Raw genomic sequence first — 144179 nt, forward strand, 5'->3', positions numbered from 1 at the left:
AGCTTACGAACCTTTTGCAGAAGCTGAGTCTTTGCCTAATTATTATTAAACCCAGGGTCTTACAAACCTCGGGGATTGGTCAAAGCTTAAATAATTGTTTAGTTATCATCATTGGGATTGAAAATTCTCGTGACACGGCCAAACACTCCCTAACACGGACGACGCTAGGCCAATTGTGCGTCGCCCCATGGACCTCCCGGTCACAGCTGGCTGCGACAGAGCCCTGGGCTCGAACCCAGAATCTCTGGTGGCACAGATATCACTGCGATGCAGTGCCTTAGACCACTGCACCACCCGGGAGGCAACCCTCAGTGTATTTAAACCTATGTTCTCTGTTTCTCTGTTGCCAGTTCGTCTTGTCTTGCCAAGTCAACCAAAGTTTTTCCTAGCTCCTGTTTTTCCTAGTCTCTCTTTTCTAGTCCTTCCGGTTCTGACCTTTTGCCTGCCCTGCCACTGAGCACGCCTGCCTAACCATTCTGCCTGCCCCTGACCTCGAGCCTGCCTGCCGCCCTGTACCGTTTGGACTCTGGCCTGGTTATGAACGCTTGCCTGTCCTCGACCTGCCTCTTACCTGACCCTCGTTGTTCAATAAATATCAGACTCGAACTATCTGCCTCCTGTGTCTGCATCTGGGTCTCGCCTTTTGTTGTTATAGTAAGGTCTACACCTGTTGTATTCGGCGCATGTGACAAATACAATTTGATTTGATAATTGTTGCAGTCATTTCAGTCACTGTAGTAGCTGACGTGTATAGTCAGTGGTGGAAAAAGTATTGAAATCTCATACTTGAGTAAAAGTAAAGATACCTTAATAGAAAATGACTCAAGTAAAAGTGAAATTCACCTTAATTAAGAAAATAATATTTCAGTAGAAGTCTAAAAGTATTTGTTTTTAAATATGCTTAAGTATCAAAAGTAAATATAGTTGCTAAAATATACTTAAATAATTTAAAATTCCTTATATTAAGCAAACCAGATGGCACAATTGTCTTATTTTATTTATTTACAGATTGCCAGGTTCACAATCCAACCCTCAGACATAATTTACAAATTAAGCATTTGTGTTTAGTGAGTCTGCCAGATCCCCTATTGATGTCACTTGATTAAATCCACTTAAATCATTGTAGATGAAGGGGAGGAGACGTGGATTGGGTATGTGTGCCATTCAGAGGGGGAATGGGCAGGTTGCAGCAACCCCTAGTGCTGAGCCGGCTGAACATTGTTAACGCAGCCACGCAGAAAGGCTTGTGCACTGCGCCACTTGTGGGCGGATATATACACTCAGCCCTCTCTCTCTCCTTCTCCTTCTCCTCCTCCTCGCTCACATTCTCTCTTCTCCTCCATCAGGCAACATCCTGCTCTCGCCTCCATCTCCAGCAACCATGTCCAGCACTGTATCAGGTAAGGCATATGTTACAACCTATTGTTTATAAAATGGGGGGATATGTATTTATCAGATACAATCCTTCTGTTGTATGGTTTTAGATGGAATATCTAGATGTTATTGGAGATGCACTGATGGGTGGGGTGTATTTTGATATGTATTGCTCAAATAGGTTCTTCATTTTATATGTCATTTTTTTTTTACATGTAAAATAGATCTTCAGAGCATTTTTTGTTTGATCTAATGTCTGGCCACTTGAAAATCCACTATTCATGAATGGATGAGATCTTGGTTTCGCATTTGTTTCATTTGAGTGCTTCTAAAGGTCGTATGTTGAAACTGAGTATGTCTCTCTAAAATGACCAAGTGTGGATTATTTCAGGGGATCAGATGGTTTCCATTTGTGATTAGAGATCTCAGGGATTTGCCTCCAGTCATACCAAGGGCTGCGTCTCAAACGGTACCTTATTCCTTAATAAGTAATGCACTACCTTTGACTAGGGCCCTAGGGGGAATTGGGGGGCCATTTGTGACGCAGCCAAGGTGTGACTGCTGGTAAAATGCCGGCTTGATGACGCAGATCTGAAGCAGTAAAAAAGGAATCTCACATTGAGGCTTGCAGTGCACGCGGCAAATTATACAGTTCAAATTCTAGGTCCTATACAGTTCATTATATAGGAATCACCAGGGGTGTAAACCTCTGACAAAACTATGGTACAGTATTGGATACAAAATATTATATTGAATTCATCTGATTCGATATAGTCTGATACTGACCTTTATTTGCTAATCCCTCTTTTGATGGCATTCATGATCATGACATTTCACTTTTGTGCCTGTGGGGGAGGGGGGTGGGCATTTTAAAGTGTGTTGAATATGATAGTGAATAAATTGTCTTTGAAAGGCCTAATCGTTTTAGTTGGTGTGCGGGTAATTTGCAGTAATCTCTGACATGCTTAGCCCACCCAATTAGCCATGTACATACGATGTCAGTTCAGTTGGCTGTCATATACATTTTCAGTCCTAAAAGCCCTAAAAGTTAAATCCAACATTTCTGTTATTATGAATTGTAATTTGCAACCTTGTATTTAAAATACAAAAATGTTTCTTAACTATTGATGGCCTATTGCAACCCCGATCGGCCACCGCATTAACACGAGGGTTAACCAGCGCTAACTCAGTGTTCCATGCTCTGTGTAGCTTCTTTAGTTCTTGTCCTTCCATGAATCTGTTCACACAGATTGTGTGTGTATTAGTCTCATCTCTGTCTGAACATTGACCTACAGTATAATAGCTCCACGCTTGATTGAGGAAAAAGACAATAGGCACCTCATTTACAACAGCTATAGGATCTGGAAACATCATTGCCGACGCATCCAGCTAAAATTCAGGCAGATTAACAACAATACTAATTTCACCACTTTTTCATCAAAGAATAACAGTTCTCTGCACAGGTATTGCGGATGAAGTATATATACAGCATGGAAAAAGTAGTAAACATCTTATGGCAATGTGGATTATCATCCTTTCTTGTCAGTACTGTTGTTACAGTGTCAAAAGAATGTCTAAAGTATCCGTATTGTTAATGTTGCGACAGTTCGTTTCTGGTATCAGAACAAAATAGTCAGCACATAGTAACTTCTGATTTATTTGTACTTTAATTAATGCAAACACGTGTGTGGTAAATGGGTTGTTCGTATATACGGTCTCGCTGTTTTACCTCGCAGGGCAAACAGAGAAGAGAACGACACATCCTATTGTTCTCGCTTTTATACTCTGACAGAGATAGTTCCCGCTCAATGCTGGCCTGTCAGAGGGAGGAGGAGCGTGGTTTAAACTTGCTCCTCCTAACGTCGGTGTGCAGGCTGATCCCAGCGTCGTGACGCACTTCCTGTTGCCGGTTGTAGTTCTTCTTGTCTTCAACAGTTGATTTACCCGTAGCTTCCCCGGTATATTATATAAGTTATGCATACAAATAGTCAGTTCAACCCTAACAATCCCCCTTTTCACACCCCTTGGGGTGTGAACATACTCTAATAAGAAATTTCAGGGAAATTTAAGAGTCCCCCTTTTGACACCCCCTAGGGTGTCACTCAACACAATTTGTATATCTCCATTTTAATGATTAAGTGATTAGTAAAAAACCCTCACATCCTTCCGGCTACACCTATTTTGTACTAGGTTGACTATCAGTCATCCAGGAACTTCAAACCTTCACATAAGGAAAGACAAATAGTATACAGGATAAATTCATAACATATTATTCAACACGTATAAAAAATATTTTTGCGACAGTGGCTACACCTAACATGTGTGGGACAGACTCTTTGTCCCAGAACTTAAAACCTTCTCATCCACCTGCCACTACATTCAATACATATGAATTGATTGTGCATACGCTTTATTCAACCTCTTCCTCAACAGTAAAACAAGGATCGTCCTCCGACAGATCCATCTTTGGCCCAGAGCTGGATTTAGTGTTCTCCGGGGTCAATTCCATCAAAGGCATCATTCCGGTTGCTCTGACAACTTCTGTAAGATACTTTCTTATGCAAGTTCCTAACCACCCTTTGTGGTAATTCCTGTCGTATCCGTCCTTTGCTGGTACTAGCCCACCCTTCATCAGTTATATGTGCTCTGAGGTTACACATTTTCTCCTGTGCTTTCAAACCTAAGTCAGTCAGATTAACGATTACTTTCAGCCATTAAAATCATCTTAGTTCTCGGTGCCATTCTTGTATCTACAGGCCACACAACATATCAATAATAGGAACACCAGTACTAGGGTCAGAATTCCAGTATCCACCATAGATGTGTACTTGCCAAAAAAGAAATTCATCCAATTCCCCTCATATACCCCCGCTACACCATTCATTTCAGCAGATAGCTTGTCAAGTCTCAATAGGGCTTAAAATCATATCATTTCCATTACAATCCACCCGTTTTGCTAGATATTTCACATACATTATAACACATTTATTTTTATTGGATTCAGAAATTTCACACAAATTCAAACTAATTCATGCATCTCAATAGATGGTCTCATCTAACATGTGCTCCTCATATTTGAATGAATCCTCCACCAGACTCGGCGGTAGGTACTTGTCGTCTCATTGGTCTGAACTTTGACTCGGTCCGTAGCTCATCATCTGCTCCGTTATCCATCTCTCTAGAGTTCTGGTGATTAAACCTCTCGCACACGGGACCAAACAACAACCACACAATGCAAACACACTCATACAGGTGAAAGCAGCCCATAATACAGTTCTTACACCACTTTTCCATTTCCCAAACATGAGCTGTGCTATCAGAAATGTACGTACAGCAATGAACCTAATCATTCTACCTACACCGCCCTCTTTGCCCGTAACCTATCGAGAGTCATTCTATTTTACCAGGTCATGAGGGAGGTGGCGGATAATTGGTCAGAGAACCTCTTTACTGCATCCCCGGTTTCATTCATGAATCTCTGTTGATTATAAAAGATGTCATTAATTCAATCCACATTTTTATTTATTGTCAACTACCAAAATAATGTAGTGTTAAAGCCCTCACATATGTGATTCATAGCTTTGTATTCATCTGGAACCTCCCTGAGGATGCCAACAGCATCCATCTAGTCAAAGCTATTTCCATCCTTGTCAAAACTCCTCCTGTGCCTTCTTTAGCCTCCTATAACTGGTCTCTGATAATTAATGGTTGGACCAATAACCCCAGGGCGCAAGTTCCTAACCACCCTTTGTGGTAATTCCTGTCGTATCCGTCCTTTGCTGGTACTAGCCCACCCTTCATCAGTTATATGTGCTCTGAGGTTACACATTTTCTCCTGTGCTTTCAAACCTAAGTCAGTCAGATTAACGATTACTTTCAGCCATTAAAATCATCTTAGTTCTCGGTGCCATTCTTGTATCTATCACACTGGTGCTCATCAGGAGTTAAGGTGAACCGAGGTGGTTTGGCTAAGTACTTCAATCTGGCCAACCCCAATTCCTGTACAGCTGTCTGCTTCCCCAGGAAATTGTTTAATGTTTACCTTAAATTCTACATCTTGATCTTCTTTGATTCCTTATTCTGTATGTCACTCATCAGTGTATTATATAGTTTATCTTCTACTTCTTCTCAATGACAACTGTATCGTATGATTAGTACCAGAAGGTGGTGGATCTGAATGAATCAGAAAGATTAGACTATGATGCAGCTCAGAGTTTCTACTCTTCCCAAAAACCGCCAACCCTCTCCCGCCCTTAGTCTCGCTGCTTGGTACCACCCCATACTCACACCTCTAGGAGCACACACAGTGATGAACGGTCGGGATAGGACATCTTCGTTAAGGAGGTAACCCCCAGACCTTATTGGTTCTCGGCTCTTCTCCTAACTCTGTGTGTGATCATCAGTGCTCATATGTGTACATACCTTCTTGCAGTGGATAACGTGGACCCAAGTGACTCTCTCTGCTTTTCTAATGGCAAAGGCAATGGTTTAACAGCACCTGGTATGGGCCTTCCCAACGGGACTGCTTCCAGTTTTTTCTCCTCAGGGACTGGATCCACACCCAGTCTCCTAGTTGGATTGAGTGAATCACCTTCTCCTGTAATTCACCTGCTGGACACAAAATCTTGGACATACGGGTTTGGTTAACAGTCTTCTCATGTGCTCTGCTAGTATTTCTTCAATTTCTATGTCTACCTGTTCTGTTCTCTCTAACTCTGGCATTCTATAGGCTCTACCTAATTAGCTAAACTGTCATCCATCATTTAAAAAGATAGATCCCAGTAAATCAACACTAGGGATAATATCTTGTCCTAATATTCTAGCTACCATAATCATGTCCACCAAGTAAGTTGGGAACACTTCTACCCATTTGCTATACTTATCTGTTATTGTTAAACACCCCTTCTTCCCCTCAATTCGGAATAGTTCAATAAGTCAATTTCCAAATGTTGGAATGGACATTCTACAAAAAATGTTTTTGTTCTAGTAGCATCCTATCCTGTTCTATCGCCTGCTCTACCATACTCCCCCTTTTTATACATGGCTCAAACCATGTATCAATTTTGCTGCATTTCTTAACAATGTCTTTGGTAAGGTTAGTAAATTATCCTTATGTCAGCCCTTCTCTTGTAGGATTGCCCCCTTTCATATACCACATGTCCAATTCTCCCTGGGGCATTCATCCTTAGCTACCCTGTGCATTTCTCTATCAAGTGTCTTATCTTCTTTAAGATTTAACAACTACTTTCAACTAAATTATCATATCTTTTCCTAGCGAATTTGACCAAACATAACTTAAAATCAAAACTAAAATACATGCTAATGGAGCTGACAGGATATTAATATCCTATCTAAATGAACCTAACTACATTATCCTTCTATCTTCTATTCTTATGTCTTTTCTGTCTCTCCCAGTGTCATTTCTGTCCTCACCTGTTTATAATTTAACTATGCTGGTCGTCACTCACTAACCGTTATCTAATTCTTCTATGTCACTTTTATCTTCTCTTCCTTGCTTATGCTCTCCTCCTTCTACTTCCAACCCATCAAGGTCTCAGCAGTGCAGGGGAGTACTAGATGTCTCATTGTCTTATTACATAGCTACTTAAATTTATCTCGATACCCTCAATAATCCTGGATCACCTACAGATGTCATATTTCCCTGTCCTGTTGACTTAAGTCTACCATTATTAACCTTAATTAACAACAAAATATAATATTACTATTATATTAATTCCACAGTCTTGTTGTGTTAAATCTCTTCCACTGCTTTCAACCACAGCTGACTTCCTAAGGGAAAATAAACGTATCTAGATCATGTAAAAAATACCCCTAATTATCAAACGATATTCCCGTAACATAATCAGATCAAAATGACTAATCTGAACTACTCCCCAAAGAAAAATTATTGTACCCTTTTCGTCATTTTGTCTTCTCATTGGTTCAAATTATCAATTGTGTCTAAGAACTTTAACTCCATCATAATTATCAGTTATCCACATATCCTTAAAGTCAGTATCACAAATGACCTTAAATTCACCATCCAAATGGCTTTTCATTGCGGCTGATCAGACCACAAAAGGAAAAGTCACCAGAGGGGTCAAAAGTCATACCCCCTTTTCAGAACCGTGTTTCTTACTATATTAGACAAATGAAGCTAATAACTTTATCTACATTTTGTATCTCAAGTTCCCAGAACATTCCCTATTAAAAGAATTTCACGTGTTTAATTAAAACTCAGAAAACAAAACTTCAAAATGCCATGTGTGTATACCCCTTTAAGATATCCTGTCCCTAGATATTTTTCTCAAAAGAGCTAAGCGCTCCCTTTTCCATAAAATAACCACTTTGTCAGCATTTCCTCATACTACACCGATTCAGAAACCCAAAAGTGAACTACAAACAAAACCTAAAAATGCTTATAATTCCATTGTACTCCCCCCAATCATTAGTTTTAAACTTAATTGAACATGCGCTACCCTTGGATACAATACTGTACTTCAATCTATGAAACCCCATATTTTAACGTACTATTTGACTAATTTAACCCAAGATTGCTTAAAACCTTACAACCCTTTCAGTTTGTCTGCAAACCGGCCCATTCTGTTTGTTAGGAATACCCTGCCATTATACACAACTGTGTTTAATGTGCACCGTCCCTGTAAATATAAAATTAACTCAACCTGCAATTCACTGTACTGTCCTGACATTGTTCCACGTAATGGAAACAGAGTATAATGTTTAAATACATAAACTTCCTTTTCTAATTCACTGGTGTTACCTAAACATTCAAACCCAGAAGCAATAACCAGCTTCACATCACCAAATGCTGCCTTCCAGCCAAACATAGCCCAAGCATAGCTCAGCGCACATAACCAATTCCTTTCTCATCTTTTGTTTTACCCGTAAGCAAAAATATAACCCACTACTCAACCAACATTCTGCCTTACCTCTATAGTAAGATTAAAACCAAACTTTACAACTTCCTCTTCTCTTTCAGCTTCACACTTATGAAATATCCAAGACTTTAAAAGTAACATGTAAATCGCCATACTTATAAAAATAACATTATTCAACTCTTTCTCTGTATGCCATTTCCAGCAACAGACAACGTATTATATCAAAATCCCCTCGCTATTATTTTCTAATTAATTAGCCTTTCAATTTAAACTAATCAAGCTATCAAAACGTTACATTTATATCTTAAACAAACGCTAGCAACCGTATCTCTCCAGGCAAAACATATATTCGTACATTTTAGTCCCATGGTGCATGGGCTGGGATCCGAACCCAGGCCTCCCGCATGGCAGGCGAGAATTCTACCACTGAACCACCAATGCTATTGCTTAGAGCTGCAATTTCGGTGGTTGTGTCCTACTCAGTCACAATGTTTACAGGATGTTTTACAGTATCTGGCGAGATGTCCCGTTCTATCGCAGTTAAAACACCGCTTCTCTCCGTCATTGTCAGCGTGTCTCCCTGTTTTTCCCCTTCTGTCTACGGAGTCTCTGCTCCTCCCCGCTATTTCTCTTAGATTTGCTATCAGGTACTCTGTTACCCCGACAGTTACTGTTAGATGCTCTATCTCAACCGATTCACTCTTTTTGCAGTTTCGACCTATTTTATTGCAGTGTTTACACAGAACCTCACATTCTCTAGCGAAATGACCCGGTTTGTTACAGTTAAAGGATCCATTTCTCCCTTTCTTTTGTCTATTCCCATCCGGTCTTTGATTATGATAAACGAGTCTACTGGGGGCTCCGGGTTGTGCAGCACCATTTACACGCTCTCGACCCCACGTTCTCATCATTATATCTCCCTCTGTTTCTATCCACTTTTTTAATAAAGTGGCTAAATCCTGTCCTCCTCGTTACTTTGTTTTTCTTTCCCCATTTTCTTAAGTTTCTCTGTCATTGTCAGTCCTATTCTCTCCTTCTGTCTGGCTTTCTCCATTGCTTCCATAATTTTACCTTCTCTGGGTTCTCCCGCTTTCTTCCATTTCCCCTCTGCTTTCTGAATTTTCCGCTTCAATGCTCCCAGTATTCTACCTGGCTCACCTTCTGTGGGAACGCCATCAGGGGTCAATACCCAACCATCCTCTATCCATATAGTTTCTCTCCTCGTCTCTTCCATTCCTTCCCTCCATTGATTTCGAGCGTGGATTTCAGAGCCTTTAATACTCTCTCCGCTTCTTCACTGGTATTGATGTTTTTGTTTTACTGAGTTATCCCCGTATTTATTTTCCGACCAACACAAAAATAATTGATAAATCAAATCAAAATCAAATCAAATTTATTTTTATATAGCCCTTCGTACATCAGCTGATATTCTCAAAGTGCTGTACAGAAACCCAGCCTAAAACCCCAAACAGCAAGCAAAGCATGTGAAAGAAGCACGGTGGCTAGGAAAAAATCCCTAGGAAAAACTCCCTAGAAAGGCCAAAAACCTAGGAAGAAACCTAGAGAGGAACCAGGCTATGAGGGGTGGCCAGTCCTCTTCTGGCTGTGCAGGGTGGATATTATAACAGAACATGGTCAAGATGTTAAAATGTTAAAATGTTCATAAATGACCAGCATGGTCAAATAATAATAATCATAGTAGTTGTCGAGGGTGCAACAAGCACGTCCGGTGAACAGGTCAGGGTTCCATAGCCGCAGGCAGAACAGTTGAAACTGGAGCAGCAGCACGGCCAGGTGGACTGGGGACAGCAAGGAGTCATCATACCAGGTAGTCCTGAGGCATGGTCCTAGGGCTCAGGTCCTCCGAGAGAAAGACAGAAAGAGAGAATTAGAGAGAGCATATTTAAATACACACAGGACACCGGATAAGACAAGAGAAATACTCCAGATGTAACAGACTGACCCTAGCCCCCCGACACATAAACTACTGCAGCATAAATACTGGAGGCTGAGAAAGGAGGGATCAGAAGACACTGTGGCCCCATCCGATGATACCCCCGGACAGGGCCAAACAGGCAGGATATAACCCCACCCACTTTGCCAAAGCACAGCCCCCACACCACTAGAGGGATGTCTCCAACCACCAACTTACCGGTCCTAAGACAAGGCCGAGTATAGCCCACAACGATCTCCGCCATGGCACAACCCAAGGGGGGGGCGCCAACCCAGACAGGAAGACCACGTCAGTGACTCAACCCACTCAAGTGACGCACCCCTCCCATGGACGGCATGGAAGAACACCAGTAGGCCAGTGACTCAGCCCCTGTAAAAGGGTTAGAGGCAGAGAATCCCAGTGGAAAGAGGGGAACCGGCAAGGCAGAGACAGCAAGGGCGGTTCGTTGCTCCAGCCTTTTCGTTCACCTTCACACTCCTGGGCCAGACTATACTTAATCATAGGACCTACTGAAGAGATAAGTCTTCAGTAAAGACTTAAAGGTTGAGACTGAGTCTGCGTCTCTCACATTGGTAGGCAGACCATTCCATAAAAATGGAGCTCTATAGGAGAAAGCCCTACCTCCAGCCGTTTGCTTAGAAATTCTAGGGACAATTAGGAGGCCTGCGTCTTGTGACCGCAGCGTACGTGTAGGTATGTACGGCAGGACCAAATCGGAAAGATAGGTAGGAGCAAGCCCATGTAATGCTTTGTAGGTTAGCAGTAAAACCTTGAAATCAGCCCTTGCCTTAACAGGAAGCCAGTGTAGGGAGGCTAGCACTGGAGTAATATGATCAAATTTTTTGGTTCTAGTCAGGATTCTAGCAGCCGTATTTAGCACTAACTGAAGTTTATTTAGTGCTTTATCCGGGTAGCCGGAAAGTAGAGCATTGCAGTAGTCCAGCCTAGAAGTAACAAAAGCATGGATTAATTTTTCTGCGTCATTTTTGGACAGAAAATTTCTGATTTTTGCAATGTTACGTAGATGGAAAAAAGCTGTCCTTGAAACAGTCTTGATATGTTCTTCAAAAGAGAGATCAGGGTCCAGAGTAACGCCGAGGTCCTTCACAGTTTTATTTGAGACGACTGTACAACCATCCAGATTAATTGTCAGATTCAACAGAAGATCTCTTTGTTTCTTGGGACCTAGAACAAGCATCTCTGTTTTGTCCGAGTTTAAAAGTAGAAAGTTTGCAGCCATCCACTTCTTTATGTCTGAAACACAGGCTTCTAGCGAGGGCAATTTTGGGGCTTCACCATGTTTCATTGAAATGTACAGCTGTGTGTCGTCCGCATAGCAGTGAAATTTAACATTATGTTTTCGAATGACATCCCCAAGAGGTAAAATATATAGTGAAAACAATAGTGGTCCTAAAACGGAACCTTGAGGAACACCGAAATTTACAATTGATTTGTCAGAGGACAAACCATTCACAGAGACAAACTGATATCTTTCCGACAGATAAGATCTAAACCAGGCCAGAACTTGTCCATGTAGACCAATTTGGGTTTCCAATCTCTCCAAAAGAATGTGGTGATCGATGGTATCAAAAGCGGCACTAAGATCTCGGAGCACGAGGACAGATGCAGAGCCTCGGTCTGACGTCATTAAAAGGTCATTTACCACCTTCACAAGTGCAGTCTCAGTGCTATGATGGGGTCTAAAACCAGACTGAAGCGTTTCGTATACATTGTTTGTCTTCAGGAAGGCAGTGAGTTGCTGTGCAACAGCTTTTTCTAAAATTTTTGAGAGGAATGGAAGATTCGATATAGGCCGATAGTTTTTTATAATTTCTGGATCAAGATTCGGCTTTTTCAAGAGAGGCTTTATTACTGCCACTTTTAGTGAGCTTGGTACACATCCGGTGGATAGAGAGCCGTTTATTATGTTCAACATAGGAGGGCCAAGCACAGGAAGCAGCTCTTTCAGTAGTTTAGTTGGAATAGGGTCCAGTATGCAGCTTGAGGGTTTGGAGGCCATGATTGTTTTCATCATTGCGTCAAGAGATATAGTACTAAAACACTTTAGTATCTCCCTTGATCCTAGGTCCTGGCAGAGTTGTGTAGACTCAGGACAATGGAGCTTTGGAGGAATACCCAGATTTAAAGAGGAGTCTGTAATTTGCTTTCTAATGATCATGATCTTTTCCTCAAAGAAGTTCATAAATTTATTACTGCTGAAGTGAAAGCCATCCTCCATTTGCGAAGGCTGCTTTTTAGTTAGCTTTGCGACAGTATCAAAAATAAATTTCGGATTGTTCTTATTTTCCTCAATTAAGTTGGAAAAATAGGATGATCGAGCAGCAGTGAGGGCTCTTCGATACTGCACGGTACTGTCTTTCCAAGCTAGTCGGAAGACTTCCAGTTTGGTGTGGCGCCATTTCCGTTCCAATTTTCTGGAAGCTTGCTTCAGAGCTCGTGTATTTTCTGTATACCAGGGAGCTAGTTTCTTATGACAGATGTTTTTAGTTTTTAGGGGTGCAACTGCATCTAGGGTATTGCGCAAGGTTAAATTGAGTTCCTCGGTTAGGTGGTTAACTGATTTTTGTCCTCTGACGTCCTTGGGTAGGCAGAGGCAGTCTGGAAGGGCATCAAGGAATCTTTGGGTTGTCTGAGAATTTATAGCACGACTTTTAATGCTCCTTGGTTGGGGTCTGAGCAGATTATTTGTTGCAATTGCAAACGTAATAAAATGGTGGTCCGATAGTCCAGGATTATGAGGAAAAACATTTAGATCCACAACATTTATTCCATGGGACAAAACTAGGTCCAGAGTATGACTGTGGCAGTGAGTAGGTCCAGAGACATGTTGGACAAAACCCACTGAGTCGATGATGGCTCCGAAAGCCTTTTGGAGTGGGTCTGTGGACTTTTCCATGTGAATGTTAAAGTCACCAAAAATTAGAATATTATCTGCTATGACTACAAGATCCGATAGGAATTCAGGGAACTCAGTGAGGAACACTGCATATGGCCCAGGAGGCCTGTAAACAGTAGCTATAAAAAGTGAGTGAGTAGGCTGCATAGATTTCATGACTAGAAGCTCAAAAGACGAAAACGTCATTGTTTTTTTTTTTGTAAATTGAAATTTGCTATCGTAAATGTTAGCAACACCTCCGCCTTTGCCGGATGCACGGGGGGTATGGTCACTAGTGTAACCAGGGGGTGAGGCCTCATTTAACACAGTAAATTCATCAGGCTTAAGCCATGTTTCAGTCAGGCCAATCACATCAAGATTATTATCAGTGATTAGTTCATTGACTATAACTGCCTTGGAAGTGAGGGATCTAACATTAAGTAACCCAATTTTGAGATGTGAGGTATCACAATCTCTTTCAATAATGGCAGGAATGGAGGAGGTCTTTATACTAGTGAGATTGCTAAAGCGAACACCGCCATTTTTAATTTTGCCCAACCTAGATCGAGGCACAGACACGGTCTCAATGGGGAAAGCTGAGCTGACTATGCTGACTGTGCTAGTGGCAGACTCCACTAAGCTGGCAGGCTGGCTAACAGCCTGCTGCCTGGCCTGCACCCTATTTCATTGTGGAGCTAGAGGAGTTAGAGCCCTGTCTATGTTCGTAGATAAGATGAGAGCACCCCTCCAGCTAGGATGGAGTCCGTCACTCCTCAACAGGCCAAGCTTGGTCCTGTTTGTGGGTGAGTCCCAGAAAGAGGGCCAATTATCTACAAATTCTATCTTTTGGGAGGGGCAGAAAACAGTTTTCAACCAGCGATTGAGTTGTGAGACTCTGCTGTAGAGCTCATCACTCCCCCTAACTGGGAGGGGGCCAGAGACAATTAATCAATGCCGACACATCTTTCTAGCTGATTTACACGCTGAAGCTATGTTGCGCTTGGTGACCTCTGACTGTTTCATCCTAACATCGTTGGTGCCGACGTGGATAACAATATCTCTATACTCTCTAAAATCACCCCGCTTCTAGTCCACCTCGCTTCTAGCCCACCTATCTAAACTTGGTGTTCGTACACTTGACAAATACCAGATATCAACAAAATCAATAAATCAAACCATTCTACACCATCAAACATTTAAACATTGAAACAGCAAGTTAATTGATAAATCAACCCGTTTTAGCCCCCCTTATTCCAACGTGGTGCCTGCGTACCATCAACCATTGAACATAAATCAATTGATAAATCCCCAGCAGTGCCCACGATAACCCATCAATTAAAACATATATTTCTTCAAACTTAACCATACCCTTAGTACATCAAAATCACATTACCCCACCATTCAAAACATATACGTTACAACCCAAGGCACGCCTGCAGTATGTGCCTTACCAATAGCCACAATTATCGTCCTATGTAAAATATTCCTCCAGTCCTTTTACTGGCCTTTAAGTTATTTCAATTATTCCCTTTACCCCCGGGTCGCACCCTCCAAGTGACAATCCCAGCCTGAGGTCTCAGTATTTTCTATTTTATTTCTCCGGGTGGCACCCTGTATGTTACGATCCCAGCCGGAGATTTCGTTATTCAATTATTCCCTATTTCACCGGGTCGCACCCTACCCGTAACGATCCCAGCCGGAGATTTCAGTTTCTATTTTTATTTCTCTATTTCTCCGGGTCGTACCCTTTGTTACGATCCCAGCCGGAGATTTCATTATTCAATTAGTCCCGGTATCTCTGGGTCGTACCCTCTGTTACGATCCCAGCCGGAGATTTCAGTATTTTCTCCGGTCCTAATCGTGACCTATAGTGTCACGGATCTTGCCGGTAGAACAATACTCAAAGTTACCCAGGTAATAACAACACATTCACCATGAGTTTGCATGTCACTATAATGACTCTATAATATTTCTAATCTACTCATAATAATTCATAATTTTGTACACTTACATCAAACAGGTGCTTCACAAATTAACCTTTTGGGCGCACCCTAGGATAGGGGGCGCCACAGCGCATTTTGAAAAAAATGTGTGCCCATTTTCAACGGCCTACTAATCAAACTCAGAAGCTAGGATATGCATATAATTAATACCTGTGGATAGAAAACACCCTAAAGTTTCCAAAACTGTTTGAATGGTGTCTGTGAGTATAACAGAACTCATATGGCAGTCAAAACCCCGAGACCGATTGAAACAGGAAGTGGAATTCTGAATTGTGGACTCAACTTCACATCTTTCCCTATTAATCACACCGTGAGCTATCGTTCATTGAGCACTTTCTATTGCTTCCACTAGATGTCCCCAGTCTTTACACAGTGGTTTGAGCCTTCTACTGTCGAAACTGAATGAATGAGACGCTGTGGAAATTGGTCACAGAGGGAGGGCCATCACCATTATGACGCCCTGTCTACCCCCTCCTTTTGAAACGTTTTGAAACACAATACAATCGTCCCCCTCGAATCTTATTGGCTCTCTTGTTGAAACAGGCCCTGAAGATTTATGTTATACAACGTTTGACATGTTTGAACGAACCTAAATGGGGGAAAAATGTTATTTTTCGAAACCGCTGTCCCGCGCCCGACGGAGCATTTGGATACAGCCTTCAGACGCGCTAACAACAGCAAGCTAATGGAACATAAAGGATGGACTTTTTCGACCGAAAATACATTTGTTGTGGACCTGGGATACCTGGAAGTGCTTTCTGATGAAGACAACTAAAGGTAAGGGATTATAGACAATAGTATACAAGATTAGATGTGATATGCGATTGTTCCAAGATGGCGGCGAGCTGGAATTACTAGCTAATTTTCTGAGTATCGCATCCCCTTTTATCGCAAAGTGTGATTACCCAATAAAGTTATTTTTAAATCTGGTATGACAGGTGCTTTCAAGAGATATTCATCTATAAATCTTAGAATGACAATATTACATTTTTAAAATGTTTTCGAATAGTAATTCAGTAAATTGTAGCACTGTTTCCCGGGATGCATTTGAGGGAAAATAGTTAGTCAACGTCAGACCCCGATGTAAAATGCTGTTTTTATATATAAATATGAACTTTATTGAACAAAAGAATGCATGCATTGTGTAACACGATGTCCTAGGTGTGTCATCTGATGAAGTTTGTAAAAGGTTAGTGCTGCATTTAGCTGTTTTTTGATTATTTGTGATGCATGTGGTTGGTCGGAAAATGGCTATGTTGCTACTTTTACCATGTACTCCTCTAACATAATCTAATGTTTTGCTTTTCCTGTAAAACCTTTTTGAAATCGGACGACGTGGGTCGATTCAGGAGAGGTGTAGCTATAAAACGATATGAGACAGTCCTATATTTGAATTTTTTTTAAATTAAATTTCGTTATGCTATTGTCGCTAGGAGTTTTTCGCTGGATGTTGATCCCGCTTACGGGACGAGACGCTCAAGTTAATTTGGTTAAAGCCAATATGCAGATCTTTAGTTATTATAACAATAGGTGTCTGCTTACCTGTTTTTAGTTGTCCGGACACTTTGAAAAGTACACCGTTTCCCCGAAAGCGAAGTCCAATTGGCTGATCAATACTCAGCGAAAACGTTCTATATACCAGACCGTCGGGGTTACCATGTTAATGTTGCGACAGTTCGTTTCTCGTATCAGAACAAAATAGTCAGCACATAGTAACTTCTGATTTATTTGTACTTTAATTAATGCAAACACGTGTGTGGTAAATGGGTTGTTCGTATATACGGTCTCGCTGTTTTACCTCGCAGGGCAAACAGAGAAGAGAACGACACATCCTATTGTTCTCGCTTTTATACTTTGACAGAGATAGTTCCCGCTCAATGCTGGCCTGTCAGAGGGAGGAGGAGCGTGGTTTAAACTTGCTCCTCCTAACGTCGGTGTGCAGGCTGATCCCAGCGTCGTGACGCACTTCCTGTTGCCGGTTGTAGTTCTTCTTGTCTTCAACAGTTGATTTACCCGTAGCTTCCCCGGTATATTATATAAGTTATGCATACAAATAGTCAGTTCAACCCTAACAGTATACATAACAATATCCTGTCAGTCAATAATGTATTTTGTGGGCGTATAGTGTCATCCTGACCGCTGTGCTCTCAAAGCTTCAGGATGGTTGTACGAGGCTAGTATACTGTACGTTCACATTAGTGATCTTTTAGCTAAAACTATGGTAAATATAGATTTTAAATAATGTTAATAGGAAGTTCATAGTATCTGTTTATTAAATTGAAGTGCTTGATCAACGTAAATCCGCAAAATCGCTAAAACATTTATTTGCAGAAACCCAGTGAATTATGCATTTGCTCATAGCCTATGGCCCGGTGGCCTAGCCCTGATCAATCAGCTTGTGATGCTCTTTTTGTGGTTTGAACCTGTTCTCAAACACACAGATTGTTATATGCCACTGGTTAAACACACCACTATCACACAGTAGGGAGTCAAAAGGAAAGACTGTAGGAGAAAAGAGATGCACAGGAATTTGTGTGTAATTTATGCCCAGATTGTCGAGCAAGACAAGAGTTCACATTCTGAACATGAATCCCTGAAACATTTCCTTAATCTCCTAAACAGGCCTTGAAATATGTCAGTTATATTTTCAACCTGAAAATGGGTTGTGATTAGATAGAGTACAGCAACGGCCGGAAGGGACTTTTCGTGGCAGGTTAGGAGAGCAGTTTAGCTAATGCAATTAAAATTGTATGACTGCCTTAATTTCACTGGACCCCAGGAAGAGTAGCTACGGCCTTGGCAGGAACTAATGGAGATCCGTAATAAATACAAATACAAACCCTATGTTACATCTGCTCCTGCCACGCCCTCTACTGCTCATCCTGTGTCTCCTTGACCTGCCACCACTCCCCCAGCGCTCTCTCCCTCTCTTTCTCTCTCTGTGTGTGATTGTGTGGGCGGAGACAGGTGTGCTGGAGTCAGAGCAGATCCCCACCCGATGCAACCTGTTCCATAATCAAGACCTCTACAAATACTCAGTCTTGCCACTTCCACACTGCCAGATCGTAATCTCTGCTCAGTCAGTCTACGTTTCTAGCCGTTTGTTGCTATTTAGATCCTGTTATCCTGTTCTGCCTGTTTTCCTTGCCTGACACGGTTTTCCTCTCTGCTACAGTTCTGCCCGCTCTGACTCTGGTCCCTGTCTCCAGTCCCATATGGATTCCCCTCCTGGATTCCCCTCCTGCTTACCCTGTCCCAACCTCCTTGTCTGAGTCTGCTCTTCGGTTTCCTTGTTCCACTCTGCGTAACAGTACGATCTGGCCGTTGGTCTGGGGGTGATATCCAGAAGAAAGACTGACATTGATACCAAGATCTGAACAGAAGGATCTCCATAACTGGGAGGTAAACTGGGGTCCCCTGTCGGAAATTATGTAAGTGGCAATGCCATGCAGACGAAACACATGGGATATTAGCAGGTCCACAGTCTCCCTGGAGGACAGGAGCTTGGAGAGGGGAATAAAGTGAGCCACTTTGGAAAACCTGTCAATAATGGTGAGGATGACGGAGTTACCGTTAGATGGGGGAAGGCCAGTGAGGAAGTCCAGAGCTATGTGTGACCAGGGGTGACTGGGTAAGGGAAGAGGACGTAAATGACGTAAATGACGCAGCAGCCTGGAGGTGGGTTTAGTGGAGGTATTGTTCCGAGCACAAACCGAGCAGGCTGAGACAAACTCCCAGACATCTCTCTCCATGGTGGGCCACCAGAAGCACTGACACCACCAGAAGCACTGACACAGGAAGGCGAGGGTCCGGTTCATACCAGGGTGACAGGTGAGGTGAGTAGAATGGCCCCACTGAAGAACCTCAGAGCGAACACAATCTGGAACAAACGTGGCATTCCTAGGACCGTTACCCGGGTCAGGCTGGTTCTGCGGCACCTAGAGGATACAGGACTCGATCTCCCAGGCGACGGCGGCAACAATGCAGGTGGATGGCACAATGGCTTCTGGCTCGGTACCCGTGTTGTCGATGGTGAACTGGCGGGAGAGGGTATCAGGCTTGGTATTCTTTGAATCGGGGTGATCAATGAGTGTGAAATTGAATCTACCGAAGAACAAGGCCCACCTGGATTTCCGGGAGTTCAGACGTTTGGCAGTCTGGATGTAGGACAGGTTTTTATGGTCAGTCCACACAATGAAGGGGGTTACAGAGCCCTCCAGCCAGTGACGCCATTCCTCAAGAGCCAGCTTAACTGCCAGGAGTTCCCGGTTTCCAATGTCAAAATCCCTCTCTGCAGGTGAGAGCTTATGGGAACAGAATGCACATGGATGGACCTTCTGGCCAGAGGGGGAACATTTGAGACAGAACAGCACCTACCCTGGTGTCAGAGGCATCCAACTCCACAATGAACTGGAGTTCTTGGTCAGGCTGAGTAAGGACCGGAGCGGAGGGGAAGTGACGCTTGTGTTCCAGGAATGCTGCCTCTGCCTCAGGAGTCCAGTGGAACGGAGTGGAGGTGGAGGTGAGAGTGGCGAGAGGTGCAGCCAGACGGCTGTAGTTGTGGATGAAACGTCTGTAAAAATGTGCAAACGCCAGGAAACGCTGTAGCTGCTTCAGGTTGGAGGGCGCAGGCCACTCTGTGACTGTCATGACCTTGGCGGAGTCCATACGTAACTGTCCCTGTTCAATAATATAACCCAGGAAAGACACTGAGGCCGCATGGAACTCACATTTTTTGGCTTTAACAAAAAGCTTATTCTCCAACAGCTGTTGAAGAATTTGGCGAAGGTGTTTCTGGTGAGCCTCGGGGTCCTTGGAAAAAAATCAGGATGTTGTCTAAATAGACAAAAATGAAGCGTCCAATCACATCCCTCAGCACATCATTGACTAGTTTCTGGAAAACAGCAGGGGCGTTAGTAAGACCAAAAGGCAAGAAGAAATACTCAAAGTGACCCAGTGGTGTGTTGAACGCAGTCTTCCACTCGTCCCCCTCTCTTTTGCGGACAAGGTGGAAGGCATTCCGGAGGTCGAGCTTGGTAAACACCGTGGCAGCATGGAGGGGGGCAAAAGCAGAGCTGATGAGTGGCAAGGGGTACTTGTTCTTTACTGTGATATTATTCAGCCCACTGAAGTCTATGCAAGGCCTCAGTGACCCGTCCTTCTTCTTCATGAAGGAAAACCCTGCACCCATCGGGGAGGAAGATGGCTTGATAAGTCCTGCAGCCAGAGAATCCTGGATGTACCTCTCCATAGGCTCTTGCTCGGGGCGAGAGAGGCTAAATAACCGGCTACTGAGAAGAGGAGCTCTAGGCTGGAGGTTAATGGAGCAGTCGTACGGCCGGTGAGGTGGCAGCGACAGGGCGCGGTGCTTGCTGAACACAAGAGCTAGATCGCAATACTCTGGAGGAACTGATAACAGGTCTGGAGGTTCTGGAATGAACTGGGGCACAGACAAGGCAGGGGCAAGGGCAGAATGTAGACAATTAAAGTGACAAGATGAACTCCAAGGGGTTGCCTTTCCAGCGGTGCAGTCAATCTGTGGGTTGTGTAGCTTTAACCATGGATGTCCAAGAACCAGGGGGGAGTAAGGACAGTCGATTATGTGGAAACTGATATTTTCCTGGTGGTTTCCAGAGAGACGCAGGATGACAGGGATGGTTCTCTCACAGACGGGCAAGGAGCTGTCCATTGAGAGCGTTGGCATCGAGGGGTGAATCGAGTGGGACAGTGTCCAGGCCCAACTGGGTATCGAGACCTTGGTCCAGGAAGCTCCCGTTGGCTCCCGAATCGATGAGAGCAGACAGAGGAAAAGCCTGGCTCTGCCACACAGGGTTGCCTTCAAGCAGGGGTCGGGGGAAAGATGGGCAGGCGATTTGGCTCAACAGTATATCCCCCATTACTGCCGAACCCCCTCTTTTGCTGGACGCAGGGAACAAGTGGAGACAAAGTGACCAACCTGGCCACAGTATAGGCAGCTCCTAGCGCCAATTCCTGCGCTGCCTCTCCTCTGGAGAGAGACGGGCCCGGACGAGCTGCATGGGTTCAGGATCAGGAAGAGCCTTGGAAAGGGATGCAGTCGGAGAAGGAGGACAAGGCGCTGAAGCAGATGTTATGGTACATGCAACCCTACCTACTCTCTCCCTCCGATGCTCCCGGAGACGGTTGTTGTTGCAGATGGTGAGAGAGATGAGTTCATCGAGTCCATCAGGCTCATCCCTGGACACCAACTCGTCCTTGATGGTCTCAGTGAGCGCGCTCTGGAATGCTCTCTGAAGGGCCTCCTCATTCCAGCCACTCTCAGCGGCAAGGGTACGAAACTCACATGCCATCTCAGCAACACTATGGGGGCCTTGATGGAGGGACAGGAGTTGTTTAGCAGCATCCTTACCGCAGACAAGGTGGCATCGAAGAGACTTTCCCCCCGATTCATTGGTCCCTTTGAAATTGACCGTGTCATTAACACCTCTGCTGTGGGCCTGAAACTCCCAGCCTCTCTTAGGATCCATCCTACCTTCCATGTATCCCTGATTAAACATGTCTGCTCTCGTCCCCTGTTTCCTCCTGCAGCAGCTCCTCCACCCCCTTGGCTCATCAATGACCACCCTGCCTATACCGTCCGGCGGCTATTGGATGTGCGCCTGTGTCTCCTTGACCTGCCGCCACTCCCCCAGTGCTCTCTCCCTCTCCCTCTCAATCTCTCTCTGTGTGTGTGATTGTGTGGTCGGAGACAGGTGTGCTGGAGTCAGAGCAGATCCCCACCAGCTGCAACCTGCTCCATAAACAAGACCTCTACAAATACTCAGTCCTGCCACTTCCACACTGCCAGATCGTAATCTCTGCTTAGTCAGTCTACGTTTCGAGCCGTTTGTTACTATTTAGATCCTGTTATCCTGTTGTGCCTGTTTTCCTTGCCTGACATGGTTTTCCTCTCCGCTACAATTCTGCCCGCTCTGACTCTGGTCCCTGTCTCCAGTCCAACGTCTCCTCATCCTGCTACTCTGCCCTGGATTCCCCACTCTACTGCTCCCTTGGATTCCCCTCCGGACCTGCTTACCCTATCCCAAACCCAACCCCATCCGCTGCAGCCTCTGCACCTGTTTCCTGCAACCCACCCGAGCTTCCCCTGGCCTGCACTCCATCTTCCCCCTGTATTTCAATGAATACCTTGGTTACTTTATCCCAGTCTCCTCGTCTGAGTCTGCTCTTGGGTTTCCCTGTTCCACTCCGTTTAACACCCTAACCCTTTTCCTAACCTTAACCCCAGTCTCCTAACCTGCTACGTTAATTCTCCTAACCTGCTGCGTACGTTCTCTTAACCTCCTAAAAGTAAATTCTGGTCATAGCTGTATTCAACCTAGTCAGCACCCTTAAAATGACCTGGAATACAAGCGGCCATTTTGAAGTATTTTGGTGGAATAATGACTTACAGCTCACACAGTAGGTGTCTCGTTAGGCGTTCAGTTCTTTCCAAAGAGGGTTAGTTTTCAAGTCCTCCTTTTTCACATTAGGTACGTAACAATATACACTATTTCATAGATCAATAGGCTTCTCAGCCCATCATTGAGTGAGAGAGAGGTGTAGTCTGTTTAGTCTCTCTCTCTCTCTCTCTCTCTCTCTCCTTTGTAACATACAGTGAAGGCTACAGATGGGCAATCTGCAGTGAAATTACATGTTTTTGGCCTGGGGCCGAGAGGCTGGATATGATTTACCACTATGTCCTCTGCAGCTCAGATCTGTTTTAATAGAGCTCACAAAGGTAACAATATACAGCTTAGTTCTGTTTTAATAGAAATCACAGAGGTAACAATATACAGCTTAATTCTGTTTTAGTAGATCTCACAGAGGTAACAATATAAAGCTTAGTTCTGTTTTAATAGAAATCACAGAGGTAACAATATACAGCTTAATTCTGTTTTAGTAGATCTCACAGAGGTAACAATATAAAGCTTAGTTCTGTTTTAATAGAGCTTACAAAGGTAACAATATACAGCTTATTTCTGTTTTAATAGAGCTCACAGAGGTAACAAAATAAAGCTGTTCTGTTTTAATAGAGCTCACAGACGTAACAATATACAGCTCAATTCTGTCTCAATAAAAGGGCTAACAGAGGTAATAATATGGCTGTATCAGTCAAAGGCTATGGCTTTGTCTGTCTAGAGAGAGGTCGTTTTTCAGCCATAGAGCCATGATGTTTTTCCAGGCCGTTTCATAGATAGCTGACCACAGGGACTGATGTATGAAGATAAAACCATGATCCATCTCTGTGGAGGTACTGAACATTTGGTCCTGTCAGAAGCTGCCCTCTGGTATTCTAGTGTACAATTCTAGAATTTTTGTGCATACTACCCCCTCTCCACACGTATGCACGCACACATGCAAGCACACGCACGCACACACACACACACACACACACACGCACGCACGCACACACAGTCTTGTATAACTAACCTTGTGGGGGGGACACAATTCTGTCCCATTCAAAATCCTATTTTCCCTAACCTTAGGCCTAACCCTATAATGAACCCTAGCTCCTAACCCTAAACTTAACCCTAGCTCCTAACCCTAAACTTAACCCTAGCTCTTGACTCTAAACTTAACCCCAGCTCTTGACTCTAAAATTAACCCTAGCTCCTAACCCTAAAATTAACCCTAGCTCCTAACCCTAAACCTAACACTAGCTCCTAACCCTAAACCTTATCCTAACCCTAACACTCATTCTAACCTTAACCCTAATCCCCCTAGAAATAGCATTTGACCATGGGGAAATAACAAAATGTCCACAGTTGGTCAAATTTTGGTTTGTTTACTATTCTTGTGAGGATTCTGGTACCCACAAGTATAGTTAAACATGTCCACACACACACGCACACACACGCACACGCAAACACAAACACACACACATATTTTGCTGAGTGGGTCTAATGTGCATCGTACTCAGCCGAGCTCTGACGAGAGTGTCAATAATTGATGATGGTGCCTGTGAGGATGCCCTTTATCCGTGATGTAAGCAAGGAACATAAAACTAGCAATCTGCTCCACTGTTATTACATCACTAGGCCATTAGCTGTAATGCAGCTTGCCATCTTGATGTAATAATATGTATCACTAGCCACTTTAAACAATGCCACTTTATATAATGTTTACATACCCTACATTACTCATCTCATATGTATATACTGTTCTCTATACCATCTACTGCATCTTGCCTATGCCGTTCGGCCATCACTCATTCATATATTTTTATGTACATATTCTTATTCATTCCTTTACACTTGTGTATATAAGGTAGTTGTGAAATTGTCAGGTTAGATTACTTGTTAGATATTACTGCATGGTCAGAACTAGAAGCACAAGCATTTCACTACACTCACATTAACATCTGCTAACCATGTGTATGTGACAAATAAAATGTGATTTGATTTGTATATCTAAATAGCTTTATGTATGTATTGATGATGATTGAATGTTGTGTCTAGGGTTGATCCCACCTTGAGTTGAACTATTGTTGTCCAAGGTCCTTTTGGGACTTTATCACGCCCTCTTGTCCCACGTGCTTTCATTTGTTAACTACAGTGCATTGTCCATTGAGAATGTTGTGAGAAACACCTTTGAACGTCAACAAACATAGAAAAGTCTACATTTTCATGGAAGGCTCAAGCTATTTGAGGCCCAAAGCAGGATTTGAGTTAGGGTTAGGTTAGGGCACAGTGTGGATTGTTTGAATAGTGGCCATGGACAGAGAGTACACACTTATGGCTAAGGGTTGTACTTCTCAAATCATAGTAATAATGAATCACTATGCCTGCTGCTTCAGACATGGCCGCCTCTAGCTGATAGAGAGAACCTGTTCCCTGCCTAGCCGCCAGAGATGCCATCTTGGCAGTACACTGTGATTGTTGCCATTTTTAGGAGCACTGAACTCACAGACACACACAAGCTACCCCTCCACTCTCTCTCTCTCTCTAGCTCGCTCTCTCTCCCCCTCTCTCTCTCTCTAGCTCTAGCTCTCTCACTCACTCGAATGCACACATGCACGCACACTCAAATACACACGCAAACACACACACACACACACACACACACACACACACACACACACACACACACACACACACACACACACACACACACACACACACACACACACACACACACACACACACACACACACACACACACACACACACACACACACACACACACACACATCCTTCATCTCTGAGCTGCTGATTTGAGTAGTACTGCTGCAGTGAGTGGAGAGAAAGGGAGGGTTGGGTTGGGTTTGCACTCTGCCTAGCTAAGACTGCGATTTCCAGAGTGCCTTGCTGCCGCCCACGCCCATCAGACATCTACCCGCAGTGAAAATGCTTTCAACTCGGCACAGCACGAACCCACTGACCAACATACTGTGTCGCCCGGGAAACGGTGCCTGTGTGTGCCATTGTCTGATTACACCCGCCTCTATTCAATTACCTGGGGTGTCTGTGAGAATTTACGAACATGCATTCAATGATAAAAAAGTATATTCATCTAAGTATACGGTTTCTTAAAGCAGGAAGACTGTTCATTTGGACTCCTGCTAGATAACACCTGCCTGGATTTGATTATAAGGTTCATTGTGTCATCCTAACATTTCTCTATGACTGCTGCCTAACTGTGTCGAACACCTAACAACAACAAAAAAGTCAAACAATGAGGATGCACTCGGCATATTTTCACAACATTATTTTGATATGAGGAAATCTCTGTGGCTTCCCCCTCCCAAGGCAGGCTACATACCAACACCATGACTGGATCTTTGTGGTATTTTAGATTGTTTAGATATTGTTTAGATATGATTCATTTGGATAAAGTGATATTTTGGGGAGAGGAAATGAGTAATACACATGCAAAACAAAACAATGACTTCTATGAAGGTGATAGAAACGCTAGAAGCTGGTATCATTAGCATAGTGTATGTTGTACATTCAGATAAGATGTGCTGTTCATACTCTACTGGGGTGATTTATGTTCATACAGCGTCATGACTCATGTCAGAGAAAAGCTAACGCTTGTGTCAGTTGTGGGCCTACCAGTATGTCCAGATCTAACACTGTGATATATACACAAAAATAATGGTTCTAAATAGTACCAGATAGGGGTTCTTTGGCTTATAAACATTGTTGAACCTTTTTTTGGTGCTATATAGAACCCTTTTTAAAAGACTCTATAAAGAACCATGCTCATAAGGTTCTAAATGGAACCTGTATGGTGCTATAAAAAATGTAAAACTTTCCTAAGGTTCTATAACGAACCATTAAATAAGATTCTATAAAGCACCAAAGAGGGGTTCTACTACTTTTTGGGGTTCTTTATAGAACCTTTATGGAGAATGGTTCTATAACAGACCTTTCTCAATCTGAAGAACCATACAGTTATTTTTTTTATTCTGGTCAGCCATTTTATATTGTTAAAATTCCATTGGTGTTATTATTGTATTAATTCACAAGTTGAGTGAAATGAGCTGCCAGCATCCCACAGTCGCCTCTTCACTGTTGACATTGAGACTGGTGTTTTGTGGGTACTATTTAATGAAGCTGTCAGTTGAGGACTTGTGAGGCGTCCGTTTCTCAAACTAGACACTCTAATGTACTTGTCCTCTTGCTCTGTTGTGCACCGGGTCCTCCCACTCCTCTTTCTATTCTGCTTAGAGCCAGTTTGCACTGTTCTGTGAAGGGAGTAGGACAGTCGTGGCCAAAAGTTTTGAGAATGACACAAATATTAATTTATGGTAGAGTAGGTCAGGGCGTGACAGGGGGTGTTTGTCTGTTTTTGTATGTCTATGTTCAGTTTCTAGTTTTGCATTTCTATGTTGGTGTTGTTTGGCATGACCTCCAATTAGAGGCAGCAGGTTGTCGTTGTCTCTAATTGGAGGTCCTATTTAAGTTGATGTTTGTTTCACATGTGTTGGTGGGGGATTATTCGTTGTGAGTGTATTTGATCATCCTGCGTCACGGTTTGTTGTTTTGTGTATATTTTGAAGTGTTTAATTGTTGCATTCGGTTTCACTGGTTAAATAAATATGTGGAACTACGAAAACGCTGCATCTTGGTCCGCTCCTTCTAACAGCTGTGACACATTTACAACATTAACAATGTCTACACTGTATTTCTGATCAATTTGATGTTATTTTAATGGACAAAAATTTTTTTTTTCTTTCAAAAACAAGGACATTTCTAAGTGACCCCAAACTTTTGAACAGTAGTGTATATTTTCCTTTATTATTTTCCCCTAACTCCACCACACCTAATGGACAACAGCACTTACGCTTCTACTTCCAGCTTATACATACTATATACATTTTACGGACACAGTATATTTTACAATAGTTATCTTTTGTTTGTTTTTAGTCCCATCCTTCAGCTACCATACATTTTAAAAGAGCAAAGAAAACTTTAGTGAACTGTAAAGAACCGTTGAAGAGCTCAAAGGGTTCTTGAGTCATTATGGTTCCACATAGAACCATCACCCTTCCCAGAACCGTTGAGGAACCCTAATATTTTTGTGTGTAGCATATTGAACATTTAGACACTCCTCTAACCTTATTTTGTTGTGCAGGTCAGTAATAGATCAGTGAAGATCTCTCATGATTTTATACAGATACAGGGTGTCATTTCTATGAAGTAACTTAAACCCCTGTTGAAAGAGCTTGTGATACTAAAAGTCGCTGCCACAAAAAGGAATGAACTTGATGAACCTAGCCAAGTTGTGTTGAGGCTATCCTTGCTACCATGGGAAGCCTGGCACATGCGTTGCGTGAGGGCCCTGCTGCTCATCGACGCTATATAAATATTACATGAGTCAAAGCACAGTGAGGAAGAGTCGAGAGGGAGGAGGAAGTTTGCTGCATACAAGTATTACTTTAATGTCAATCAACTTGTAGCTTGTGTGCCAGTTTGTTTCTGCCTCAGTCAACTCCTTCATCACTGCCCAAACATGATTTGGCATGAAAATGACAAGGGAGTTGGCTAAAGCCTGAACAACTTGTTGAGTTGGAAGTATTTTTTCAGCATTAACCAGTTCTATTGTCACTTACTGTCAACGGCAATGGAGCAGAACCAACCGCTGACTCCAAATGTCAACATGGTTAGCGTCATTCCCAAACCTGAGTCAATACGTTTACTTGAACATCAAGATGTATATTTGTATTTATTGTGGATCCCCATTAGATGTTGCCAAGGCATCAGCTACCCTTCCTCGGGTCCAGCAACATTTAGGCAGTTTTATACAATTTGAAAAACATTACATTCACAGATTTCACAACACTCTGTGTGCCCTCCGGCCCCTACTCCACCACTACCACATACTGTATCTACAGTACTAAATCCATGTGTATATGTGTGTGTATAGTGCGTATGTTATCAGTGTGTGTGTGTGTGTGTGTGTGTGTGTGTGTGTGTGTGTGTGTGTGTGTGTGTGTGTGTGTGTGTGTGTGTGTGTGTGTGTGTGTGTGTGTGTGTGTGTGTTTGCAAGAGGTGTCAAGAGGTGAAACAAAATGTAATTCTATGCGGTTGTGAATAAACACTTGTTATAATTATATATTATTTACACGAGGCACAGGGTTCAGTGGAGATGCTACTGGCAGCTGGGGCTGTTTTTGTGGCAGTGCTCCCAGTAACTTGACTGAAAGGCCTCCTTAGTAAGTTGACTGAACGGCATCCTTAGTAAGTTGACTGAACGGCATCCTTAGTAAGTTGACTGAACAGCCTCCTTAGTAAGTTGACTGAACAGCCTCCTTAGTAACTTGACTGAACGGCCTCCTTAGTAAGTTGACTGAACGGCCTCCTTAGTAAGTTGACTGAACAGCCTCCTTAGTAAGTTGACTGAACAGCCTCCTTAGTAACTTGACTGAACAGCCTCCTTAGTAAGTTGACTGAACAGCCTCCTTAGTAACTTGACTGAAAGGCCTCCTTAGTAAGTTGACTGAACAGCCTCCTTAGTAAGTTGACTGAAAGGCCTCCTTAGTAAGTTGACTGAACAGCCTCCTTAGTAACTTGACTGAACAGCCTCCTTAGTAAGTTGACTGAACAGCCTCCTTAGTAAGTTGACTGAACAGCCTCCTTAGTAAGTTGACTGAACAGCCTCCTTAGTAAGTTGACTGAACAGCCTCCTTAGTAACTTGACTGAACAGCCTCCTTAGTAAGTTGACTGAACAGCCTCGTTAGTAAGTTGACTGAACAGCCTCCTTAGTAAGTTGACTGAACAGCCTCCTTAGTAACTTGACTGAACAGCCTCCTTAGTAAGTTGACTGAACGGCATCCTTAGTAAGTTGACTGAACAGCCTCCTTAGTAAGTTGACTGAACAGCCTCCTTAGTAACTTGACTGAACGGCCTCCTTAGTAAGTTGACTGAACAGCCTCCTTAGTAAGTTGACTGAACGGCATCCTTAGTAAGTTGACTGAACAGCCTCCTTAGTAAGTTGACTGAACAGCCTCCTTAGTAAGTTGACTGAACAGCCTCCTTAGTAAGTTGACTGAACAGCCTCCTTAGTAACTTGACTGAACAGCCTCCTTAATAACTTGACTGAACGGCCTCCTTAGAAAGTTGACTGAACAGCCTCCTTAGTAACTTGACTGAATGTCCTTAGTAATTTGACTGAACAGCCTCCTTAGTAAGTTGACTGAATGTCCTCCTTAGTAATTTGACTGAACAGCCTCCTTAGTAAGTTGACTGAATGTCCTCCTTAGTAAGTTGACTGAACGGCCTCCTTAGTAAGTTGACTGAATGTCCTCCATAGTAACTTGTCTGCACGGCCTCCCTAGTAACTTGATTGAAAGGCCTCCCTAGTAACTTGTCTGCACGGCCTCCATAGTAACTTGTCAGCACGGCCTCCCTAGTAACTTGATTGAACGGCCTCCATAGTAACTTGTCTGCACGGCCTCCCTAGTAACTTGTCTGCACGGCCTCCCTAGTAACTTGTCTGCACAGCCTCCCTAGTAACTTGTCTGCACGGCCTCCCTAGTAACTTGTCTGCACGGCCTCCATAGTAACTTGTCTGCACGGCCTCCATAGTAACTTGTCTGCACGGCCTCCATAGTAACTTGTCTGCACGGCCTCCATAGTAACTTGTCTGCACGGCCTCCATAGTAACTTGTCTGCACGGCTTCCATAGTAACTTGTCTGCACGGCCTCCATAGTAACTTGTCTGCACGGCCTCCATAGTAACTTGTCTGCACGTCTCCCTAGTAATTGGATTGAACGGCCTCCATAGTAACTTGTCTGCACGGCCTCCATAGTAACTTGTCTGCACGGCCTCCATAGTAACTTGTCTGCACGGCCTCCCTAGTAATTTGATTGAACGGCCTCCATAGTAACTTGTCTGCACGGCCTCCCTAGTAATTTGGCTGGACGGTTTTTCTGGCAAGCTTCATCCATATCCATTTAGAGTGGAGGGAACCTAACCCACCTGCACACACACACGATCATACACACACAGACACACATACTGTAAGGTCCCGTTTCATAAGCTGTGGGCAATGTAACCCACCACACATGCACTCATGCACGCACGCACGCACACACACACCCACACACACACACCACAGTCCCAGTGGGTGGAGTTAAAACCAGAGATAAAGTATATGTATGAATAATTGAGAATACTCCACATGTTACTGGAAGTCGGGTTTAAAAAAAGAAATATTCATGAAATACCTCCTGGCATGTACAGCATTCGGTAAGTATTCAGACCCATTGACTTTTTCCACATTTTGTTACGTTAAAGCCTTATTCTAAACTTTTTTTTTTTAAATGTCCTCATCAATCTTCACACAATACTCCATAATAACAGAGAAAAAACAGGTTTTTAGAAATGTTTGCTAATTTATGACGAATAACAAAAGGAAATATCACATTTACATAAGTATTCAGGTCCTTTACTAAGTACTTGGTTGAAGCACCTTTGGCAGCGATTACAGCCTTGAGTCTTTTTGAGTATGACGCTACAAGCTTGGCACACCTGTATTTGGCGAGTTTCTCCCATTCGATCCTGATTAGTCTCCCAGTCGATCCTGATTAGTCTCCCAGACGTGATGATTGGCATTCAGGCCAAAGAGTTCAACCTTGTTTCTCCTTCTGGAAGGTTCTCCCATCTCCACAGAGGGACTCTGGAGCCCTGTCAGAGTGACCATTGTTTTCTTGATCACCTCCCTGACCAAGACCCTTCTCCCCGATTGCTTAGTTTGGCCCGGCGGCCAGCTCTAGGAAGAGTCTTGATGGTTCCAAACTTCTTCCATTTAAGAATTCTGGAGGCCACTGTGTTCTTGGGGACCTTCAATGCTGCAGACATTTTTTTGTACCCTTCCCCAGATCTGTGCCTCGATACAATCCTGTGTCGGAGCTCTACGGACAATTCCTTCAACCTCATTGCTTGGTTTTTGCTCTGACATGCACTGTCAACTGTGGGACCTTATATAGATAGGTGTGTGCCTTTCCAAATCATATCCAATCAATTGAATTTACCACAGGTAGACTCCAATCAAGTTTTAGAAACATCTCAAGGATGATCAATGGAAACAGGATGCACCTGAGCTCAATTTCGAGTGTCATAGCAAAGGGTCTGAATACTTATGTAAATAAGGTGGGGTTTTTTGGTTTTGCTTTGTCATTATGGAGTATTGTGTGCAGATTGATGAGGGAAAAAAATTGTTCATACATTTTTGAATAAGGCGTAACCAAATGTGAAAAAGTCAAGGGGTCTGAATACTTTCCGAATGCACTGTACAGTACAGCCTTGATTCACCATTTTACCATTAGACTCTTCACGCATACATTATCTAGTCATATGACGATATCAGCCAGTTTAGCAAATGCTAAATTACTGTGGCATTCACAATAAATTACATATGCCAATTTAAATGTAGATGTAAGGATAACCGTGGATGTCTTTTCTCGTATCCCTGTTTTTCAGCCTACTCCGACAAGATCAAAGAGATGTCCATACTGTCTCTGATCTGCTCCTGCTTCTACTCACAACCACAACCCAACAGCCTCTACCAATACGGAGGTTAGTAGTGAAGAGCTCTGTGTTTGTCCGTGTCCCATAGAGATGATATAAATGCTGTATATGATCTCTCGATGGTCTATCTGTCTCTCTCCCCTTCTCTGTCTGTCTGTCTGTCTGTCTGTCTGTCTGTCTGTCTGTCTGTCTGTCTGTCTGTCTGTCTGTCTGTCTGTCTGTCTGTCTGTCTGTCTGTCTGTCTGTCTGTCTGTCTGTCTGTCTGTCTGTCTGTCTGTCTGTCTGTCTGTCTGTCTCCCCTTCTCTGTCTGCCTGTCTGTTCTCCCCTTCTCTGTCTGTCTGTCCTCCCCCTGTATGTCTGTACTCCCCGTCTGTCTGTTCTCCCCCTGTCTGTCTGTCCTCCCCCTGTCTGTCTGTCTGTCTGTCTGTCTGTCTGTCTGTCTGTCTGTCTGTCTGTCTGTCTGTCTGTCTGTCTGTCTGTCTGTCTGTCTGTCTGTCTGTCTGTCTGTCTGTCTGTCTGTCTGTCTGTCTGTCTGTCTGTCTTCAAGCTGCTGTGTGTTAGTACCATAGCATGGTGTACAAACAGGCCAGTAATTCTGAGTCCTGGCCGCCACAGCCTTACTGCCCTAATACCTGCTGTTCTCCACAGACTTGGAGGTGAAGTCCCTGAACAAGCGGGCATCCGGCCAGGCCTTTGAGATCATCCTGAAGGCCCCCGCTGACCTCTCTCCAGACAGGCCCCAGCCCCTGCTTTCTGCTCCCAAGAAGGACCTCTCCCCGGACGAGCTCCAGAAGAGGCTGGAAGCTGCGGAGGAGAGGAGGAAGGTAAATGGAGAGCATGACAGAGAATGGGTCAATATCTCTTCTCACCCTTCGATTCTTCTCACTCTTCCTCTCACTCTTCACAATCTCTCTCATCATCTATCCCTTTTCCTCTCGCCCCTCTCTCTTTCTCCCTCTTCTCCATCATTGTCTCCTTCTCTCCCTCAACATCTCTCTCCCTCGTCTCTCTCTGCAGTCTCAGGAGGCCCTGGTGCTGAAGCAGCTAGCTGAGAAGCGGGAGCACGAGCGACAGGTGCTCCACAAGGCCCTGGAGAAGAACAACAACTTCAGCAAGATGGCCGAAGAGAAGCTTAACTACAAGATGGAGGTCAACAAAGAGAACCGCGAGGCCCAGCTGAATGCGCTGAAGCAGCGGCTCCGGGAGAAGGTAAGACACCCACTGATTGTCAATCAAAGCTATGGCCTAACTTAGAAAAAGTGTTTTGTGGGTAGAGAGTAGAGTATCCAAAACAGGATTGGAGGTGATCTTTGGTTTAGGGGTCTACTGTAATGAAAAAACCATGAGGACCAAGGCCGTTGACATGGGCATTGTGAATACTTACTGGAGGAGTGTGATGACCTAGTCGCCTTTCTGGCAACAGGAGGAAATTCATTAGCATTAAATTATTAGCCTGAATGACAGTCTGTAAATGGATGACCAGTCTGTAACTTAAATTGGCAAGGAAACAATTTAGCATTGCTGAATGCAGAAAAAATCAGATCCCTCCATTCTTCACTTTTGTTTGATGGCAGTTGATGTTGAAACTCTAACCAGTGTTAATAGAATAATAAAGGAAAGAAGGGCACTGAGGAGTATTTCTCTCCTCTCATACAGGAGTAATAAAGGCCTAGTTCACAAATTTTGTGGATTTTTTATATTTAATTATTATTATTATTTATTTTTTACTGCAGTACCCTCAACACCCCTACTTCCTGCGGCTAATTTATGTGTAAAATATTAAAATAAAAAGAGAATAGAGAACAATGGTGTGACTATGTAAATTACCTTCTATTGCAGTATTTTATAGCACATCTTCTCTAATTTTCACTTTGTTTCATCACAGGAAATCCATGCCGCTGAGGTCCGTAGAAACAAAGAGCTCCAAGCTGACCTCTGTGGTTGAAAACATTTTCTACAGTTTTGTCAAGAGATTCTCATCTGATGGGTTTTGGTTGGAGGAAATGCTACTTTTTAAAATCTCAATGTCTCAAAGGCTCTTGCATTGTTCAGTATACACTGGTTTCACAAGCTAATAATTTACACAGATCTCTCAGTGTGTATTTTTTTGCAAACCACAAACATTTTGAAATGCGAAGGCACAGTAGGTCAAAGGTCAGATTTACTAAACCTTTGTACCTGTGTTAAGACTGCACCTGTGAGTTCATACAAAACAACAACATGAAAACAATTGAAAAGTTATTTCTCTGACCTTTTTTTACCTTTTGTTTAAAATAATAATGTTTGGTTCTGTCCAGAAAAATGACCAGTTACATTTTGCAGTAGTGTAAATACTTGGAAAATCTGTCTGTGTGTCAGACCTAAAAAGCTACTGTAGAGTGGCGTATGGTGAAATATTTGATTGTTTTGGCTCATGGGGCAGGCGAGAAGAGGTGGTGTGTGTGTGTGTGTGTGTGTGTGTGCATCTTTAATGTTTGTTTCTGTGTTGGGGATGTTGGGGATTTTGTACAGATGCTAGTTTTATGCATGTTCATGCACACCTTTTCAGAAGGGTGTGTGTGCGCCTACGTCAGAGAGAAAGGCTGTGAGTCGATTCAAAACATAGTAGTTCAATAGGTAATGTTCAATTCTCATAGGAAGTCAATGTCTACGCTGCATCTGTATTCATTTATAGTAACACCCACTGTCAGTTTGTGCAGCTGTCTTCAATCAAACATGTAAAGTTAATCAATTGAGTATATAAAATGGAGCATAGTCACATTTAGGCCTCAGTTCAGTAAAGTTCAGTATTCACGTTGCTGTAGGTCAGGAAATGAATAAGGTTACGACACATATGTTTAATTTGCTTGAAGAGTGGCTTCCGTTCTCGCTTCAGTTTCGTTTCCTAGCTACTGAAATCTCCCACACAGTCTGTTTATTTCTGAGAGTCACTCACTTGTGACTGTTGAGTAAGTGCCACTGTAGGGGACTACATTGAGTAACAAGATGACTCCACGACAGAATGCCATAGTTAGTTTGCAGTGAGATACAGAGTCAATGTGACAGAACTAGTTTTATGCAAATCATATGCAAATAAGAAGGATTATGACGTGAACTTTGGCATGCGATGTAGAGGTATCAAATGCTGACATAGCCTGAATGTATTACCAGACACACTTGCCCTTCTAGCAGCATATAGGCCTAGGTTACTCGTGCCAGGTTTCCCTATACAGTATAATACTGGGATAATGCTGAGATAATGCTGCTCAGCTTCAGTGGGGTTGCGCTAGGACACACAGTGGGGTTATGCTAGGACACAATCCCGTCATGCTGGTGCTTGATTTGGTTGGTTGTTGCCTTGCCTTAAGTAACCTTGACATCGTGCCAACTACTGTTTTAATTATCTTTGTCTAAGATGGGTCCAGCAGTCCATTATGCTCACATACACACAGTCTATTATGCTCACATACACACAGTCTATTATGCTCACATACACACAGTCTATTATGCTTACATACACACAGTCTATTATGCTCACATACACACAGTCTATTATGCTCACATACACACAGTCTATTATGCTCACATACACACAGTCTATTATGCTTACATACACACAGTCTATTATGCTCACATACACACAGTCTATTATGCTTACATACACACATTCTATTATGCTCACATACACATAGTCTATTATGCTCACATACACACAGTCTATTATGCTCACATACACACAGTCTATTATGCTTACATACACACAGTCTATTATGCTCACATACACACAGTCTATTATGCTCACATACACACAGTCTATTATGCTTACATACACACAGTCTATTATGCTCACATACACACAGTCTATTATGCTTACATACACACAGTCTATTATGCTTACATACACACAGTCTATTATGCTCACATACACACAGTCTATTATGCTCACATACACATAGTCTATTATGCTCACATACACACAGTCTATTATGCTCACATACACACAGTCTATTATGCTTACATACACACAGTCTATTATGCTTACATACACACAGTCTATTATGCTTACATACACACAGTCTATTATGCTCACATACACAGTCTATTATGCTCACATACACACAGTCTATTATGCTCACATACACACAGTCTATTATGCTTACATACACACAGTCTATTATGCTTACATACACACAGTCTATTATGCTCACATACACACAGTCTATTATGCTCACATACACACAGTCTATTATGCTTACATACACACAGTCTCCGCACATACAACGACTGTGTGAATAACTCAACAATAGCTCACCTTTGGTCAGCCGTTGTTGCTTGCATATAAAGTCTGATAAACTATAATAAAGTTGGTGATACCTTATTTTTTCATTTACATTTGTGACATTTAATAATTTACATATGTATTGTTTACAATTGTAGTAAAATATGTCACATGAGATCTGATATCATAGCTTTCACACATCTTTGAAAAATCTAGCCTGGTAAAAATAATGCTTCAGAATGAATTTCACTGGATCAATAAACCCTTCATGGCACGTTCAAACATTTTTGACTTTCTGGTTCATCCAAAGAACAGGGGACTGCTGCCTAATCATCCACAGGTAGTGAAATGTATGATGTATCATCATGTGATAGTTATCTGCTATTTGCCGGACTATTATCAACGTTTGGATGATTTGTCTGTCGTAACGTTTGACCAGTAAAATGTGTAATGTGATAACGGATATCATCGAGGCTCTATAGCAGAGATTATGTTAGAATTCTCTAATCTTATTCGTATTATTTATCAACTGTCTCTGTTTACACTAGTCATTCTGCACAGTATCATATGATGATGTCCTCATTCCGACGCCCAGAATGACAGAAACGAAACTTAACTGTGCAGCGAATGAAACAATACTAGTGATGGGCATTCCGAGTCTTTTCGGTGTACGCCAAACGGTTCTTCGTTCAAAATGCTTAAGAATCGACCTACAACCACAAAAAAATGCTAAATTGCGTTCAAATAAATGTTTACCTGGCCAAATTATTAGATGGCCTGCAAAACAATCTGGACCAGATTGACGCATTCTCCCCACTATTTGTTGTTTCTGCCCTGAATATTCACCCTCTTTAGATAATTATTTTGTAACTTCTCTGCAGAAAAAAGTTATTTTGTGCTCAAAAAGCAGTAGCAGGAGGGGAAAGGCAGTAGTAGCAGTATGCAAATCAGGGAGCCAAATGATCGGCTCTTTCACCGATGCGTTTCGGTTGCCGACGTTCACCAAAAAGATCCGTTCAAAAAGAGCCGTTGGTTCGCGAACAACCCATTACTAAATGATATTCCAGCGATGGGAGGGATTTATTGTTCCCATATCCACTATATCTGATACAACGGAAGAAACTGGAGTTTCAATTTAATGTGAAATGTCTGACTGTTAAAAACTCCTCAAACTATTGCGGTGAGTTCAGCATTTTAAAATTAGTTAATTAACCATGTGTGGGTTATAAGCGATCGTTTTGAAAATAATTGTAAATGTGAAGCGACAGACGAACCTGCGACTTCCTTCTAGATCAAACCAGGAATGACTTGATGTTGCATTTTTTTATGACAACAAATGATCTAATATTTTCCTGGTGAAAGGTAAGCAAGGTAAAGCGCCTATAAGAGTCGTCGGAGACGTGTACGCACAAATATTGGACCATATGTGTTTTTCATACTTTTCGTATTCTTAGCGCGGCTCTAACAATTTCTGTAAACTGTAAACACATTTAAATGAATAGAGGATGGGTACGGAGCCGCGTTTGTTGGGAATTTGAGCTGTGCGTCTATCGTGGACCGTGGTCAAGAGATCCATATAGCAAGTTGGGGGCGATGAAACAACAGAAGCACATTCATGAAGCGAAGTGCGCGGGAGGACCGTTGGGCGATGCGAGAATGGCCAGAGAGGAAGAGAGAGGCCCAGCTCGGCAGAAAATCTGTCTCCCTCTAGCAGGTGGCGTTTTTTCGTTGTTTCGCCCAGCAAGCAAGTCGTTTTTGTTTGGAGGTCAATGAGGGAGTGTCGAATTTGGTCAACAAAAACATTTATGGCTTATTTGCTACTCGAGGCTTATTTGATTGAATAGAAGTTTTGTAAGAATGTACTGATATAAATAGAACACGTGACATCCCGGTCACTGAGAAAAAATAATAATATCAGAGTTGTCTCAATAGGGCTTTGCATATTCATGACATGAGGCTCATAGCTTAGCATATCTTTCCATTGAATACTGGTAGTTGACGTCAGTCAACAACCTCATCTAATATTTAAAAAAGCATTAAAATAATGAGACGTATTCACCAATCCAAAGAAAGGATAGGTGGGAGCTAGACAGCCTGCAGTGGCGCTTTGTGGACAATGACTCCCATTGTTGGGGCGGAGCAAAATGTATCTTGTCAGTATATCCATAATCTTCGGAATGGGCGAGGGAGCTTGAACAGGGCGGGAACAAAGTTGGGAAAAGTTTGTACTTGCTATTGACCAATCAACTCTCACTATAGTTTCCAACCCCTAGTGGATTGGCTGTTGATACTTAGCACTACCTAGCCTGGTTTCTAGCTCCTATCACCAACATGAGGGCGAAGGAATCTTTGCTATCTGACTGCTTGACTAAATAAATCTCTGTTGGCCAACAGCCTATCGACCAAACAATCGACCAGTCAACTAAATGGGATCAGTCTTAGTTGACTCCATTGCTTCCAACAGTTGTGTCAAGTTGTCTGGATGTCCTTTGGATTGTGGACCATTCTTGATACACACAGGAAACTGTTGAGCGTGAAATCTTTTGTCTTGCCTATTCACCCTCGGTATGGCACACATACACAATCGATGTCTCAATTGTCTCAAGGCTTAAACATTCTTCTTTAACCTGTCTACTCCCCTTCATCTACACTGATTGAAGTGGATGTAACAAGTGATATCACTAAGGGATCATAGCTTTCACCTGGACTCACCTGGTCAGTCTGTTATGGAAAGAGCAGGTGTTCCTAATGTTTTGTACACTCTATTTGTTGGTAGACCTATAACTATTTCCTCCAATAGTGTTACCGTGCACTCTTTAAATAGGCCTACCTCCTTTCTGCATTGGACTCAGGCCTCATGTCTGGGGTGGAAAATGAACTTCTGAAAGTACAATGCTTAGATTCATAATGACATCTAAGATTGAAATCTTTACAAAACAGCGACAGTTTCATTGCAAACAAGACACACAGGTTTGGCATTGGAGAAATGCGGTACGATGAATATCTTTTAATAGAGTAGGTAGGTAAAATCTTTCCTCATCAATAGCGCTACAAGCTTGGCACACCTGAGCACTCTGCAGCAGGTTTTCATCAAGGATCTCTCTGTACTCTGCTCTATTAATCTTAGCCTCGATCCTGACTAGTCTTCCACGGCATGATGCTGCCACCGCCATGCTTCACCGTAGGGATGGTGCCAGGTTTCCTCCAGACGTGACACTTTGCATTCAGGCCAAAGAGTTCAATCTTGGTTTCATCAGACCAGAGAATCTTGTTTCTCATGGTGTGAGAGTCTTTAGGTGCCTTTTGGCAAACACCAAGCGGGCTGTCATATGCTTTTTACTGAGGAGTTTCTTCTGTCTGGCCACTACCATTAAAGGCCTGATTGGTGGAGTGCTGCAGAGATGGTTGTCCTTCTGGAAGGCTCTCTCATCTCCACAGAGGAACTCTAGAGCTCTGTCAGAGTGACCATCGGATTTTTGGTCACCTCCCTGATCAAGGCCCTACTCCCCCTGTTGCTCAGTTTGGCCGGGCGGCCAGCTCTAGGAAGAGTCTTGGTGGTTCCAAACTTCTCCCATTTAAGAATGATGGAGGCCACTTGTGTTCTTGGGGACCTTCAATTCTGCATACATTTTTTTGTACCCTTCCCCAGATCTGTGCCTCGACACAATCCTGTCTCGGAGAACTATGGACAATTCCTTCGACCTCATGGCTTTGTTTTTGCTCTGACATGCACTGTCAACTGTGGGACCTTATATAGAAAGGTGTGTGTCTTTACAAATCATGTCCAATCAATTGAATTCACCACAGGTGGACTCCAATCAAGTTGTAGAAACATCTTAAGGATGATCAATGGAAACAGGATGCACCTGAGCTCAATTTCGAGTCTCACACGGGACCCAAACCGGCTGCGAGCGTGCGACATTGTGCATAAATAGATTTTGTCCCCCCCCACCAAACGTGATCACGACACGCAGGTTAAAATATCAAAACAAACTTTGAACCAATTATATTAATTTGGGGACAGGTCGAAAAGCATTAAACATTTATGGCAATTTAGCTAGTTAGCTTGCACTTGCTAGCTAATTTGTCCTATTTAGCTAGCTTGCTATTGCTTGCTAATTTGTCCTGGGATATAAACATTGAATTGTTATTTTACCTGAAATGCACAAGGTCCTCTACTCCGCCAATTAATCCACACATAAAACGGTCAACCGAAATGTTTCTAGTCATCTCTCTTCCTTCCAGGCTTTTTCTTCTCTTGACTTTATATTGCGATTGGCAACTTTCATAAATTAGGTGCATTACTGCCACTGACTTCGTTCGTCTTTCAGTCACCCTTGTGGGTATAACCAATGAGGAGATGGCACGTGGGTACCTGCTTCTATAAACCAATGAGGAGATGGGAGAGACAGGACTTGCAGCGCAATCTGCGTCAGAAATATAACTGATTTCTGTTTTAGCCCTTGGCCATGGAGACGCTTGTTGGCGCGCGCGAGCAGTGTGGGTGCAATAATTGAATAACATAGATTTCTAAATGTATTTTGCTACGCTCGTGCACGCGACGCGAGCGGTGTGGTCAGCCTGTCATACGTAGCAAAGGGTCTGAATACTTATGTAAAAAAGGTATTTCTGTTTTTTATTTTTAATAAATTTGCTAAAGTTTCTAAAAAACAGTTTTCGCTTTTTTCATTATAGGGTATTGTGTGTAGATTTCTGAGGGGAAAAAATAATTGAATCCATTTTAGAATAAGGCTGTAATGTAACAAAATGTGGAAAAAGTCAAGGGGTCTGAATACTTTCCGAATGCACTGCAGTCTCTCCATTACCGTCTGATGTTTATATTTAATATAATACATGAATGGTGACCATAGCCCTTCAAAATACATTTGAATTGTGTTCTAATGAGATTTTTCCCACCCTGCTCCATGTATTCACTGTATTCCATTTCAAATTTGGCTCCCAGTGCAGCTAGTTCTGGGGGTATTGTGACGCATCTGACGGTTTCTTCTCTGTATGTTCCGAGACGCGTACACGTTTGCTACCCTGATAGACTGTCTATCAGACACAGGATGTTGGTGGCACCTTAATTGGGCAGAACAGGCTCGTGGTAATGACTGGAGTAAAATTAGTGGAATGGTATCAAATACATCAAACACATGGTTTCCAGGTGTTTGATGCCATTCCTTTTGCTCAGTTCCGGCCATTATTATAAGCCGTTCTCCCCCAACAGCCTCCTGTGCTATCAGCGTACCAAACTGTACGCATAAGCACAGCAGAGTTCTACAATATTGGACCGTTGGCTTTCATACTTTTCTAATTCTCAGCGCAGCTCCAACAATTTCTCCAACTGTCAACACATTCAAATGAATAGAGGACAGGAACCAAGACACACATTGGTTGGGTATTGTGGGGAGGTGCGCGTTCAGGCTGTGCGACTCCCGCGGATGGTGGAGGCCGGACTATCGCTTCCTCATTTATGCTTATGATTGAACAGTCAAAGACAAAGGTTTCCTCTGAAGTAGCCTACATGACAGTAACTTCAGATATTTACTGTTACTGGAAGCACATTGCTGGACTGTTGGGAATTGGAGAGAAATGTGATGGGAAAGCATAAACTGTCTTTTTTCTTTAAAGAGCGACTGAACGCACAGATTCCACATGTGTTAAGAAAAACAAGATTTTAGTCTTGGGGGTGTGGTTAATGTGGCAGTTTCTGATGTTTGAATCCCATGAGACACCCTAGTAACAAAGCCAGTATTACTTCCTCAAAATAGTCATGCTGAGCGATTTAGTGTTTTGAGGTCATTTCGGTTCGATTATAAAAAATGTATAATGGTTTTCGATTTCAATTTCTATAATTTTTTAAAACATTAAATGCATTATGAAATGGAGCTTTTTTATGGAAATTACAAAGCCCAGAATAGTTAGCATTCAATTGCCAAAACATTGTAAATATTCCATTGTCTCTGTCAAGTCCACATTGGGTAGACATCAGTAGGGAAATAGGAAATTACTATGAAATAATACAATATTTAAGCTGTGTATATTACTTTTTATTTGATGACTTTATTATTTTTCATTTCATAAAGTCATCATCTGATCTCTGCTCAGACAGTAACAGTCTGCCAGCCAGACCTAACGTTATCTATGTGCTCCCCATACTGTATTGTCTGTCTTTAGTCATCCTATTTAGCTACCCTGCCTAAGTGGCCTATGCCAAAGAGCTGTTTGACAAAATAATTTTACTACTTCTTCAAAGGCATACTTTCACGAACTGTCTCTGTCCTTCTCGTCATTGTGTAGATTCCTCTCTCATGCGGTCTATATGGTCTGTGTGTATCTAACCTAATGACACGTTTACATCTTAACGTATTTCATTATCAGTAACTCTTCTTCAGAGTCTTGCCCCGCTACTGAACGGACAAGTTTAGTGTTTGTGCAAAATGGAGGAGTGACTTTTTTAAAATTAGAGACAGGATACATATATTATTTCAGGTGATAAAATATTAAACATGTTTTGTTTAACTATTTTATCCACAACTTGTTTCTCTAACTTTATAGCAATTCAAGCTAACTTGCACTGCAGAACAACTAGCTAGCTAGCTAAAAACTAGGCTAGGTTAAAGATACCATTGTTGCTAGCAAAAATACCAATAATACCTAATAATTATCATCAAAAAACAAATGTCATTACAATCACAATAAACTTAGATGCACTATGCAGAAATTGCTCTGCCATTGCTAAAATTGTAATAGTTTGCCTAATTTCAGTTGATGTGACAAAACAAGCCAGTATAGTGTAGAGCAGTGGTCGTCAACCTTTTCTGAGTCAAGATCACTTTCTGAGTCAAAATCTGAGTCGAGATCTACCGCTCAGGTAAAAAAAACTTTGACCAATTCAAAACAGTTCTGTAGCAATAAGATTTGTGCAGTAGGCCCAATACATTATCACTGCATATTGGCTATGCTTGAATTGCCCTGACAATGTTTTTCTTCTCAGACCATTTTGAGAAAAAAAATGATTTGCTCTCTGGGCCTGCCGGGTAGGTGGAGTTCTACCTACAGGCACATGAAATTGTTCAAAATGCGAACATTTTGCCTTCCTGTTGATAAGGCTGCTGAATCAAGTGCATCTACCGCCAACAGCGCAAAACAAATAAAAAAAATTGGAACGCAAGGCTTTATCATAGTTTTTTTTTATACAGAAATGTTTGGTAATCGACAAGGTTGGTGACCACTGGTGTAGAGAATCATTGTACCACCTTAACCACTGTGAAATATATTTTCCATAACCCAAAATATTGTAGATTAATCTGTCTGAAGCTGGTGTACAAAACCGAAAGTTCAAGACAAACAGGAAGCATAGAAATGTCGACAGCTTCTTAGACATGCTTTCAATGAGAATGACAGATCTACAACTACTATGATTATTATTATTTGACCATGCTGGTCATTTATGAACATTTTAACATTTTAACATTTTGACCATGTTCTGTTATAATATCCACCCTGCACAGCCAGAAGAGGACTGGCCACCCCTCATAGCCTGGTTCCTCTCTAGGTTTCTTCCTAGGTTTTTGGCCTTTCTAGGGAGTTTTTCCTAGGGAGTTTTTCCTAGCCACCGTGCTTCTTTCACATGCTTTGCTTGCTGTTTGGGGTTTTAGGCTGGGTTTCTGTACAGCACTTTGAGAATATCAGCTGATGTACGAAGGGCTATATAAAAATAAATTTGATTTGATTTGATCTATAACACAAATTTCTATGGTCATTTGGTTGGGTCGCCCAAAAAGTTAAGTATTGCAGCTTTAAACGGGAGGCAACAGTCATATAATATAATAGCCAATGTGTATTATTTAACATTTACTATTAAAATAGTACGTACTTTATAGGAATGGTAGTTGTTTAAAAGTTGCTAGCTATCTTATAAAGCTATCACATATGTGACTGACCGCCTTGATTCGGTCTTATGTAGCAAAATTTGAAATTGTGTTTTTTACATTGGATAAAAGCAGAGACACAGAGCTACTACATTTGCATTTGAGGAACAATGGGAAAGTAATTCTGCTTTGAAAGTTGATAAACTTGTAACTTCACTTTTGAGAAAATGGCTTTTGAATGTTTTGGTACCTACTGGAGAGCTCTTCTTTGTCTACACCCAATTCAGCATCTCTTTAAGAGTTGATCCGAGCGTTCTGGCCTAACTAGTGGTTAGAGCGTTGGGCCAGTAACCGAAAGGTTGCTGGATTGAATCCCCGAGCTGACAAGGTAAAAATCTGTCGTTCTGCCCCTGAGCAAGGCAGCTAACCCACTGTTCCCTGGCCGCCGAAGACGTGGATGTCGATTATGGCAGACCCCTGCACCTCTATGATTCAGAAGGTTTGGGTTAAATGTGGAAGACACATTTCATTTGAATGCATTCAGTTGTACAACTGACTAGGTATCCCCCTTTCCCTATCAACAACAGTCAAGCTAACTGGCTAACGTAAGAGAACCATTCACTGACCATTTTACTCGCCCTAGCAGAGTTGGTTAGGCTGTTTTTATGTGCTGCTGGCATAAATATACGTTTTTTTTTGCCAACGTTTACTGACACCGGCCATTCAACGGGTGTTGAGTGTTCGTAAATTCGTCAGTTATTCTGCGCTCTGGCACACTCAGACTAGAGTGCTCTGAAATTGGAGTAGATAGCCAGAGCCAATTTACCAGTTAAGTCTATCAACAGTTATCACAGTGACATTCTATTGAAATGGTTACTTGCATAGTGGAGTCTTTTGTTAAGACATGTAGCTAGCTAGCTAGGTAAACAATGAACCATACTCCCAACTCATGACATTGCTACCCTGCATGAATCTGCAGGTAGCTAACCAACCAGGTTCAATATTAGATAGCTAACATTAGGCTATAACTAACTATTAAAGCAAATGGCTAGCTAGCTAACAAGCTAACAGTACACTTTAACTTGAAATGAAAAATTTGAAAAGTGTAAGATCCGAAAATGTAGCTAGCTAGACTATCTTACCCGTATACATCATGGATGGATGCCTCTCCCTGTCACAGATGCCATGGTTGCCCTTAGTTTGAAGATGTAATCCGGACACAGGTGTTTTCTCCATCTCCATAGCTATCATACTCTAATTCCACTGATTTCAAAAACTCTGTCTTCCAGAAAGTGGAGAGCAAAACTTATGCAGTTCTACTACGCGATACATTTTTTTTTAAAGCCGCGTTAGAGAGGATTACCTACACATACTGACCAGCTCAAATAGACAGAACCTTGCTATATGGCAGAACAATCCGAACTCATCTCTCGGCATGTCCAGCACACTCATTATCTCAGCCAATCATGGATAGGGGGAAGGTTGACAGCTTTTTCTGTGGCTAAACATTTACATTCACATTTACATTTAAGTCATTTAGCAGACGCTCTTATCCAGAGCGACTTACAAATTGGTGCATTCACCTTATGATATCCAGTGGAACAACCACTTTACAATAGTGCGTCTAAATCTTTTAAGGGGGGGGGTTAGAAGGATTACTTTATCGTATCCTAGGTATTCCTTAAAGAGGTGGGGTTTCAGGTGTCTCCGGAAGGTGGTGATTGACTCCGCTGTCCTGGCGTCGTGAGGGAGCTTGTTCCACCATAGGGGTGCCAGAGCAGCGAACAGTTTTGACTGGGCTGAGCGGGAACTGTGCTTCCTCAGAGGTAGGGAGGCGAGCAGGCCAGAGGTGGATGAACGCAGTGCCCTTGTTTGGGTGTAGGGCCTAATCAGAGCCTGAAGGTATGGAGGTGCCGTTCCCCTCACAGCTCCGTAGGCAAGCACCATGGTCTTGTAGCGGATGCGAGCTTCAACTGGAAGCCAGTGGAGAGAGCGGAGGAGCGGGGTGACGTGAGAGAACTTGGGAAGGTTGAACACCAGACGGGATGCGGCGTTCTGGATGAGTTGTAGGGGTTTAATGGCACAGGCAGGGAGCCCAGCCAACAGCGAGTTGCAGTAATCCAGACGGGAGATGACAAGTGCCTGGATTAGGACCTGCGCCGCTTCCTGTGTGAGGCAGGGTCGTACTCTGCAAATGTTGTAGTGCATGAACCTACAGGATCGGGTCACCGCCTTGATGTTAGTGGAGAACGACAGGGTGTTGTCCAGGGTCACGCCAAGGTTCTTAGCACTCTGGGAGGAGGACACAATGGAGTTGTCAACCGTGATGGTGAGATCATGGAACGGGCAGTCCTTCCCCGGGAGGAAGAGCAGCTCCGTCTTGCCGAGGTTCAGCTTGAGGTGGTGATCCGTCATCCACACTGATATGTCTGCCAGACATGCAGAGATGCGATTCGCCACCTGGTTGTCAGAAGGGGGAAAGGAGAAGATTAATTGTGTGTCCTCTGCATAGCAATGATAGGAGAGACCATGTGAGGATATGACAGAGCCAAGTGACTTGGTGTATAGCGAGAATAGGAGAGGGCCTAGAACAGAGCCCTGCGGGACACCAGTGGTGAGAGCACGTGGTGCGGAGACAGATTCTCGCCACGCCACCTGGTAGGAGCGACCTGTCAGGTAGGACGCAATCCAAGCGTGGGCAGCGCCGGAGATGCCCAACTCGGAGAGGGTGAGGAGGATCTGATGGTTCACAGTATCAAAGGCAGCAGATAGGTCTAGAAGGATGAGAGCAGAGGAGAGAGAGTTAGCTTTAGCAGTGCGGAGAGCCTCCGTGACACAGAGAAGAGCAGTCTCAGTTGAATGACCAGTCTTGAAACCTGACTGATTTGGATCAAGAAGGTCATTCTGAGAGAGATAGCAGGAGAGCTGGCCAAGGACGGCACGTTCAAGAGTTTTGGAGAGAAAAGAAAGAAGGGATACTGGTCTGTAGTTGTTGACATCGGAGGGATCGAGTGTAGGTTTTTTGAGAAGGGGTACAACTCTCGCTCTCTTGAAGACGGAAGGGACGTAGCCAGCGGTCAAGGATGAGTTGATGAGCGAGGTGAGGTAAGGGAGAAGGTCTCCGGAAATGGTCTGGAGAAGAGAGGAGGGGATAGGGTCAAGCGGGCAGGTTGTTGGGCGGCCGGCCGTCACAAGACACGAGATTTCATCTGGAGAGAGAGGGGAGAAAGAGGTCAAAGCACAGCGTAGGGCAGTGTGAGCAGGACCAGCGGTGTCGTTTGACTTAGCAAACGAGGATCGGATGTCGTCGACCTTCTTTTCAAAATGGTTGACGAAGTCATCCGCAGAGACGGGGGAGGGGGAGGAGGATTCAGGAGGGAGGAGAAGGTGGCAAAGAGTTTCCTAGGGTTAGAGGCAGATGCTTGGAATTTAGAGTGGTAGAAAGTGGATTTAGCAGCAGAGACAGAAGAGGAAAATGTAGAGAGGAGGGAGTGAAAGGATGCCAGGTCCGCAGGGAGGCGAGTTTTCCTCCATTTCCGCTCGGCTGCCCGGAGCCCTGTTCTGTGAGCTCGCAATGAGTCGTCGAGCCACGGAGCAGGAGGGGAGGACCGAGCCGGCCTGGAGGATAGGGGACATAGAGAGTCAAAGGATGCAGAAAGGGAGGAGAGGAGGGTTGAGGAGGCAGAATCAGGAGATAGGTTGGAGAAGGTTTGAGCAGAGGGAAGAGATGATAGGATGGAAGAGGAGAGAGTTGCGGGAGAGAGAGAGCGAAGGTTGCGACGGCGCAATACCATCCGAGTAGGGGCAGAGTGAGAAGTGTTGGATGAGAGCGAGAGGGAAAAGGATACAAGGTAGTGGTCGGAGACTTGGAGGGGAGTTGCAATGAGATTAGTGGAAGAACAGCATCTAGTAAAGATGAGGTCAAGCGTATTGCCTGCCTTGTGAGTAGGGGGGGGAAGGTGAGAGGGTGAGGTCAAAAGAGGAGAGGAGTGGAAAGAAGGAGGCAGAGAGGAATGAGTCAAAGGTAGACGTGGGGAGGTTAAAGTCACCCAGAACTGTGAGAGGTGAGCCATCCTCAGTAAAGGAACTTATCAAGGCGTCAAGCTCATTGATGAACTCTCCAAGGGAACCTGGAGGGCGATAAATGATAAGGATGTTAAGCATGAAAGGGCTGGTAACTGTGACAGCATGGAATTCAAAGGAGGCGATAGACAGATGGGTCAGGGGAGAAAGAGAGTCCACTTGGGAGAGATGAGGATTCCAGTGCCACCACCCCGCTGGCCAGATGCTCTCGGGGTATGCGAGAACACGTGGGCAGATGAGGAGAAAGCAGTAGGAGTAGCAGTGTTATCTGTGGTAATCCATGTTTCCGTCAGCGCCAAGAAGTCGAGGGACTGGAGGGTAGCATAGGCTGAGATGAACTCTGCCTTGTTGGCTGCAGACCGGCAGTTCCAGAGGCTGCCGGAGACCTGGAACTCCACGTGGGTCGTGCGCGCTGGGACCACCAGGTTAGAGTGGCAGCGGCCACGCGATGTGAAGCGTTTGTATGGCCTGTGCAGAGGGGAGAGAACAGGGATAGACAGACACATAGTTGACAGGCTACAGAAGAGGCTACGCTAATGCAAAGGAGATTGGAATGACGAGTGGACTACACGTCTCGAATGTTCAGAAAGTTAAGCTTACGCTGCAAAAATCTTATTGACTAAAATGATTAAAATGATACAGTACTGCTGGCTGGTGAAGTAGGCTAGCTAGCAGTGGCTGCGTTGTTGACTTTGTTTGAAAGTGTAGCTGGCTAGGTAACCTCGATAGTTTCAGTACTACACCTTATCATGATACAAAGGCAACTATGTAGCGAGCTAACATAACACTAATAAGATGTTCCTTTGTAATGTATTTAGTTTCTACAATGCTGCTCGTCGGTAATAGTTGGCTAGGTTTGGAAATGGCGTCACGGGGGACGAAAATAGCTGGCTAGCTAACCTCGATAATTACTCTAAATTACACAATTATCAAACTATGACAAAGACAACTTATTGACTAAAATGACTAAAATGATACAGTACTGCTGGCTGGTGAAGTAGGCTAGCTAGCAGTGGCTGTGTTGTTGACTTTGTTTGAAAGTGTAGCTGGCTAGGTAACCTCGATAGTTTCAGTGCTACACCTTATCATGATACAAAGGCAACTATGTAGCTAGCTAACTCTAGCTAACCTGGCTAGCTAACCTCGATAATTACTCTAAACTACACAATTATCTTAGATACAAAGACAGCAAAGACATCTATGTAGCTAGCTAACACTACACTAATCAAATCGTTCCGTTGTAATATATTAGTTTCTACAGTGCTGCAAGTCGGTAGAAGTTAGTTAGCTAGCAGTGTTGACTAAGTAGGAGAACGGTGGCGCGGCGGACGAAAATAGCTGGCTAGCTAACCTCGATAATTACTCTAAACTACACAATTATCTTTGATACAAAGACAGCTAAGTAGCTAGCTAAAAAATTGCTCAGATCAAACACATCAAACCGTTGTAATGTAATGAGATGTAATATTACCTGCGGAGCGAAGTGCAGCACGACTACTCGCTCCAAACCCGGAAGTGGCGGGCCGGGCGCAGTAATTTAACAATTGTATTCGTATTTACAAATGGCATACAAGTCTGTTATTAAGGCACATGAAAGCTCACCTTCTGCCCCCCAAAAAGTTTATGTTCAAATGGCTCTCCTGTGAAGTAGTGGCCCGCGACATACGCCTAGTTTCCTGAAACTAGTCATATATTCGCAACAAAGCCTCCTTCACTCATGGTGCCAAACATACCTCGTAAAACTGACTATCCTATTGATCCTTGACTTTGGCGATGTCATTTACAAAATAGCCTCCAACACTCTACTCAGCAAATTGGATGTAGTCTATCACAGTGCCATCCGTTTTGTCACCAAAGCCCCATATACTACCCACCACTGCGACCTGTATGCGCTCGTTGGCTGGTCCTCGCTTCATATTCGTCACCAAACCCACTGGCTCCAGGTCATCTATAAGTCTTTGCTAGGTAAAGCCCCACGTTATCTCAGCTCACTGGTCACCATAGCAGCACCCACCCGTTGCAAGCGCTCCAGCAGGTGTATTTTACTGGTCATCCCCAAAGCCAAGTCCTCTTTGGCCGCCTTTCCTTCCAGTTCTCTGCTGCCAATGACTAGAACGAATTGCAAAAATAACTGAAGCTGGAGGCTTATATCTCCCTCACTAACTTTAAGCATCACCTGTACACAGCCCATCTGTAAATAGCCCACCCAACTACCTCATCCCCATATTGTTATTTTTTTTGTTGCTTCTTTGCACCCCAGTATCTCTACTTGCACATTCATCTTCTCCACATCTATAACTCCAGTGTTTAATTGTTCAATTGTAATTATTTCGCCACTATGGCCATTTATTGCCTTACATCCCTAATCTTACTACATTTGCACACACTGTATATAGATTTTTCTATTGTGTTATTGACTCTACGTTTGTTTATCCCATGTGTAACTCTGCTTTATCTTGGCCAGGTCGCAGTTGTAAATGAGAACTTGTTCTCAACTGGCCTACCTGGTTAAATAAAGGTGAAATAAAAAAAATACATATATTTTCATATTTTTCTGTGGTTTAGTAACTTCTTGTTCTTCGAACTCCGGCTGGACTGAAGACAATGTAGAGTTAGAAAAATGTTAAAGTATGCGGTGTTCAGGCCTCCCGGGTGGCACAGTAGTCTAAGGCACTGCATCGCAGTACTAGCTGTGCCACCAGAGAGGGGCGGCACACATGGGGCGGCACACAATTGGCCCAGCGTCGTTCGGGTTAGGGAGGGTTTGGCCGGCAGGGATATCCTTGTCTCATCGCGCACTAGCGACTCCTGTGGCGGGCCGGGCGCAGTGCACTCTGACCAGGTCGCCAGGTGTATGGTGTTTCCTCCGACACATTGGTGTGGCTGGCTTCCGGGTTGGATGTGCATTGTGTCAAGAAGCAGTGGGTTGGTTGGGTTGTGTTTCGGAGGAAGCATGGCTCTCAACCTTCGCCTCTCCCGAGTTCATACGGGAGTTGCAGTGATGAGACGAGACTGTAACTACTACCAATTGGATACCACGAAATTGGGGAGAAAAAAGGGGTAAAAAAAAATAAAAGTATGTGGTGTCCTTCAACCGCAAGGGGGAATTGAAATGCATGACATCCAGCGCAACGTATCAGAGTGCTTATGGGTAATATAACGTATCAGGCTTAAAAGTGTATTCGTCCAGAGATCTGTATATAATGACGAGATGCTCATGTCTCCGCCCTAACAATGGGGTTGTTGTCCCAAAGGCGGGAAGGCAGGCGACAAGCTTAGGTCCAAAAAAACTCCAATAGAACTGCATTGGGATTATTTTTGATAGATTTTTGGTGATAGTGAAACCTCTCGCTTCGCCTCTTGCTCTATGATCCATCTCTGTCTTGAGAAAAACTGCCGCAATGGATTATTGTCATTGTAGTTACTACATTTCTGAGCTGAACTAGGTTGAATATTTGCTTAATGAAAACTACAACTCCCTCCAGCCCAGCATCCCACATCAAATAAAATCAAATTTAATTGTATTTATCACATGCGCCGAATACAACTGGTGTGGACTTTACAGTGAAATGCTTGCTTACAAACCTTTCCCAATGATGCGGAGTTAAAATAGTAACTAACACGAGGAATAAAATAAAATACACAAGAATGGAAATATATACAGGAAGTACCAGTATCAGATCAATGTGGAGCTATATACAGGAAGTACCAGTACCAGACCAATGTGGAGCTATATACAGGAAGTACCAGTACCAGATCAATGTGCAGAGGTACTAGGTACTTGAGGTAGATATGTACATGAAGGCAGGGTAAAGTGACTAGGCATCCGGATAGATAATAATAAGAGTAAAATATAGAACAGTACCAGCAGCAAACGATGGGTGTAAGTATGTGTGTGCGTGTCTGTGTGTGTGTATGTACAGTATGTTTGTGTTGTGTCGGTATGTGTGTGTGCATATGTAGTGTTTGAATGTGTGAGAGATTTCTGTGGAAGTGACAGTGGAGTGTAAGTGTGTGTATAAAGTCTAGTGAGTGTGCATAGGGTAGAGTCAGTGCAGATAGTTTGGTTATTTAGCATTTGTTTCAGAGCCTGTTGGTCCGAGAGCCGATGCTCCGGTACCGTTTGCCGGATGGTAGCAGGGTGAACAGTCTATGGCTGGAGCTTGGGTGGCTGCTTGGAGTCTTTGGCAATTATTCGGGCCTTCCTCTGACACCACCTGATATAGAGGTCCTGAATGGCAGGAAGCTCAGCCCCAGTGATGTACTGGGCTGTCCGCCAACCATGTTGAGGGTCAGCGTGGAGGAGGTCTTGTTGCCTACCCTCACCTCCTGGGGCCGACCCATCAGGAAGTCCAGGATCCAGTTGCTGAGGGACGGGTTCAGTCCCAGGGTCCCTAGGTTGGTGATGAGCTTGGAGGGGACTGGTGTTGAACACTGAGCTGTAGTCTATGAACAGCCTTCTCACATAGTTATTTCTCTTCCTCAGGTGGAAGAGAGCAGTGTGAAGTGGAATTGATATTGCGTCATCTGTGGATCTGTTGGGGTGGTATGCGAATTGGAGTGGGTCGAGGAAGATGGTGTTGATGTGTGTCATGACCAGCCTTTCAAAGCACATCATCATTACAGATGAGCTCTTGGGAACAGGGACAATGGTGGTTAGCTTGAAACATGTTGGGATTACAGACTGGGACAATGAGAGATTTAAAATGTCTGTGAAGACACCTGCCAGCTGGTCTGCACATGCTTTGAGAACGCACCCTGGTATTCCGTCTGTTAACCGGTTTAAATGTTTGGGGACGGAGAGCGAGATCACACAGTCATACAACGAGTTTCGTAATCCATGGATTTGGTTGGGATATGTTCTTATAGTCACTGTGGGGACGACATTGTCTATGCACTTATTGATGAAGCCTGTGCTGTTGTGGTAAACTCCTCAATGTTATCGGATGAATCCCGGAACATATCCCAATCTTGTACAAGTAAAACAGTCTTGTAGCCTTGTTTCTACTTCGTCTTACCACTTCCATATTGAGTGGATCACTGGTACTTCCTGTTTGAGCTTTTGTTTGTAAACAGGAAGCAGTAGAATGAAGTTATGGTCAGATTTGCCGAAGAGAGGACGAGGGAAGGCCTTATATATGTTTCTGTGGGTATAATATAAATTGCATTTACATAAGTATTCAGGCCCTTTACTCAGTACTTTGTTGAATCACCTTTGGCAGCGATTACAGCCTTGTCTTCTTGGGTATGATGCTACAAGCTTGGCACACCTGTATTTGGGGAATTTCTCCCATTCTTCTCTGCAGATCCTCTCAAGCTCTGTCAGGTTGGATGGTGAGCGTTGCTGCATAGCTATTTTCAGGTCTCTCCAGAGATGTTAGATTGGGTTCAGGTCCGGGCTCTGGCTGGGCCACTCAAGGACATTCAGAGACTTGTCCCGAAGCCACTCCTGCGTTGTCTTGGCTATGTGCTCTGGAGCAGGTTTTCATCAAGGACCTCTCTGTACTTTTCTTTGTTCATCTTTGCCTCAATCCTAGTCTCCCAGTCCCTGCCACTGAAAAACATCCCCACAGCATGATGCTGCCACCAGCATGCTCACCTTAGGGATGGTGCCAAGTTTCCTCCAGACGTGACACTTGGCATTCAGGCCAAAGAGTTCAATCTTGGTTTCATCAGATCAGAGAATCTTGTTTCTCATGGTGTGAGAGTCTTTAGGTGCCTTTTGGCAAACTCCAAGCGGGCTGTCATGCGCCTTTTACTGATGAGTGGCTTCTGTCTGGCCACTTTACCATAAAGGCGTGATTAGTGGAGTGCTGAAGAGATGGTTGTCCTTCTGGAATGTTCTCCCATCTCCACAGAGGAACTCTAGAGCTCTATCAGAGTGACCATCAGGTTCTTGGTCACCTCCCTGACCAAGGCCCTTCTCACCCGATTGCTCAGTTTGGCTGGGCGGCCAGCTCTAGGATGAGTCTTGGTGGTTCAAACTTCTTACATTTAAGAATGATGGAGGCCACTGTGTTCTTGGGGACCTTCAATGCTGCAGACATTTTTTCGTACCCGTCCCCAGATCTGTGCCTCAACACAATCCTGTCTCGGAGCTCTACGGACAATTCCTTCAACCTCATGACTTTGCTATGACACGCACTGTCAATTGTGGGACCTTATATAGACAGGTGTGTGCCTTTCCAAATCATGTCCAATCAATTGAATTTACCACAGGTGGACTCCAATCAAATTGTAGAAACATCTCAAGGATGATCAATGCAAACAGGATGCACCTGAGCTCATTTTCGAGTCTCATAGCAAAGGGTCTGAATACTTATGTTAATAATGTATTCATATTTTTTTATTTTCAAGAAATTTGCTAAAATTTCTAAAAACCGGTTTTCGCTTTGTCATTATGGGGTTTTGTGTGTAGATTGCTGAGGACATTTTAGAATCTCTAATATAAAATATATTTTGATTTGTTTAACACTTTACTACATGATTCCATATGTGTTATTTCATAGTTTTGATGTCTTTACTATTATTCTACAATGTAGAAAATACTAAAAATAAAGAAAAACCCTGGATTGAGTAGGTGTGTCCAAATATTTGACTGGTACTGTATATCAGGCGAGAAAAAGTTTGAGATTTCCTTCACACTTGAAGCAGCACACCAGTTGTTATTTCTGAAAAATACACATCGCCGCCTTTCATTTTCCCTGAAGCCGCAATCTGATCCTGCCTCTGCATGGAGAATCCAACGAGTACTACATGCATAGAGTCATCCTCCAGCCGCGTTTTAGTAAGACATAATGTTGCAGATTTTCAAGTCTCTATGATACGAAACTCGAACGAAGCTCATCCATCATATTCTCGAGTAACTGGACATTTGTCAGTAGAACGGAGGGGAGCACCGTTCGGTTTATTCTTCGCCTTAATTTCACCACCGCTCCACCTCATCTCCCGCGTTTACACCTGCAGCGTTTTGGTAGTCCATGGATCAAAGGAATAGGGTCTGGTATGAACAGTGGAACAGTCAGAGTTGAATTCAAACTCAAAGTTAGTAAATGACGATCTGATGTCCAGAAGTGCTTGGCGGTCATATGTGATAATAGATGTGGTGTTTAATCATGGATGCCAAGTGAAGCCAGGCTTCCCCCCAAAAATGACCAAGAATAAAACAAACAATTTATCTTTCGTGCCTGTTTCCATAACTTTCTATCAATTCGCAAGAGGCTGAATGTATCTCATTGGAGAAAGCATCTGATACAGCACCCCTCTGTATGTGTAGGCCATCTATCTGATTCTATCTGGTCATAAAGAGTATGACATAGTTTTTTTCTTTTTTTTCTTTACAGGGTAGATCAGCTTTAGTATTGCAGATAGATTGTGGCTTTTGTCAATGTAATTGTCTGCATCATTTCCAATCCACCATATATTTAATTTGTAAATATATATATATTATTTTAAATATATATATATTTTTATATATATTCATTCTTTATTATTTTCCCCTAACCCTACCACCCCTCCCCTAATTTCAGTAAACTATTGGACAAAAATAAATAGGCTTTCCACTTCCAGTTTATACATACTACATACATTTCACGGACAGTATATTTTACATTAGTTATCTTTTGTTTGTTTTTATTCCCATCCTTCAGCTATCATCAACCCCTCCCATCCATCTCCGAAGCCCATCCTGCTTGATTTCTACTTTGCCATATATTTTTAACTGTGCTGTTTCATAAAAGTTCCGAACCCATGTACATTTTACGGACAGAGCATATTTGACATTAGTTATTTTGTTGTTTTTAATCCCACCCTTCAGCTCCACTCAACCCCTTCCATCTATCCCCCAACACCATTCATTTGCCATATATTTTTGAACTGTGCTGTGATGTTTCACAAAAGTTCTGAACCTTTCTATTCTCATAGTTTCTACAGTAACATTTTTCTATAAGTATTATTATATTATTGATCAACTGACTATGACTTTTCAAATCACCCACTAGTGCTATCTGCAGAGTTAGCTCCAGGTAAATGTTGCTCTTCTTCAAACATTCCTGGACCTGCGACCAAAGACAAGCAACATATGGGCAGTACCAAAACAAATTATCTAATGATTCTGTCTCTTCGCAGCAAAATCTGTAGAGCTGGGATGGTTGTATCCCCATGACATTCTATTGGTTGCGAGAATTTAGTATAATAATTTAAATTGAACAATTCTAAGTTTTGAATCCAGCATTGTTTTGCGTATAAGTTCATAAACCATGTGCCATGGAATCGGTTCATTGAAAATCTCTTCCCAACTATTTTGCAATCTACACTGCTCAAAAAAATAAAGGGAACACTAAAATAACACATCCTAGATCTGAATGAATGAAATAATCTTATTAAATACTTTTTTCTTTACATAGTTGAATGTGCTGACAACAAAATCACACAAAAATAATGAATGGAAATCCAATTTATCAACCCATGGAGGTCTGGATTTGGAGTCACTCAAAATTAAAGTGGAAAACCACACTACAGGCTGATCCAACTTTGATGTAATGTCCTTAAAACAAGTCAAAATGAGGCTCAGTAGTGTGTGTGGCCTCCACGTGCCTGTATGACCTCCCTACAACGCCTGGGCATGCTCCTGATGAGGTGGCGGATGGTCTCCTGAGGGATCTCCTCCCAGACCTGGACTAAAGCATCCGCCAACTCCTGGACAGTCTGTGGTGCAACGTGGCGTTGGTGGATGGAGCGAGACATGATGTCCCAGATGTGCTCAATTGGATTCAGGTCTGGGGAACGGGCGGGCCAGTCCATAGCATCAATGCCTTCCTCTTGCAGGAACTGCTGACACACTCCAGCCACATGAGGTCTAGCAATGTCTTGCATTAGGAGAAACCCAGGGCCAACCGCACCAGCATATGGTCTCACAAGGGGTCTGAGGATCTCATCTCGGTACCTAATGGCAGTCAGGCTACCTCTGGCGAGCCCATGGAGGGCTGTGCGGCCCCCCAAAGAAATGCCACCCCACACCATGACTGACCCACCGCCAAACCGGTCATGCTGGAGGATGTTGCAGGCAGCAGAACGTTCTCCACGGCATCTCCAGACTCTGTCACATCTGTCACGTGCTCAGTGTGACCTGCTTTCATCTGTGAAGAGCACAGGGCGCCAGTGGCGAATTTGCCAATCTTGGTGTTCTCTGGCAAATGCCAAACGTCCTGCACGGTGTTGGGCTGTAAGCACAACCCCCACTTGTGGACGTTGGGCCCTCATACCACCCTCATGGAGTCTGTTTCTGACCGTTTGAGCAGACACATGCACATTTGTGGCCTGCTGGAGGTCATTTTGCAGGGCTCTGGCAGTGCTCCTCCTGCTCCTCCTTGCACAAAGGCGGAGGTAGCGGTCCTGCTGCTGGGTTGTTGCCCTCCTACGGCCTCCTCCACGTCTCCTGATGTACTGGCCTGTCTCCTGGTAGCGCCTCCATGCTCTGGACACTACGCTGACAGACACAGCAAACCTTCTTGCCACAGCTCGCATTGATGTGCCATCCTGGATGAGCTGCACTACCTGAGCCACTTGTGTGGGTTGTAGACTCAGTCTCATGCTACCACTAGAGTGAAAGCACCGCCAGCATTCAAAAGTGACCAAAACATCAGCCAGGAAGCATAGGAACTGAGAAGTGGTCTGTGGTCCCCACCTGCAGAACCACTCCTTTATTGGGGGTGTCTTGCTAATTGCCTATAATTTCCACCTGTTGTCTATTCCATTTGCACAACAGCATGTGAAATTTATTGTCAATCAGTGTTGCTTCCTAAGTGGACAGTTTGATTTCACAGAAGTGTGATTGACTTGGAGTTACATTGTGTTGTTTAAGTGTTCCCTTTATTTTTTTGAGCAGTGTATATGGCACAGCTGTAAAAAAAAATCTCCTTAAATGAAACTGGTATACCTTTTTTTTTTTTTACACTTTTTTTTTTACACTTTTCTTTAACCAATTTTGGTCTTTAATGCAGGGCCAACAGACAAGTTCCTTACTTTTCCCCCCTTCCACTTGCCTTTCCATTTTTGCAGTAATGCTGCAATTAGTTGTTTGTCATTTTGGGTAGAGCAGACATTTCCATATATTTTTGTTAGCTGCATGTGTGACATAACTCCACCAGTCCTATTTACGATATAATTTACGAAGATTATACATTTTATTATAATACAAAAAAAGTATAATATTTTTTTTATCAATTAGTATAATTGAGTATTATTTTCTCAGTCTTTTCTGGTTGATTAAACTGAAATTGCAACCAACTTTCTATGGATTGTTTTAAAAATAGCGATATTTTGGTGATTATTTCATTTTCAAATAACCAAAAGTGAGAGGTTGTGATCTTAATTTAAGGGAAAAATGCCATTCTTGAACATGGGAAGAGACATTCTTACTAATCTGGTAGAGAACTTTTGTATGACTGACGCCTTTAGTGAGAGGTCTAATGCGTTAATATTTAATAATTTCTACCCTCCGAATTCATATTCATTATATAAATAGGTCTGTTTAATTTTGTCTGGCTTGCCGTTCCAAATAAAATGTAATATTCTTTCCTCAGATAATTTTTAAAACAGGTCACTAGATGTAGGCAAGGCCATAAGTAAATAGGTCAACTGGGATATGACTAAAGAGTTAATCAGGGTGATTTTTCCACAAATAGACAGGTATTTTCCTTTCCATGGTATGTCCACATCACCGTCAGACCATTTTATTGTTAATGTAAAAGTTGTATTTTTTAGTAATCCAATTAAGTAATAAGGCCCGAGTGGGAGTGGTATATGGCCAATTTACCATGGCTAAGAGCTGTTCGAATGCACCTGGATACAGCCCTTAGCCGTGGTATTCTGGCCATATACCACAACCCCTTGAGGTGCCTTATTGCTATTATAAACTGCTTACCAATGTAATTAGAGCAGTCAAATGAAATGTTTTGTCATACCCGTGGTATACGGTCTGATATACCATGGCTGTCAGCCAATCAGCATTCAGGGCTTGAATCACCCAGTTTTATAATACATAATATAGTACACTTGTAATCCAGAGAGATTCGAAAAAGTATCTAGATCCTCTGTAAGACTGTGGAGGGATCCAAATTGTGGATTTATAAAAAAAAACATGAATCATCAGCCTACAGGGACACCTTTGTTTTTAACCCCTGGTCGGGCTCCGTCCACATCCAGCGAAAAATCCTATCTCCATTAGCATAACAAAATTATTATTATTTTTTTTTTTCAAATATAGGACTATGTTATATCGTTTTATAGATACACCTCTCCTGAATCGAACCACGTTGTCCGATTTCAAAAAGGCTTTACAGAAAAAGCAAAACATTAGATTATGTTAGAGGAGTATATCGTAAAAGTAGCCACATAGCCATTTTCCGACCAACCACATGCATCACAAATAACCCAAAAAACAGCTAAATGCAGCACTAACCTTTGACAATCTTCATCAGATGACACACCTAGGACATCATGTTACACAATACATGCATTCTTTTGTTCGATAAAGTTCATATTTATATATTAAAACAGCATTTTACATCGGCGCGTGACGTTGACTAACTATTTTCCCTCAAATGCATCTGGTGAAACAGCGCTACAATTTACTAAATTACTATTCGAAAACATTTTTTAAATGTAATATTGTCATTCTAAGATTTATAGATTAATATCTCTTGAGAGCACCTGTAATGCCAGATTTAAAAATAACTTTACTGGGTAATCACACTTTGCGATACTCAGAAAAATAGGCTACCGTTACAGGTCAGCGCCATCTTGGAACAATCGCATATCAAATCTACTCTTGTATACTATTGTCAATAATCCCTTACCTTTGATTATCTTCATCAGAAAGCACTTCCAGGAATCCCAGGTCCACAACAAATGTATTTTCGTTCGAAAAAGTTAATCCTTTACGTCCCAATAGCTTGTTCTTGTTAGCGCGTTCTGAAGGCTGCTCCAAAACTTCCGTCGGCCGCGGGACTCCTCTTTCAATAAAATACATTTTTTATTTTATTTAGGTTCGTTCAAACATGTCAAACGTTGTATAACATAAATCTTTAGGGCCTTTTTCAACCAGAGCTCCAATAAGATTCAAGGGGGACGATTGCATTGTCTTTCTAAACGTTTCGAAAGGGGAGGGTAGCCAGGGGCGCCGGCGTCATAATGGTGATGGCCCTCCTCATGTGACCACTTTCCACAGCGTCTCATTCAGTCAGTTTTCACAGTAGGAGACTCAAACCACTTTGTAAAGACTGGGGACATCTAGTGGAAGCAATAGGAAGTGCTCAATGAACCATTGCTCATGGTGTGATTTATAGGCAAAGTTATGAAGTTGAGTCCGCAATTCAGAATTCCACATCCTGTTACGATCGCTCTTGGGGTTTTGACTGCCATATGAGTTCTGTTATACTCACAGACACCATTCAAACAGTTTTAGAAACTTTAGGGTGTTTTCTATCCACAAGTATTAATTATATGCATATCCTAGCTTCTGGGTTTGAGTAGGAGACCGTTTAAAATGGGCACAATTTATTTTCAAAAATCGCTGTAGCGCCCCCGAAACCTAGGCGACCGTCAAGAGGTTAAGCCATGGATTTTGAGTCCCTTAATATTATTGTTGGATATGTTTTTAGTAGCAAAAATTTAAATGTCCATAATAAATACAGTTGAAGTTGGAAGTTTACATACACCTTAGCCAAATTCATTTAAACACAGTTTTTCACAATTCCTGACATTTAATCCTGGTCAAAATTCCCTGTTTTAGGTCAGTTAGGATGACCACTTTATTTTAAGAATGTGAAATGTCAGAATAATAGTAGAGAATGATTTATTTCAGCTTTTATTTCTTTCATCACATTCCCAGTAGGTCAGAAGTTTACATACACTCAATTAGTATGTGGTAGCATTGCCTTTAAATTGTTTCACTTCTTATGGCTTGGGGGCAGTATTTCGACATCTGGATGAGAAGCGTTCCCAAAGTAAACTGCCTGTTACTCAGGCCCAGAAGCTAAGATATGCATATTGGTAGATTTTGATAGAAAACACTCTAAAGTTTCCAAAACTGTTAAAATAATGTCTGTGAGTATAACAGAACTGATATGGCAGGTGAAAACCTGAGGACAATCCATCCAGGAAGTGGGATTTCTTTGATGTGGGTAGTTTTCAATTGAATGCCTATAGAGTATCTAATGGGTTAGGCCCCAGATTGCAGTTCCTATGGCTTCCACTAGATGTCAACAGTCTTTAGACATTGTTTCAGGCTTGTTTTCTGAAAAATGAAGAAGAATGAGACCTTTCTGTCAGTGGACTGTAGTATCATGCAGTGCTGGGTTGCGCACGTAACCGAGGGGACGCCCTTCGTTGTTTTTCCTTTCTATTGAATACGCTATTGTCCGGTTGAAATATTATAGATTATTTAGACATCTGACAAGCTGAGGATGAATTATAAACATCGCTTGACATGTTTCGACGAACTTTACTGGTACTATTAGGATGTATTTGTCTGCATGTTTTGACCGCCTTTGAGCCAGTGGATTACTGAACAGATCGCGCCAACAAAACAGAGTTTTTGGGATATAAAGAGGGACTTTATCGAACAAAACAAACATTTATTGTGTAGCCGGGACTCTTGTGACTGCAACCAGATGAAGATCTTCAAAGGTAAGTGATACATTTTATCGCTATTTCTGACTTTCGTGACTCCTCTACTTGGAAAATGTTTGTGTGCTTTTTTAAGCGGGGCGCTGTCCTCAGATAATCGCATGGTATGCTTTTGCCGTAAAGCCTTTTTGAAATCTGACAAAGCGGCTGGATTATCAAGAAGTTTATCTTTAAACCGATGTATAACACTTGTATTTTTTTGAATGTTTATTATGGCTATTTCTGTATTTTGAATTTGGCGCTCTGCAATTTCACCGGGTGTTGTCGAGGTGGGTCGCTAGCGGAACGCCTGCGCCAAAAAGGTTAACTTGGGTCAAACATTTTGGGTAGCCTTCCACAAGCTTTCCACAATCAGTTGGGTCAATTTTGGCCCATTCCTCCAGACAGCTGGTGTAACGAAGTCAGGTTTATAGGCCTCCTTGCTCACACACGCCTTTTCAATTCTGCCCACAATTTTTCTATAGGATCGAGGTCAGGGCTTTGTGATGGCCACTCCAATACCTTGACTTTGTTGTCCTTAAGCCATTTTGCCACAACTTTGGAAGTATGCATGGGGTCATTGTCCATTTGGAAGACCCGTTTGCGACCAAGCTTTAATTTCCAGACTGATGTCTTGAGATGTTGCTTCAATATATCCACATAATTTCCTTCCTTATGATGCCATCTATTTTGTGAAGTGCACCAGTCCCTCCTGCAGCAAAGCACCCCCACAACATGATGTTGCCACCCCCGTGCTTCACGGTTGGGATGAGGTTCTTCGGCTTGCAAGCATCCCCCTTTTTCCTCCAAACATAACAATGGTCATTATGGCCAAACAGTTCTATTTTTGTTTCATCAGACCAGAGGTTATTTCTCAAAAAGTACGATCTTTGTCCCCATGTGCAGTTGCAAACCGTAGTCTGGCTTTTTTATGGCGGATTTGGAGCAGTGGCTTCTTCCTTGCTGAGTGGCCTTTCAGGTTATGTCGATATAGGGCTCGTTTTACTGTGGATATAGATACTTTTGTACCTGTTTCCTCCAGCATCTTCACAAGGTCCTTTGCTGTTGTTCTGGGATTGATTTGCACTTTTCGCACCAAAGTACGTTCATCTCTAGGAGACAGAACGCATCTCCTTCCTGAGCGGTATGGCGGCTGCGTGGTTCCATTGTGTTTATACTTGCGTACTATTGTTTGTACAGATGAACGTGGTACCTTCAGGCGTTTCGAAATTGCTCCCAAGGATGAACCAGACTTGTGGAGGTCTACAATTTTTTTTCTGGGGTCTTAGCTGATTTCTTTTGATTTTCCCATGATGTCATGCAAAGAGGCACTGAGTTTGAAGGTAGGCCTTGAAATACATACACAGGTACACCTCCAATTGATTCAAATGATGTCAATTAGCCTATCAGAAACTTCGAAAGCCATGACATAATTTTCTGGAATTTTCCAAGCTGTTTAAAGGCACAGTCAACTTAGTGTATGCAAACTTCTGACCCACTGGAATTGACCTTATGACCAAAAGTATCCTTTTGTAGTCAATTTTGACTTCACTGTGTTGGAGCTCCCGAGTGGCGCAGCGGTCTAAGGCACTGCATCTCTGTGCTAGAAGCATCACTACAGACACTGTTTCAATTCCAGGCTGTATCATAACCGGCCGTGATTGGGAGTCGACATAGGGCGGTGCACAATTGGCCCAGTGTCATCTGGGTTGGGGTATGGCCGGGGTAGGCTGTCATTGTAAATAAGAATTTGTTCTTAACTAACTTGCCTGGTGTTTTCATCTCCTCTAGAATCAACTGGCGAAAGGAGGCCATGGACATAGATTACATTGTCTTTGAATAATTGCCACATTCTTGACATTTGCAAATCTTGAACACCATCGTTGTGTTCCCTCCATAACGTAAATCCCACTGTCTTTATATCGGATTCTATGAAGATTAAACAATGCCAGCCAAAGGGACAAGTAGGTCCAACCTGACTGATCTCTTGTTGACATATAACTTTAAAGTTGTGTGTTCTGCATGCTCTGTAAAAGAGAACGAAATCTCGTACACCCTTAAAGCAGTCGACCACCAATGCAGCAGAGAACTTCTATTGGCTAAAGGCAAAGGTACTAACAAATGGAGGCTTGTTTCCCGCCGCCCTGAATTTCCAAACCCAAGCCAGTATGAAGTTTGTTGGTTCTTCAAGGAGGGCTCTGGGTGTACGAAGCACAGGAACCGCTGCACCTTCGCAAGGAGCCACGAGGAGGCCACAGTGTGGAACTTTGTAAAGCACCAGAGGATAGATCACAGCACGTTAATTAGACTGATAACCGAGTTGGATAGAAGTGCCGTCCTACTGCAAAACACTGCCGAAACCATCCTCACTGAGTTCTCAGGGGAATTTCAAGAGCTTTGTAAAGACTGCTTCCTCGGCACTCCACAAACAATTACAGGTAAACGGTGGAACAACACTTGCTCAATGGATGCAGCCCATGTCTGGAGCCCAGTCTTGGTTCATTACCTGGCAGGAAGTCAGGGGAAGGAAGTCTACAATCAGATAAGGCCTCTGCCCCCAGTCTGCCCTTTCCAGTACTGCAACCATGTCATGCAAGGTATGCCCTGTTGGCACGGGCCCAGACAGTGCCAGTTTGCCCACAGCGAGGTGGAGATGGCTGTCTGGCGAGCAGAGGCACCAGGGTGTCGCCAGGAACTCCTGCATCTCTCCCAGGAGAGGCAACGTCAGAAGCAACAGTCGGCTCAAGACGTAGTGCCCGCCCCTAACCTGCAGGTGGCGATCTACTGCAAGGCTTGCCTCGTAACCCTCTCCTCTCGGGAGAGCTTTTTCAAACACTGTGCCTCATTGGAGCATGCCCAGATGATCTCCGGGGACACGACCACAGAGTGGAAACATCGTCCCCCGCCCCACGGCCGCAAAGCAGAGTTTTGGCTGTGCGAGAGGTAAACATATTTTTGTAAACTCAAGGAGACAACCTCCACACTCAATGCACATTCCAGACGTTTTTGTACACACCTGAGTGACTGCGAACACTGCAAAGCCTAAAAGTGCAATCTGTATGATAGATGCATATGTAAATAGCCCTTATTGTCTATATTATATTGTCATCAATAAGCCATTTTCTTAACAAATCATGGGATATACAGTAAATGTAATTTGTTGAAATGATCAATAAGCAGCAATAAATCTTACTGATTGTGCCTTTAGCGTCTCATTATAGTTTGTACTGCCATTTCTTCTCAGGCCTGACACCTGTGAATATGGCACCAACTGTGTGAAAGCTCACTCTGAGGAGGAGCTTGAAGAGTGGGTAATGCGAGCCAAAGAGGACAAGGAGATAAGGCGCAACATAGAGGCTCAAGGCCTCATGTCTTACAGGGATCGTCTTTTGGAGGAGTACAGACACAGCAGCAATGAAGTGCACATTGTAAGTCATCATAGTTCAGATCAGGAACAAATGTCTCCATGCAATTGAGATTCAATCCAACCTGTACTTGAGTAAACCTGCACTGCTTAATAATAATAATGTTCCTGCACAATTTCACTGAGGCAAATAATTAGATGATGCCTCACGTGTGAAATGAACAAATCAATATTAAATGTTGACAAAGTGGTGCATTTTTCCAGGAACAGAGTGATTAGTCAGCAACACAGGTTTCCTGCATTGTGGATTGGACTGAATCTAACAATGAGTGTCAGTTATGTTTCAATGTAAAGAACAAATGGTTGATTTATTCAAGTGGACATGAACTATTACATCTGTCAACATATGCCATAATAACACCGATCATAACTGTTTCCAATACATTTAATGACACTGTTATACCGTTTTGTTACTGCCCTCCAGCATACTGATATAACTTTTAGATATTCTACCTACTATATATTATCTACATTTGTTTACTATAAAATGCTCATTGTCCCCAAGCAACTAACAGTGTGACTTCATGTTACAGATGTCAGAGCAAGTTGATGACGTGACTGTCACTTTTGAAGAGGAGGAGTGTGTGGAGACTGATGCAGAATTCCAATGGAAGTTCCAGATCAAAACAGAGGTAACAGTTGGCTAGAAGTATGACCTGTTGTTTTGATGGTTATTCCTAACTGCCCATTACGTCAATATATAGGGCTCTTGAATACAGTCAATACACTGTGAGAACATTTCTCTGCTCAGTGCCTGTGAATATAATACGCTGTGCTTTTACATTTTCTTCTTTGTGTTTCTACTCCATCTAAGTTTACTGTTGGCAGTAAAAGAGTCAAGGCCAGGGCTCTTTCTCACAACTGTTTCAACTTTTTTTGTCCTTCATTGCTATCTCTTTAGACTCTGAGAAACAGAGTACATTCTCTCCACTAAAGTTTCTATGTCCAACCTCTAATTTCAAGTGGAAACAAACTGGCTGGGTGGAAACAAACTGGGCTACTAATAATTAATTTTGTCATACAAAACAATAAATTAATTATTTTCACCCCTCAGCTAGCCAAGTTAGCGAACTTGCAAGGATGAGGTGACTCTAGCGAAGTTAGCATTTTGCAAACATAATTCATAGTGTATTGTGTTTAAGTGTCATTGGTCACCTGTATATTTTGCCTGTATCTTCACAGAGACTACTTGCACATGTAGCATTACTGAAAGAGGAACGTGGAGCCTCTTTCTCCCTGGATGAAAACAGTTCTGAGCCCTGCACTTACTCCACGGGTGAACTGTTCTGTAAATCAGACATGACCTATGACATCATCGTGTCCTTCAAGTCCAACAACCCGGGTCTTTACCAACAGTGGTTGGTGTTTGACTTTGGCATGAGGCCAGTGCTCCTGCAGAAACTGAAGGTTAAAGTCGGACAGCAGCTATCCCCTAAGCTCGAGGAGCCACCTGAGGACGTTGGGCCCCCTTCCCAGAATCAGGAACGCTGGCATCGGGGGAACAGGGTCTTCATCCCCTGCTTGGAAAAGACAGAAGTACAGGAAGAGCTTCTGAAGGAGTACAAGCCTCCTCAGATTAGTTTGCTGTATAAACCACTTGACGACCGCAACACGCCCATGAATCACCAGAATTACAAAGAGAGGATGCACAGCTTCCTGTACACAGAGGAGCAGGCAGAAGATCAGGTGGTTTCAAGGTAATAGCATCAGTAACTTTTTCATGGTTTTATTTCCTAGCTGATCATCTTTAATAGTATTGTGTCGTTCCACAAAATGAGTGCACATTTTTATATCCTTTTGATATTTTAAATAGAAATTGTTCACTAATATTACATCTTAAAAGCCTGTTTTATTCAATGAAGTGCCCATTATTATAGATCACATGGAGTATTCAATGAATCAGATTGTTAATATGAGTAAAGATATGCTAAAGTCCCAAAATGTCCTTCTGTGCACCCTCTGTGACTTCCAGGAAGATTTTAACCCACTTCACCCTAACATTTCACCTAGTTATTTTGTTGCTTTGACAAAGTCATTTATTATTATTAGATTATTATTTATTTCATGTGTTTAAGGTCAAAGGTCAAATAGGGGATAACCTGCACGAGTGTGAGATAGAAATGTGAGTGGGGTCACGGCCAGGGACCAGCCATTATTAATGGCGACCATGGAGCAATTAGGGTAGTGCCTTGCTCAAGGGCACATTGGCAGATGTTTCACCTAGTCGGCTCTGGGATTCGAACCAGTGACATTTCATTTACTGACCCAAAACTATTAATCACTAGGCTACCTTCCGCCCCTAGTGATTCATAAAAAAAAAAGTAAGTTCAACCCTGTTACGTGAACTGAACTTTTGTTTTAATATGGTGAGACTATTCCTTTTTAAATACCTTTTATTTTATTGAACATGTAATAGTCAAATCATAGTGTAAAAGCAGGTGAGCTGGTTCTACTCTATTTGGCCATTTTCTGGTGTTTTGTGTTAGAAAACTGAGTGGATCGCGCATAACACACCAACCCTGTTACCTATACATAGGTAGGCTAGACATTTTTTCAACAATACATTTGTTTTGGTGAAGCTTGCGTTCAATTGCCCCTCCCTGTTGCAGACAAGCTTTCATTTCCTCTTTCACAAGGGGATTTATGGCTGATTTAAGATTAAATCGTCAACCTGGTTACAGTCAACCTTGTGACTTTATTTGGCACTTATACTATAGTATATCTTTTTTTCATTTAACCTCTTGAGATGGGAAAACATATGTTTTATTAGGTTGAATGTGTGCTCTTTATGACAGAATATTACATTTATGTGAAATCAAACGTTTTTCTTTTCACCAAGTCACACATCTCAAAAGACAACGAACGACCCTATTATAAATTATTTTAGGTTAAAAGGACAACAACCTCAAAGTCCCTCCATTTTCTTTTGTGTTTTAGACTCAATGTTCGAGGGACCGTCACCTTGTCGGCCACCCTAGACAACCCTCTGTTTGGGATGAAGATAGCTCCTCTGGGGGAACTATTCTGTGCCATCTTAGTCCCTTTTACTCTCACCCCAGACACACCAGAGGGTTTGATGCTGAGACGAGGCATCCAGTCAGCTCTCATAGCACCAGTATCATCAGATAATCAAAGTCACAAGGTCTACGAAGCCATCATTCTCAGAGACGCCACCAGTGAGTGTAAAATGCACTTGCAGCTGTCTAAAAGATGCTGCTCTGACCTGAAGCTCCAAAAAAATGAAACATGTGAAATGGAAGTCCAGTTCCAGCTGAATCGTCTGAAGTTCTGTGAGATGCACAAAGCCATAGATCTCCTTCCTGACACAGAGAGAGTGTTACCAAAATTCAGGAACTGCAGTGTCCCTGTTAACAAAATACAATTCCCCAAACTCAATGCAAAGCAGCAGGCAGCCATTGATTTCATCATAGGGGACTCCGATGGAAGAGAAAGTGTGGCCCCCCTCCTCATTTATGGACCGTTTGGAACTGGGAAAACCTTCACGCTCGCAACAGCAGCCAAAGAGCTGGTACGCCAACCTCACACCAGAGTACTGATTTGCACTCTTACAAACAGGTAATGACCCCAATGTTCTATTGACCCCAATTCACTTACACCGAGTTCAACTTTCTAGTCCCTTCATGTATTTTCAGTCTTACCTAATACAATTCATTGACTGGCACAGATACTCATTTTTACATAATAGTGCTTAAGACTGGTAAAAATTTGTTTGTGCAAGTAGTCCTACTTATGCGAGCTTTTTGTAAACATTAGATTAGCAACAAAGGAAGTTTATTTGACATCTATGTAATGATTACTTAAAAGAACACAGTGAGGGTATTATGAGTGTGTCCATCAATCATTTGTATTGTGTAAGCCTCATATCAATTTGACAGTTACACTATACACTGACAGTTAAGTATTATGTAACAAATTGTGAAAATACACTGTGGTTAATAATCCTGCAGCAACAGGAAATTAGAATTATGTGGATTATAATAAATTGACATTTTGTTGATACATTTTTCATTAGGACAAATCAAGTCTGAAATGTTAAAGTGGAAATTACAAACTTTATATAGTCTTAAATTGGCATTTTCTGCTGCGACAACAGAATTATCAAATTAAGATAGCACATCTGTATGCCATGTATTAATCCCAATGTTAATACATATTTGAATTACACTAGTAGTTACAGTGTACCTGCTTATGAATTACTTGTAAAGCATCAATTTCATTTAAAAAAGTAGGGCAAGCAATTTTCAGTTCTGGGTTTAAGGACAATCACTGTTAAAAGTTAAGCACGACTAACCTCTCTCTTGTCAGCTCTGCAGATTTGTATGTCAAAGACCACTTCCACTCATACATTAACTCTGGACACCCTGAGATGAAGCCACTGAGGATAAAAGCAAATAAACTAGGGGTTCCAGTGAGTGCCACGGATGAGATCACACAGAAGTACTGCCTTCTATCAGAAAACGGACAGTTTTTCCTACCTCCTGCCAAATGCGATTTAGATTGCCATCGAATAGTCATCACAACTACTGCAATGGCAAGGCACTTCCAGGACCTGAAGCTCCCTGATGGCTACTTCACCCACATCCTGATTGACGAAGCGTCCCAGATGCTTGAATGTGAAGCTCTGATGGCCCTTGGTCTGGCTGGGCCAGTAACTCGAGTGGTTCTAGCTGGAGATCACATGCAGATGGGACCAAAGCTCTTTTCAGTGGACGATGACCAACGCTCCAATCATACCTTGCTGAACCGTCTGTTCCACTACTATCAAGCCCAGGAGAGTAGTGCAGCTTTGAAAAGCAGAATCATTTTCAACGAGAACTATCGCTCCACCAAAGAGATAGTAGAATTTGTGTCCACTAACTTCTACGTTGGCAAGTCTGATGCCATCAAGGCTGTAGGTAATGTTCCAGCTCACCCGAACTGCCACCCCCTGAGGTTCCACCATGTCAGAGGAGAATCTCACTTGGACACCACATCCATGTCGTGGTTTAATCTTGAAGAGGTTACATGCGTGGTTAAAATAGTGCAAAATCTACTCAGAGATTGGCCACCCGCATGGGGGAATAAGGATCAACGCTCAGTCTGTGTTCTTTCTGAAGGATGCCAGGTAAAAATGGTTATTTGTCATTTGAACTTAGTTTAGGAAATCTAATCAATTTCTTGAGTAAATAGGGGAACACCAACATTTTTTATGTGACTTTTTTGTGTCATCGTTTGTCTTTTTTCGTAGGTTCCAATGATCAGGAAAGAGCTTCGGAAAATATCCCTGAGCCGAGTGACTGTGGAAAATATTGCCAATGTTCAAGGTATTTATCATTAGATGTTAGATATTACTACACTGTTGGAGCTACTGTACTGTAGGAACATAAGCATTTCGCTACACCCGCAATAAATATGTGTATGCGACCAATGAAATTTGATATGATTTGATTCATTTGCAAACATTGGTTAATATTCCAATAATTTGTTAATGTTTCCTAGACATGTACATTAAATAACACTATTTTGTAGATTTAACTACTGGTATGTTAATTTTGATCTTTGTATAGAAACCTTTTTATCTGTCAAAATAATGAGTCCTTAACCATACCATTTTTTCATTATTTCTTGACAGGCAAACAGTTCAGAGCAATAGTATTGACAGCCGTTCAAACCCGTGACAGCATTCACCCTTCTGACTCACATTGTGTGGAGTTTTTCAACGATGCTCGCGTGCTGAACACGGCCATGACTAGGGCTCAATCCCAGGTTGTTGTGGTTGGAGATGCTGCCGCTCTGTGCTACTTTGGAATGTGCTCAAGAATCTGGAGGAACTACATTGACCAGTGTATAACAAAGGGAAGTGCTGAACCGAAACACCTTACACAAGACATAATTGATGGCGATATCAAGGAAATGTCAAGATTCCAACGGTCAGAAGACCTGGATGAGACCAGCACTCAGTCAGTTATGTTCGGCACAGGGAACAACGTGGATGCGATTCTCCAACAGCTGCAAGAGGAACAAAACATGGCAATCTACAATTCATCTGATGGAGACAAATCGGAATCGAAAAATGTAGACCAAAATAGACCATACGATAGTACCGAAGTTGAAAGAGATGAGTTGTTGCAGTTGTTGAGAGAGCAGCCAAATGTGTACAAGCAAGGTGAATTGGTCATGGAGAAATATAACGCAGGTTATATCATACCATTTGACAACCCAACCAAGCACATTATCATCAAAGGTAGAGGTAACCTCGGCAAGTCCTTCGCTGGTGACGAAGTGGTCGTAAAAGAATTTCCTTGTGAGGGCCATTCACAGGGAAAGGTGTTAGGCACCATCAAGGCAGCTGAATCCTCTCGTGTGTTTGTTTGTACCCTCGAAGATGAAGATTACCAGAAACGCAAACCGAAGTCTGAATATCAAATTCCCAGAAAGATAATGGTACCCCTCAATAAGAACACTACCAAAATTTGCACCTTGGTCAGAAAGAAGAATCGCAATGTTATTCCAATATGGAAGCATGATGATGGAGAATGGGAGTTTGTCAGATATCAACACCTTGATGAAGACATCAAACACAATCATGTGTTTGTGGTGGAGGTCTTTGACTGGAAAACGAAAACTGAAAGCAATGAAATCTATCCCTTTCCGTTAGGGAACGTAATAGATATTGTTCCCATAGGATCATCTTTGGAAGAGGGCTTAAAGATTTTGGACGCAGAATTTAAAGTCGAACGATCGCCTCCCAGACATGTTTTAGATGAAGTGTGTTCCTGGGAAGACACCCACATTGGTAACAGAAAGGACCTCCGAAAGTTGACTACTTTCACTGTTGACCCAAAACATTCCCAAGACTTGGATGATGCAATTAGTGTCATTGACAAGGAAAGCCATTATGAGGTTGGAGTCCACATAGCAGATGTGGCAAGTTTCGTGAAGATTGGTGATTCGTTGGATGATTGTGCACAAAAACGGGGTGCAACAATATACACTCCTAAAGAACCATTTTACATGTTCCCAAAACCATTTAGCATCAACCACTTGAGTCTCCTGCCTGGTCGAGATCGTATGGTGATTTCATTAGTGGTACAAGTAGACAAGGCAACAGACAATATCATTGACAAGAACTTCAATCTTTCTCAGATCAATTCTGATAGAAAGTTGTCTTATGAAGAGGCGGAGGACATCATCAGTAAGCAGTCAAGAGAAGAGGCCAAGTTTGATACTGTAGAAGACTGTGTTGCTGTGGCATATCGTTTTGCCAAAGTCCAAAGGAAGGCCAGGCTTGGCAAGGATTGGAACTATAATCGACTGGATGATCACCAGATGCCGGGGAAGAGGAGATCCCATCAGATGATTGAGGAGCTTAGTGTACTGTTCAACAATTCTGTGTCTGAATTTTTGATCAACGCAGAAGAAACCATGCACTGCACTCCTCTCCGATGTCAAGCAAGTCCTGACCCTAAAATGGTCAAAGACTTGAAAGCGCAGTGCAAAGACATCATATCACTGTCCTCACACCTAAGGCACAACCTTGAATACGCCCATGACCAGGAGGTCTTGGAGAGCAAAAGCTTCCCCGTGCTAACATCAGTGTGGAATGAGATCCTATCAGCTGCTGGGAACGGGGAAGTTGACACTGACAGATTGATTGATCTGATAGCTACAGATGACATCTATCCCCAGCTCCTTCCAGTGATATCTAAGTTTAGGAAGTGTCTTGGCAAAGCGTATGTCATCCGTTCCAATTCATCCCCTAAGGCAACTGTTGGGCACTATTCCTTGCATCTGAAGTCCTATACACAAGCATCCTCGCCCATACGTCGCTACATGGATGTTATCCTGCAAAGGCTTTTGCATTCAATCCTAAGCGGCACTCCAGTCCAATATTCTCCACAAGACATTGACATTCTGGGTCAGAAGAATGAAGAAAGATACAAGAAAGCCAATGAGTATGAAAAGAGGGCTGAGATGATTTCCTTTGCCATGGACATGAAGAAACAAAATGCTTTGAAGATAGCATTTGTTGTTGGTGTTGAGGTAGGAGACAGTTTCAAGCTGTCATTTCCATTTGACAGGCACTCATTTCCAGACAGTTTGCCTGTTATGTACAGAGATTTGCAACTGGAGGATCAACCACTGTACGACTCAAACGAGAATCACATGACTCTAACATGGAGAAGACGAGTGTACTCAGTTGACACTGCCAAAACTCACCAAGAGCTAAAAAGGGTGCAAAATTCTTCTGCATGCACTGAGCTTTCACAAAAGACTTGGCGAGACATTGTTGATGCAATTGACCAGGAAAAATGGAACATAGCAAGGTCTCTCATACTAAGCGCCACAACAAAACAAACGGAACATTTTAAGAGTGTGCCAAAACATACCACACTGGATTTGCTTGACACAGGGAATGACTCTCATAGAACTGCACATGGACAAGATGAAAAAATTGAAATGGAGCACTATGTTGATCTTACTCTCCAGTTGAAGCCAGGAGACACACTTCAAGTCCAAATTACATCTGAAAAAAAGCGAGGTTATTGGACACCCACTCTTCAGTTGGTGTGCATCAAACCAACGTTTGAGGTGTGTGTAGACCACGCCCACAGCCCTATCACATGCTTCTCCAAATGTGCAGACCGTCCATCCAAGAGTGAATATAGCAACGCTGAAGAGTATGTGAGGATCTGGAAACCACTTTGTGAGATGGAGTCTGCAGCCAATGCTGTGGATGAAAGTGACATCATAATCATTGAGGACCTGGAGCTGAACTTGAAGCAAGGGAGCAAACTAGAAGGAAGTTTTGACCTTCCTCTCGAATACATTAAAGAATGGGCCATCGAATGCAACCTTAACAAGTGCTTACTGTGTATCCGAAAAAGAGGGTTGAAACTGGCCTCAACCCCTGACCAATCAGATGAAGTAGTTGACCCTAAAAACTACACATGGGTGGCCCATGGTGTTACAACCAAGTTCGACGAACCAAAGAAGAAGGCTCCAAATCAAGCCAGAAAAGTGCATTTCTACATCCACCATTTGCCAATGGATACCATTCCAGATTGTGTCTCCCAGAGAAAGACAAGATATACAGTTGAGATAATCCCGAAGCTTCTACCAGACGTGTAAGTATTACATTAATTAGTAAGAGAAAGAAGAGAGAGCCATGAATTTATCAATTGTCATTTCAAATGTATAGACATTACAGTAACACTTTATATTACAGATCCAGTACTTATTTAAAACTAAGTCAACAAAATGTTGCTTAAAATGTAATTACCATTTAAACATGTAACGTTTTAGTAAATACCTGGTAATTTCTTACCCACATTGCATTCTGTTTAAAATAAGGTCCTAATGTAAAACTACTATCCCATATTTGTATTGGATGGGCATAATGTTCCTATATTAATTCAGTATATTATAATTAATGGTGTTTAACATTTTCTACTATCTAGACGTAAAGAAATGGCTGTGAACAACGTTGTGTCTGCAAATGAGCTTGTGCAGAAAATAGCCCTAGGACAACCTATTCCGAAAGGAGGTAAGCGCTGGACAATAACATAAATAGACAAATAAAATGTCTTAAGTAATCCCATCTTACATCTGAGGAGATTTACAGTTCACAATGTCATTGTTAAACATTATGTTTGAAAGTATTGTTTTGCTGTCTTTTTTGGGATTGTAGCTTCGCAATCTGTTGTACCACGACACCGACTCATGAGAGAAAAGGCACCAGAAGGTCTCCCAGAGCTGAATAAGAGTCAATATGATGCAGTGGAGAAAGCTCTGAATAACAAATTCACACTCATACAAGGACCACCTGGTAAATTATTAAATAGTACTACCAGAGTACATGAAGCTGTTATATGGCCCTTTGCAATGTTTACGGGAATAAAAACCACACCTGTTTCATAGGGACTGGAAAGACCGTTGTAGGAGTGTACATTGTGTACTGGTACCGTGTGCTAAACTCCCACAACCCCAGAATATTTGAAGATCCCAAGGACAAGGACAAGAAAGAAGTTATTCTCTACTGTGGTCCTTCCAACAAGTCTGTCGATGTGGTTGCTGGCAAGTTACTTAATGCATACATTTAAATTGTCATTACAAAATAATGTATAATACATTCACAGCTTAAACATGAGTAAAGTTCTGTAGGGAACATTCTAGCATTCTATGAATTCTGAACATTCTGTAGAGTACCTGTTGAGGTTTGGAGACAAGCTGAAGCCCCTCAGGTTGTACAGCCGACAAATGGAGATGCTGGAGTACCCATACCCAGGCAGTATCCTTCAGCTGTCTCCCAGGTCACTTCGCCAAGAGCGGTCCAAGCCAAAACTCAGGTATAAAACACATGAAATCACTCTGCAGTTGTGCACTGTAAAAAGTAATTCAGCGTTTTAGTTGTTTCAGGTCATTTTCCAATATCGACTCAACTGAAAAGAATAGAAATTGTTTACATGTTTTTTAGAAAAAATATTTCAATGTTTTTTGGACACTTTTTCAGGGAAACCATCTCACTTGTCTTTGATAACCTGGTCGTAGTGCTGGCTTCATTTGTCTGACCGGTGTCAGCATGTTTTTTGTCAAATGTTTCCTGCAATTGTTAATGAATTTGGATCTCACACTATGTACCATTTTCAGAGCTATTACCTTGCATCATCGCATACGGGAAGAACAAAATCCGCATTCCGGGGAAATAATAGAGTTTGACCGCAGAATAAACCTAGCCAGAGAATCAAACGGACAGCAGCTGACAGACGAAGAAGTTGAGGAGTGAGTAAAGATGCATTACCGTATTCCCTTGTAATATACAGTACATTCTTATTGAATTTTCTTTGAAACCTACATCTGATAGAATTGGTAATATGTATTACAGTATTCCCTTGTAATATACAGTACATTCTAATTACATTTTCTTTGAAACCTGATAGAATTAGTCAGTGCATTCGGAAAGTATTCACACCCCTTGACTTTTTCCACATTTTGTTACGTTACAGCCTTTTCGAAAATTGATTAAATTGTTTTTTTCCCCTCATCAATCTACACACAATGAAAAAGTAAAACACTTTTTTTTTAGCAACTGTAAAAAAATGTTTACTGAAATAGCTTATTTACATAAGTATTCAGACCTTTTGTTATGAGATTCGAAATTGAGCTCAGGTGCATCCTGTTTCTATTGATCATCCTTGAGATGTTTTTACAACTTCATTGGAGTCCATCTGTGGTAAATTCAATTGATTTGAAAATAAGGGAGAGCCGCACACAAAAATGTAATATCCAACGTTCATCAGGGTATGATCACAAACACTGCGAGATGACTCGTTTATATAGTGTCAAAAGACACACAGGTGTCTGTAATCATGGCCAAGTGTGGCCTAATATCATTGGTTAATTCTCAAATATAAAAATGGCATACAAAGAACAGCATACAAAAACCAAATGGATAGCATACGATCATAAATTCATTTTAGACTACACAAGCTTACAAACAATTACAATGGCAAAGTCACAATAATCACAAGAATGGCTTAAGATCAAAGTCTGTGTTGAGACCGAAGGGTGCAAGGGTCTTTAAGTTAAAGATCCAGGCAGCCTCTCGTTTTAACAATAAATTATCAAGGTCACCCCCTCTCCTAGGGAGGGTGACATGAAATAGTTATGTGTGAGTACTATTTCAGCCAATGTTATAATGCAGGCACTGGAAGGTAGTTCATTAGGGTCACTTTGCAGAAGAAAATGTTCCATAGCTTCAATACCACCCTCGTGTGGAATATTTGTGTATAACAGCTCAACATCAAAAGTAACTCATAAGGTATTCTCAGGAAGAGGATCGAGAGATTCAATGATAGAGATCATACTGCTGGTGTCCTTTACAAAGGAGGGGAGCTGTTCTGAGAATGGTCTAATAAAAAAGTCAACAAAAGTAGATAGAGGGGCCGTTACTGCATCAATGCCCGCTACAATAGAGTGCCCTGGAGGTTTTGTAACATTCTTGTGTAATTTCGGCAAAGTATAGAAAGTGGCAATTTTAGGCTGTTGAATAGCCAAAAAGTCATGTTGATTGGACATGATTTGGTAAGGCACACACCTTTCTATGTAAGGCCCCACAGTTGACAGTCCATGTCAAGAACATAAACCAAGCCATGAGGTCGAATGAATTGTCCGTAGAGATCCGAGACAGGATTGTGTCGAGGCACAGATCTGCGGAAGGTTACCAAAACATTTCTGCAGCATTGGAAGTCCCCAAGAACACAGTGGCCTCCATCATTCTTAGATGGAAGAAGTTTGGAATCACCAAGACTCTTCCTATAGCTGGTCTCCCGGTCAAACTGAGCAATCGGGGAAGAAGGGCCTTGTTCATGGAGGTGAACAAGAACCCGATGGTCACTTTGACAGAGCTCCAGAGTTCCTCTGGGAGAACCTTCCAGAAGGACAACCATCTCTGCAGCACTCCACCAATCAGGCCTTTATGGTAGAGTGGCAAGATGGAAGCTACTCCTCAGTAAAAGGCACATGACAGCACACTTGGAGTTTGCTAAAAGGCACCTAAAGGAATCACAGACCATGAGAAACAAGATTCTCTGGTCTGATGAAACCAGGATTGAACTCTTTGTCCTGAATGCCCAGCGTCACGTCTGGAGGAAACCTGGCACCATCCCTACGATGAAGCACCGTGGTGGCAGCATCATGCTGTGGGGATGTTTTTCAGTGACAGGGACTGGGAGACTAGTCAAGATCGAGGGAAAGATGAACGGAGCAAAGTACAGAGAGATCCTTGATGAAAACCTGCTCCAGAGAGCTCAGCACCTCTGACTGGGGCAAAGGTTCACCTTCCAAAATGACAATGACCCTAAGCACACAGCCAAGACAACGCAGGAGTGGTTTCGGGACAAGTCTCTGAATATCCTTGAGTGGCCCAACCAGAGCCCGGACTTGGAACCTGATCGAACATCTCTGGAGAGACCTGAAAATAGCTGTGCAGCAACGCTCCTCCATCCAACCTGACAGAGCTTGAGAGGATCTGCAGAGAAGAATGCGAGAAACTCGCCAAATACAGGTGTGCCAAGCTTGTAGCGTCATACCCAAGAATACTCTAGGCTGTAATCACTGCCAAAGGTACTTCAACTAAGTACTGAGTAAAGAGTCTGAATTCTTATGTAAATGTGATATTTCCGTTTTTTATAAATTAGCAAAAATGTCGAAAAACAGTTTTTGCTTCGTCTTTATGGGGTGTTGTGTGTAGATTGATGAGGGGAAAAAACTATTGAATACATTTTAGAATAAGGCTGTAACGCAACAAAATGTGAAAAAAAGTCAAGGGGTCTGAATACTTTACGAATGCGCTGTATAAACATTGTTTTTTTGTTTTTCTTCTAGCTACAAAAAGCTTCTGAATAAAGCTCGTGTGTATGAGCTGCAGAGACACGATGTCATTCTGTGCACCTGCACAGCAGCCTCCAACCCTAGCCTGATTAAAACAGTCAATCCACGCCAGATCCTTATTGATGAATGTGCTATGGCAACGGAACCTCAGGCCCTCATCCCACTGGTCAGCAACAAACCAGAAAAGGTAAGTTAAGGTAATATAGCCAATAAGGCCCGAGGAGTTGTGGTATATGGCCATATAGCACAAACCCCCGAGGTGCCTTCTTGCTATTATAAACTGGTTACCAACGTAATTAGAACAGTAAAAATCTATGCTTTGTCTTACCCGTGGTATACAGCTTTCAGCCAATCAGCATTCAGGTCTCGAACCACCCAGTTTATAAGAGAGAATATACACTACATGACCAAAAGTATGTGGACACCTGCTCGTCAAACATCTCATTCCAAAATCATGGGCATTAATAAGTTGGTCCACCTTTGCTGCTATAAAAGCATCCAGTCTGGAACTGAGGGGCCTAGCCCAAACCATGAACAACAACCCCAGACCATTATTCCTCCTCCATCAAACTTTACAGTTGGCACTATGCATTGGGGCAGGTAGTTCTCCTGGCATCCGCCAAACTCATATTCATCCGTCGGACTGCCAAATCGTAAAGTGTGATTCATCACTCCAGAGAACGCTTTTCCACTGCTCCAGAGTCCAATGGCGGCGAGCTTTACACCACTCCAGCCAACGGTTGGCATTGCGCTACACCCACAATAACATCTGCTAAATATGTGTATGTGACCAATAAAATTTGATTTGATCTTAGGCTTGTGTTCGGCTGCTCGGCCATGTAAACACATTTCACGAAGCTCCTGACTAACAGTTCTTGTGCTGACGTTGCTTCCCGAGGCAGTTTGGAACTCGATAGTGAATGTTGCAACTAAGGACAGACGATATTTACTCGCTTCAGCACTCGATGGTCCCATTCTGTGAGCTTGTGGCCTACCACTTCGCAGCTGAGCCGTTGTTGCTTCTAGACGGTTCCACTACACAATAAGAACACTTACAGTTGACCGGGGCAGCTCTAGCATGGTATACATTTTATGAACTGACTTGTTGGAAAGGTGGCATCCTGTGACGTTGCCACGTTGAAAGTCACTGAGCTCTTCAGTAAGGCCATTCTACTGCCAATGTTTGTCTATGGAGATTGCATGGCGGTGTGCTCGATTTTATACACCTGTAAGCAACAGGTGCGGCTGAAATAGCCTAATCCACTCATTTGAAGGGGTGTCCACATACGTTTGTGTATATATAGTGTACCACAGGTATGACACAAAACTACTTGTTTACTGTTCTAATATCATTGGTAACCTGTTTATAATAGCAATAAGACACCTCTGGGGTTCTTGGTATATGGCCAATTGCTTAAATATATAACATAAATATTTAGTTACCTTTTCTTATAGAATGGTGTGTACATGTTTAAAATAAAGGTAAAACATTTATAGGCCTGGTTTGTGATGCTGCTTGTTCATTATGTAGTAGAATGATTTTGTCTTCCATCGGTGTTCAATCCAGCAGCAACTGTTTAGGCCTGGGCCATACAATGTTCACCTCAGTGGGGCTCCTCAGTAAGATTTTCATTTGTGTAAAAATGTTCAGTAAAAAAATGTTGATTTTTTTGCATGTAGTCTAACCCTTGATTTTGGACATGGAAACAGTGCATTGTTATAGAATCACACTGCTAACCTTATGCCTAACCTTTAAATAAGGCCAACAAGCACATTTTGACTGTGGCTATAGATTCTAGTGGAAACCCAACAGGAGGGTAGCTGGCATCAATTTCTCAGGTGCTCCCTACTCCCTATGTTCCCTTGAGCAAGGAATTTAACCCCCTTATCTGCTCACTGGGCACTGCACTGCAGCTGCTCTCTGCTCCAGCTTCTCAAACCTAATGTGTGTGTATGTGTGTGTGTGTGTGTGTGTGTGTAAACTGAGTGGACAAAACATTACGAATACCTGCTCTTTCCATGACAAAGACTGACCAGGTGAAAGCTATGATCCCTTATTGATGTCACCTGTTAAATCCACTTCAATCAGTGTAGATGAAGGGGAGGAAACAGGTTAAATAAGGATTTTTAAGCCTCGAGACAATTGAGACATGGATTGTATATCATTCAGAGGCTGAATGGGCAAGACAAAATATTTAAGTGCCTTTGAACTGGTATGGTAGTAGGTGCCAGTCGCACCGGTTTGAGTCAAGAACTGCGTTGCAGTGTGGAGTTTTTTCACGCTCAACAGTTTTCTGTGTGTATCAAGAATGGTCCATCACCCAAAGGACATCCAGCCAATTTGACACAACTGTGGGAAGCATCTCTGTGGAACACTTTCAACACCTTGTAGAGTCCATGCCCTGACAAATTCAGGCTGTTCTAAGGGCAAAGGTGGGGTGCAACTCAATATTAGGAAGGTGTTCTTAATATTTTGTACTCTGTGTATATGTGTATCGGATCAGTTGAAAAAAGGCAGAAGACAAAATTCCATCTCATATGGACTAATAAAGTAGATCTAATTTTAAACTAAGCCTTAACAGCAACCCTGTTTTATCAACTGCATGCCAAGGCCAATGTAAGTCATCGTTTTTGCAAGTCATGAAGATTGATGGCAACATAACCTCTTTCCACTTCCAAGATTGTGTTGCTCGGTGACCACAAACAACTACGTCCCATCATCAAGAATGAACTTGTGAGGAAGTTGGGGATGTCAAAGTCTCTGTTTGAGCGCTACTTTGAACGCCGGTCCCAGACAGTGATGCTGGATACCCAGTACAGAATGGTAATATCGTCTTCATATTTATATTTCTTAATTCCATTCTTTTACTTTTAGATTTGTGTATTGTTGTGAATTGTTAGCTACTACTGCACTGTTGGAGCTAGGAACACAAGCATTTTGCTACACCCGCAATAACATCTGCTAAATATGTGTATGTGACCAATAAAATGTGATTTGATTTAAGAGGGGGGTCATATTTAGTCTTTCATGAATTTATTCAAAATGGTACTCTTAATTCACATCACAAAATCTCATGATTGTTGATCAAGGGTAAAATGCTACGGTGCCTTTGACAATACAGATACGGATTTAGATGGATTGAGATCCAATGAGAAAATACAAATACTTCTATCTTTTTGTAGCATGAAGATATATGCAAGTTCCCATCAGAGGAGTATTATGAAGGAAAACTGAAGACTGACGTGGATCGCCCAAATAGTGTCCTTCAGGCTGACAGCAGGCAGACGCACATTGTTTTCGGCAACGTCAGTGGAGAAGAGGTCAGCCTGGTTGTGAGCACAGAAAAAGGAAATGAAAACTCCAAAGCGAATATGAAGGAGAGAGACGTAGTGGTAAGGAACGTCTTGGTTTTCTCAACTCCAACACTCAAATCTTGCCATGCCACTGGTACACTGAGTTTCCAAAATCAACTTTTTGTTTATTACAGGTTCGGATCGCCAACCAGCTGGTGACAGAATCCAAAATAAAACAACAGAGTATGGCGATCCTATCTCCCTACAATGCCCAGGTGGCCGAAATTAAGAAAGAACTGAGAAAATTAAAACTGGACGAAATCACGGTCACCACCATCACAAAAAGTCAAGGTTACTCTTTCTTACTATCCCTTTAGTTCCATCTTGATTGTGATTCTATGGTTGTCCCCCGCTGTTCTTTTGAACTTTGAACTGGTTAGGTTAGCCCTGGGTATAACCAACGCTGCTTCGTCTCCCATGCAGGAAGTGAATGGCGCTATGTCATCCTGTCCACTGTGCGCTCCTTACCCAGCAAGGAGATCGAGACAGAGCCGGACAGGGCCTGGTTGTCCAAACATGTGGGCTTTGTTCGTGACCCCAACCAGATAAACGTGGGCATTACCAGGGCCAAAGAGGGACTGTGCATTATCGGTGAGAGATGTTTCCTCAAGGGCTAAATGTTAAAGATCACTGGATGATCTAAACCATATGATCTAAACCAATGTTTCCCAACCCTGGTCCTCCAGTACCCCCAACAGTACACATTTTCATTGTAGCCCTGGACAAACACACCTCATTCAACTCATTGAGGGCTTGATGATTAGTTGACAAGTTGAATCAGGTGTGCTTGTCTATGGTTACAATAAAGATGAGTACTATTGGGGGTACTGGAGGACCAGGGTTGGGAAACAATGGTTTAAAATACACTGTCATTGTACTCATTTATTTTCTTCCTTTCTCAAAGGTAACCAGGAGTTGTTGAGCCGCAGTGGTGCTTGGAGACAACTCCTCAAACATTATACGGCAAGGAACTTTGTCACAGAAGCTGAAAAGATCTCTGTGCGCAAAGTAGCAAAATAGCCTGTTAGCACTGTCTACATTGAGCGACGTGGTCTCGGCACCGGATCGGTGCACAATGAACTGTAAAAATAACTTTTTCAGGATACATTTATGATGTTGCTTCAGTTTCAATGTTGAGTCAAATGAGTTAAATACTGCACTCACTGTCATTTTTAATGTGACCTTTCAATTTTAATCAATGGCCTCCTTTTTTAATTACTACCTATGCTCTTAGTGTCTGGTTTTTGTGTGTTTAAACTGTGAGATGTTATTCTGCACAATTATTTAGTGAAGTTCAAATTATATTTCGAGAAATGTTATATATTTTTGTAGAATCAAATACTGTGATCTTTAAATCAACTGTACTAGATAGTGTACATTTGTATGGCTGTATTCTCTTTTACTATTTGTATTTTACAATTTCATTTCAACTGTGTTCTTCTACACTGTTTTTTACGGCAGACCTTTTTGGTCAAATTTTTCAAGGTATCACATTCCATTTATAAATGATCGTCTTCCCAAATGAAGCTTAAATCTGACAAATGTTATGCTATAAAATATGTTTCATAGTAAAAGGACTATGCATTAGTTAATCCTAGTCTGACTGCTGTAGGTGTATTCCAGTGTGTATACTAGATATAGATTATATTAGATGTAGTATGGTAAAGATTGGATTCATTTTGATCTAAATCATTTAATAAAGTAATAGCTGATCATAAAAATGGCTTTGTTCTTTTTGTGATAATGCAGTTTTTTTTCTGTTCAGAGGACTTCACCTGAATATTGTTTGCAATGTCTAAAACTATATTTATATCCATATCAAAGTACCACTGACTAATACATAGTCATCTGAGTAATCCCCACACACGTTTATGCAAATTTAACCAGTCATATACGAATAGTATGCTAGAGGGAAGATTATGATTGTATGCATTGTAGACTAGGGGCCATGGTATTAGTCCGATTGGACCTTGGCCAGCACACTGAGGATTAGTCCACTACTGATTAATAATAACTGAGTCAAGGCTTGACTGATCATGTCATCACTGGATGGATGAAATGGAATCCAATTGGACCAGAGGGAGGATGTCCTCTAGTGGCTTTGAAACACCACTTCCTGCTTCACATGTACTTTATTCATGATTGTGTGTCTGCCGCCGCATCCATGAGTGACAAAGGAGTATGACATTAATATGGTGCTTATATTAATTTGCTGAGATAATTTGACGTGGGGTTCTGATGACTATTCCTATGGGAACTAAAATAGGTTGGGCCTTCAATTCAGTACAACTTCATCAACCCAGTTACATTTACATTTTAGTCATTTAGCAGACGCTCTTATCCAGAGCGACTTAAGGTAGTGAATGCATACATTTCATACAATTTCATACATTTTTTTTTTTTTTTTTCTGTGCTGGCCCCCCATGGGAATCGAACCCACAACCCTGGCGTTGCAAACACCATGCTCTACCAACTGAGCTACAGGGAAGGCTGTTGGAACATAAGCATAAAATAACATAAATACGTATATACCAGAGGAGGCTGGTGGGAGGAGGTATAGGAGGACGGGCTCATTGTAATGTCTGGAATGGAATTGGTGGAACAGAATCAAACGTGGTTTCCCTATGTTTGGATTCCATTTCATCCATCAACTGTACTAGATAGTGTACATTTGTATGGCTGTATTCTCTTTTACTATTTGTATTTTACAATTTCATTTCAACTGTGTTCTTCTACACTGTTTTTTACGGCAGACCTTTTTGGTCAAATTTTTCAAGGTATCACATTCCATTTATAAATGATCGTCTTCCCAAATGAAGCTTAAATCTGACAAATGTTATGCTATAAAATATGTTTCATAGTAAAAGGACTATGCATTAGTTAATCCTAGTCTGACTGCTGTAGGTGTATTCCAGTGTGTATACTAGATATAGATTATATTAGATGTAGTATGGTAAAGATTGGATTCATTTTGATCTAAATCATGCACTTTCACTGGCTGTTGTCAAATCGATCCCGCTAAAGGGATTTGATCCGCAAGAAGTTAGGTAAATATTACTATTTAACCTATATGAAGGTGAATGAAGGTATACTGCAAATACATCTGAAATACTTGTTTTGATTTGGCTATACTCGGCCTTGTCTTAGGACGGTAAGTTGGTGGTTGGAGACATCCCTCTAGTGGTGTGGGGGCTGTGCTTTGGCAAAGTGGGTGGGGTTATATCCTGCCTGTTTGGCCCTGTCCGGGGGTATCATCGGATGGGGCCACAGTGTCTTCTGATCCCTCCTGTCTCAGCCTCCAGTATTTATGCTGCAGTAGTTTATGTGTCGGGGGGCTAGGGTCAGTCTGTTACATCTGGAGTATTTCTCTTGTCTTATCCGGTGTCCTGTGTGTATTTAAATATGCTCTCTCTAATTCTCTCTTTCTCTCTTTCTGTCTTTCTCTCGGAGGACCTGAGCCCTAGGACCATGCCTCAGGACTACCTGGTATGATGACTCCTTGCTGTCCCCAGTCCACCTGGCCGTGCTGCTGCTCCAGTTTCAACTGTTCTGCCTGCGGCTATGGAACCCTGACCTGTTCACCGGACGTGCTTGTTGCACCCTCGACAACTACTATGATTATTATTATTTGACCATGCTGGTCATTTATGAACATTTTAACATTTTAACATTTTGACCATGTTCTGTTTTAATATCCACCCTGCACAGCCAGAAGAGGACTGGCCACCCCTCATAGCCTGGTTCCTCTCTAGGTTTCTTCCTAGGTTTTTGGCCTTTCTAGGGAGTTTTTCCTAGGGAGTTTTTCCTAGCCACCGTGCTTCTTTCACATGCTTTGCTTGCTGTTTGGGGTTTTAGGCTGGGTTTCTGTACAGCACTTTGAGAATATCAGCTGATGTACGAAGGGCTATATAAAAATAAATTTGATTTGATTTGATTTGATTCAGTCCGACCTGCATCAAAGTACAAACACAGTAAAATAACATACTGTACCTTCAAGCATTAACTATAGAATAGTGAAACTTATGTTCTACTAAGCTATATGGAATTGTTTTAAGATAGCAAAATGATCCTTGGTCTATTTGATTTTGAATTTTAAGACCCCTTTAAGTAAAAAAAAAAGATATAAAAAAAAATATTTGATGAAAAATTTATTTTGGGCCTTACTGCCATTAGCCCATACAAACACATTGAATAACACATCCACTAACTCAACAAAAAAATAAACTTCCCTTTTTCAGGAACCTATCTTTCAAAGATAATTGGTAAAAATTAAAATAACTTCACAAATATTCATTGTAAAGGGTTTAAACACTGTTTCCCATGCTTGTTCAATGAACCATAAACAATTTAAGAACATGCACCTGTGGAACGGTCATTAGACACTAACAGCTTATGGACGGTAGGCAATTAAGGTCACAGTTATGAAAACTTAGGACACTAAAGAGGCCTTTCTACTGACTGAAAAACACCAAAAGATAAATGCCCAGGGTCCCTACTCATCTGAGTGAACGTGCGTTAGGCATGCTGCAAGGAGGCATGAGGACTGCAGAAGTGGCCAGGGCAATAAATTGCAATGTCCGTACTGTGAGACGCCTAAGACAGAGCTACAGGGAGACAGGACGGACAGCTGATTGTCCTCACAGTGGCAGACCACAAGTAACAACACCTGCACAGGATCGGTACATCCGAACATCACACCTGCGGGACAGGTACAGGATGGCAACAACAACTGCCAGAGTTGCACCAGGAACGCACAATCCCTCCATCAGTGCTCAGACTGTCCGCAATAGGCTGAGAGAGGCTGGACTGAGGGCTTGTAGGCCTGTTGTAAGGCAGGTCCTCACCAGATATCACCGGCAACAACGTCGCCTATGGGCACACCGTCGCTGGACCAGACAGGACTGGCAAAAAGTGCTCTTCACTGACGAGTCGCGGTTTTGTCTCACCAGGGGTGATGGTCGGATTCGCATTTATCATCGAAGGAATGAGCGTTACACCGAGGCCTGTACTCTGGAGCGGGATCGATTTGGAGGTGGAGGATCCGTCATGGTCTGGGGCGGTGTGTCACAGCATCATCGGACTGAGCCTGTTGTCATTGCAGGCAATCTCAACGCTGTGCGTTACAGGAAAGACATCCACCTCCCTCATGTGGTACCCTTCCTGCAGGCTCAGCATGACAATGCCACCAGCCATACAGCTCGTTCTGTGCGTGATTTCCTGCAAGGCAGGAATGTCAGTGTTCTGCCATGGCCAGCAAAGAGCCCGGATCTCAATCCCATTGAGCACGTCTGGGACCTGTTGGATTGGAGGGTGAGGGCTAGGGCCATTCCCACCAGAAATGTCCGGGAACTTGCAGGTGCCTTGGTGGAAGAGTGGGGTAACATCTCACAGCAAGAACAGGCAAATCTGGTGCTGTTCATGAGGAGGAGATGAACTACAGTACTTAATGCAGCTGGTGGCCACACCAGATACTGACTGTTACTTTTGATTTTGCCCCCCCCCCCCCCCCCCCTTTGTTCAGGGACACACTATTCAATTTCTGTTAATCACATGTCTGTGGAACTTGTTCAGTTTATGTCTCAGTTGTTGAATCTTATGTTCATACAAATATTTACACGTTAAGTTTGCTGAAAATTAACGCAGTTGACAGTGAGAGGACGTTCCTTTTTTTTTGCTGGGTTTGGAACAACAGATAGTCCCCTGCAAAAATCAAAAGGAAGTTTGTTCTATATATATATGAGCGATATAAGAAAGATCAGATTCTTCTTTTATTTTTTTTATTTTTTTTTACATGTATTTAAGCCCTTATTTTTCACGATAATCTGGTGTTTCCATTCATTTTTTCAACTGGTACCGGGGAACCTTCAGACAAGTTTTGTGAGGCCTGTAGGCATCCTAGAGCAGAACATGTACGTGTTTGTGAGAGTCTCACCTTTCCACAGAGAGGTAATATTAGTGTGTAGCCCAAATGGTTCAGACGCTAAAGACAGAAGTTGGCAAATCGGCTGTACCAACTTCGGACGAGTGGGGGTCCAGGGCAAAACATAGAACACCATTGTGTTTGTGAGAGTCATCTTTCCATAGAGGTGTCATAATACACTGCTCAAAAAAATAAAGGGAACACTTAAACAACACAATGTAACTCCAAGTCAATCACACTTCTGTGAAATCAAACTGTCCACTTAGGAAGCAACACTGATTGACAATACATTTCACATGCTGTTGTGCAAATGGAATAGACAACAGGTGGAAATTATAGGCAATTAGCAAGACACCCCCAATAAAGGAGTGGTTCGGCAGGTGGTGACCACAGACCACTTCTCAGTTCTAATGCTTCCTGGCTGATGTTTTGGTCACTTTTGAATGCTGGCGGTGCTTTCACTCTAGTGGTAGCATGAGACGGAGTCTACAACCCACACAAGTGGCTCAGGTAGTGTGGCAAGAAGGTTTGCTGTGTCTGTCAGCGTAGTGTCCAGAGCATGGAGGCTCTACCAGGAGACAGGCCAGTACATCAGGAGACGTGGAGGAGGCCGTAGGAGGGCAACAACCCAGCAGCAGGACCGCTACCTCCGCCTTTGTGCAAGGAGGAGCAGGAGAAGCACTGCCAGAGCCCTGCAAAATTACCTCCAGCAGGCCACAAATGTGCATGTGTCTGCTCAAACGGTCAGAAACAGACTCCATGAGGGTGGTATGAGGGCCTGACGTCCACAGGTGGGGGTTGTGCTTACAGCCCAACACCGTGCAGGACGTTTGGCATTTGCCAGAGAACACCAAGATTGGCAAATTTGCCACTGGCGCCCTGTGCTCTTCACAGATGAAGCAGGTTCACACTGAGCACATGTGACAGACGTGACAGAGTCTGGAGACGCCGTGGAGAACGTTCTGCTGCCTGAAACACCCTCCAGCATGACCGGTTTGGCGGTGGGTCAGTCATGGTGTGGGGTGGCATTTCTTTGTGGGGCCGCACAGCCCTCCATGTACTCGCCAGCGGTAGCCTGACTGCCATTAGGTACCGAGATGAGATCCTCAGACCCCTTGTGAGACCATATGCTGGTGCGGTTGGCCCTGGGTTCTTCCTAATGCAAGACAATGCTAGACCTCATGTGGCTGGAGTGTGTCAGCAGTTCCTGCAAGAGGAAGGCATTGATGCTATGGACTGGCCCGCCCGTTCCCCAGACCTGAATCCAACTGAGCACATCTGGGACATCATGTCTCGCTCCATCCACCAACGCCACGTTGCCCCACAGACTGTCCAGGAGTTGGCGGATGCTTTAGTCCAGGTCTGGGAGGAGATCCCTCAGGAGACCATCCGCCACCTCATCAGGAGCATGCCCAGGCACGTGGAGGCCACACACACTACTGAGCCTCATTTTGACTTGTTTTAAGGACATTACATCAAAGTTGGATCAGCCTGTAGTGTGGTTTTCCACTTTAATTTTGAGTGTGACTCCAAATCCAGACCTCCATGGGTTGATAAATTGGATTTCCATTGATTATTTTTGTGTGATTTTGTTGTCAGCACATTCAACTATGTAAAGAAAAAAGTATTTAATAAGATTATTTCATTCAGATCTAGGATGTGTTATTTTAGTGTTCCCTTTATTTTTTTGAGCAGTGTATGTAGTTTGTAGGCCAAACCGTTCAGACGTTAAAGTTGATTTTCAGGATGTCTCATGGTCTGACAAACACTGCTCTAGCTCTGTCACCTTTCAACGCAGATGCAGAAGTGCGACATAGGCAGATGGATGTGTCAATCCACCACAATGCACAAAACATATCTCTAGCTTAAATTGAGATTTTTAATGGGGATTTTTTATTATGCTAATTAGATAATCACAGAAGACATCGACTCTAGGGGGTTAAAAGGAATTACATTTTTCAGAGGATACATTATATACGAAGACTGGATAAATTGGCACGATTTCTTATACTTTATGGTTTTATTATTGTGCCAGTTTTGCATGTAAGCATAGTATGACTTTGGTGTGTGAATCCCTTCCTGATAAACAAAACTATATTCCCTTGCAAAGCTATCCTCTAGCTGTGGTGTACACGGCAGTATCCCGACAGTTCATCAGTATATCCAGGAAACCCATCTTCAGAATGGAGAATGGAGCTGAGCACAGGCAACATCCTAGAGGAAAACCTGGTTCAGTCTGCTTTCCACCAGACACTGGGAGATGAATTCATCTTTCAGCAGGACCATAACCTAAAACACAAGGCCAAATCTACACTGGAGTTGCTTGCCAAGACTGTGAATGTTCCGGAGAGGCTGAATTATAGTTTTGACTTAAATCTGATTGAAAATCTATGGCAAGGCCTGAAAATTGTTTTCTAGCCACAATCAACCAATTTTACAGCTTGAAGAATTTTTAAAATAATCAATGGGCAAATATTGTACAATCCAGGTGTACAAAGCTCTTAGAGACTTACCTAGAAAGACTCAGCTGTAATCGCTGCCAAATGTGATTAACATTTGACTCAGGTGTGAATACTTATGTACATTAAGAGATAATTCTGTATTTCATTTTCAATCAATTTGCCAAGATTTCTAAAAACATGTTTTCACTTTGTCATCATGGGGTATTGTGTGTAGATCCGTCATTGTAAATAAGAATTTGTTCTTAACTGACTTGCCTAGTTAAATAAAGATTAAATTAATAAAAGATGGATGAGAAAAAAACATTTAATCCATTTTGAACAACAAAATGTGGAATAAATCAAGGGGTATGAATACTTTGAAGGCACTGTAAGTCAAATAGATAGATCCAGGGACCTTGTGAAGTGGAATCAATATGTTTGAATAAAGCGATGGGAGACCATCACTCCCTCACTCAGTCCAATATTTTGGAATGCAAGCATTTGTATAAGTAAGGTCTATAATAAGAGATTGGTGGTCAAATGTTTTCAAACAAGTTTACACCCTGGAACAACAGATAACGCAGTAACACTGCATAACTTGCCGTAATGGAATACATTTTCTTATTTTATGTAATAAATCACCTGATAGCATAATAAACATGTTGAACTTAAAAAGAACGTAATAACTTAATATATTTTCCAGTGGGTATTACATGCAGGTGAGTAAGAACATTTTGATGAAAAATCAGCTAACTTCAACTGATAAAGTATTACCATTACCCTGGTGACGAGGGTTTGAATCCCATCATGTTGGTTTTCCCCTCTTCATGTGTATCCCACGCTACCTTCCTAGTGGTCTGTCTCAAAAATATAATAAAAGGAACCGGAATTTCCGATCTCCTTAAAAAAAAAATAACTGCTGACATTCTATACATGTATTCATCACACCAACGGAAATCGAAGAACCAAAGTTCAAGTCAAACTACAGTTAACTGTTCTGAAATGTTTATTACATAATCTTCTTCATACTGTAATTAAAATACATTTTCAGCCTGATCCTCTGGATTACTTTACATGTCACCAGGTTAGACTGACAGAGTAAAAAGAGAGTGCATGTCCCAAATGGCATCCTATTCCCTATACAGTGCACTACTATTGACCAAAGCTCTATGGGGTGCCATTTGGTACTCAACCATACACCACACGGCATTTCAAACTCTAAAACTAGTATTTCCCGGCTATGAATATATCGTTGACCCTCTGTTACAATGTACAATTCCATTACATGTAGTGTCTTTGCATAATATGAATCATAAAGTTGTCATGTTTCATCCTCTTGACCGTTAAATGATAGACTACTAAGCCTAATTGGGTTGAGAGTAATATAATCCATATAAATCTGATTATTTATGATCTAAAAGGCTAAACTGATCCTAGATCAGTACTCCTATTCAGAGATGCTTTATGAATAGAGGCCCTGGAATTATATTACCGAAGGGAGGTACTTAGAGCCAGGGAGAAACTTTAACGACATGATGAAGCTATAATAGTTTAATCAGAAAGACACATTAGCTGAGGCCAAAAGCTTTACACCTCAAGGTACATATCCAAATAATCCACAATAATCAATTGTATCCCCAATTGTTTTCCCCTGACGCTAAGCTGCATCTGAAAACTAAATGAGTTCAGAGCACCCAAATAAGAGGACAGGGAGCCGGGGCTTGGGTAGAGTTCATCACGGTTTCTGGAAGTCACATTGTAGTAAAAGGGACACCTGGGTCGTTCGTATTCATTAAGGTTGTATTTCAATCGAAAACGGTTCATATTGGACAGTAAGTCCATATAGTCCCTCCCTGTTTCAGTCCGTGTTCTACCATTTGGTGCCTAAAGAATACCTCCTGGTTGTGGGAGCTCTGGAGTTGGGAAGGCCATGTTCTATGTGATGTCCTTCTGTCTCGGTGTCCGGTGAATGTTTCTGATGACACACTTCACCATCCACTCAATGCCTTCGTTAACCCCCTGCCTAAGAGAGAATTCATGCCTTAGTTAACCCCCTGCGTGAGAGAGAATTTATGCCTTCATTAACCCCCGTCTGAGAAATAATTAATTATCAGCAAAGAGTACAGCTGTTCTTTGAGCAATGATGATACACAGTTCATTTGTGCACACACACACACACACAGAGGGTTGGGGAGTAACCGATTACATGTAATCTGATTATTTAGAAAAACTAGATGATTACTTCTTGGAGTACTTTTAAATTCAGAAAGGATGTTGGCTGGGATGCTTTTTGTCTTCTTCTAATGCCTTTTAAGGGAAAATTAATCCAGAAATAACTCAAAGTAACACAATGATGTTACGGCGTTTGGGTAATCCAAAATTACGTTACTGATTACAATTTTGGACTGGTAATTTGTAACTAACGGATTACATTCAGAAAGTAACTTAACCACACCTAATGGAGTTCTCCAATCAGACCCGATATACATCAGAGTAATGCGGACTCTATTCTTACCCTGTTAGGGCTGTGCAAGGCTGCACCAGACAATCTCTTTTCCCAATCTTTGGAGCGCAGTCGCTAAAAGCGGTTTTGATGTCTGGCACAGACATGCAGTTCTAGGGAAGAAACACAAAGACATAAGCCTAAATGAATACAATCCTAGAGGATCTTCTGAGAGAGAGAATTTGCATATCTGTACCGCAATCACATGGATTTAGATTAAGATCACCCTATTGGTCAAAGACACACACAGTCCAGCTGGAATTTGACTTCCACTTTTAACCCAACCCCTCAAAGACAAGCATACATACACATACAGGTTTTTGGAGAGGTGCGGGGACTGCCACACTGGGTGCCCGGGGAACTGTTGTAGTGGGGGGTTAAGTGCCATGCTCAAGGACACAACAGCAGGCAAATGGCATCTAGGATTTGATACCAGCAACCCTCTGGTTGCTGGCTCACTTCCCCACATATTTTTCCTGTCAGACCCGGGATTCAAACTGTTAACACTCCCATTGCTGGCTTGCGTCTAACTGCCAGGCTGAATTTCAAAGAGTTAAAAAATTATGCATTATGCTGAGCTTGGCAACGTATAGTATGTTAAACACTGTTTTTGTCATCTACCAAGGTGTGCATGAGGGATGGAGGACACCTTTGTTGTGATCATAGGGGCAAAAAAAAATTTCAACAGGCCTCGTCATATTTTGTTCATACAAGACAAGGTCAGTTTAGACAGGGCTACTCGTGATTTCAAAACAACCAGACAGGACTGTATACCTCCACATCCTGCTTGTTGGCGAGCACCAGGAGAGGCACACCTTCCAGAACCTCACTGCTGATCATTTTCTCTGGAAAAGAAAAACAAAGCTGTCAGTCCAAGCTAAGGTTCAATTCTCTACCCTTCTCTTACGAGTGGATCTGCCGACAGCCTCTCATATGAGTTTCTGCTCTGTACTGAAAGTGCTCTATCTTGAAAAGGTCATTGCATTGGGATTGTATTTACAGTGAACTAATAAACAAAATACTAAGACAGTTTGAGGGAACTAGCCCTTTAAAGTCATTTGATTGGTGTAAGCAGGGCCTAAGGATTTTCTACCATATTCTCACACCAGTCCATTCCTTTGACAGCTATGATATGGAGTGAACAAGTACACACTTCAGGAAGTGAATCGGACTGTAGCCCATGACAAAGATAAGTCCATGAGCATTGTTGACATTCTTCCCCGAATGCCATGGACAACCTAGTGAGAAACTCACCAAAGGCCTCTTTTGATTCTGCTAGGCGCTCCTCATCGGTGGAGTCTATCACATAGATCACTCCGTGGGACTCAGCATAGTACTGTGGATTCAAAGTTAACAAAGCCATGTTTCAGCAATCAACCTCAAATCATTGTACTCAGTTGACAGATAATGAGGCATATTGCATCATGCTAGATATAATTTATTTTGAGTGTGTGTAATTTGATATCGGTGTTCACTTTGTCCCACAGCGACTGAAGCTCCTCTTGACCACCAAGGTCCCAGAACATTAGACGAGCCTTGCCCACATCGATTGTGCCGACTTGTTAGGAGAGAGTAGCAGAACATATTGCAATGGCATGGACTCCTGGAAAGCAATGTGCTACAATTGAATGCAACACAATGTCGGTCTTGCTGGTTTGCTACTTACTGTTTAGCCCAACTGTAGTGGTGATTTTGGACAAATTCATCCCCTTGTAGTTCTTACTGAACTTGGTCTTAGTCTGTTCCAGAAAGGTCTGTGTGTGTAGGAAAGACATGCCTAATCAAACAAGCAGCAGCACTTTCTCCAACAGAGACAAACAAGAACAATAAACAGTAATATCAACTTCCTCTTCTAACTAAAAGACTAACCGTTTTTCCTGCATTGTCCAGTCCTAGGATCAAGATGCAGTATTCGTCCTTCTGGAACACGTATTTGTACAGGCCAGATAATAAGGTGTACATCTTAGGATTGTAAACAAACACTAGCTGATGCGCAAGGCGAACACCAACTCACATCGTGGAAAGATCCAGCTGTGAGGCTAGCTAGAATTAGGAAGTCGAGTTAGCTAACTGTTACCTGACTAGCTGTTTAGCTAGCTACCTGTGGTTTGAGGCAAGCAAGTTAGCTAACGTTACTAGTTCATAATCGATACTAGCTAGCTGACTTGACACCAAACACTAAAGTAAAATATAACTAATGCGCCAATCAAGGCACAAATACTTGGCTAGCTACAGTAGCATGCTAAAGCTAACTTTTATAGCTGTATATCTCAAGACGTTAATGCCGCTGACGAGTGTAAAAATATATTTGCTAGCGGACAATTTTAGGAACTCACAAATCGCATAAGAAGATCAAGGGCACGCTAACTATCTCCACAACATGCCATCATGCTATATCTACTTTGACAGAGGTATCGTATTTTATCTCGTCTCATTTTAGTAAACACCGTGGCCACCTGAATTTATGAAGTCACAAAGCAATGCATTGTGGGACTTGCTGTCTTGTGGCAAATTGGAGCAAATTAAATAGCAACTGAACACTATTGCCCATAATGCGGCTTTAGGACGTACGCAGCAAAATGTTACACGTTTGTAGTTTTTACCACATGTATTCCTCTTTTCTTTTTTGGGGAATGCTATTATAAAGTACCACATTATGAGTCATAATACCCATAAAACTTAGCAGTCAAACAAGAAAATTGTTCCAATCGTTTTTCCACCATTCATTTTTCCAGTAGCGGATTTTAGAAACACATAAAATAAGGGCTGTGTTTCGTGTAGGCTTACCCTGGCGTGACGTTTGGTTAACTGTGTAAATCTCTCTAGAACAAGGTGACTTTTATCAATATATTCACCTGTATTGATCCCCGAAAAATGAAATGCTAATTATCTGCTAATGTGGCTATCATAAAGAACTACCCATTTTTATTTAACTAGGCAAGTCCGTTAAAAACAAATTATTATTACATTAACTGCCAAACCCTAATCCGGACAACACTGGGCCAATTGTGCGCCGCCTTATGGGACTCCCAATCACAGCCGGTTGTGATACAGCCTGGAATCGAACCAGGGTCTGTAGTGACACCTCTAGCACTGAGATGCAGTGCCTTAGACTGCTGCGCCACTTGGGAGCCCCCAAGTGCCATAATAATCTGGACAAGACTGCCGAATCGAGGCAACAGTAAGACTCTCAGGATTAACTATCTAATGTTAGCTAATTTTAGTAATGAAGAAATTAGCTACATTTAAATTTAAATGGACAATTCTGTGAAATGTCTTGTGCAAGGTTTAAATTGACATTGATACCTGTTAACAAAGGTGTCAGCTGGAGAGAACGTGCAGGAGCTTGCAGGGATTTGTAGTCTTGCATGATATCTACTTTGATGCTAATTAGCATTTTCGAATCTGAGAGTATATAGAGCTGAATATGTTGATAAAAGTCAAATTTTCCGAGAGATTTACATGGTTATCAAAACGTCATGCCAGGGTAAGCGTACACGAAACAAAACCCTTATTTTAAGTGTTTCTAAAATGTTCAATGGGAAAAGTGGATGGTGGAAAAATAATTTCCCTGTCTGATCGCTAGGTTTTATGGGTATTGTCAATGCTAAAATACCATCCCTGCATGATTAACAATTAAACTCGCCCCTGCCTACCCAATAGCAGGTCAGTTATCAATCCTCATTAATCACTACAGATCTGATAGATGCCGCTCTGCCTTACCACTGAGCTAGTATTTAGCTTGGGACAGTTTGTCAAACTCAACAGCAAGGGTCTTACAGTAAAGTGGGCTATTTCCGGAGTCGAGTGCCTACGCTCCCTCACCCTGAACCTATAAACTCGGTGCCTTCTGAGGATCGTCCTGGCCAGAGCTTCCGCTTCAGCACACTATGAGCGTGTCGTCCTCCTCTGGGTTGGCTTTAGCCCAGAGACACCCCTCCTTATGACTCCTACCAATGCACTCAGTACCTATAGTTGGGTCTCAGGTTAGGTTCCTTTATACCAGCCACTCGGCCCCCCGACAGACTAATTAACCAGATGCAAAAAAAATCCTCAATTAATCAGGTCTATTTCAGAAACCTAGAGTAAATCGACATGCACTCGTGTGACTCTTTGATGACACAGGGTGACAGAACAATAAAGCAAGTTTATTCAAAATTCCAGAAACAATAAAAAATCCAAGTTCAATCAATCAATCACAAATCAATATCACCAATCAATGATAGGCAAACGTCAACAGTAAATTAAATTGATAGACCCCTTCAGTGCCCTTAACTAAACCCTTACTGGGGTGTGCCAATAAAATATTTTTTGTCTATTATAATTTTATGAGAAGCACAATATTTAATAATAAGAAAAAACATCTACTACCTTCTACAACTGTATAAATAGTCGCTCAGATGGCATCTAAAAACTCTAACAGCTACTTCAGCACACTTCTATCAATGAGGTGATATTAAGGATTCCTCCTAGAATTTTACAATAACAAAAATATACACTACCATTCAAAAGTTTGGGGTCACTTAAAAAATTGCTTGTTTTTGAATGGAAAGCACATTTTTTGTCCATTAAAATAACATCAAATTGATAAGAAATACATTGCAGATTTTTAATGGAATATCTACATAGGCGTACAGAGGCCCATTATCAGCAACCATCACTCCTGTGTTCCAATGGCACGTTGTGTTAGCTAATCCAAGTTTATAATTTTAAAAGGCTAATTGATCATTAGAAAACCCTTTGCAATTATTTTAGCACAGCTGAAAACTGTTGTGCTGTTTAAAGAAGTAATAAAACTGGCCTTCTTTAGACTAGTTGAGTATCTGGAGCATCATCATTTGTGGGTTCGATTACAGGCTCAAAATGGCCCACTTTTCCCATTGAAAAAGTATTCAGACCCTTTACTCAGTACTTTGTTGAAGCAACTATGGCAGTGATTACAGCCTCAAATCTTCTTGGGTATGACACTACAAGCTTGGCACACCTGTAATCTGTGGAGTTTCTCCCATTCTTCTCTGCAGATCCTCTCAAGCTCTGTCAGGTTGGATGCGGAGCATTGTTGCACAGCTATTTTCAGGTCTCTCTAGAGATGTTTGATTAGGTTCAAGTCCGGGCTCTGGCTGGGCCACTCAAGGACATTCAAAGACTTGGCTGTGTGCTTAGGGTCGTTGTCCTGTTGGAAGGTGAACCTTCACCCCAGTCTGAGGTCCTGGGAACTCTGGAGCAGGTTTTCATCAAGGATCTCTCTGTACTGTGCTCCGTTCATCTTTCCCTCAATCTTGATTAGTTTTCCAGTCCCTGCCGCTGAAAAACATCCCCACAGGATGATTCTGTCACCACCATGCTTCACCGTAGGGATGGTGCCAGGTTTCCTCCAGTTGTGACGCTTGGCATTCAGGCCAAAGAGTTCAATCTTGGTTTCATCAGACCAGATAATCTTGTTTCTCATGGTCTGAAAGTCTTTAGGTGCCTTTTGGCAAACTCCAAGCGGGCTGTCATGTGCCTTTTACTGAGGAGGTGCTTCCGTCTGGCCACTCTACCGTAAAGGCCTGATTGGTGGAGTGCTGCAGAGATGGGTTTCCTTCTGGAAGGTTTTTCTATCTCCACAGAGGAACTCTAGAGCTCTGGCAGATTGACCATCGGGTTCTTGGTCACCTTCCTGACCAAGGTCCTTCTCCCCCAATTGCTCAGTTTGGCCGGGCGGCCAGCTCTAGGAAGAGTCTTGGTGTCCAAACTTCTTCCATTTAGGAATTGTTTTGTCTTTGGCTATGCCGGATTAAGTGATATGACATGCTATTCTTTAAAATAATTTCTCTGTAATTAATATTACCTGATTAAGCTAATCATGTAAATGTAATTAACTAGAAAGTCAGGGCACCACGAAATAATGTTTATAGAGCTGTTATCTTCCGAATAAACTCTAAAAGACCTGGTAATCTTTTACCTCAATAGCATTCAATATTTAATTGTCACCTTATTTCAGTCTCATCTGAACATCGTAGAATTCTTGGTTATCTTCACAAACCCTGGCTAACAAGTTGAAACAGCAATACAAACTTTTCTTTAATAATTTATTTACTAAATACCTAAATAATCACACAGAATTACATAAACACAGAATGGATCATACATTGATTACTAATTATGTCCTACAAGAAAACGTCCCTGGGGGACAGAACCTGTATGTCGGCTGGTTACACAAAGAGAGGGGGTTGGACTTGAATGAAAGCGCGGGAGGACTGAAGAACAAAGGGAGAAGCTATGCTATCGTAAATACAGAATCTTATGCATTCTAAATAACCGGCCATTTGGAAAAGGAAAATGCAATAAATATTTACTCTGAGCTGCGCTTCAATAGGTTGGTTGTAGATGGAAGGCCGTGTTGTCCAACAGAAATCTTCCTTGTCCTTTGAAGAGTGTCTCTGGTGGTAAACTGGATACGTTGTAGTATCGTCGTTGTGGGGTAGACTGGATACATCGTCCGTCCTTTCCTAGCCCATGTTTACAGCGGCCGCTGCTAACTCAACGGCTAGGAGGTATCACTTCTGGAGTGAATAAGAGTTCAAAGTTCATACCAAGTTGCCTTTCTTTTAGCTCATGATTTATTCTGGCTGGTATAGTCGAAATTCATCCTTTCGGAGTGTTGATCGTCATCTTCAAGTTGAAATTCGATGCTAATTTCGTTAGGTTATTATCTGAGCCCTTTCAATGTGGGGACCGTCGTCCTCTCGTCCTCGGAACACGAAGTTACATTTTTGTCAAGGGCTTTATATAGGAGGGGAGAGAAGGGCGTGTTTCATAGTTTATAACCAATGTCTGTTCACATGGGCAGGGCTACTGAGTTGAGCATAGTTTACTCTATGACAAACCGTTCTCTCATTAAGAAGCTAAATTACATTTCATCTTTTCACAAATAGTTTCATATTTAAACATTTAAATTGCACAACAATTCCATGTGAATCTGATAACTATAATGTGTAGACTTTCTAAGATACAGTTTATGTCATCCTATCATCAGTAATCATGTCTCAGACGACAACTGAACTGACATCATATTCATCAAGTCCCAACTCATATTTTCAACTGGTTGGATTTCTGAAATATGGTTCCTTTTCCCCCACCTTTTGATGTTCCCAGACTCTCTATGTTTAACAAGGGCTTTTCAAGAGTCAAGAGAGAGGAAAGGAACAAAGGTATTTATGGGGGGGGGGGGGGGTCATAAACCTCACCCACAGGCCAACGTCATGACAGAATGATGGAGACCACTGTGTTCTTTTTGGACCTTCAATGCTGCAGAAATGTTTTGGTACCCTTCCCCAGACCTGTGACTCGACACAATCCTGTCTTGGAGCTCTACGGACAATTCCTTCGATCTAATGGCTTGGTTTTTGCTCTGACATGCACTGTCAACTGTGGGACCACTTATATAGACAAGTGTGTGCAGTTCCAAATCATGTTCAATCAATTTAATTTACCATAGGTAGACTCCAATCATGTTGTAGAAACATCTCAAGGATGATCAATGGAAACAGGATGCACCTAAGCTCAATTTCGAGTCTCATAGCAAAGTGCCTGAATAGTTATGTAAATAAGTTACATTATTTATGGGGTATCATTATGGGGTATTGTGTGTAGATTTCTGAGAAATTGTTTGTATTTAATCCACTTCAGAATAAATCTGTAATGTAACAAAATGTGGAAAAATCGACATTTATTTCATTCTTAAAAAGCTACAGAACAATTCTTCTTTCAGCATTTGACAGGTTCTTCTAGCAAGCTCAAAGAGAGCTTTACTTCTCCCAAAAATCATGGCTGTTTTAAACCCTCCATTTCTCTTTCTGCTAACTCATTGTGGCTAACACATGCTCCGATGAAGCATTCAGTGGTTAACACCTTATGCGGCCATCGCTCAGAATGTGCTTTCTCAGCACCCACCTATCCTCGCCTAGGCAGGATGTTTGCTTTCACAGGATGCCTGCCTTGACAGGATGCCTCCTTCTGGCCGTTCTGACTTTCTGAAATTCATTCATTTTTAAACATTTAAACATTAAAAAAAACAATTACATTCCCTACTTCACTCCAATATAATCCCACTCTATGCTCAAACATTTTTGTGTGTTATTTCTTACATTATTAGCCCAGAATTGTTTTTGTGTTATTAAATACAGCTGGAAATAACTTTTGGATATCAGAGCGGCGGTAACTCACCAGCATTCAGTAATGGGTCACCAGCATTCAGGCTAGCTGTCTGAATCTCACTGGACCCTTTGATCACTTGGCTAAGCATGCCTCTCCTTAATGTCAATATGCCTTGTCCATTGCTGTTCTGGTTAGTGTTTATTGGCTTATTTCACTGTAGAGCCTCTAGCCCTGCTCATTATACCTTATCCAACCTCTCAGTTCCTCCACCCACACATGCTATGACATCTTCTGGTTTCAATGATGTTTCTAGAGACAATATCTCTCTCATCATCACTAAATGCCTAGGTTTACCTCCTCTGTATTCACATCCCACCATACCTTTGTCTGTACATTATACCTTGAAGCTATTTTATCGCCCCCAGAAACATGCTCCTTTTTCTCTCTATTCTGGACGTCACAGACGACCAATTCTTATAGCTTTTAGCCGTACCCTCATACTCATTCTTCTCTGCTCCTCTGGGGATGTAGAGGTGAATCCAGGCCCTGCAGTGCCTGGCTCCACTCCTATTCCCCAGGCGCTCTCTTTTGATGACTTCTGTAACCGTAATAGCCTTGGTTTCATGCATGTTAACATTAGAAGCCTCCTCCCTAAATTTGCTTTTTCACTGCTTTAGCACACTCTGCCAACCCGGATGTCCTAGCTGTGTCTGAATCTTGGCTTAGGAAGTCCACCAAAAACTCTGAAATCTTCATCCCTAACTACAACGTTTTCAAACAAGATAGAATGACCAAAGGGGGCAGTGTTGCAATCTACTGCAGAGATAGCCTGCAGAGTTCTGTCCTGCTATCCAGGTCTGTACCCAAACAATTTGAACTTCTACTTTTAAAAATCCACCTCTCTAAAAACAAGTCTCTCACCGTTGCCGCCTGCTATAGACCTCCCTCGGCCCCCAGCTGTGCTCTGGACACCATATGTGAACTGATTGCCCCCATCTATCTTCAGAGCTCGTGCTACTAGGTGACCTAAACTGGGACATGCTTAACACCCCAGCCATCCTACAATCCAAGCTTGATGCCCTCAATCTCACACAAATTATTAATGAACCCACCAGGTACAACCCCAAAGCCGCAAACATTGGCACCCTCATAGATATCATCCTAACCAACGTGCCCTCTAAATACACCTCTGCTGTTTTCAACCAAGATCTCAGCGATCACTGCCTCATTGCCTGCACCCGTAATGGGTCAGCAGTCAAACGACCTCCACTCATCACTGTCAAACGCTCCCTGAAACATTTCAACGAGCAAGCCTTTCTAATCGACCTGGCCCTGGTATCCTGGAAGGATATTGACCTCATCCCGTCAGTAGAGGATGCCTGGTTATTTAAAAAAAATGCCTTCCTCACCATCTTAAATAAGCATGCCTCTTTCAAGAAATTTAGAACCAGGAACAGATATAGCCCTTGGTTCTCCCCAGACCTGACTGCCCTTAACCAACACAAAAATATCCTGTGGCGTTCTGCATTAGCATCGAACTGCCCCCGCGATATGCAACTTTTCAGGGAAGTTAGAAACCAATACACACAGGCAGTTAGAAACGCCAAGGCTAGCTTTTTCAAACAGAAATTAGCTTCCTGCAAATCAAACTCTAAAAAGTTCTGGGACATTGTAAAGTCCATGGAGAATAAGAACACCTCCTCCCAGCTGCCCACTGCACTGAGGATAGGAAACTCTGTCACCACCGATAAGCCCACTATAATTGAGAATTTCAATAAGCATTTTTCTACGTCTGGCCATGCTTTCCACCTAACTACCCCTACTGCATTCAACAGCACTGCACCCCCCACAGCTTCTCGCCCAAGCCTCCCCCATTTTTCCTTCTCCCAAATCCATTCAGCTGATGTTCTGAAAGAGCTGCAAAAATCTGGACCCCTACAAATCAGCTGGGCTTGACAATCTGGACCCTTTCTTTCTAAAATAATCTGCCGAAATTATTGCAACCCCTATTACAAGCCTGTTCAACCTCTCTTTCGTGTCGTCTGAGATTCCCATAGATTGGAAAGCAGCTGCTGTCATCCCCCTCTTCAAAGGAGGTGACACTCTTGACCCAAATTGCTACAGACCTATATCCATCCTACCCTGCCTTTCTAACGTCTTCGAAAGCCAAGTCAACAAACAGATTACCGACCATTTCGAATCCCACCGCACCCTCCCCGCTATGCAATCTGGTTTCAGAGCTGGTCATGTGTGCACCTCAGCCACGCTCAAGGTCCTAAACGACATCGTAACCGCCATCGATAAGAAACAATACTGTGCTGCCGTATTCATTGACCTGGCCAAAGCTTTTGACTCTGTTAATCACCACATCCTCATCGGCAGACTCAGTAGCCTTGGTTTCTCAAACGATTGCGTCGCCTGGTTCACCAACTACTTCTCTGATAGAGTTCAGTGTGTCAAATCGGAGGGCCTGCTGTCCGGACCTCTGGCAGTCTCTATGGGGGTACCACAGGGTTCAATTCTTGGGCCAACTCTTTTCTCTGTATACATCAATGATGTCGCTCTTGCTGCTGGTGAATCTCTCATCCACCTCTACGCAGACGACACCATTCTGTATACTTCTGGCCCTTCTTTGGACACTGTGTTAACAACCCTCCAGACGAGCTTCAATGCCATACAACTCTCCTTCCGTGGTCTCCAACTGCTCCTAAATACAAGTAAAACTAAATGCATGCTCTTCAACCGATCGCTGCCTGCACCTGCCCGCCTGTCCAGCATCACTTCTCTGGACGGTTCTGACTTAGAATTTGTGGACAACTACAAATACCTAGGTGTCTGGTTAGACTGTATACTCTCCTTCCAGACTCACATCAATCATCTCCAATCCAAAGTTCAATCTAGAATTGGCTTCCTATTTCGCAACAAAGCATCCTTCACTCATGCTGCCAAACTAACCCTCGTAAAACTGACCATCCTACCAATCCTCGACTTTGGCGATGTCATTTACAAAATAGCCTCCAATACCCTACTCAATAAAATGGATGCAGTTTATCACAGTGCCATCCGTTTTGTCACCAAAGCCCCATATACTACCCACCACTGCAACCTGTACACTCTCGTTGGCTGGCCCTTGCTTCATACTCGTCGCCAAGCCCACTGGCTCCAGGTCATCTACAAGACCCTGCTAGGTAAAGTCCCTCCTTATCTCAGCTCACTGGTCACCATAGCAGCACCCACCTGTAGCACGCACTCCAGCAGGTATATCTCTCTGGTCACCCCCAAAGCCAATTCCTCCTTTGGCCGTCTCTCCTTCCAGTTCTCTGCTGCCAATGACTGGAACAAACTACAAAAATCTCTGAAACTGGAAACACTTATCTCCCTCACTAGCTTTAAGCACCAGTTGTCAGAGCAGCTCACAGATCACTGCACCTGTACATAGCGCATCTATAATTTAGCCCAAACAACTACCTCATCCCCTACTGTATTTATTTATTTATTTTGCTCCTTTGCACCCCATTATTTATATTTCTACTTTGCACTTTCTTCCACTACAAATCTACCATTCCAGTGTTTTACTTGCTATATTGTATTTACTTTTCCACCATGGCCTTTTTTGCCTTTACCACCCTTATCTCACCTCATTTGCTCACATTGTATATAGACTTATTTGTATATAGACTTATGTATTATTGACTGTATGTTTGTTTTACCCCATGTGTAACTCTGTGTTGTTGTATGTGTCGAACTGCTTTGCTTTATCTTGGCCAGGTCGCAATTGTAAGTGAGAACTTGTTCTCAACTTGCCTACCTGGTTAAATAAAGCTGAAATAAAAAAATTAAGTAAAATTTCATCATTACCACATTTCAACATTATAACCTTTCATTATCAACCTCCTACAGTCCCTAAGTCCTTGTTCCTCTAAGCTTAACAAACATAGTCTATGTGCATTCTACCTTAAAGCAAACAACATTATCACATTGTTAACCATTTTACTGCATTACTTCAATCATCCACTTATATCTCCCTGGGTACATTTCAAATGCTTTCAACTTCTAACATAATTTAACCTTGAATTATTATTTTATTTTTCTTATTTTCTTCAATCAATGTCAACTCTCAATGTTCATTCTCCTTTGTGTGTGTGAAAGTGAAACTTTTTAATTTGTGTGTGCGTGGGTGTATGCAAGTTTGTCTTTTAAATGTCACAGAGAACTGAGCCTTAACCTACCACTTTGTCTGTATCATGACACCTCCACTGTGGGGCTCCATTCTTTGCTTCAAAATTATATTTGCAATTAAAATTTCTCTCTCTCTCGTCTCTGTGCGTGAGTTAAGAGAGAGAGATAATAGGACATGTCTTTATTCTTTTAGAACTTTTGTGTAATGTTTACTGTACATTTTTTGTTTATTTCACTTTTGTTTATTATCTATTTCACTTGATTTGTCAATGTAAACATATGTTTTCCATGCCAATAAAGCCCCTTACATTTTTTTTTGGAGAGAGAGCAGACTGCTCACAAAATGAGGTAGAAACTGAGCTGCACTTCCTAACCTCCTGCCAAATGTATGACCATATTAGAGACACATATTTTAAGCTGAACTCTGCCTAGCAGAGATATCATTGTATTAGCAACTATTAATTATGAGTTTATATGGTATTAAAGTTGAGGGACATCACCCTGGGCGGGGTGATCCTCAGTAGGGGATAAAAAGGGAAAACACCATATTTTGTACTGAGTGTGTTACTTGCAAATGACTGTAAGTGTATACTCTGGGTTGCAGTCCTTATTAAACAAACTAACCCCTGATCAAAGAAGTGTCCTGTGGTCACTTGTATAAACACAGGGCAGAATTTCCTTACAGCAATCACAGGAGCAACATTTGTGGCCTGTTGCCACAAGAAAAGGGCAACCAGTGAAGAACAAACACCATTGTAAATACAACCTATATTTGTGTTTATTTATTTTCCATTTTGTACTTTAACTATTTGTACATCATTACAACACTGTATATAGACATAATATGACATTTGAAATGTCTTTATTCTTTTGGAACTTTTGTGAGTGTAATGTTTACTGTAAATTTGTAATGTTTATTTAACTTTTTGTTTAGGCCAGACAAAATTGATTCACAGTTTAATGGATTTTACACCCGGAAAAGTGAGGCGAGTAAAAAAATTAAATAAATAAACATTAAGTGGATAAGGAATAACTGTCACGTCCTGACCAGTAAAGGGGTTATTTGTTATTGTAGTTTGGTCAGGACGTGGCAGGAGGTGTTTGTTTAGAGTGTTTCGGGGTTTTTTGGGCTATGTGCTTATGTAAGAGGGGTGTTTGTTTTATGTGTTCCGGGTTTTTTTGGTCTATGTTCTATGTTAGTGTATTTCTATGTTCAGTCTAGTCTATGTTTAGTTTATTGGATTGACCTTCAATTGGAGGCAGCTGTTCCTCGTTGCCTCTGATTGAAGGTCCTATGTATAGGGGTGTTTTTGTAATGGGATTTGTGGGTAGTTGTCTCCTGTTTTGTGTCTGTGCACCTGACAGGACTGTTTAGTGGTGTTCGTTGTTTTGTATACGTGTTTCTTTAGTTTTTTTCCTTCTTTTCAATAAATAAAGAAGATGAGTATACACGTTCCCGCTGCACCTTGGTCCAATCCCTATGACGCCCGTGACAGAACTACCAACCACAAACGGACCAAGCAGCGGAGGAAGGAGCAGCAGAGGAACTATGTGGACTATGTGGAATCATGGACATGGGAGGAGATCCTGGATGGGGCAGGACCATGGCACCAGGCTGGGGAGTACAAACGCCCTAAGGAGGAGCTGGAGGCAGCCAAGGCAGAGCGGTGTCATTATGAGGCATTATACGCGCCAATGGGCAAGTACGAGAGGCACCCCCAATAATGTTTTTGGGGGGGCACACGGGGAGATTGGCTAGGGCAGGCAGTAGACCTAAGCCAACTCCCCGTGCTTATTATGGGGAGTGTGTGGAGACGAGAGCACCGGTGTATGCGGAAGTGCGCACGATCTCGCCCATGCGCACGCACAGTCCGGTGCGAGTGATCCCAGCCCCTCGCAAGTGCCGTGCTAGAGTGGGCATCCAGCGCAGCACATCTGGCCACCTGTGCGCCTCCTAGGCCCAGGCTACCCTACGCCTGCTCTACGCACGGCAACCATCAGGCCTCTGCACAGCCCAGTTCGCCCTGTGCCAGCACTCCGCTCGTGCAGGGCTACTGTTACCATCCAGCCAGGACGGGTTGTGCAGGAGGTGCGCTCCAGACCTCCAGTGCTTACCCATGGCCCGAAGTATCCAGTTCCTGCTCCTCGTACTAGCCCTGAGGTGCGTGTCTCTAGTCTGGCGCCTCTAAAGCCAGCACCACGCACCAGGCCTCCAGTGCGTCAGCCCAGTCCAGCTCGTCCTGCTCCTGCTCCTTACACTAGCCCTGTGGTGCGTGTCCCTAGTCTGGCGCTTCCTAAGCCAGCCCCACGCATCAGGCTTTCAGTGTGCAGTCCCCGTCCAGAGCTTCCGGCGACAGTGCCTCGTCCAGAGTGTCCGGCGACAGTGCCCCGTCCAGAGTGTCCGGTGACAGTGCCCCGTAGAGAGACGGCCCACAGTCCGGGGCCGAGAGAGACGGCCCTACAGTCCGGAATCGGCGCTCCCAGAGTCGCCCTACAGTCCGGAATCGGCGCTCCCAGAGTCGCCCTACAGTCCGGAATCGGCGCTCCCAGAGTCGCCCTTCAGCCCGAGGTCTCCAGCGACGCGCATCAGCCCGAGGTCTCCAGTGACGCACATCAGCCCTCAGGAGGCAGGAGGTCTTCAGCGATGCGCCATAGCCCAGAGACTTCGGGAGGGGTAATATTTAATAAGTATTTAGCCGGGGTGGACAGGTTAGGTTGGGGTGTAAGGCCGGAGCCTGATCCACCTCCATAGTAGGTGGGGAGGGGGGGGGGGGGGGTGTAGCACAAGAACCGTCGGTGACGGTGGCCACCCTCCCTTCCCTCCCTTTAGTTGGGGATTATTTTTTGTTTGTTTAGTTATTGGATTAGGTTTTGTTTTGTTGTTTTAGGTGCATCCGGGGTATGCACCTTTGGGGGGGGTACTGTCACGTCCTGACCAGTAAAGGGGTTATTTGTTATTGTAGTTTGGTCAGGACGTGGCAGGGGGTGTTTGTTTAGAGTGTTTCGTGGTTTGTTGGGCTATGTGCTTATGTAAGAGAGGGTGTTTGTTTTATGTGTTCCGGGGTTTTTTGTCTATGTTAGTAAATTTCTATGTTCAGTCTAGTCTATGTTTAGTTTATTGGATTGACCTTCAATTGGAGGCAGCTGTTCCTCGTTGCCTCTGATTGAAGGTCCTATATATAGGGGTGTTTTTGTAATGGGATTTGTGGGTAGTTGTCTCTTGTTTTGTGTCTGTGCACCTGACAGGACTGTTTAGTGTCGTTCGTTGTTTTGTATACGTCTTTCTTTTTTTTTTTTTTTCTTTTCAATAAATACAGAAGATGAGTATACTCGTTCCCGCTGCACCTTGGTCCAATCCTTACGACAACCGTCACAATAACAGTACTTTACCACATTGTCCTAGGCGCTTGTGCACGCTCTAGGTCTAATGTGAGCTTCAAGAGTGACATTATTCCAGGCGAAAACGTAACAATTTTTCTTAAGAAGAAACAGATGTTACAATGTTGTTATAACCATGAGGAATGAAACACAATGGGAAGTATAACTTCGGACAGTTTCTTTATTCCTGGTTTAAAAAAAAAAGATCAGATAAAAGTCAAGAACACCATAACTAAATTTGGCCCGTGTGCAGCAGAGCAGCTACTGGGTGTCAATAAACAATGGCGATTCAACATGTAGAATGACGGCCGATGTTCTGTGGTCAGAGGCAATAGCACAATCACCTGCTGCTTTTTACTGTTCAATAGCACAGTCTGTTTTGTCCTTTATTTGTTGTTTATTCTGGTCTCTAGGGTGTTTTCTTTTTGCTTACTGTCGTGGAAAATTGCAAGATTATGTTATAATGCTTGTATTGCAAAGTATGTTTGTGATATACGTGTCTATTAGAATGTATTTCTAATAGACTCTAGTTTTGGCAGTTGCATTTCTTCCTTCAGCTGGGGCTCAGTCACTTGGGGCCCGGAGAGGGGAGAGGTCAGGCTTGTCTTTCACATATCCATGGTGCTATGCAGAATATCAGAAAGGGAAGAGGACAGGATGGAACGTTGTCTTCATATTTGAATGTATCTGTTAAACCATGTGAAGGGATGGCGTGATTAATGGGGAACCAATTACTTTTCTCCACAATGTCTGTGCACAAGTCACTCCCTCCTTTGGCATCGGGGGGAGGTGTATGGTAGTGTCTGGAACCATTGTATGTCCTCTCTGATGTTGCACTTATCCTGGGATAGTGTATGACCTAGAGACTCACTCCCCTCAGTGAGCTTGTCCAGGAGTGGGGTCAAGAGGGGGTTTACTTGAGATGGGAGTATCTAGAGTTGACAATTGATTTATGCCATTGGATGAGATGGGGTTTTTGTGCTATGAAGTACCAGGAACGGGATTAGAACCTCATCTTAGGGACCAAACTGAACGATAATTTATAGCGAATGCTATCTGGCTATGGGATACTCCTCTCTCAAGTAAAAGTATTTCTTTGTGAACTGTTCCTAAATCTGTGGTTCATCATGTAGGTTGAGAGGGGTGTATCTTGGCTATAAAAGATCTTTGTACTTTTGTGTTGTCACTTTCAATGGTTCATTAGAAATGGTGCATCATTGAAAGTCAGTGCTATTGCAAAGCTCTTATTATTAAAGATGTCGTTTAAGTATAACTCTGACTGGTGTGTGAAGTTTGTAACTCTCCTCATCTGGTAATGCAGAAATGAACCACCACATTACACATTGAGCACATTGGCCTGACATGTTGCAATTGTTGTTTGAGCCTCACCACCTCTTCCCCCTCAAGAACATCTGGACATCCACAATGAACACACACATCTGGGAATGACACTGTGATTGCTGACTAATTCTGCATCTCCACTTGCGTTCCACAGGTTAGCCCCTTGAAAGCAACTATCTGCACGTCATATGGATAGTCTTCCTGGAAAATCTCTGAACCACATGTAAAAATGATCTCATCCCATATGCGTTGGGACTGCTTTCTGTTCTTCTTTAAACAGCTTGCTTTTGGCATACAAGCAACTTGGTTTCTCACATTCAACACAGTTGATGGTAGTTTTCACCTTTGCACTGATCATGGCAGCACTCCTTTTTACATGTTCTATATTTCTCGTCAGAGAAGGCCTATCCTTGTCAGTGGTGTCCAAGCTGTACAGATCATCAAATGTCTGGTACTCACGTCTGTCTGCTGTCAATGTTTGATCAGGCACAAACCTTAATTTCTTAAATTGTTCTTCTGGCAAGCGTGAAGGATTTGTTAAGCAGTACCAGCATGGATCTTCTCCCTCGCATTTATTGATCTGTACCATGTATTGTGACATCTTGAAATGTCTGTCCTGGAATTGCTTGTACTGTTCCTTTTCTGCTGAGGTCATGCATCATGTCAGCTTTTTTATCAATGATGTTGAATTGTTGTGAAATATTGGCAATTTCTTCCTGTGTTGTGGGCTGATGTACTCCTACGTGTGTTCCTTTCCAGGTGCTCAAACCGGCCAATCACAAGAGCTGCAACAGAATGCATACTCTTTTCAAAAGCCTCTTTCAGGTCTGGTTGTTTGGTGGCTGTTTCACGTAGGCCTGTCATTGTTCTACATTTCCTGTGTGGCTCAGTTGGTAGAGCATGGTGTTTGCAACACCAGGGTTGTGGGTTTGATTCCCACGGGGGACCAGTACGGGAAAAAAAAGTATGAAATGTATGCCTTCACTACTGTAAGTCGCTCTGGATAAGAGCGTCTGCTAAATGACTAAAATGTAAAAAAAAAAAGAATGTTCACACGCTTCTCATTTGATTCTTCCATCTTCTAACTAGCCAGGGCTGTTCCCTGAAACCCCAAGTTTAGAAGGGAATTAACTCTCTTGGCAGAGTTGGCCCAGCTTTCACCTGGTGCTGTTCTACAAGCGATAAGCATGTCAAGATCCAGTTGAACAAACAGGAGTGTGTGGAATGCTTGAACAGAGGCATAAGTTGTTCTGGCCCACCATCAGATTGAATGATCAAGATTGACTTGTTGAGAGACACATCATCTTCTCTCCCCTGAGGATGCTGAGATTTTCAACTGTGTGTCGAAGGGGGCTGGATGGCTGGAAAACCTTGTCCTTGACAGTGACATGAACGTTCCCATCATAGAATGAATTAGATGGAGATGCTGGGATCAACATGATAGATGGTACAAGTCTACTGATGTGGTAACCATGGTCGGCAGCTGCTAGAACTGGCCCACTCACAGGAGCAATGCTTGGATGTCTGCCTCTGTTACAGGTTCCAATAGGCTGGCCAGGTTCTCCAACAGGAATGATTGCCTTATCATCCACACATAACATTTCACAGTCCTTCTGCCACATGCAGGCAAACTGTTAAATGTAGTTCCACTGTACTGCAACAAACTTTGAGTCTTGATGATGTCCCTTTCTTATCACCCTAGACTGGACCATGAACTTGAGGTCAAATCTTCCTGTGTACTGGAGAGCAGACATGGACCATGGATTCTTGGGTGTAAACTGCAGTCTTATCCACTGTATTGATGGGATTTTAGTTTCTTGTGGAAGCCGCTTTTCCACTGCGTCAAGCAAATCCGCAACTGATATAGCAAAAAAGGTACTCCTCCCCATGTCTGTGATCGTTGACCTGAGCTGTGAATTCGTTAAAATACTTCTGTACTTAATCCCAAAGGGGCTGGAATGAGGATTGAGGATTGTGGTTTGCCATTCAGCTTCCTTAAATCCATGATCAGGTCTGGGTCATCACCATCAAGGAGGAACAGGGATACTCTCTCATCAAGTAGGCCCTGTTCATCATCGTTTGCTGAACTATTTTCATCTGTCAGAAACCGATACATTTCTCTCAGGAAGTAGCTGTTCACTTTGGCAGCATGTGTGTATTTGTACAGGAATGCTTGTTGTATTGCTCTAGTGTGGTATGTTGGTATTTCCTTTCTCAGTGTGGAGATGACAGAAGCTTGGTCTCATGAACACCATTGCTATGTGAGGATACATTCCATATGAATGTCAGAGTGCCTAGGTAGTTACCACAGGCATACTTATACAAAGTGAAAGTCAATGGAAGTTTCAAGTTGTCAATCCATTTCCTTCTCTGGAATCTATCTTCAGGAGCAAAGTCCAGTAGAAAGAGGGGGAGGTATTGGGGCACTTTCTCCAAAGCTTGAAATAGAGTGCTGTACTGGGGTCTGACCGGTCCGCATGATGCTCTCACATTGTAGCATAAAACATCAGACTTTGGTGTCCGTAGGGTGTGGGCTGCTGGTGACGTCTGGTCATTGCTTGATTCACCTTCTCCAAGTGGGATGCATCAGCTGCTATGGACTCTGTTAGACGCACCACATCTTCTCTGAGATCTAATGCGAACAAGGAATACAGGCCACTTTAGTTGAGAGGTTTAAAACATAAAGCTTACACTTACGTTTGAAAATAAACATTTTACATTTCCTGAATAAATGGTGACATTTTACAATATCAGATACAGTATGTTTGACAGTAGTGTGTGTGCCACAAACTTAATTGATAATTGAAAAATGACACAATACATTCTTTAAAATACCTGTGTAGTGATTCCGGTGTGCCCTGGGCTGGGATATTGAGATAGAGAGCTGACTGCAATGATCCCGAAGCTGACCTTTACTTAGTTTTGGTGCCTTGTGTCGTATTTCCTGGTATCTGTTGTAGGATTCAAGGCCTTGTGGTAATTGCAGGAATCTGTCTGGTATGGCTAAGCCTCTCTCTTTGAACTTCTCTAGATAGGGGTCCATATACCAGAATGCTTTTGATAATCGGGTAACACATGTCCAGGCTATATGGACATGAAAAATAGGAGAAATATTACATTTCAACCTGATTATCAGATTATTATTAATACACAAATTAACATTAATAAACATTATTCGCATAGAATATTGCATTCTATTATACATCCTATCATATTAAACAATTATTGAAAAAAAAGAATCTATGAATGTATTATCAGTTCATTAATCTACTTAATTGTTTAGCCTGACAAGGCTTTAACAAATTAACACAATACAAATATAAAGGCCTATCATAGACTACCCTTTCTAGGAAAAATATGCCATTGCTAATAAAGGGAAATCATTCGAATTAGGTCAGATGAATGTAACACTGGAAAAAGTGCAATCCAATCTCGTAACTTAATGTGATGTATAGGGTAATGGAGAAGACTATTTAAAAATAGATATATTTCAAGAATGATTGACAATAAATAATTGTAATTAAATTAAAATGTTGATATATAATGAGTTCATTACCTGAATGCATCTTGATAGCCTACAAATATGACTAGGCCTCTCAGACTAGGCCTTGTAGAAAGAGGGTCAATCAAGTTAGGTCTGGCAAGTTAATGTAGAATTGGAAAAAAGACATACATCCAGCCATAGAGTATAGCCTATCATCATCAAAATAAAAAATGTAGTTTTTAACATGCACAATTAGAAGCATCAATCTATATAGAGCAAGCTCGACTAAATTTGAGCCCAGTAACTTTGCTCATCGCATCTTCCTTCGATTGTCTCGTCTGGCTGCCACGAGAAGCCCCCACCTTGGAGACAGTCGATCATGTGGAGCTGCAGATCTGCACAAATTAGTGTGCGCGTGCCACTGGCGATGTACTTTGCAGGACATGCTAGCTGTTCTTGGCGGCGCACCATCACTTCAAATGCATTCCATCTTGGTGTTATCGGTTGGCCTAGACTACTGGTAGTATGTAAATTATGAATCGCAAATCACCATACAGCTGACACACTTCGATTTCATCAATCATTTTGACTTCAATTTGGTTGTCCAAAATACTATCAGTCTTTGCTGATGAATGCCCTGATCTCTGGACAGTGAATTGGTTCAATGACGTTGTTTCGTCTATTAATCCCTTTTAATATATCTGAAAATGCTGCATTAACCATGAATTTAACCGACTGTTTGTTTAATTCAACTTTGCCCGGCCTTCTCTATTTCACTTGCTTTGGCAATAGAGAGAGCGAGAATAAATGCTGATCGGCGCTTGTAAGGACGGTATGTTGATAAGCACAGTCATTATCAACCTGACAATAACTGAAACCGATGCAGTCAGACTCGGGTGGTCTTGGGTGTAATAAGCAGGAAGAAAATCGCACATCATAACCATCAAACGAACAGAGGGTAAGCAGAACAGACCAGATGATATCACTATACATGTACAGTTGGTTAGTTATTGTTTTCTTAAAAGGGAAAATGTTTGGTTTTATATTAAAGGATTCACTATGACCTAGGCAACGAAGTTGTGGGCACATACTGTTGTGGCGGGTTGGACTGGAATGTGCTTTGGGGATTACTTATTGGTTCCAGTAATGCATTTCATTGTTGTCCACATGATATAGTAATACCTCTACTCGGATGTAAAGTATTAGTTAGTGCTCCAGACGTCATGGCGTATTAATTGTTAAACTGTTTTCTGTGATGCATTTGGCTACTCATGTGACGCTGGTCAAAAGGAGTAGACCAAGGTGCAGCGTGTCGAGTGCTCATGATAAATACTTTATTTTAACTCCGAACACTATACAAAACAAACAGCGGAAAAACGAATGTCACATTCTGCAGGCTACTAAGCTATGCAAAAACAAGATCCCACAAACTCAGGTGGAAAAAACCCATACTTAAGTATGATCTCCAATTAGAGACGAAGACCAGCTGCTTCTAATTGAGATGATCCCAAAAAACAACAACGTAGAAATAGAAAACTAGAACCTAAACATAGAAATACAAAACATAGAAAAACACCCCCTGTCACGCCCTGACCACTCTACCATAGAAAATAACAGCTTACCATGGTCAAGACGTGACAGTACCCCCCCCCCCAAAGGTGCAGACTCCGAATGCCACTGAAAAACAAAAGGGAGGGTACGGAGGGTAACAAGTGTCAACGGCGGCTCTGATGCAGTACCCAGAACCTTATCATCCAGCGAAATCCTCCAGTAGAGGAGGCGGCTCTGGTTCGGGGAGTAATCCCCGCTCCGCCCGCTGATCCCTCTGCTTCTGTGCCACCGGACCATGGATCATCGCCGGAGGTTCCGGGCTACAGGCTGTCTCAGGAGGTTCCGGGCTGCAGGCCATCTCAGGAGGTTCCGGGCTGCAGGCTGTCTCAGGAGGTTCCGGACTGGGGACCGTCGCTACAGGCTCCATGCCATGGATCATCACTGCAGGCTCCGCGCCATGGATCACCACTGGAGGCTTTGTGCCATGGATCATCACTGGAGGCTCCGGGCCATGGATTATCACTGGAGGCTTCGTGCTATGGATCATCTCTACAGGCTCCGGACAATGGATCATCCCTACAGGCTCCGGGCCATGGATCATCACTGGAGGCTTCGTACGTGGAGCCGGAATAAGTCTCACCGGACTAGGGAACGTTGCTGGAGACTCCGGACTGGGGAATGTCGTTGAGAGTTCTGGACTAGGGAACGTCGCTGGAGGCCGGGTGCGCAGAGCAGGCACAGGGTATACTGGGCCTTGGAAGCGCACTGGAGGTCTGGAGCTTATGACTGGCACAACCCGTCCTGGCTGGATACTTATTTTAGTCCGGCAAGGGCGGGTCGCTCGCACAGGACGGACTGGGCTGTGCAGGTGCACTGGCGACACAGTGCGTAGAACTGGCGCAGGATATACTGGGCCGTGGAGGCGCACTGGAGGTCTGGAGCTTATGACTGGCACAACCCGTCCTGGCTGGATACCCCCCGTAGCCCGGCAAGCGCGGGGCGTTGTAACAGGTCGCACAGGTTTGTGCTGGCGAACTGGGGGTACCGTGCGTAGAGCTGGTGCAGGATAACCTGGCCCGAAGAGACGCACTGGAGACCAGGAACACTGAGCAGGCACAATCCTTCCTGGCTGAATGCCAACTCTGGCACGGCAACTGTGGGAAGCTTGCACCGAGCGCACCAGGCTGTAGCTGCGCACTAGTGACACAGTGTGCATCCCCGCGTAACATGGTGCTTGCTCGATCACTCGCCCCCCACGGTAAGCACAGGGAGTTGGCTCAGGTCTCCACCCTGACTCTGCCAATCTCCCCATGTGCCAAAATGGGGGGGGCTGCCTCGTGCTTGCCTTGTTGTTGGGCTAGTTCCTCTTCTCGTCGACACTCTGCTCTCGCTGCCTCCACCTGTTCCCATGGGAGGCAATCCCATCCAGCTTTGATCTCCTCCCACGTCCAGGATCCCTTGCCGTCCAGAATTTCTTCCCAGGTCCATTCCTGTTCACGCTGCTTGGTCTTTTGGTGGAGGGATCTTCTGTGACGCTCGTCAAAAGGAGTAGATCAAGGTGCAGCGTGTCGAGTGCTCATGATAAATACTTTATTTTTAACTCAGAACACTATACAAAACAAACAAACAACATAAAAACAAATGTCACGTTCTGCAGGCTACTAAGCTATGCAAAAACAAGATCCCACAAACCCAGGTGGAAAAAAACCCTACTTAAGTATTGTTATGGGAATTATTTTATCCCCATGATAATAATTAACAATCAATAAGCCTTGACCAATTCCCAAGGTTTGAAAGACACTGGGTAAAGAATAATTAGGCAAGGACTCAGCTTTCTGCAAAAGGTTCGTACGGTTTATTCAGAGAACGTTCTGTCCAACATTAACAAAGAAGTTAATTTTATCCTCTCCACTTACGCACACACCTCCACACAAACAGTAGATAACCTACGCACATACATACACACAAACAGTAGGTGAATAGTATCCCTCCCCGGACTTCCCACCACTGTTAATCACTATCCAGCGCTGCCTGTTCCTTTCCCCTGAGATTAGGGGAACCTTGAAGGCTACTCCCGGTCTCTTCACACACACACGTCTACAATTCCCTTAGGCCCACTAATCATTTACATTTACATTTACGTCATTTAGCAGACGCTCTTATCCAGAGCGACTTACAAATTGGTGCATTCACCTTATGATATCCAGTGGAACAACCACTTTACAATAGTACATCTATATCTTTTTTGGGGGGGGGGGGGTTAGAAGGATTACTATATCCTATCCCAGGTATCCGTTAAAGAGGTGGGGTTTCAGGTGTCTACGGAAGGCGGTGATTGACTCCGCTGTCCTGGCGTCGTGAGGGAGCTTGTTCCACCATTGGGGTGCCAGAGCAGCGAACAGTTTTGACTGGGCTGAGCGGGAACTGTGCTTCCGCAGAGGTAGGGGGGCCAGCAGGCCAGAGGTGGATGAACGCAGTGCCCTTGTTTGGGTGTAGGGCCTGATCAGAGCCTGAAGGTACGGAGGTGCCGTTCCCCTCACAGCTCCGTAGGCAAGCACCATGGTGCACACACACACACATTTCTCTCCCTTCCGGGTCTCTACTAGACCTTATGGGACTAACGTTCAGTAACTTAATTATTCATTACCCATGCTACATAACTACTAATTAATAATGGATTCTTTATTCATTTACCTTTATTATATAATTCTCTTATCAAGTATGATCTCCAATTAGAGACAACGAGGACCAGCTGCCTCTAATTGGAGATCATCCCCCCCAAAAAACATAGAAATAGAGAACTAGAACCTAAACATAGAAATATAAAACATAGAAAAACACCCCCTGTCACGCCCTGACCACTCTACCATTGAAAATAACAGCTTACCATGGTCAGGACATGACAACTCACCACTGTGGCTAATGATTGACAGAGGTTTTACAGTAACCAAGTTATTTATCAGGAAGAGACATATAAACCTGAACGTATCCAGACAGATTGGTGTTTGCGCTATGTGACTGATCAGAAAACATGTATTTATTTTTAGAGTAAACAATTGTACAGTTAATAAAGGACAAATCAAATAGAGAATAACACATGAAAGCTTTTTTTTATACAACACTTGTTTTCAGTGTGGGTCTCAGGCTTTCAAGCTGCCTACTTGACAAAACTAGAAACATTGGTATGGCTGTATACCAATTGTCAACATGACGTTAATAGCATGTGGGTAGACTGTGCACATACCTCTCTTTAGGCCAGGCCAGTCGAAGTGTTCTTTTATCACGTGCCCATGTTATGTAAGATATCCGTAGATAACACATACCTAGAGTATGCAGTTTAAGATAGTGGCCGTGGTCCAGGCCGACTGCATTGCGGACGCCTAGCTGCCAGATCTCACAACGCATGGATTGGTATTTAACATATCAGCTAACCACATCTTATGATATAGCAATCTGATGCCCAAATACATAGTCAAGGACGTGGCACACAACCATTGGTTAATGTAATGTAACGCTTGAAATGTATTTTGCCTGGAACGTGACTATTATGAAAACAGTGGTGGCATTGTGAGATCTGGCAGGCATCTGAAATATAGTCAGCCTGGGATGTGCACAGCACTAATGAGTGTATAAGTGCTGCCCTTTAGAGAAAACCAACATATTTATTCACCAAATTGATAGAACAAAAGCAAAGGGCAGTGCAACAAAACTATTTTTATTTAGAGTGGGACACCTGTGTTTGTCCCACTGTGTGTAAGAAATAATAAAATAAAGATCTCACTGCTCCGGACCGAAACGTTGCTGCTATGGACTTACTCTGTAAATACAAAGTGAGTTCTGAAAACAGCAAAATTGTGCCCTTTAGTTCTGAAGTAATAATAGGAGCAGCTAGAGAGAAATAAATTGGTTATGAGTCTCAGTTTTACAGAGTTTAGTTCTCGTCTGGTGGCCATGCTAACGTGTATGTTTCAGCTTGTCAGCATGACACACTCCCTTATAGACCTCCTGGGTGACCAGGAGCATGAGTTGGTTCAGGTTGTTCTGTGACTCAGGAAACTCTGTAGGACTTCCCACCCAACCGAAGAGGCGATGTGACAGACATTGTTGAAAATAATATTGAAGGTCTACCGTGATGAAGGATCCAAGTGCATGTGCTGATCCGCTGTAATGGAACACAGGTGGGTTTTTGTCCTCTATGGGTATTGAAGAAGAGGGGGATACATGGGCTTATACACACGTTTATTCTACCTCCTGACAATACAACACCCTGTGTGTGGACACCTGTCATGAAAATAAACAATGACTTCCTGTTAATGGTATTGATTGCTAAACACTCGTGCTGGCTCAGCAGGCAGTTTCGCCACAGCAGAGGGATGGCACAAGCTTTCTTAATTGGTCATTCTTCATGTTTTTTTTTGTTTCAGTCTTTTATGTTGCGTCAACAACCCTCAATAAAGCCACAACGACATGTGACAGACACATGACACTCACGCACAAAGCTATGTTTTTGTGAAATTTCAGAAGTTTTTGGACTGTACAAATGCTTGACCATTAAAAATCCTATTTTCCCTAACCTTAAACCTAACCCTAAATCTAACCCTAACCCTAACCTTAATCCCAAAACCCTAAAATTAACCCTAAAGCTTAAAATAGCATTTGAACAAATTCAGGACCTGAAAAATGTCCTGACTTGTTTTCCTACCTTTTCAGGACATTAGGGTGAAATGTTAGGACAATGAGGTCCTGATAATGTAGGAAAACAAGTACATACACACAAACACACTGAATAGCTCTTCTCTCTCTCAGCAGTGAGTGGAGCTGGAGGGCAGGTCTGACCAAGCATCAGTCCAGCTGTTCAGTGTGTGAGCAAGGGCTGAGAGACCCCGTCTCTTTTAACTGTGGACACAGAGTGTGCAGACAGTGCATCGGCAGCTACAGGGACCAGCCTGGTCCATCAGGAGACCCTGGCTGCCCCCAGTGTGGAAAGAGATCCAGAACACATTCTGAACCAAACCTACTACAACAACATGCTATTAGACACCAAGAAAGTAAGACACCTTTTTGAAAATTAGTATTATTTTTCCAATTTATTTGTATGAAAAAGAATCCTTGAAAAAGTGTTATAGATCAAAATGATTGACCAAGTACATTTGGATCTACATTATATCGTGAAATTAGAATGTTTGCCACCAATTTTCAAATCACTGTGCCAATGTTGTTCTGTTTGATTGTCAATTAACAGAAGACCAGCATGTTGAGGAGCATAGAGTAGCTTCTACCCCAACCTCCATTAGAGCTCAGGATGGAAGCACTATCATCGCCCCATTCATCTACAACTCTACTGTAAGAGACATCATCATCACTGTGCCAAAAACAGGTGAACACTTTATCATTCTCACACAGTTGATGTCTGTATGAACAAATACTGGTTTTAGTGAAACATCTCAGATCAGATGTTGTGCTGTGCAGACCTGGGATAACTATAATTTTAACTATGCTTTGTGGAAAGTAACTATTTTCCCTGGGGAACAAATAGTTACTGTGGAGGTGACTACAACTATTTGAATATAGTATTTGGCAGCCATCAAATAATTGTATATTGCATATATTGAAATACTTTGATATTTAATGATGATAATGATATTCTCGAGACATACAAAGCCAGTCTGAGGTAGAAGTTTGCATTGGTGTTAGAAGGCACTGCAGTAGATCAAACTCCCCTTTTAATAGAATTTACACACAGCTCTACATCACACAGGGAGAGTGTGAAGGGGTTTTAATAAAGAACATGAGGTTCGGCAGATTGAACATACATCCAGGACAAAAACATCACCAGACACCCCTATTAATGTAATACAATTTTTAAACAATCACATGGAGAAGAGGAACACATAAGAACTGTGCTGACGAAGGGCATCGCTGGAATTGGAAAAACGGTCTCAGTGAAGAAGTTCATCGTCGACTGGGCAGAAGGACAAGCCAATCAGGATGTAGATTTCATCTTTGTGCTTCCTTTCAGAGAGCTGAATCTGATTAGAAAACAATGCAGTCTTCATGGACTTTCAAATGGCTTTCACCCTGAACTTTCTGAGATAGGAGATGTAAAGAAGTACACTGATTGTGAAGTTCTGTTAATCTTTGATGGTCTGGACGAAAGCAGACTTCCCTTGGATTTCCAAAACAATGAGACACTGTTTGATATGACACAGATGTCATCAGTAGACGAGTTTCTGACTAACCTCATCAAGGGGACTCTGTTTCCCAATGCACTCCTCTAGATAACCTCCAGACCAGCAGCAGCAAATCAGATTCCCCGCGACTCGGTCAGTCGGATTTCAGAAGTACGAGGGTTCACTGACACGCAGAGAGAAGAATACTTCAAGAAGAGATTCGGTGAAGGTAAACTAGCCAACTAAATCATCTCACATGTAAAGACATCAAGGAGCCTCCACATCATGTGCCACATACCAGTCTTCTGTTGGATCACTGCAAAGGTTCTAGAGGACGTGTTTCGTAGACAGAGAAATGAGAGAGGAGAGATCCTTACAACTCTGACTGAGATGTACGCTCACCTCATGGTCATTCAGATAAATCTGGCAAATGAAAAGTATCAGGGGCAAAATGAGAGGGATAGACAGAAGATCTTGGCATAAAATAAAGTCTTAATTTTGAACCTGGCACAAATAGCATTTGAACAGCTGCAAGAGGGCAATATCATATTCGACGAGGAATACCTGAGAAACTGTGGGATTGATGTTAGTGAAGCCTCAACATACTCTGAGTTTTGCACAGAATTCCTGAAAGAAGAGTGTGGGTTGTATACAAAGGTGTACTGCTTTGTGCACCTGACCATTCAGGAGTTCCTTGCTGCACTGCATGTCTTTCACTGCTATGTGAGCAACAACATCAAGGCCCTTGAGTCTTTCCTGGAGAATGCTTCTGCAGCGCTTCCCTTGCATGAGTTGCTGAAGATTATGGTCGATAAAGCCATTAATAGTCTAAATGGACACCTGGACCTATTCCTCCGCTTCCTTGTTGGCATAACACTGGATTCCAATCAGAGACTGTTGCAAAGCCTACTGCCAAAGACAAAGATCAGCTGAGATACTGTTGAGGAGATTAGGAAATACCTCAAGAATCCTGGTGCACATCATGTGTCACCTGAAAAGTACATGAACCTTTTCCTCTGTTTGACTGAGATGAAGGACAATTCAGTTCAGGAGAACATTTAGAAGTTCCTTGAGTCCAGAGAAGAACTGTCACCTGCTGACTGCTCAGCACTGGCCTACGTGCTTCTGATATCAGAGGTGCAGGATGATTTTGACCTGGTGAAATACAACACATCAGGGAGGGGCATGACAGACTGGTCCCAGCTGTAAGAAACTGCAGAAAGGCAATGTAAGGCTTCAGTCAAGACTAAACTCACACATACCAGAAAACGATGAAATCTGAAAAATTCTAGTCTAGTATGTATGTATGTATGTATGTATGCTGAGAGACCTAATACCCCTAAACCATTTGTGTGTTTGTGTTCATTTCACTTAAATATGTTTTTATCAGAACAACAGGTTGCATGAGATCAAGTTATTATGGACAGATCCTACTCAGCAGACACCGAATACAATAGGATTCACTTAAACTTGTGAATACCATTTGTATGACTGTGTACAGTATGAAGGAAGTTAGAGGCCAATGCTAACTACAGTAGCATTTGCTTGCCCTAAAGCTAGTTAGCAATTGCGCTAACGCAAGTTAGGAATTGCGCTAACGCAAGTTAGCAACGTCCATCACACTGAACACAGAGACATAATAATGGGTTACACAAGTTCAACTGACTCTTGGGAAGTAGATAAAGGGCATCGTTGCCAAAATCCCAAACTATTCCTTTGAAGTTAATTTTCAGCCTAAGAGCAAGCTCTAATGCATTCTGTTTTCGTTGATCATAATTAGCATTAAGATCATCTTAAGTACACTGGAAAAAAATGGACGAACAATGATCTTAATGCTAAAGATGATCTTTATGTTTTTGGGAAGTTCATCCCAGCCTGTTTCAATGGTATGTTCTCACATCTTTATAGACTTACTGGCTGTGGCATCACATGGGAGTCTTGTGAAATATTGGTCTCTCTTAACTTATCTCTTATTGAGTTGGACCTGAGTTACAACAGACTGAAGGATTATGGAGTGAAGCTGCTTGCTGCTGGATTGTTGAGCCTACACTGTAAACTGGAGAAACTGAGGTCAGTCATTACTTTGTGATTTTTTTCTCTTTATGGCTACTTGTTGCCTAGTGTGTTATAATATTATTATTTCTCTCATTTAGGCTGAATCGATGTTGTCTGACAGAAGACTGTTGTGAAGAGTTGGCCTCAGCTCTCAGCTCAACCTCCTCTCACCTGAGAGAGCTGGACCTGAGTCACAATGACCTGCAGGATTCAGGAGTGAAGTTGCTCTCTGCTGGACTAAGGCATCAAAACTGTAGACTAGAGATACTGAGGTCAGTATTTATGAACATACTGTACATTTCTATGGCCTGGATTCAGTCAGATCGAGCGTTAACCAGCGTTAGAGGTGTAACTGCGGTATGAGGTGACATATCGGTGAGCAGCTGCTCTTGTGTGTCACAAACCAGTCCCTTTCTTATTATTCCTACTGTGTTAGAAGTTCAAAATGGCGCTAGAAAGTGTAGGCTCTATCGATGTTAGAATTAATGACTCTCCAATGTCAAACCATTGATGTGAGGCTAATGCATGTTTTCATGTTCATTTGGATGGGGGGATTTATGCATATCAGTCTAATTTGAGTGTTTGAACTTGTAACGCGGCTGCATGGGATTTGTCGGATTATAGTCGGGTGTGGTTTCGTTGTATCCAATGGCAGTGTCTGTGATCAGGTAACGCAACGAGCTGCTTGTGAATTTGACAGCTCTAACGCAGTTCCACCTTTGACACCGCCAAAACAAAGCTATGCGGATGTCAATCTGATGGCATATAGCCCTAGATCATTAAACACCTTACTGTCTTTCTTGCTCTAACACTTGTCTTCCCTCACTTGCTCTGATTTCTCTGATAGATGTTTTATTGAAGAAAGTTTGTACTTACAATGACTGTGATATGTGGTTCTCTTACCTACCCTATTTGAATGCACTGGCTGGATACCATGTAGATATAAATGCTTTAACAATAGTGTATCTCTGAAAAGATAGGTTCATATTTCAGCTCTCACCAGCCTCAGTCAAGTTGTAAAACCCAGAATTGTTTTTCTCTGCAGGCTGTTATTCTGTAAAGTCACAGAGGAAGGCTGTGCTGTTCTGGCTTCAGCTCTGTGATCAAACCCCTCCCACCTGAGAGAGTTGGACCTGAGCTTCAATCACCCAGGAGACACAGGTGTGAAGCTGCTTTCTGCTAAACTGGATGAGGCCCATTGTAATCTCAAGTTAGTGCAGTAAATCTGTGCCAATCTTTTCATTTGCATGTTTTCGTATGCATATTTCTCTCCTATTTGAACCACAACATTGAATTCTGACCTTCAGTAATTCCAATGGCAACACTTTACTTGTTTCCTTGTCACTCACTCACTCACTCACTCACTCACTCACTCACTCACTCACTCACTCACTCACTCACTCACTCACTCACTCACTCACTCACTCACTCACTCACTCACTCACTCACTCACTCACTCACTCTCTGTTCCTCTGCCACAGTGTGGACCATACTGAAGAGATCTGGATAGAACCACAGCTGCTTAAGAAGTGTATGTATGTTTGTTTGTTTTAACATCTCATCTATTTTGGTCAATGTACTAAAATAACACATTTATTATTCCTGTAAATGTAGTGGAGGTAAGACACTTTAGTGATGAGATAGTTCAGATCCCACCCGTGACTTAAACACACGGACACGTTGGTTTGATCCAGCTTATTTCCCCTCTAACCTCTCTTTTCATCCACAGATGCCTGTGAGCCCACTCTAGACCTAAACACAGCAAGCAGACTCCTATCTCTGTCTCAAGGAAACTGACCACCCCGAGAGATTTGACTGTCCACAGGTGCTGTGTACAGATGGTCTGAGTGGGCGCCATTACTGGCGGGCAGAGGGGAGTGGGCACTTGACTGTCATAGGAGTGGCATATAAAGGAATCAGCAGAAAAGGAAATGGTCGTGTCTGTAAGCTTGGATCCAATGACAATTCCTGGTGTCTTGCTCTAAGTACCATGACTCTGCCGACTACAATAATGAAACCACTAAAATAACCTCCCCCCAAAACTATCTGAGCAAAACAAGAGAGTAGGAGTTTTTTTGGACCATCCTGCTAGAACTGTCTCCTTCTATGAGGTCTCCTCTGACACAATGACCCACCTTTACACTTTTCAGACCACATTCACTGAGCCGCTCTATCAAGCGTTTGGAATCCAGAGTACAAACTTCTCAGTGTCTTTTGGGGTTGCCAGTAATCCTGTAGAGGCTAAGAGGCCATCAGTGGAAGAATTTCAAGAATTGGGTGGTATTTCCTTAATTGGAGGATTTCTTCATAAAGATCTTTTCCATTACAGAAACTGAAGAAGCACAAATGTTTCACTATTGCTAATTTGACACAATGATTGTGGTAGATGTTTCAATCGTAAGATGACCCTGAAGAAATCACAACAGCATTCAAGAGAGGGAAAAATGTTTGCATTGTGAATTTGAATTTTAGTTTTCTTGCAAGTGCAAAAACAACACCACTACAGCACAGAGAAAGAGGATAAAAACATGAAAGTCAACATGTGAAAATGTGTCGATTACAACAAGATTTAAGAGTACGTTAAACCTTACAGCTTTAGGAAAATACCACCTACGGCACATAGTAGCTATTGTAGGGCACAGCTGGATTGAATAGGCATACGTTTCAGGTATAAATGACTTAATGCTAGAAGTAGAGGAATATTGTTGAGACCTAATTTCCAAGGGTATGTACAGTATTTACCTTCACCCACTGTTACCGGACGGAGCCACTATCCTCTGTTCTCTTCTGTTAAAGAATAAGGTTCCTTGTTTGGATATTAAAATATGTTCCATCTAGGCTACTTTAGCTGCGTTTACACAGGCAGCCCAATTCTGATATTTTTACCAATCAGATCACTGCCAATAATTGGACAAAAGATTAGAATTGGACTGCCTTTGTAAACTTAGCCTAAGGCTCTGTGTTTTAAACTAGCTTAAATATTGTTAGAAATTATGCTCTAATGATTTATTAAAGCTCTTTATAAACTATCATTTTGTACAACTTTATTTGCTTAGTATTCCTATTGTTTCCCCAGATATCCTGCATAGTATCAGGTAGAGATACAGGTAAATGCTGAAATAAAGGGAACACCAACGGCTTCAATGCACCTTGGCATAGATTCTACTGGAACTCTATTGGAGGGATGCAACACCATTCTTCCACAAGACATTCCATCATTTGATGTTTTTTTTTATTATATATTTTTTTTAGCCCTTTTTTCTCCCCAATTTCGTGGTAGTAGTTACAGTCTTGTCTCATCGCTGCAACTCCCGTACGGACTCGGGAGAGGCGAAGGTCGAGAACCATGCGTCCTCCGAAACCAACCAAGCCAAGCCGCACTGCTTCTTGACACAATGCACATCCAACCCGGAAACCAGCCACACCGGCCCGCCACAGGAGTCGCTAGTGCGCGATGAGACAAGGATATCCCTGCCGGCCAAACCCGCCCTAACCCGAACGACGCTGGGCCAATTGTGCGCCGCCCCATGGGCCTCCCATCTGCGACAGAGCCTGGGCTCTAACCCAGATTCTCTTCTGACACAGCTAGCACTGTGATGCAGTGCCTTAGACCACTGCGCCACCCGGGAGGCCCCTCATTTGATGTTTTGTTGATGGTGATGGAAAACGCTGTCTCAATCTCCCATAACTGTTCAATTGGGTTGAGATCTGGTGACTAAAAAAGCCATGGCATATGGTTTAAATAATTTTCATGCTCATCAAACCATTCAGTGACCACTCATGCCCTGTGGATGGGAGCATTGTCATTCTATGGGGGCATAGCCATGGTAGCCAAAATAATGGCCTGCCCAGCATTTTTATACATGACCCTAAGCATGATGGGATGTTAATTGCTTAATTAACTCAGGAACCATACCTGTATGGAAGCACCTGCTATCAATATACTTTGTATATCACATTTTCTCAATTATTTTCATTATTTTGGCAGTTACCACTCTGCTGGCTCCTGGAAAATAAAGCATCGCCAAAACATTTATGTGTCACTTTTTATCTACAAATGCACTTTCACAATGAATGAATGAATGAATGAATGAGAAGGTTTCCTGTCCACTGGTCACATCCTCCATAGCCCTGTTCACACTCAGGTCTGCACAACTGATATACACTGCTCAAAAAAATAAAGGGAAGACTTAAACAACACAATGTAACTCCAAGTCAATCACACTTCTGTGAAATCAAACTGTCCACTTAGGAAGCAACACTGATTGACAATAAATTTCACATGCTGTTGTGCAAATGGAATAGACAACAGGTGGAAATTATAGGCAATTAGCAAGACACCCCCAATAAAACAGTGGTTCTGCAGGTGGGGACCACAGACCACTTCTCAGTTCCTATGCTTCCTGGCTGATGTTTTGGTCACTTTTGAATGCTGGCGGTGCTTTCACTCTAGTGGTAGCATGAGACGGAGTCTACAACCCACACAAGTGGCTCAGGTAGTGCAGATCATCCAGGATGGCACATCAATGCGAGCTGTGGCAAGAAGGTTTGCTGTGTCTGTCAGCGTAGTGTCCAGAGCATGGAGGTGCTACCAGGAGACAGGCCAGTACATCAGGAGACGTGGAGGAGGCCATAGGAGGGCAACAACCCAGCAGCAAGACCGCTACCTCCGCCTTTGTGCAAGGAGGAGCAGGAGAAGCACTGCCAGAGCCCTGCAAAATGACCTCCAGCAAGCCACAAATGTGCATGTGTCTGCTCAAATGGTCAGAAACAGACTCCATGAGGGCCCGACGTCCACAGGTGGGGGTTGTGCTTACAGCCCAACACCGTGCAGGACGTTTGGCATTTGCCAGAGAACACCAAGATTGGCAAATTCGCCACTGGCGCCCTGTGCTCTTCACAGATGAAAGCAGGTTCACACTGAGCACGTGACAGACGTGACAGAGTCTGGAGACGCCGTGGAGAACGTTCTGCTGCCTGCAACATCCTCCAGCATGACCGGTTTGGCGGTGGGTCAGTCATGGTGTGGGGTGGCATTTCTTTGTGGGGCCGCACAGCCCTCCATGTGCTCGCCAGAGGTAGCCTGACTGCCATTAGGTACCGAGATGAGATCCTCAGACCCCTTGTGAGACCATATGCTGGTGCGGTTGGCCCTGGGTTCTTCCTAATGCAAGACAATGCTAGACCTCATGTGGCTGGAGTCTGTCAGCAGTTCCTGCAAGAGGAAGGCATTGATGCTATGGACTGGCCCGCCCGTTCCCCAGACCTGAATCCAATTGAGCACATCTGGGACATCATGTCTCGCTCCATCCACCAACGCCACGTTGCACCACAGACTGTCCAGGAGTTGGCGGATGCTTTAGTCCAGGTCTGGGAGGAGATCCCTCAGGAGACCATCCACCACCTCATCAGGAGCATGCCCAGGCATTGTAGGGAGGTCATACAGGCATGTGGAGGCCACACACACTACTGAGCCTCATTTTGACTTGTTTTAAGGACATTACATCAAAGTTGGATCAGCCTGTAGTGTGGTTTTCCACTTTAATTTTGAGTGTGACTCCAAATCCAGACCTCCATGGGTTGATAAATTGGATTTCCATTGATTATTTTTGTGTGACTTTGTTGTCAGCACATTCAACTATGTAAAGAAAAAAGTATTTAATAAGATTATTTCTTTCATTCAGATCTAGGATGTGTTGTTTAAGTTTTCCCTTTATTTTTTTGAGCAGTATACAATGTATTTGACACACACAATGGTTGTCATACAACTGATATTTTCTGCACACAAATGTTTACACAATCATTGTGCAGTGTCTCCACAATGCTTGTGTAATTCATGTTGTTCAGAAAAACATTGTGCCAAATGAGTTGTTCATCAGTTGTACAACTTGAGTGTGCATAGGGTCAATGGCTTCAGAAGTGTTTGGTGTCAGAAAGATAGGTCTATCATTCCAGCCAGCCAGGGAGGGACGAAGAGTCCGAGGGTCCCCAGGATACACACCATGATGAACAACCACAGAAAGATCCGGTCTAGGACCATAGCCACGTACTTCCACTCCTGCTTCACCTGAATAATGACAGAAATCAGTTTTTAGTTACTTCGTACACAAAATGAATCACTGTTGAAATATTGAAATTGATAGAATTTGTGTTCCTACGGTTCAGGTTGTTCACCATTGAAGTACAGAATACAGCATTGCGCTCTGAAATATATGGCATTGTGCGGCAAATGCCAAGTCCCTTATCCACTGGCATTCATAACTGTAAAGCCCGATTGAGTTTTGTGTCATGTATCTTTTTTGATATCTTTGAAATAATTATGGGTAGAAATAAACAATATGTATCTTCAGCATACAAATAGCTAAAACTGAGGGTGCCCTGACGCACCATATTCTCTATTTTCAGAGAGCAAATACTGTAGATAAACTGAAGGGGCCTGGGTCTGTGCTCATAGACCTGCCTCCTCAGTTTACATGTTAATGATGACACCCTTGCTTACAGAGAAGTCGATATCCTCCGAACGGAGGTGGTCTGCGATGTACTGCACACCTTCCATGGCCATCTTCATGGACGGGGATAAGACGAGGAGCCGCTGGTCCTTGGTCATTGCTTTGGCTTCCTTGGCCAGGCCTGAGTGATACTTGCAGACAGCTGAGCAGCTCTGCTTCCTCTCCTCCATCAGGGACGGGTGCTGAGAGAGAGGCCGCTGCATGCCGTTACGCATGGAGGAGACCTCCTCATGCAGGCAGCAGTACTGGATGCTGCGTGAGCGACAGCGGACGCTGGTCTGGGGCTGCTCCCTCTCACCCAGGCCGTACTGTAAGCTGAGGGAGCGCATCTTGGGCCTGGCCATGTGGTGCTTGTCCCTGGGCAGGAAGAGAGGGTGGAGGAACAGAGGAGAGCAGCCTGGCTGGGACGAGGTGGTCGGCTCCTCCGGGAGGATAGAGTACTGGCTGGGGGATCTGTCCAGGGGCTGCTGCTGTTGCTGGGGAAACTTGGGGGGCAGGGAACCCTCCATGGATCGGCCCATGGAGAGAGAAGGGGAGCGGGCCAGGATCTCTTGGACCTCCAGGGGGGAGGTGGGTGGGAAGCTGGCCTCCAGCTCAGCCTCCATCTCACCCCATAGCGTGGCCCTCTTTTGCATGGCCTCCGCCAGCCTCTTGCTGTTGTCCTTGACCACGGCAGGCCGCCGGATGAACAGGAAGCCGGGGACGACGTCCAGGAAGACGTGGCGCACCCAGCGGGGCATGGTGTCCGTGCGCGGCGAGCGGTGGTGCACGTTGAGCACGAATATGGTGATGCTGATGGAAAGGGTGACGAAGATCATGGTGAAGAGGAGGTACTCCCCGATGAGCGAGATGACCAGTGAGGTGGATGGGATGATCTCAGTAATAAGCAAGAGGAAGACGGTGAGAGACAGCAACACAGAGATACACAGGGTGATCTTCTCTCCACAGTCAGAGGGCAGATAGAACACCAGGACAGTCAGACAGGAGATCAGCAGACAGGGCACTATCAGATTAATGGTGTAGAACAGCGGTAGCCTCCGGATGATGAAGGAATAGGTGATGTCAGAGTAGACCTCGTGGCAGCACTCGTACTTCTTGATGTTGTAGTTGCCCACGGCATCCACCAGCACCCACTCGCCACTTTCCCAGTAGTCCATCTGGTCCACATTGCCCGCCATGCTGATTAGGTCGATCTTGGTGCGGTCGTAGGTCCACGAGCCAAACTTCATGGTGCAGTTCTGCTGGTCGAAAGGGAAGAAGGTGACGTCGATGCTGCAGGAGGACTTGTAGATGGCCGGGGGAACCCACTTGATGCGCCCGTCGTGGAACAGGTGGGCCTTGGTCAGGTGGGTCACGGAGAAATCACCATCTGCACTAGAGATAAGAAGGGATGATAGAGATAGATTGTATGTTAAGGAAAGGCCTGACAGATTAGACAATAAAGATCAATTACCCGTCCACTCTCATTGTTTTTTGGTCATCAATGGTAGAAAAGAGTGGCTGTGGCTATATATACAAACATAAAGTGTGTATTGCAGCATGTCCTAGTGAAGTCGAATTGCAGTGGGGTCGCCACATACATTTTTTAAAATTTTATTTAGATATACCAGGGGTACGACACTTAGACTCACAGTGGCGTGTATTCATGGATGCCAAGTGAAGCTAGGCTTCACCCAAAAATTGACATTGAAGTAAAGAAAAAAGATACATAATAATATATTTCGTAATATCTCAGTATCTTTCGTCTCTCTGTGTTTCATACATTTCCTTCAATTCACAAGAGGCTGAATATATCTCACAGGAGAAAGCATCCAAGCGAATCAAACAGCGCTCCTCTGTCTCTGTATGAGTAGCCCATCTATGTCTGGTCAAAAAGAGTATGACATTGTTGCCGCCAGTAGCATAGATTGCAAGGGAAGCCAACGAGCATTTGGCCTCCCTTGAATTTGTTTTGTTATAAAATAATAGCCAATCAGCGTTGAGCTAAACTGAGCGAGCTCAGGTGTGAATGGTCCTTCTATCTTTTAGTCACTGTAGTAGACTAAGCATAGGTGATTAGATGATGTTGAAATGGTGCTGGAATAGTGGAGGCAGGGCTTGATTTCTTTGCAAGTTGTGGTTATCTAATCCAAGATGGCATAGCAGTCAGACGTCATTTGTCCTCGTCTTGTCGTGTCCCGTGTATATATATATTTACATATTTTCTTCGCATATCTTTTTATATATTTTTTTCTTCTAAAAACTCAACTTCAAAACACTCTCCTGCAACCCGCCTCACCAATTAAAAAAAAAGTATTATTTACCTAAAATCTGAAATCCACAACAGAAGCTAGCCAGAAGTTAGCCAGAAGTTAGCCAGCCATTTCTACCGCAAGCTCTGGATATTTACACCTGGATCTTGCAGCTAGCTAGCTGCTATCCGAGTGACTATTGGCTAACGTCGGTCCCGGAGCTAACATCAATTATTCCGGAGCTAGCCAGCTGAGGAGTTCCATCAGCCACTCCTGGGCTACAATCACCTATCTGGACCTGTTTTACTGCTGATGCGGAGCCCCATCGGGCCTTCATGACTGGACTACTGACGTTATCTGCCCGAGGGAGTTATCCAACTGGCCCCTCCGTCGCGACGTAACCTGAACGCCCATCGGTGGCCAGCTAATCGTTAGCTGTCTTATCAGCTGCTATCTGAATAGGCCAATTATCTTGGGCCACTATAACTATAACTATTTTTGCTAATTGGATTTGCCAATTGGATTGGTCCCCTCTACCCTCTACCACAAGGAACCCCACTAATCTACCGACGGAAATGCACGAGGTGGCTAAAAACAGACCATCTTCTGCCAACTTGCTACCCATGGCCCGGCTAGCTGTCTGAATCGCCTTGACCGTAACCGACCTCACTACTCACTGGACCCTTTTGATCACTTGGCTAAGCATGCCTCTCCTTAATGTCAATATGCCTTGTCCATTGCTGTTCTGGTTAGTGTTTATTGGCTTATTTCACTGTAGAGCCTCTAGCCCTGCTCATTATACCTTATCCAACCTCTCAGTTCCACCACCCACACATGTGATGACATCACCTGGTTTCAATGATGTTTCTAGAGACAATATCTCTCTCATCATCACTAAATGCCTAGGTTTACCTCCACTGTATTCACATCCTACCATACCTTTGTCTGTACATTATACCTTGAAACTATTTTATCGCCCCCAGAAACCTGCTCCTTTTACAAACCCACTGGCTCCAGGTCATCTACAAGACCCTGCTAGGTAAAGTTCCCCCTTATCTCAGCTCGCTGGTCACCAGAGCAGCACCCACCTGTAGCACGCGCTCCAGCAGGTATATCTCTCTGGTCACCCCCAAAGCCAATTCCTCCTTCGGCTGCCTCTCCTTCCAGTTCTCTGCTGCAAATGACTGGAACGAACTACAAAAATCTCTAAAACTGGAAACACTTATCTCCCTCACTAGCTTTAAGCACCAGCTGTCAGAGCAGCTCACAGATTCCTGCACCTGTACATAGCCCATCTATAATTTAGCCCAAACAACTACCTCTTCCCCTACTGTATTTATTTATTTATTTCGCTCCTTTGCACCCAATTATTTCCATTTCTACTTTGCACTTTCTTCCACTGCAAATCTACAATTCCAGTGTTTTACTTGCTATATTGTATTTACTTCGCCACCATGGCCTTTTTTGCCTTTATCTCCCTTATCTTACCTCATTTGCTCACATTGTATATAGACTTATTTTTCTACTATATTATTGACTGTAGGTTTGTTTTACTCCATGTGTAACTCTGTGTTGTTGTATGTGTCAAACTGCTTTGCTTTATCTTGGCCAGGTCGCAATTGTAAATGAGAACTTGTTCTCAACTTGCCTACCGGGTTAAAGAAAGGTGAAATAAAATAAAAACTCTCCATGGTTCTAATCAATAGTTGTTTAGTAGTTTGAAAATGTCGGAATCATTAACTTACTTGAACATGCTGTTGTCATGTAACTGTTGTTTTGTGGACTTCACCAGACAGATGTTTCTCTCTGGTTTTGTGATGAAACAAAGGTGTGGTTGAATTTATTCTGCCACTGTGTCTTGTTATTGTCTCGGCCTTAGGTCTTACATCATGGTTGCAAGGCATATGAATTAACAGGTTATAGAGCAAACAACGCAATTATCACGACACAGGTTGTAATCTGGAATGTTTCTTGCATGGCTTCTCCAGGGCTTTTACCCATGCAACGCTACTGTTGACTGGCACCGTTGATTGGGCAGGATGATCTTAGAGTGGACTGGGTCAATCAGGTCACTTTAGGGATTATTCTATTTCAGAAATAATGATCTACTGTGGTATTGCCGTATTATGTTTCCATGACTATGTTGGTGTAATAGTAAAATCTATCTGTATCTGTCACATCCTGACCATAGTAAGATGTTATTTTCTATGGTAGAGTAGGTCAGGGTGTGACAGGGGGTGTTTTTCTATGTTTATATTTCTATGTTCATGTTCTAGTTTTGTATTTCTATGTTGGTTTTGTTTGGGATGATCTGCAATTAGAGGCAGCTGGTCCTCGTTGTCTGTAATTGGAGATCATACTTAAGTAGGGTATTTTTTCCACCTGGGTGTCATACGCGCCATAAAGGACAGACCAAGGCGCAGCGGGTATAGTGCTCATCTTCCTTTATTTAGATTAAAGTGAACACTTAAACCAAAACTAACAAACAACAAAACAACAGTTCTGTAAGGTACAAAGACTATAACGGAAAACAACCACCCACAAACCCAAAGGAAAAAACAGGCTGCCTAAGTATGGCTTCCAATCAGAGACAACGAAAGACACCTGCCTCTGATTGGACCCCTTTACTGGTCAGGGCGTGAAAATAATTGGGGGCTGCCTCTCTGTCTTGCCTTTAGGTGCATTTAGAGCCTCCTCTCGTCGCCGCTCTGCTCTTGCTGCCTCCACTTCTTCCCATGGATCCCTTCTGGATCTCCTCCCATGTCCAGGATCCCTTGCCGTCCAATATCTGCTCCCATGTCCATTCCTCCTGCTGCTCCTTCTTCCACTGCTTGGTCCTTCTTTGGTGGGTGGTTCTGTCATACGCGTCGTAAAGGACAGACCAAAGCACAGCGGGTATAGTGCTCATCTTCCTTTATTTAGATAAAAGTGAATACTTAAACCAAAACTAACAAACGACAAAACGACAGTTCCGTAAGGTACAAAGACTATAACGGAAAATAACCACCCACAAACCCAAAGGAAAAAACAGGCTGCCTAAGTATGGCTTCCAATCAGAGACAACGAAAGACACCTGCCTCTGATTGGAAACCATACTCGGCCACACATAGAAAATGAACATAGAAAAAGAAAACTAGAACATATCCCCTGGAAACAAACAAACCCCAAAACACACAGAAACAACACCCCCCTGCCACGCCCTGACCATACTACAATGACAAATGACCCCTTTACTTGTCAGGACGTGACACTGGGTTTGTGGGAGATTGTAATTTTGAGTAGTGTATGTTTCACCTCTGTGTCACGGTTTGTTGTTTTTTTGTCATTCAGTTTATTTATATATTGCGTAGTTTCACAGTATAAATAAAATGTGGAACGACACACGCTGCACTTTGGTCCGCTCATTCCTACGACAACCGTGACAGTAGCTATCATCTAAGATCATAAGAGTTGGTATAAGAAAATATGAACTTTGAACTGTAAAATGGTTTGGTCCATTTCCTGTGAACTTGTTGCATTGCCCATTTTACTTCCTCTTTCCTTCTGCTCCTGTGAGAGGTTTCCACTAGTTACCACAGTCACAAAGTCAATATCGTAATAAATCACGAAAACAAAAATGTGTTTTTTGGTCTTAATTAAAGTTAGGTTTAGGCGTAAGGTTAGCAGTGTGGTAAAGGTTATGGTTAAGGTAAAAAATCGGATTTGGGGGAAATAGGTGGGATTTATAACTTGGTGTGGTAACTAGTGATGACCTTGTGAAAAGGTAACGTAAACTCACTCACTTTTGTACATCGCCTTGGTCTGTACAATTTACCTTATTTTAGCGCCCCAAGAACGTAATACTTCCAGATCAACTGTAATGTCAATACCATTGTAAAGCACAATTTCTCCCCTTTCCAACAAAATTAATGACATGACCTCCAAGCTGCCCGTTTCTACATAATTCAAGAAGGCAATGAGCTCCGTCGGGTCTTTTTAAAAATGGCGGGTGGGGAAGCGAAACTAATGCGTGATAGTGAGAAGGAGAGGAGATGTGTGGGAAAACGGCTTTTTTTCACTCGATCTGTCCAACTTATCACCTTACCGCCTCTAAAATGTAAATAAAACACTATAAAGAGTTTATATAATGTGTCATTACATACCTATTTGAAGGTTTGTGTCGAATTTGAATCGAGTTTTTAGGGCGGTGCTAAAGTGATCTTCAGAAGTAAACAGCGGCTTTGAGAGTCATGATCGCTTACTGTGATGACGCAAAAAATGACTAAGTATCCCCCTTACCTCCGTCACTGTCCATTTCTTGTTTTTAAACGATGAGAGAAGTGCTACACCTGGTGGAGAGAGATTGTAAGAAATAAATAGTTGCTTTATGCGTGCTGCACTTTACGGCATGACACTTCACGATGTAACGGAGGGTCAGTTTTTTAAACTTTTCTCCAATACTATAGAGCCATTACCATGTCGATCAACGCTTGAATAGAAACGTAGTTCACACCCCAGATTTTGAAGTCAACACAGTCGCTACAGACCCATTAGTTTTCTTTGCAGCCTCGTTTGAATGTCGCGGTTGCACACATTTTTACGGAATGGGTGAGTTTACGTTATATGTTGTTTCTGCTCTGCTAATTCTGTAATTTAATCAGCTGATTCTGTCATTATATCTGCTAATTATATCATTAAAAGAGTGACAGTATCATTACATGTCCAGTAAAAGAAGTGAAATGTGTTGCCTGTAAACGTTATTCTTATATTTAGTCTGAATTTTGTTTGTTTCGAATTTTCTCTTTGTACGCAGTCATAACGGAATGTACACCGAGCACGAGCTGCTAGCTCTCTGTGTTGTTTTTAGCATTCTATGCTAGCTATATAGCCCAGCATGTTAGCATTGTGGCTATGCTGTTATTGCTTTTGGTCAAATGAAACGAGTATTCATATTCTCTATGGGCACTGAGTTATATTGTTTTAGGGGAGAGCCGGGGCAAAAGTAACACGCCCATTTTCTCAGATAACACACAAACTAGAATGACGTAGTGAAGTCAGCACGTTCCTAATCTGGTGGAGGACCTCCCTGAAAAAAAAACAGCCTAATCTGACCATGTTTCGCCGAGTTATAAACAAAACGTTTTGAGCGATGTAAGTAAAAAAACGGACCCGGAAGTGTTTTTGGTTGTAGAGTTGTGTTTAGTTGTTTAAGGTTCCAAACATATGTAATTTTCTTAACCAATTTAGTGACTAAATGATACCATAGGTTTCAAATATCATTCTAGCTAGTCTCTAGCCTCTCCTGTGTTGTCTTGGCTGTGTGCTTAGGGTCGTAGTCCTGTTGGAAAGTCACCCTTTACCCCAGTCTGAGGTCCTTAACGCTCTGGAGCAGGTTTTCATCAAGGATCTCTCAGTACTTTGCTCCATTCATCTTTGCCTCGATCCTGACTATTCTCCCAGTCCCTGCCGCTGAAAAACATTCCCACAGCATGATGCTGCCACCACCATGCTTCACGGTAGGGATGGTGCCAGGTTTTCTCCAGACATGGCGCTTGGAATTCAGGCCACTGAGTTCAATCTTGGTTTCATCAGACCAGAGAATCTTGTTTCTCATGGTCTGAGAGTCCTTTAGGTGCCTTTTGTCAAACTCCAAGCGAGATGTCATGTGCCTTTTACTGAGGAGTGGCTTCCATCTGTTGCAGAAATGGTTGTCCTTCTGTAAGGTTCTCCCATCTTCACAGAGGAACTCTAGAGCTCTGTCAGAGTGACAATCAGGTTATTGGTCACCACCCTGACCAAGGCCCTTCTCCCCCGATTGCTCAGTTTGGCACAGGTGGACTCCAATCAAGTTGTAGAAACATCTCAAGGATGATCAATGGAAACAGGATGCACCTGAGCTCAATTTTGAGTCTCATAGCAAAGGGTCAGAATACTTCTGTAAATAAGGTTTTCCTGTTTTTTATTTCAGTACATTTTCAAAAAAATAAATAAACCTGTTTTCGCTTTGTCATTATGGGGTATTGTGTGTAGATTTCTGAATCATTTGTTTTATTTAATCAATTTTAGATTAAGTCTGTAACGTAACAAAATGTCGAAAAAGTCAGGGGGCCTGAATACTTTCCAAAGGCACTGTATATAAGCTGTTTGACATAACATATGGTGTCTGTAGCTCTATTGATCTGCGTAATTGGGGGGGGGGGGGGGGGGGGGGGGGGGGAGTGTTACTTTCGTCCCGGTTCTCCCTTACGATTCATCAGGCGTGGATGCAGTTTAGACACATGAAACTAATGCCTGTTATTTCTATAAATAAAAACTAAAATCCATCCAGACAGAAGTCAATCCTGTACTCTACACACAACACAGAAGGAAACTATGAAACTATTTTTAAAGGTAAGGAATCATGTAAGTCATTTCCTAATATGGGTGAACATTTAAGACATGTTTCAAAGTATACACTTAGCATGCATACTTAGCATTAAAACGTTACATACTTGTTGTAAAGAACTATATCTGGTCTCCAGATTAGATGGGATGGGATATGCATGGAGGTGACATTCTCATATTCCTTAGGATTCCAGGAGAGCTTGTAGTCATTCCACTCCTGGAGGAAACAGACCAATAGAAACTCAGTGTGACCAAATAACACTACAAATACAATAGATCATTCAGACACAGAAACGTTGTGTCATTTTGATTGGACTCACTTGTTTCACCCAGACATTGGTGATCATCATTTGATTTTTCTCATCCTGATTTTGAGAAAAGACAAACAGTATAAAGATGGTTGATGATGGTATGCACCTACTCATTGTAGTATCTGCGTAGACAGGCTGGGATTCAGTGAACCCTGTCATAGCAATGTTTTCAAAGTGTGTTAGTCCTGACCATGCACTCAAACAGTACAGTCCAGAACCACTGGTAGATTTGATTTCATCTCAAGAAAAAGAGCTACTGTGTAAATGCAGATTTGACTGAATCGGACCATTAGAATTCTCCAAACACTCATTTGTAAATTAAAATCAACATTTTTGGCACTCAGGTGTACGCATGGCATTGAAGGTATTTAAGTTTTATTTCCTCCTCACCACATCAATGAGCTGGGCAATGGACAACCCAAAGTGCACATACACCACATCAGAGACATTGGCCACAGGGCGTGCCAGTTTGTTGTAATGGCTGAACAGTGTCCTCAGTAGCCTGTCCTCTGCCTGAGCCCGCACCCTGGGGTGGCTACACACTGGAGGAGGAGGTAGAGGAGGAGGAGGAAGAGGGGAAGGAAGGGGAGGAGGAAGTATGGGGGGGAGAAAGTGGAGGACATAATCATAGTTAACCTCAAATGTTCCCAAAGTATTACTGTTGTTTTCCACATTGGGCTATTTCCTATAAATATACCCATGTGCAGTACATGTACCTTTTAAACAGGACACTAAAATGCTGATTCCATGTATGAGGAACCCAAAGTGTGACCAATCATTTTTTTTGAAATACTTAACTACAGATACTGTTATCATCAAATAAAACAACATTATTATTTTACTGAATTTAGATTATTAAATGTACTCCAAACTTCAAAATGTCATTAGCAGTCCTTACGATGTTCACTATCCATTGTTCACAAAAGTAGATGCAGCTAACTATGTGGCAGCATCATTTCTTAAATTGTTATACAGTAAATCACCTGTATACCAAACACAAGACTGAAAGTTGAATGCACATTAATTAAAACTTTAAGTACTTTGTACAATATATTTGTGTGCATCACAATTATCATAAGGATATCAACAACACATTAGTTTAAAAGGGACTGACCTTGAAAGGGAAGAAGAGACATTAAAATTCCTACAAGAGGATAACACTTGACCGAAGACATTTTCTTGACTATGTGAAATTCTTCTTCTACCCAGATTTGAAAAGTCTTTCATCAGCTTGCGTCCACTGTTGCCATAAAACATTTACATGTTCACCTTCTGTGCTCTTTCTTTATTTTCATGATGCATTTAAATTATTCAATTGATATCTCTTTTCTCTTTCCACTCTTCATAAAAAAAAGAGCAAAAAGTTGTTATGTTCCTTTTGTATGTTGATTTGTTTCTGACGACGTTCCTCTGGAATCCAACCTCCTCTTTAGCACAAAATCCTTGGCTGCAGGTTGCACAAAAAATGGACTTCCATCCTCTGTTTCCCTTTGTGTCACCACGCTGTCAGATGGTCCTGTCTCTCTCTGTCCTCTTTAGAAGCTACTGCCTTTCACTCAAACACAAGACAAATGCTGCCAGTCCCTGTCCTCTTTCAACCCAGGACACTTAACCCTAAGGCACTTACACTCTCACTTCAAATGGGTTGGTACATTGTACTGTATTGTATGCGTGCCATTATCTATTGAAAATGCATCCCTTAGAATGTGTTTTATCTCTCCATACAATACATATTCATATTTGAAAATATAGATTTTTTTAAGTAGATGGAAAATTGTATATAAAAAAATATAATATTAGATCATGTATTCAGCAAATGTATTTCCCAAGTCAAAATTGAACTTCAATATATTGTTTGGTCCATCTTTGCCATCGTGTACAAGATCATCGAGACTGAAAAATGTGCTACTGTACATCAACAATCAGTTATGGCACTAAGTTAAGGCATGTGATTTATTATCATGATAGGAGTCATGCATATACATTATTATAGTATACCAAGCCTTTCCCTCAGCAAAACAGTGGCATACTAAAGTATTTAATTCAGAGCTCTAGGTGAAAACATCACAGATGAATAAGGAAAACAGTTTTCTTTCTCTCAGAGAAGAGGAAGAATGACTAACACCTCCATTTTGTGACACTAGCTGCAGCCTGAGAGTGTGAAATGTCCTCTGGTTTCCCTGGTGATTCTTCACCTCTTGGGTTTGGACTAGAAAACAACACATCTGCACGCACCTACCTGTACGCTGCTCTGAAAGTGTGGCCGTTTTTTGTTCAGAAAAAGGAATTGTGTAGATCAGGCACGTATTATGAAAATGTTTATAATATTCAACATGTATTATTCTTAAATGTATTGGGAATACTTGGGATATTGCAAAACATATATACATAGAGTTGAAGTCGGAAGTTTACATACACCTTAGCCAAATACATTTAAACTCAGTTTTTCACAATTCCTGACATTTAATCCTAGTAAATATTCCCTGTCTTAGGTCAGTTAGGATCACCACATTATTTTAAGAATTTGAAATGTCAGAATAATAGTAGAGAGAATTACTTTTTTCAGCTTTTATTTCTTTCATCACATTCCCAGTGGGTCAGAAGTTTACATACCCTCAATTAGTATTTGGTAGCATTGCCTTTAAATTGTTTAACTTGGGTCAAACATTTCGGGTAGCCTTCCACAAGCTTCCCACAATAAGTTGGGTGAATTTTGGCCCATTCCTCCTGACAGAGCTGGTGTAACTGAGTCAGGTTTGTTGGCCTCCTTGCTCGCACACGCTTTTTCAGTTCTGTGCACACATTTTCTATAGGATTGAAGTCTGGGCTTTGTGATGGCCACTCCAATACCTTGACTTTGTTGTCCTTAAGCCATTTTGCAACAACTTTGGAAGTATACTTGGGGTCATTGTCCATTTGGAAGACCCATTTACGACCAAGCTTTAACTTCCTGACTGGTGTCTTGAGATGTTGCTTCAACATATCCACATAATTTTCCTTCCTCATACAGCCATCTATTTTGTGAAGTGCACCAGTCCCTCCTGCAGAAAAGCACCCCCACAACATGATGCTGCCACCCCCATTCTTCACAGTTGGGATGGTGTTCTTCGGCTTGCAAGCGTCCCTCTTTTTCCTCCAAACATAACGTTGGTCATTATGGCCAACCAGTTCTATTTTTGAATCATCAGACCAGAGGACATTTCTTCAAAAAGTACGATCTTTGTCCCCATGTGCAGTTGCAAACCGTAGTCAGGCTTTTTATGGCAGTTTTGGAGCAGTGGCTTCTTCCTTGCTAAGTGAACTTTCAGGTTATGTCGATATAGGACTCGTTTTACTGTGGATATAGATACTTTTGTACCTGTTTCCTCCAGCATCTTCACAATAACCTTTGCTGTATTTATGGGTTTGATTTGCACTTTTCGCACCAAAGTACGTTCATCTCTAGGAGACAGAACGCGTCTCCTTCCTGAGCGGTATGACGGCTGCGTGGTCCCATGGTGTTTTTACTTGCATACTATTGTTTGTACAGATGAACGTGGTACCTTCAGGCATTTTGAAATTGCTCCCAAGGATGAACCAGACTTGTGGAGGTCTACAATTTTTTTCTGAGGTCTTGGCTGATTTCTTTAGATTTTCCCATGATGTCAAGCAAAGAGGCACTGAGTTTGAAGGTAGGCCTTGAAATACATCCACATGTACACCTCCAATTGACTCAAATGATGTCAAATAGCCCATCAGAAGCTTCTAAAGCCATGACATCATTTTCTGGAATTTTCCAAGCTGTTTAAAGGCACAGTCAACTTAGTGTTTGTAAACTTCTGACCCACTGGAATTATGATACAGTGAATTATAAATGAAATAATCTGTCTGTAAACAATTGTTTGAAAAATTACTTGTGTCATGCACAAAGTAGATGTCCTAACCGACTTGCCAAAACTATAGTTTGTTAACAAGAAATGTGTGGTATGGTTGAAAAACGAGTTTCAATGACTCCAACAAAACTCTATGTAAACTTCAGACTTCAACTGTATATCAATTGAACATGTAGTGTTTTTTTTAAGTTAACCAAACTGTCAATGCTAGCACTTGTACACTGTGGGTAGTCAAGCAGAACAATACCTGAGAGGGGGGGAAATACTTATTCTTAGAAGACTAGAACGCATTCCACCCATGGGATGTCGGAATTAGCAGAGCAGAAACCAAAATATCGATGAGTCCACTCTACCAAGGCATCTGGGGAGCAGCGGCGGTTTGACTTCCAAGGACATGCTAGAGTGCTTTTCCTCTAAGCTGTTCCACTCATAACAACTCCCACCCCACACCTACCCACACACATCGAGAAAAATCTAGCATTTGCTTTACTGTATGTTGCAAGTGTGTCAAAGTGCACCGTTTTCAGTTCAAAACAGACCATTATGTTTAAGATGTGGGTTACTTTTGTGTCATATATATACTGCAAATGTGGCTTCCTACTGCATGTGACTGAAAGTCCTATTGTGGGATGGTATTTTTCAGAGTGGTCACAAGTGTTAAAAAAATACAATTAAAGTGCATATACGTGTATACAGATGATTCATGTTGGTATGTCTTTGTTTTCCTACATCTTATTTACTCTCTGCCTCCTAATGGTCATTGGCTTAAGATGCTACATGGATGGCCATGTAGTTTTAGTCTATTCTGCATCACTGCACCACCGTGGATGTGTGTGGTGTGTGTGTGTGTGTGGGGGTTTGGGGGGGGGGGGGGTTAACAAATCTAAAAAACAAGCTACTTGTGGTTGATGCACAATGGTAATTTCTGCATAAAGTAATTCTGAGAATTGTTAATCATGTGACACAACACAGAATGCAATGTATTTTAAATGTATTTGACAGAAAACAAATATTTGAAAGCAAGCCTGGTGACAGTGAAAGAATATGCCTAGTTTTTTGTGTTATTAATTTAGCAGAGTGAAAGATGAAAACGTTTAGAATTTTTAGCAAAATGTTGCCTATTAAATATAGAAATATCTAATTTACATACAGTACCAGTCAAACGTTTGGACACACCTACTCCTTCAAGGGGTTTTCTTTATTTTTACTATTTTCTAAATGGTAGAATAATAGTGAAGACATTAAAACTATAAAATAACACATACGGAATCACACAGTAACCAAAAAAGTGTTAACCTGTTAGGGCTAGGGGGCAGTATTGACACGGCTGGATAAAAAACGTACCCGACTTAATCTGGTTACTACTCCTGCCCAGTAACTAGAATATGCATATAATTATTGGCTTTGGATAGAAAACACCCTAAAGTTTCTAAAACTGTTTGAATGGTGTCTGTGAGTATAACAGAACTCATATGGCAGGCCAAAACCTGAGAAGATTCCATGCAGTAAGTGGCCTGTCTGACAATTTCTTGCCCTTCTTGATTATCTCTATC

The 144179-nt window shown here is 42.7% G+C and overlaps 4 protein-coding genes, 1 long non-coding RNA gene and 1 pseudogene across 6 annotated transcripts; 4 read left to right on the plus strand and 2 right to left on the minus strand.

The window, feature by feature from the left end:
- The first annotated feature begins 1186 nt into the window (after positions 1–1186).
- Positions 1187–36663, plus strand: LOC106583652 (stathmin-3). The gene is made up of 5 exons (XM_045705115.2): positions 1187–1400; positions 32075–32170; positions 32772–32947; positions 33141–33332; positions 34009–36663. The coding sequence occupies exons 1-5, from the start codon at positions 1382–1384 to the stop codon at positions 34066–34068; spliced, it is 543 nt and encodes a 180-aa protein (XP_045561071.2). The 5' UTR covers positions 1187–1381; the 3' UTR covers positions 34069–36663.
- A 697-nt stretch (positions 36664–37360) lies between these two features.
- On the plus strand, positions 37361–83900 carry LOC106583651 (3'-5' exoribonuclease HELZ2). Of its 2 annotated transcripts, none has more exons than XM_014168089.3 (20): positions 37361–37561; positions 63801–64952; positions 65254–65437; positions 65967–66065; positions 66616–67130; positions 68371–69009; positions 69760–70558; positions 70682–70757; positions 71066–74561; positions 74895–74980; positions 75125–75262; positions 75355–75510; positions 75638–75782; positions 76084–76215; positions 78820–79012; positions 81506–81649; positions 82009–82218; positions 82314–82470; positions 82603–82770; positions 83084–83900. In XM_014168089.3, exons 2-20 carry the CDS (start codon positions 63955–63957, stop codon positions 83197–83199), a joined length of 8451 nt encoding a protein of 2816 aa, XP_014023564.2. In that variant the 5' UTR covers positions 37361–37561; positions 63801–63954; the 3' UTR covers positions 83200–83900. The 2 variants fall into 2 exon arrangements, with proteins under 2 accessions (XP_014023564.2, XP_045561070.1); XM_045705114.2 differs by having other exon boundaries at positions 37448–37743.
- An 8176-nt stretch (positions 83901–92076) lies between these two features.
- On the minus strand, positions 92077–95511 carry LOC106583650 (ADP-ribosylation factor-related protein 1). Its single transcript, XM_014168088.3, has 7 exons — positions 94913–95511; positions 94710–94797; positions 94519–94601; positions 94298–94379; positions 93818–93888; positions 93056–93156; positions 92077–92563 (listed from the first exon to the last, which is right to left on the minus strand). The coding sequence occupies exons 1-7, from the start codon at positions 95003–95005 to the stop codon at positions 92476–92478; spliced, it is 606 nt and encodes a 201-aa protein (XP_014023563.1). The 5' UTR covers positions 95006–95511; the 3' UTR covers positions 92077–92475.
- Positions 95512–119282: 23771 nt separating this feature from the next.
- On the plus strand, positions 119283–122218 carry LOC145862631 (protein NLRC3-like; annotated as a pseudogene).
- Positions 122219–123206: 988 nt separating this feature from the next.
- Positions 123207–126001, plus strand: LOC106583649 (uncharacterized). Its single transcript, XR_001323577.3, has 5 exons — positions 123207–123355; positions 123439–123612; positions 124386–124501; positions 124822–124871; positions 125070–126001. It is a non-coding gene; the product is annotated as an uncharacterized LOC106583649 (long non-coding RNA).
- LOC106583646 (neuronal acetylcholine receptor subunit alpha-4) lies at positions 125774–136310 on the minus strand. Its single transcript, XM_045705792.2, has 3 exons — positions 136223–136310; positions 129840–131223; positions 125774–129407 (listed from the first exon to the last, which is right to left on the minus strand). The coding sequence occupies exons 2-3, from the start codon at positions 131076–131078 to the stop codon at positions 129270–129272; spliced, it is 1377 nt and encodes a 458-aa protein (XP_045561748.1). The 5' UTR covers positions 131079–131223; positions 136223–136310; the 3' UTR covers positions 125774–129269.
- Between the last annotated feature and the right edge of the window lie 7869 nt (positions 136311–144179).

Source organism: Salmo salar, chromosome 22 (assembly GCF_965601325.2).
Source record: "Salmo salar chromosome 22, fSalSal1, whole genome shotgun sequence".
NCBI lineage: Eukaryota > Metazoa > Chordata > Actinopteri > Salmoniformes > Salmonidae > Salmo > Salmo salar.

Coding starts and splice junctions, on each gene's coding strand:
- LOC106583651 (XM_014168089.3), top strand. CDS start 63,955: ATGCCAGCCAAAGGGACAAGTAGGTCCAACCTGACTGATCTCTTGTTG. Junction 76,216..78,819: donor ACAGACGAAGAAGTTGAGGA/GTGAGTAAAGAT, acceptor TTTTTCTTCTAG/CTACAAAAAGCTTCTGAATA. Junction 82,471..82,602: donor CACCATCACAAAAAGTCAAG/GTTACTCTTTCT, acceptor TCTCCCATGCAG/GAAGTGAATGGCGCTATGTC.
- LOC106583652 (XM_045705115.2), top strand. Junction 32,948..33,140: donor CTGCGGAGGAGAGGAGGAAG/GTAAATGGAGAG, acceptor CTCTCTCTGCAG/TCTCAGGAGGCCCTGGTGCT. Junction 33,333..34,008: donor AGCAGCGGCTCCGGGAGAAG/GTAAGACACCCA, acceptor GTTTCATCACAG/GAAATCCATGCCGCTGAGGT.
- LOC106583650 (XM_014168088.3), bottom strand. CDS start 95,005: ATGTACACCTTATTATCTGGCCTGTACAAATACGTGTTCCAGAAGGAC. Junction 94,798..94,912: donor TGGACAATGCAGGAAAAACG/GTTAGTCTTTTA, acceptor CTACACACACAG/ACCTTTCTGGAACAGACTAA. Junction 94,602..94,709: donor CACTACAGTTGGGCTAAACA/GTAAGTAGCAAA, acceptor TCTCCTAACAAG/TCGGCACAATCGATGTGGGC.
- LOC106583646 (XM_045705792.2), bottom strand. CDS start 131,078: ATGAAGTTTGGCTCGTGGACCTACGACCGCACCAAGATCGACCTAATC. Junction 129,408..129,839: donor CGGAGGATATCGACTTCTCT/GTAAGCAAGGGT, acceptor GTCATTATTCAG/GTGAAGCAGGAGTGGAAGTA.